Source organism: Gigantopelta aegis, chromosome 15 (assembly GCF_016097555.1).
Source record: "Gigantopelta aegis isolate Gae_Host chromosome 15, Gae_host_genome, whole genome shotgun sequence".
Lineage (NCBI taxonomy): Eukaryota > Metazoa > Mollusca > Gastropoda > Neomphalida > Peltospiridae > Gigantopelta > Gigantopelta aegis.
In genome coordinates this window covers 15,414,945-15,516,378 of record NC_054713.1, presented here as the reverse complement: position 1 = coordinate 15,516,378, position 101,434 = coordinate 15,414,945, and the positions used below count along the sequence as shown (strand labels likewise).

Here is a 101,434-nt window from a genome sequence, read left to right as displayed (position 1 = left end):
TGTGCAGCCATTGCCCATGGTTATCGTTCACCACTAGTCGTCAATGATGGCAATTTAAATGCTCAACGTTACCGCGATGACATTCTCGCTCATCACGTCATTCCTCTGTTCCATAACAACGCCAACATCTCGATTTTTCAGCATGATAATGCCACCTCTCATATAGCTAGAGACACTGTAAATTTTCTTAGGACAAATAACATTGATTTCATTGATGATTGGCCCGCTAAAAGTCCTGATCTCAACCCCATCGAGCATGTCTGGGATAGTCTGGACAGACGATTGAGGCGTCGTCCCAACCCACCCGCTAACGTCAACGAACTTCGTCAAGCGCTCATTCAGGAATGGAACAATATTCCACAGGCAGAAATCAACACTTTAGTCAATTCTATGCGCCTGCGATGCACTGCAGTGGTCAATTCAAGAGGTGATCATACCCGTTATTAAGTGGGTGGGGTTTTTTTTAACCCCTACCACACTTGGTCAAAATTTCTCCCAGTTTCTGTTAACCTATGGCCATGATTTTTGCACCAAACGATGCATCGTGGAACACTCTTTAAACGCATATATAACAATTATTCCCCCGGTTTGTTTTCATCAAGTTATGTTCAAGCAAAGTTAGCGGAAGTTTCTTATTTTGTTCAGTATATAACAACACGTTGACATTTCATCAAATACGGTAGCCACTTAGGGCTTCTATTTGTGTATTCCTTCTACCTTCATAATCATGACCTGTACGAAATATACACAAAATGCTCCTTATTTTCAAAACGTGCGGGGAGAGGGGTCAAATTCTACTCCACTGTTTAAAGTAAAATTAATACATATACAGCATTTCTGAAACCAGTCGTATATGCATCAATCAAAAGTTGTGGTATGTGCTGTCAACTATGCTGTAAAATGCGATGGCAGTGGATTTCTTCTCGGTTACTTGCAGGTTTCGGACCCCGGACCGGGCTGAACAGTATAGGGCCTCCACGAGTCCGAAATATTCCACGAGTCCAAAATATTGGAAACGAGTACTCGAGGGTCAAACTCCACCAGGACTCGAGTACCCGACACACGAGATGATAATGAAACTATAAGAATAAAGTATAATAGCATTATGCATCTTCATTCCAGCGCTGAACCAGAATGCCAAATCATGCCATTGCATTGCATTTAGGAAACGGTTGATACGTTCAGTATTGCGACGGACGGCCAGATTCAAAAGAGAAACCAGCGCATGATCATATAGACCTAATAATTTATTGTGTAGCTTGTATTGCTGATTAGTTACTGTTGAAGTTAATGTCCTACATTGTCTCACTTGCACGGGAATTTGCGCCCAATTACAGCTTAACTTAACTTATAACTAGTTTAACGTGCCCATATACCACTAGGGTGGTTTCGAACACGCCCATCCCGAGTCCGACCTCTAATAAGATCGGGTAAAAATGGGCAGAATTTTGAATAAAAAAAAGAAAAAGGTTACAAGCCAAAAAAAAAAAAATTGACTGCTCGGCCGAATATTTATATAATTTGGACAGTCCAAAATTAAAATAAGAGAAAGAAGAGAGGATCGGACTATTTAGTAATATTTAAAAAAAAAAAAAGTAATTCCGACATAACATTTTGAACGCAGATCTAGAAGTTTAAAGTCCGATCGATATGTCCACGCGAGTGGCCTCGTTACGGCCGTTTGGGTGCACAGCTTAAAGGGACGAGATGGGTTGCATCCCGTCAAGAAAACCCCTAGATTGACAGTCGATAGACGTTGAAGGTGTAGTGCTGTGCTGAAATACAGATCTTGAGAAGCCGGATCCGCCTAAACGAGAGAGTATCAGACTAGGGTATAGTCCAGTCGTCATGGGTTGGTATAGTGGTGCGGACGGGCCCGACTCCGGAGGATACGAGATGGTATCACTATAAAGCAAGGTAAAGTCTAGAAAAAGAGTAGTAGGGGCCGACCCCGCTTCCTATTTCTTCTTAGAGTGGGGCGGTCAATCTTCCAGTGCTGCTAGGACAGGCTTGGACATGTAGAGACTAAACGCGAACAACCCTGGCGTTCTGCAGAATGGCCGTCATACGAGTCACGAAAAAAACAAGTCGACAGTCAGACGGAGAAATGACGTGGAGGCAAGGAATCTCGCTAAAAAAGAATCCAACCTGGTGGTGCAGGCTGTCGAAACGAGAAGCGTTCCAGCGTTCAATCAGTTCCAATGGCCGCATACATCCCAGTAGAAAACTTCATTTCGCTGACAAAAACAACGAAATGAAGGACCCCAAGTCGAGCACACAAAAGCACATGCAGTGTGCACAAGCGAAACAAACACGTCTTACCGCGTGGAGCTCCAGACTGGGAATGCCCAATTACAGGCGTCCGCCTTAACAACTTGCTATGAAAAAGTTTGTTTTGTTTAACGACGCCACTAGAGCACATTGATTTATTAATCATCGGCCATTGGTCATAGAGAGAAAACCCGCTACATTGTTTTCCATTAGTAGCAAAGGATATTTTATATGCACCATCCCACAGACAGGATAGCACATATCACAGTCTTTGATATACCAGTCGTGGTGCACTGGCTGGAACGAAAAATAGGCCAATGAGCCCACCTACGGAGATCGATCCCAAACCGACCGTGCATCAAGCGAGCGCTTTACCATAGGACTGCCTCCCGCCCCTAACTTGCTCTGAATGCGCAAGTTAAATATTTTGACCTTGAAATTGGATTTATTTTCACACTAACCACTACAGCAGTGCCATCTATAGTCTACTAAAATTAATGCTGCGCCACCTCAAATAATATTCTGATTCACCATGACATTTTGGGTCCAAATGTGAAGAAACCTGTACCAACGGATGTTTTGTTTAACGACATCACTAGAGCACATTGATTTATTAATCATCGGATATTGGATGTAAAAAAATTGGTAATTCGAACAAGTATAGCTACATTAGCAGCAAGGGATCTTTTATATGCACTTTCCTCACAGACAGGAAAGCACATACCACGGCCTTTGACCAGTTGTGGTGTACTGGTTGGAACGAGAAAAAAACAACCATTTCAATGGATCCACCGAGGTGGTTCGATCCTGCGACGCAAGCACCTCAAGCGAGCATCCAAATGACTGAGCTAAATCCCGCCCCAAACGTGTACCAAGGCAAATGAGGGAGAACCGTGGCCAGTAAAAACGGCAGATGGAATAAATATATATATATATATATATATATACTCTTCAAAAGAAGAAACGCAAAACCACATTGTCGTAACATTTGGAGAATTGATTTAATTATTGAATGGTGAGTCCGATAATTACCAAATGTTGCAGGATTGTTCACAATTCACTCTAGTCCATTGTGAGTAAGTGATAGGACACACCACCAAGGTCAAGGTCATCTGGAGTCAATACCGGGTGTGGCCTCCGCGTGTGTTGACAACTGCCTGGCACCGCCTGCCCATTGAAGCAACCAGAGTACGGATGACGTCCCGGGGGATGGTGGCCCACTCGGCCTGCAAGGCTGCTGCCAGCTCGGGCAGGGTCTGGGGCTGTGGTTGTCGCTGTCGGAGGCGTCGGTCCAACTTGTCCCATAGATGCTCAATTGGGTTCAAATCCGGTGATATCGATGGCCAAGGAAGGACATTAATGTTGTTGTTCTGTAGAAAAGCCGTTGTGAGACGTGCTGTGTGAGGCCTGGCGTTGTCATGTTGGAACACTGCGTTGGCGTTGGCCATAACTGGAACGATGTGTGGCCGGAGGATCTGGTCAATGTAGCCCTGTGCATTCAGGTTGCCCTGCACGTGGACCAGGTCAGTTCTGCCAGTGTGTGAGATGGCTGCCCACACCATGACACTACCCCCGCCGAATCTGTCCACTTCCTGCACGCAGTTTGCCGCATAACGTTCACCACGACGCCTATACACGCGACATCTTCCATCATGACGTCGGAGCAGAAATCGGGACTCGTCACTGAACCACACCTGTCTCCATCGCAGTTGAGGCCATTGTCGATGAATCTGGCACCACTGCAGTCGGAGTCGACGGTGTTGTGGTGTTAAGATGACACCTCGAACTGGACGTCTGGCACGAATTCCTACCTCACGTAGGCGGTTCCGTACGGTCTGGTCGGATATCCTGCGCAAACCTGGTATTGCTGCGGCTGTGGAGGTGGCAGTAGTCAATCGTTCCCGAAGGTGGCGTACCCGGATGTAGCGGTCCTGCCCGGGGGTAGTGACCCGTGGTCGACCGGATCTAGGGAGGTCACGTGTTGATCCATGTTGCTGGTAACGGTCCCACAGTCTGGAGATGGTGCTTGGGGACACATGGAATGCCCTGGCAACGGCCGTTCTGGATTCGCCTGCGTCTAGTCGGCCGATGGCATTGTTTCTCTGCGGTTCACTGAGACGTGGCATGTCCTGGATTGTCAACTGTCGGCCAGATACAGAGGCCAGGCAAGCGAACACCCTGCACTTTTATACTGTCGGTGTTCATGTTGCACGTGCAGACAACGCACGTGCAGTGGTGACATGGTTTGCACGTGGCTGCGTTTTTGCGAATATTCACATTTTGGAACTTTATTGTACAGTAGCTGCGTTTTATCGAATGTAACCGTGGGAATGTGTTTGGGACATGCAATGACCTTATATTCACAAAGCATGAACCGGTAGGAAACATAAAATCGGAGTTATAACCCATTTGTACCCTTTTGCGTTTCTTTTTTTGAAGAGTATATATATATATATATATATAATAATAATAATAATAATAATAATAATATAATAATAATAATAATAATAATAATAAAAATAATAATAATACTAACAACGCATCACTGCAATCTATATATTGGGGGACTTATAGATACTTTATTAAAGTGCCTATATCCAAAAGAGCTTCGTGCACGTTGGGGGCCTTAATTTATAGCTCTTGGGTGGATAGATACTCATGGGATGCGTTATAAAATGAAATGATGGCGGGGTGATTTTAGTAATAAACGTTTTCAAAATAATATCTCATATTTATTCATAAAGTAAAAAGGCAGCCATTTTTTTTTTTAATAGATTTAAAAATATATTATTATTATTATTTATTGTTTACTATGAAATAAAATAAAGATAGGCCTACTAACAGAAAATCTAACAATGTTGGTCAAACTGCATATTGCATTCTTTTTCTTCTTCTTTTTTTTTTTTATAGAGGAAGGGTGATATTTTTTAAAATACCAGATATCTCAGGCCAGTTATTCAAACGTTAGTTAGCTTAACCAGCGGTTAACAGAAATGTTCAAAACCAAGCACTGAATCAACATAAATAATAATTGAAGACATAGCGTTGACACTTGATTCAGAACAATCAAAGATGTCTATACGTAATCAAATCTAAAGTTTATTTTGCATTTGTGCAAAAATAATTAAAAAGAAAATATTAGACTAACCCACGGTTAACTGAACTGTGTTTTGAGCAACTAGGCCAGGTGTTGTGCCCTGGTTAATTTTCCCGTGTATATTGCCAATCTTAATTTTTTGCCTCAGCAATTATACGGCAGCCGTTTCTTTAGCCATTCCAAATAAGGTAAGGCAAAATGGCTGACTGTTAACAAAGACGAGACGTTTTCTTTGTAAGTATCTTCTGTGCACTAGATGTAAATATTTTTCGTCTCATTTGTCAGTGTTTTGTTGCATGATAATGCAATAATAAATTTGTATAAGCAAATTCTCTGTAACCTTTTTTGTAAGTGGTTTTGTAACGTTTTTGTACAAGTTGAAGACATGCAAGGGGACATCACTCCTGTATATTTAGTTTAAACAGTATTGATTATTGCCTTTGCTTTGATCAGATTCTTTTGGCACTGTCACTAATCTTAACCCTAACTCTATTTAATATACGTATTTATAATGTTCTTTATACTTGAGAATGCCTAAGTAAAGTCCTACCTCAGAGTGGAATAAATACAATGTTATATAGATCAGACTGACTGAAAAACAGTTGTATTAGTCCGACTCCAAGCCCAATTAATGTTCATCTTGATGGTGTTGTGGTTAACCTTTAGACTACTGGATTAATTTTTGACAAAAACCATGTTGAGTGGGTACAAGTTTATAATTTTTACTGACATATTGACTTAAATATTTTATAAATGCATAAAATAAAGTTCATATATATATAAATCGGTAAGTATTATTTTTGTGGCTTTTTTGTAATTTTTATGATATTTTAGATCAGTTAATGGGGATTAAAATTAGGCAAAAAAAGTGCCGTGGAGAATTAAAAATTCCATGGCATTGTCTATAGCAGGGGTTGCTTTACAAATCTGAAAATTGGCTACGACAAATTTTAACCAGTGTGAGCCCTGCTTTGTTCTTTTAATATCTCTTTTTAAGTTTTTTATTCTTGTTTTCTTTCAGGTTACTAAAGCCTGTAGCCATGGCTGAACAAAGAACAAGCTCAACTCCGAGTAGCATCGCCACGACAACGGCCACAACGCCGATAGCATCGATGGCGAACACAATCCGGTCTCCCGGACCTCTGCCCCAAGTGCAGGTGATCCCGCAGACGATGCACAGTCCCCCGTACCTGGCCCAGTTCCCCTACAATCAACAGCTCATGCTGCAGAATGCGGCTGTCGGTAAGCCATTTTGTGTCAATGTCGTGGCTCTAGATCTCAATAATTTTGTCACAAGAAGGTTTTTTTTTTATCAGATCTGAGTGCACAGGGTTTTAGATGCAGGGCTCGAACTTAAGAATTTGTCTCCCACGGCAATTTTTAAAAGAACTGCAAATGGTAAAACAGTCCACCGACGGCAATTTTGAGCCTGCCTATGGCAATTTTTTAAAGGTGACATTTGCAGAAAATAAACCTGACTGAAAGGCTATCTTGTTATTTGTAGACATCTTTTAAATGTGCAAATGTTAAATATTGGCAGATAATGTACATCAGGTGTATACATTTCGCCATTGTTGAGGAGCTTTACCGACGGCACAAAAGTGCCATCAGTGATGCTCTCTACCTATGGCAACCGCCATTAAGTTCGAGCCCTGAGAAGTTACGGCAATAGATATACCCATATATATGCTCAAGATAGAAATGACGAAAATTCAGTATAAACATGCTGATCTATAAACATTTCACCCCAAAACCACTGAAAAGTTAAGCAATAATAGTTAGTTTTTTCTAGCTTGTTTTAGCATGGTGCGACATGCTTCAGTAGTCTAGCGTCATCTAGCCTTAGTGTGCACCATGCTGCCCTGAGATTAAACAAGCCTTTTTCAATAATACTTAATTCAAAAATTGCCTTTACTAATAAAACACTAAAAAAATTAAATATTATTAATTAATAAAATATTCTTGTGATATATTTTACCATTCATTTTAGTAAAGCAGGCACATTAAATTACATTTATTTCTATTCCAGTTATTTTTTGGTCATCTTATATGTATTTTTTATTTATATGTATTTGAATGGTGTTGTTTGTTTCCTCTCCATAGCTGCAATGGCACAACAACAGCTGAACATGACAGCCATGATGCAAGGGAGACCACCCTCGGTGAGCCCCACCAGTCCTGGCATGATGTCACCGAGTATGATGTCGCAGGTAATTATCTCTGAAACATTGGTTTGTCGCCCTGACGATGTCAAAGGGTGACATATAGGAATTACGTTTCTGATGGCATCAACAGCATCAACTGTGCTTAGTTGAATAAATATACAGAACTTCACATACATTGTTTTCGCTTCCTATTTATTGCACAAGTTTATTTTGTGCAAGAATATATACTACGAGACCGCGAGTGGTATGTTCTTTTATATATTAAAGGCCATATGGTATGTGCTATCCTGTCTGTGGGATGGTGCATATAAAAGATCCCTTGCTAATAGAAAAATGTAGTGGGTTTCCTCTCTAAGACTATATGTAAAAATTAAAACATAAAAAAAAAATGTAATAAATACAGAACTTCACATACGTTGTTTTCGCATCATATTTATTGCACTCATTTATTTTGCGAAAGAACATACCACTCGACCGCTACGTGATCTCGTGGTATATATTCTTGCACAAAATAAACAAGTGCAATAAATAGGAAGCGAAAACAACATATGTGAAGTTCTGTATTTATTACATACCTTCTTTTATGCTTTACAAAAACTTTTTTTAATTTAACGTCATAACAACACTTTGATCAAAACTCCTTTCATGGATTTACTTAATATTAAGAATCTTACTCTGCAGAAGCCTTGTGTAATGTTTCAAATACGACGTGATGTAATTTGTAAATTATATATGACGTCAGTAACAAAAAGACGCTAACTCCAGTAAAGATAAAAGAGGAAATTCCCAATTTAAAAGTTCTGGTCCAGATCGCACATATGTGCGATACAAGATAAATTTATCACACGGTTTGAAAATGTCTTTATCACTGTAGTAAGATGGAATAAGTATGTAATAAATGTTATGTTTTCATGTTTAGCTGTTTCTCATAAACTGTTGTATAAGTCCAAGCCCAATTAATGTTCATCTCGGTGCATGCTAAGTTAAATTGTAAAATTTAAACAAATGTTTTATCATCATCATGTTATTTTCATTAATATATTGAACAATAAGGCAAAATATACCTGTAGCCGCTAATAAAAGCATGGCTTGAGTTATATTTCAACTTATTTTCATGCTTATATCCAATTATGGTTCAAGCATGCTGTCCTGGGCTCAGCTATCTGTGTAGGACAGTGGGTTAGTTGTTAGTGGTTAGTGAGAGAAAAGATGGGTAGTGGTCATTAAAACTCTCTCTGGGTGGGAGCCAGTACCGGGCTGCGAATCCTGTAACTGGCATTATTACACATAATTCATTTGAATTACAACTTTATATGTTGAAATCATTTTAGCAACAACAGCAGCAGCAGCAAGGTAATATAGCAACATCTACACACTCGAACTCAAATTCTGGAAGCAAGCAGAATAATGGGAAGCAAAACCAAATACAGCAAGGGCAGGCAACTCCAATGATTGGTGGGAAGCCTGCTGTCATGCCAACACAACAAGCTCAGCCATTGGTTCTTAGTCAACTTGGCAAGTATCGAAGTTTATCATTGGTTTACAGCCCAAGAATTGTTCTGTATTTACCACTGTCTCCAAGCACAAGGTTTTTATTACCCGTTATACCAGAAAGCAATATATCATTCAGCCAAGCATGAAATTAGACATAATTTTGTAAATTTTTTCAGTCCATTTTTTTTTAATTCCCACTTTAAAGGAAGTAAGGAAATGTTTTATTTAACGACGCACTCACCACATTTTATTTATGGTTATATGGCGTCAGACATATGGTTAAGGACCACGCAGATATTGAGAGAGAAAACCTGCTGTCGCCACTTCCTGGACTATTTTCGATTAGCAGCAAGAGATCTTTTGTATGCACCATTTCACAGACAGGATAGTACATACCACCGCCTTTGTTAAACCAGTTGTGGAGCACTGGCTGAAACGAGAAATAGTCCAATGGGCCCACTAGCAGGAATTGATCCTAGATCGATCATGCATCAGGCCAGCACTGTACCACTGAGATACATTCCGGCCCCTCTTCCCAGTTTGAATGCCAAAATTGTCTATTTAAATTTTACAATTTGGAATTTTTTATTTTAACTTCCATACAAAGGTACTGAACCTAAATGAGTAAGGGACTCCCTGTTCATAAAAAAAACAAAACACCTACAGGTACATTTACGAACAGGATGCTTCCGGATTTTATAAACTTCAAAACAACAAGACTTCCAGGTTTTTTCAGGGAAACTTGTGAAGAGATAAATGATTTGTGCTACATTCCTTATACAGTAGCCTACATGGCAATAAAATTCTGAATATTTTTTTAAACTTTTTATTCTACAGGTGCTGTTTTTGGTCAGAATGCTGCAAACCAGGCTTTAGTTGCCCAGGTAACCACTGTTGATTAACACTGAATAGTTAAATGGTGGTGTATCAAAGACAGTATACCGTCAACCTCATGCTCATAATAATTTACTGTAAATATTTTCATGTACTTAAAATCAAATTCGAATTGTGATGTCACTATCTTATACATACATGTTTTGCACACAATGTCAGTCAGTTGAAAAAGATATAGTAATTGCCAAAGTATCTAAGTCTGAACCAAATTGTTAACAACTACGATAAATTACTCTCCTACTTTTAATTACTGTTTGATTTTCTCCACTATTTTTACGAACATAAATTGTGAAAAAAGATTACATTGACATGGATTCCACATATTAGACTGAAACTATATCACCTATATTGACTTCCTAGGACAAAACACATCCAATTTTTCACTGCCATTTTTCCTTTTTTGTGGAATACTCTTAAAAAGGGGTGGAAACCACCTAAATAGGTGACTTGGAACATGTCATGATGTTGTTAGATTACGTCATATCGATCCACACTTCTTGAAGAGTATTCCATAAACAAACAAAATGACAGATGGCAAAAAACTGCATTTATTTTGCCCTTGCAGTCTTGGTGAAGTCGATATCCGTGACATCATTACAGTCTCGTATGTGGAATATGTGTCACTGTAATGGGCTTTTGAACGATTTGTGTCCTGACAAAATTTGGGTAATTAAAGGTAGAAGAGTAATTTATTGTAGTTGTTAACAATTTGGTTTGGACTTTGGCGAGGGAGGCTGAAAACCACAACGGAATGTTTTAACATTTATAGACATACTAAATGTTTAAAATGGGTGAATCTAGAGGGGTATGACATAGGCATCTCTCTTTTTTTTCCTATTTATTATTTCATTAAAAACAACTGGTATTTTCCACTTTTCTTTTTAACATAAAGCATTCAGATTTTGCGTAAACACTTGAATGTTTTAGATTATCAGGACAAAATAGCCTTCCACAGCCCTGGTGAATATACGGGGTTCAAAAGGTTCCTTTTTAAAATTGTGTTGCATGCTCCCCATTGGAATTCCCTAGATCTATTCTTAGAATTACTTTTAAAAACAATTATTATTACAGTCCAAGGGCCAAGTTCAAGGCCAGCCACAGCTCATTACTACTCAGGCACCACTCCGCTTCAGTCAGCCACAGCTTGTCACCAACACGGGGCAGATCATCCAATCAGGACCCTTATTAACCAACCAGGCTGTCTTGCAGGCCATGGCCAACCTGCAACAAGGCATCCCATTGGCTGCCCACCAGCCTCTGCTGACGGGCCACGGGCAGCCTCCCACCATCATGGCCGGACAGTCTGTGTATATTCGAACCAATGGACCCATCCAACCGCAGGGAATGATGGCCAACATGCAGGTATGTATAGTGGGTTTTTTTTAAAGGGGTCGGGGATAGGTTTTAAAAACAATAAAATATATATATATATATATACACACACACACACACACACACATATACACACACACACACCACACACACACACAGAGTGAAACCTGTCCAAACCGGATCCTGAACATACTGGAATCCTGTCAAAAGTGGACAAGTTTCATGATCCCAATTTGTTTTAATTCTAACACGCAGCCATCTAAAACACCAAGGCCCGTGCTTATAAAACTTAAAGTCTAGACTTTTAATAAAGTCCATACTTTAACGTAATGCAATTTGAATGGCGGTGCCATGACGTTAAAAGTCTGGACTTTATTAAAGTCTAGACTTCAAGGTTTGTAAGCACGGGGCCAGATCTTGTCTAATTCGGATAAATATTAGGTTCCTGGGGTGATCTGGTTTAGACAGGTTTCACTATATAGATTTGTTATTCGGGTGTATTTTGTCAAGGGCAGATCCTAGAAATATTTTTCGGGGGGAGGGGGTGATAATGTGGAAAAGAGCATGGGGAAAAAAAGAATATATACTGATGGAAAGAAATAAAGGATCAAACAGATAGCAACAAGAAATAATGACTGCATCAAAAATCAATTCATATTGTCAGAAGTTGACTGGGAACATATAGGCAGCACATTCAACACTACAGACATTCAGTCCCACATTACAACTTGGTATGAAATACAGACATTATTATGCTAGTTGTGAATTAAATTTGGTCTACAATTTGATGTGTTCTCTTATTTCTTTCCATCAGTATATTTAGGAGTGGGCGAGACGTCTTGGATGCTAGTTTTTTCATATTTAAGTATTATGAATAGATCATCTTTTATTTGATTTTCTTTTAACATTCTACATCAGGGCTAGCTCTGGGTCAGCCGAAAATGTCGCCAAATTATCTGTTAAACTTCCAGATTGTATAGATACCCAGTTATTTTGTAACTAAATATCAATTAATACTTGAACTTCTTTCACCAAATTATCTGTTAAACTTCCAGACTGTATAGATACCCAGTTATTTTGTAACTAAATATCAATTAATACTGGAACTTCTTTCGCCAAATTATCTGTTAAACTTCCAGATTGTATAGATACCCAGTTATTTTGTAACTAAATATCAATTAATACTGGAACTTCTTTCGCCAAATAAAAATAAAATTCGCAATTGGCGAGTGCCAGAGCTAGCCCTGCCTACATGCTCATTCATTCTTTTCAACTTATTCTCATGCTTATATCCAATGAAGGTTCAAGCATGCTGTCCTGGGCACACACACACCTCAACTATCTGGGCTGTCTGTCCAGGACAGTGGGTTAGTTGTTAGTGGTTAGTGAGAGAAAAAAGGATATAGTGATCTTATATCTACCCATTGAGTCGTTAAAACTCGCTCTGGGTGGAAACCGGTATGGAGCTTCGAACCCAATACCTACCAGCCTTATGTCCGATGGCTTAACCATGACACCACCAAGACCGGTCTACGTGCTATCCAGTCTCCTTGAGCCACTGTCACCAGGATTAGCTGTCTGGTAGAATAGTTCTTATTTGAATTTCTCAAATTTAAGCTAGTATCTTGCTACTGTCATACTAATAAGTAAAATAGTTAAAACCCTCTCAAAATAATTCTAATGTTTTTCCAGTGGCAAAGACTAGTGGAGGCCTCTGTTTGCATCAGCCGACAAAATGTATAGAGCTTGTAAAAACACACCTCCCTGTTTTATAACATTGTTTACTAATATGAAACACATGTGTAACTACAGTCTTCATTATGAGCTGTAGACAGGGCTTCTAGAATTTTTATAAAAATCCACTAGCCATGGGATCAGTGATTAAACAAATTTGCTAGCCACGATTAAAAATTCACTGGCCCTACTTAGTAAGTACAGTTTTACTAATAGGAATAATCGGATGTCACCAAAAGACGAAGATAGAGTATAAAAACCTGTAGATAGTCAGTGTTTCTGCCAGAACGAAATTATGGAATTTAATGCAACCACAGTCTCTCTCTCCCCCCCCCCCCCCCCCCCCCGAAAGAAAATGGGCTATGTTTAGGGTTAGGGTTAAGAATATCATAGACTAATGATAAGTCTTTAATTTGGCAACAGGTTAACTTTAAAAAATAAAAACAGGAAAACTATTTGGTTATAGCACCATACCCGTTTTACCCTCTGGCAGAAACCTTGATTTTGTGTGTGTGCAGATATATTCATATTTACAAAATAGACTTAAATGCAGCATTTGACCTTTTTTTGGACATTCTGTCAGGCATGGTGATATTTGTTATTTACTAGCCAAACAGTGAACATCACTAGCCATGAGAGTGGGGCTGCCATAATCTAGAATCCCTGCTGTAGCTCTCTCCTGAAATGGTGCAAGGGGAACAATCACGTGAAGTTTCAGATAAAATGTATTAAAATTTTGTTATTGAAGGTGATCAATTTGCCGCTTTTTAAAACTTTCCAGGCAAATATGCAGGGTAATGGGAGTGATCACTGACCTTTCTGGTGAAGAATGACTGAAAGGTTAATACATTTACAGTATGACTTCATTATTGAGAGATATTCAGTGTTTCTGCCAGAAAGAAATTTTTTGGGTATGGTGCTATGGAATTGAATGCAACCACAGTCAACCACAGTATGGAGGGCCTCCCCCAGAAAGAAAATGGGTTACGTTTAGGGTTAGGGTTAAGAAAATCATACAGTAATGATAAGAGTAATTAATTTTGTCAAATAAAATACGCAAAACAAATTTGGTATGGCACCATACCCATTTAATCCTCTGGTAGAAACCCTGATATTATATACCTACATGGAACTGACACGTCTTGTTGCAATTTTTAAAACATACCTGGGGTTAAAAGTTAATGATTATGATTTTGAATTTGTCAAAGGAGAGGCTATTGCAAAATCTTTTTTTTTATCACATCACTATGCAAAGCACATTTGTACAAGAAAAGGAATGTTAATACCAGTTTCATTTGGATTTTGACAATTAACAAACTGTTGACTTTGTACTTGAAATTTCGCTTTACAGTTTATGTTGTGTAAATTATTGATGTATTTTTTTAATAACATGAAGTAGTCGGTGATACATGTTCTCACTTAGTCATAATTTTCAAGTCTTAACAAAGAGGAATGCATTGAAATTTTCTTATTTCTTTTTATGTTTTACCGGCCTCGGTGGCGTCATGGTTAGGCCATCGGTCAACAGGCTGGTAGGTACTGAGTTCGGATCCCAGTCGAGGCATGGGATTTTTAATCCAGATACCGACTCCAAACCCTGAGTGAGTGCTCCGCAAGGCTCAATGGGTAGGTGTAAACCACACCGACCAGTGATCCATAACTGGTTCAACAAAGGCCATGGTTTGTGCTATCCTGCCTGTGGGAAGTGCAAATAAGAGATCCCTTGCTGCTAATCGGAAAGAGTAGCCCATGAAGTGGCGACAGCAGGTTTCCTCTCAAAATCTGTGTGGTCCTTAACCATATGTCTGACACCATATAACCGTAAATAAAATGTGTTGAGTGCGTCATTAAATAAAACATTTCTTTTTTCTTTTTTTTGTGTTTTAATATACAGCTTCAGCTTAACATTAACTTTTCCATATAGTTTTTATATAGATAGTATGAAATGTTTTAGTCGCCAGATGAAAAAAAAATGATTGCATTTTCAGCCCTCTGTTAACCTTTACATCTAGGAGCCAGATAGTGCCTACTTGTATTTTTATATAGATAGTATGAATTGTGTTAGTCGCCAGATGAAAAAAAATGGTCGCATATGCAGCAGGCTGAGTTTGAATAGGCTTAGGATTAAGACATTTTGATTTAAGCTTTCTTTTTCTTGTGATTGTTTGTATTTTTTTTGAAGACGGAATGCGTGTTGAGTAAAATTAGAATTGCACCAGAATGAAAAGCCAATACATTGTTCCTTCTAATCTTCAGTTTCTGCAGCAATATCCAGGAATGGGGGAAAGTGCCGTCGTAAGTGTAATGTCTCTTCAAATGTGGTGCTCTGTGTGTTTTGGGGGAATGTACATTTTTACATATCTGTTGTGACAACCCAGTTGTTTTTGTTTTCACTTTCCAAAATATGGGTTTATTGTTATCTGTATCATTATGTATATATAGATATTAAAAACATTTGTGGTGGGGGTTTTTTAAGAGCTAAATAAATACCTAAAGATTTTGAAAACACTACAAAAATCCCATTTATAGCAGGGAAAAAATTGTAACAAATAGTTTTTGAATGTTTTTTAGAAATTTTAAAGAAACAAAATTCAACCGTCTGTATTTTTTGATGTGGTAACTTAATATTGGTGATTTTACTGTAATTTGTTTTTTATTTTATTGGCAATGCATTAATAGAGTCCATAAACTAAGAAATATTTTGACATTAACGGGTTTACTGCATTGTAAGATGTTTCTGACTAATAAAGTATTTGTACGATTAATATGTTTTTCTTGTTTACATTATCAGTGCCTGTATATTCAATGTGTTTCTGGTCGTCTTAATATTTGTAAGAAGCCCAAAGTGGATTTTGTCTTCAAATAATTTCGTACATACTAACAAATCGGTTTTAGGAAATAAAATGAAATTTAACCTAATACAAATATTAGAACGATCAGAAACACTTTTAATATACAGCCACTAATATTTTATGCAGAAAAATATATTTGATATGTAATTACAGTCGTCAAAAAGTCTCTGTTAGTCGATAACATCTTAAAAATTGCAGCAAACTCAGGAATGTCCCTTTAAAACCACCAATACACATCAGCAAATCAGAAAACTCAGTAGGGTTAATGAGAATAATACACAATTGTCTATTGGAGATGACATAATCTTACAAGTGTTTTTTTTTTTTTTATGTTTTTTTTATCATATCTAATAAGCAAAAGTGAGTTAGATATGTTTGGAAACTACAAACGGTACGATTAATCATCTCTAATGGACACAAGTATATTATTTTATTTTTTGACATACCCTCAAAAACCAGCAAGTGTAAACGATAAAATGAACATATTTAGTTTGTTGTTGTCACAGCGCATGAATACATTGTTTTATAAATATCAACTGGGATACCACCAAATTACTATTGTACTGATAGTTCATTGTTTACTGCTAGAATTGCAGAAATTTTAAGTAAAATCTGCTAAAATATTTGATACTTTTCATGTAATTATTTGAGTAATTACTTAATATATTTTATAACAAACAGTGTTCTTGGGATGGGAGTTATAATGTTGGTTTAAGTTGACCATTTTACAATCGCAAATCTCAGGAGTGATCTCCAGTGTGTTTTGAAAGTGAAAATGAGACTCGAGTACAACAGGTCATCTCTGCCTTGAGTGTGTAGGAAATCCCTATTCTAATCGGGCATGGACTTTGGGGATATCTTTATGATTCCATCAGACACGGGTGGGAATTCTCCTCGGATCAGTTGTTTTCCTCTCATGGAACATTGGGTTTCCTCGCATTTTAATCGTCCTTTCCTCCAAAATGTGTCAGATGGCACAGATTTTAACCTAAGATTTCAAGAATTTATGGGATCCCTCTAGATTTCCTCTTTTTTACAGTTCACCAATTCCCACCCTTAATCAGAGTCTTAAACAAAATTTTATATAAATATTTTGGGATTCTGTTTCATAAACTTACAGAGTTACACTTCCAACCCAAAATGCTAAATTCGAAGTTTACTTAAATTTCATTTGTTTTTGTGGAAAGAAATTATCTGATTTTTAGTAAGAATAACTATTTGGATTGCCAAACATGTAGTGGATCTGACGGATTGTGTGATTAACAAGATCTGAGTGCATTTGTGTATGGATAAAATTTTAAATGTTTCAACATTTGACCTCTGTATGTAAAGCATATGACCCATACTTCAGTGAAACTGTCTTCATAACTTCATAACACATTTTTTTCTTTTCAACTTATCCTAATGACTAATGGCATTTCCTCCCTATGATAGTAGACTGGCATTTCCCCCCTATGATAGTAGTCTGGCATTTCCCCCCTATGACCGGCCTCGGTGGCGTCGTGGCAGGCCATCGGTCTACAGGCCGGTAGGTACTGGGTTCGGATCCCAGTCGAGGCATGGGATTTTTAATCCAGATACCGACTCCAAACCCTGAGTGAGTGCTCCGCAAGGCTCAATGGGTAGGTGTAAACCACTTGCACCGACCAGTGATCCATAACTGGTTCAACAAAGGCCATGGTTTGTGCTATCCTGCCTGTGGGAAGCGCAAATAAAAGATCCCTTGCTGCCTATCGGAAGAGTAGCCCATGTAGTGGCGACAGCGGGTTTCCTCTCAAAACCTGTGTGGTTCTGAACCATATGTCTGACGCCATATAACCGTAAATAAAATGTGTTGAGTGCGTCGTTAAATAAAACACTTCTTTCTTTCCCCCCTATGATAGTAGAATGGCATTTCCTCCCTATGATAGTAGACTGGCATTTCCTCCCTATGATAGTAGACTGGCATTTCCTCCCTATGATAGTAGACTGGCATTTCCCCCTCTTGATAGTATACTGGCATTTCCCCCATGATAGTAGACTGGCATTTCTCCCCCTATGATAGTAGACTGGCATTTCCCCCCTATGATAGACTGGCATTTCCCCCTATGATAGTAGACTGGCATTTCCCCCCTATGATAGTAGACTGGCATTTTCCCCCATGGTAGTAGACTGGCATTTCCCCCCATGATAGTAGATTGGCATATCCCCCCCCCCCCCCCCAATGATAGTAGACTGGTCCAGACGTCCCAACATCTGCTATGGGGAAAGATGGAAACTTCAATCACATGACTGGAACAGGTATCAGAGGATTCATTGGAAGATTTTAAGCCATCCCATTGGCTGTTAAGATGTTCAGACCAGTCTATAATCATATGGGGGGGAATGCCATTAGTTTGTGGTCATATCCAATTAAGGTTCAAGCACGCTGTCCTGGGGTTAGTTGGTTAGTGGTTAGTTGGAGAGAAGAGGGTGTAGTGGCCTTACACCTACCGATTGAGCCCTTAAGAATTTTCTCTGGGTTGGAGCCATTACCAGGCTGCAAAGCCTGTGTCTGATGGCTTAACCACTGTGCCACCGAGGCCGGTAACAATGATCCAAATTTTCTACTGCAGTGATAACACCATGTTTTTACTACGACTCATTTTAACAATGATACAATCAGATTTATTCTTATAAATGTGTGAAAGTAGAATATTTTTAATCCAGTTTGTTTGATCCTTCTGTAGAACAATTCAAAAAATATTTTCTTCAGCATCTTGGTGTGTATTTGCCAGTCTTTCATTGGTATTAAAATATTGTTGTAATTTTCATTGTCCTTCAGTCTAGTGTGTTGTGCACTTCGTGAATGTATACACATAGAGGTACACAAATGGTTTGTTTATACAGTTTTATTATTTTACGTACTTTTTATGTTTATTTATGTTCATGGTTTTTAAAAATAGTGAACTAGGAGTAGCATTTGTTAATATTTACCTTTAAATTATTTTCTGGCAGAAAGCCTGCATAGGTAGTTTTTTTGTGGTGGGGGGGGGGGGGAGTGGGGTTGGGTTTTTTTTTAAAATATATGCTGTGCATTGTGATCATGGAGTTATTTGTGAAGGGGAGGGGTAAAAAAAAAGACACATCATAAAAAAAAAATATGGTTGGGGAACAGAATGTAATTTTTGGCTATTATCTCAAGAACAGAACAGAACAATTTTTTTAATTATAAAGTTCGAATAAAATTGTTTATTATTTCGTCAGTATCTCAAATATCTAATGGAAAGTACAATTTATTTTGTTCATATATTTTAATTACTGTATATATTATGCAGCAAACTGATTTGCCTGTTCCTGAATTTTATTTTAGATTGTGTTTGCTGTATTCTGAAATCTTATTTGAGAAATGGATGATTTTATGTTTAATTACAACTCTGACCAAAAAACACTTGGTGAAATTATTGGGGTGAATTCATGGAACATTTTGTTCAGTTTCATGTCGTGATTAGCTACTCAAGTTTCAGAGATTGCTACAAAATTTCAAAACACTAGTTGCTAATCAATTTTCAGTTGACTAGAAATATCACTAATCAAGATTTTGAAAACAAAATATTTCCTAGAATATAACCATTTAATCAGGTTAAAATAAAAACTTTTTTATTCTTTTCATTTTTTAAATATTGTCATGTGTAAAACAAGGTTTCTTGCATTGTCTGCATTTATAAAATATATATATAGAGAATAACTAGTTAATGACATAGAATATAGGATTTATCCTGTGATGGTAAGAATGGGTAATTCTGCGAGACTGCCGAACGGGATTTCCCATTCAGCGTAAACAGGATAAAGCTGATATCCAATGTCACTAACTAATTATTATTTTTGTCCTGCAATCCATAAAAATTATGGGGAAAAGCTATCATTTCTGCTACATTGTACGATGATTTAGAGGTCAAATTAGCAATCTGTTGGTATACATTTATGACTTTCCTTTAATCGGTCATCACAGTCGGCCAGTAGAAACAGTGGTTGCAGGATGAAAAATATTATAATTTTGTAGATTAAAATTATATTTATGTTTAATGTAATCTGTCGATATTTTCAGAACCAGCTGCCGTACATGCAGGCAGTTGCTGGAATGAAACCAAACAAGATCGAACTTCCACATAATTCTCAGGTGAAGACTGGGGGCTCGAAGACCCCCTCGGGGAAGACCCTGCTCCCGTCGAAGTCGTCTGCAAAAGTTCAGCCGACTAAAATGGGTCAGAGTGCAAAACTGAACATCCCACAGGTGATTCCCAAACAGAAAAGCCGATCCAAGTCCTCTTCCAAAACATCGGCGTCGGTCCCCACCGCAGCTACCCACCCAGTCCAGAAACAGGCCCCCAACCCGGTCAAAGTGGTCACCCCCGTCGTTCAATCAAACATCACAGTTCCTGCAGCCAAGAGCCAATCCGATTCGGAGACAGAAACGGCCAAGGCTAACCGGGAGGAGCCCGAAACGGAACCCAGCAGCAAGTCGTTGGATGTTTCCATGGATACCGTTACCACCGAGGAGACTAAGGAGTCCGGTGTCGAGAGCGAGGTTAAGGAGGGTAAGGAGGAGGTTGCAGCGGAGGAGGAGCCGATGGAGGAGGTTGCCCCAAGTAAGCCGGTTCTGTTGCCGGAGCAGACGCCGGTGGTGGAGAAGCAGAGGGCGATCGTGAAACCGCACATCTTGACCCACATCATAGAGGGCTTCATCATCCAGGAGGGCTCCGAACCCTTCCCTGTAAGTAGAATGTTTTACACTTCATGGTACGTTACATTACGATTCATCCAGGAGGGCTCCGAATCCTTCCCTGTAAGTAGAATGCTTTACACATCATCGAGGGCTTCGTCATCCAGGAAGGATCAGAACCCTTCCCTGTAAGTAGAACCAGTGAGAACCCAAACAAGTAAATGTTAAATTAGGTAGATTATCATTAAATAGATATTTACAAAATATTTACCTGTCAGTTTAATATGAAAGAAATAATCAATGAAAATCAGTTTTATTCTATTTCCGACACTACTATAGTCCTCAAAATACTGGTACGTCGCAAATGATTGGTCAGGTTCCGTATCGGTTACAACTTCTTGTTTTTTCACTTTCATACTTTGTTTGTGACATTATAGTTCTCAATACACAGTTTTCATCATTTCCTTAAGTGAAAAGTAAAAAAAGCTTTTAAGTCCAAACGAAATAATAGATGTTTCTAATTATTACGTTTGTCGTAATGGTTACATAATGGGAAAAACTTACTGGTGCCATTTTAAATTACTGTGACTTCTGCTTATTTCGAGGGCTGGTTAACATACCATAAGTAATAACTTAAAATGCATTTCGTTATTCCTGTTTTCAGGTCCAGCGGTCGTCACTGTTGACGGAATACGTACCACCAAAACCGAGTCGGACAGATCGAGAGTCGGACGAAGACATGCCTGACCTCTCCTATGACCCTCCACCCCCAGTCTTAGAACCTGAAGGTTTGTCTTTATATATTAACACTTAAAATGATTGAGCCACCGGACTTATTACAATTTTAAGTTCTAACCCAAAGTCCATGAGGAGGGAGGTTGGAGGAAGGATAGAGAATGGGGGGTGAGAGAAAGAGTGACAGAGATGAACAGATACACACACACACACACACATATATACATACACACATACAAATGTACACACACACACACACACACACACACATACACACACACACAGACAGGCTGAGACAAAGAGGGAGAAAATCTGTGCTTTTTATTAGTCCTCTACCGGTCCTACTGGAGGGGACTTTAGGTTTTGTCTCAATCCTTCAGTTGGGGCAGGACAGCAGCTCTCACCTGATGCATGATCGATCTAGGATCAATTCCCGTCGGTGGGCCTATTGGGCTATTTCTCATTCCAGCCAATGCTTCACAACTGGTGTAATAAAGGTTGTGGTATGTACTATCCTGTCTGTGGGATGGAGCATATATAAGATCCCTTGCTGCTAATTGAAAAGAGTAGCCTATGAAATGGCGACAGCGGGTTTCCTCTCTCAGTATCAGTGTGTGGTCCTTAACCATATGTCCGACGCCATAGAACCGTAAATAACATGTGTTGAGTGTGTCGTTAAATAAAACATTTCCTTCCATCTTTCAGTCTGTCTGTCTGTGTCCCACATATACTTTTCTGGATGGGGGTTTTTCACAATGCTTTAAAATATTCAGATGAAATTTTGTATATGTTGTTATCATGTACTGTTACATATCAACTTTGACTTTCATGGTGATTTACCCACTTTTGACAGTTATGGTCCTTGGAACTGAGAAAATACAAACATTTGTAGGGCTCGGATGGGGACATGTATTGCTTTAGCAGTACTCTCAAAATGCTTTTCCGAAAATATTAACATTGTCGATAATGGGAACCGATTTGGTGAAACATGACTGGTTGATAGTATTGTTACTGCGATCTAATTACAGGCTTCGCCCCTCCTGCACCTCTGATGTTGACGTGTGAATACTGTGGAAACCAGGAACGTGCGTCGAAATTCCGCCGATCCAAGCGCTTCTGTTCAATAATGTGTGCCAAGCGATACAACGTGGCCTGCTCCAAACGCAGTACCATGTTCCGAGGAGGAGAAAACAAAGGTAGCCATTTTGTTTATTAGAGATAAGAGTTCTCTCCCTTTACGTTAAAGCCTAGAGTTTAATAACGATCATTTAGGCTTGTTGTTTCCCTTTACAATAACTTGAAGGGGGAGTGGGGGGAATTATCTCTCTTTTTTTGTGTTATTGATAAATAATGGGTTGTAATTATTTTACTTTGTAGCTAGAGATTCAGTGTGGTAATTTTGGCTTGTTTAAGAATAGTGAGTTGTTTCCCTTTACATTAAAATGAAAGAAATAGTTAAAGGCATACTGTCACAGATTTAAGTACCTTATTTCTCTTTTAATTAATAATAATTAAAACGTACATTAATTTTTACAGACCAAGTTTAACTATTGCATCACTTTAACTACATCATGAAGGAGTAAAATCCAGGTCAACCCTCTCAGCAATGTTAGTTTTTGAATTATGGACCATTGCCATAATTCAATTATTTTTACAAAATATCATTAAAAAGTGGAGTATGGTGGTTACGTAGATGGTTGAATAAAGTATAAAGTACGTTTAGGGACAAATCAAATATATATATTTTAAAGTAATACTTTGTTAGGCCATGAAACAGGTCAGTGGTCTGTGACAGTATGCCTTTAAGTTGATTGCCTTTTATTGATGGAGTTCGACTCTTTTACTGACATAGATAGAAAAAAGAAGCTAGTATAATGAGAAATACTAGTAGTACAGAGTTGAAATTTATTAAAGTATATATTGTGAGAACTGTTGTGTTATGGTTGATATTATTTTAGTTATGCTTTACTTCTTATAACATTTTGTTCCTGTTTTAATTTTAAAGGCAAAGTACAAAGATTTTCTGCAAGCGAATATAGCACTTTGTTTCTATTTAGTTCTAACAGGAAAAGTTAACAAGTTTGTCCACAAACGAAAACACGCAGTTGCATTCCACTTTTGTTCCTCTTTTGTTTTAACAGAAAAAGTTACAAAGATTGTCCGCACGCTAAAGCATGTAATAATATAGTATTTTTTTCCTATTTAGTTTTAACAGGAAAAGTTACAAAGTTTGTCTGCACTCAAAAACATGTAATACTGTAGAATACTTTATTTTCGCGTGGAATTTATTTTCGCGTGTGATTGAAATTCATGAAAATATATTCCACGTGAAAATAAAGGCCGACAATCTTTTTTTATAATTATGTAGTCTCGTTCAACTATACCACATTAGTTTCCGATGTACGAGGCTAGTAGTAACAAAGCGGTGCTCCCTCCTGTCAAGGAACAAACCACAAAACACAAAATCTATTTAAAACTTTAAATCAAAAACACGATGATAAGTACATACATGATAATAAAACAATACTAACACTAAAAAGCTTTATGCCGTTTTCCTTCGCATGTGCTAGCGATCAGTTCATCGGACAGAGTCTACACGTGTTCAACGACGGAAGTAAAAATGCATTATCACAGTATATTAAAAATGTGGACGTGAAAAAATCCGGACTGGGTTATAACAATTATAAGGATTAAGAAAAACTGCACGCGTTAAGCACCATCTGTAAGCTTATTAACTTGTAAACAATAAAGTCTTGATTGGTTAAAGCAGGAAAATTATTGTTTTATGTGTATAGCACTCGTGTGCACATGTAGGATTAGTTCTACAGATTAGCGTAACAACCGGCAAAACTAAGTTCCGTTTTTAAAACAAAATTATTGACATCTGTACTTCGTTTTTTTATTAATGGGGGTTGGGGGATTCGCGAAAATAAATGTTCGCGAATTGACCCATTTTCATTAAATCGCGAAAATTTAATCCTGCGAAAATAAAGTATTCTACAGTAATATAGTATTTTGTTCCTATTTAGTTTTAACAGGAAAAGTTACAAAGTTTGTCTACACACAAAAACATGTAATAATATAGTATTTTGTTCCTAATTCATTTTAACAGGAAAAGTTAAAAAATTTGTCCGCACGTGAAAACATGTAATAACATAGCATTTTGTTCCCATTTAGTTTTAACAGGAAAAGTTACAAAGTTTGTCCGCAAGCGAAAGCACGTGGTTGGAAACAGGAAAGGCTGGCGATCAGAGCGTGGCGGTCGACTGTCCTACAACATCAACATGCCGGATCCGTCAGGCACGATGCAACAAGTATGTAGTTTTTGTTCGTTTTATTTTATTAAGCCTACTGTTGACTGTAAATTCGAACTACTGAGTTGTAGAGAAATAGTGTTTTTTTCAGTTTGTTGTCGCCAATTGCTATTCAGATTTAAAAGATTGCTACATAATTCTATAACGTTGCAGACTAGATGCCAATAATATTTGTAATTTTAATGTGTGGAAATTAGTATTAAAAATACTAGTACTTGCTCTAGCAAGCTGTTCATTATTGAGTTGGACTAATTCAATTCCTGTTGATGAGAAATAAAGAAATTTGAAAAGTGTTATTAGATTCACAGAAAAACAAATTTAATTCTGTGGAATTCTTGTTAGGTGTACGTTATACTAGTTTCAACCTCTAATGTATACTGTGTGACTAGTGTATTTACAGCCCAATCTTGTTTTAAAAGTATTATACACAGTATATTGTTGATGAAGTGTGATTATCTGCAATATATTGTTGATGAAGTGTGATTATCTGCAGTATGTTGTTGACGAAGTGTGATTATCTGCAGTATGTTGTTGATGAAGTGTGGTTATCTGCAGTATATTGTTGATGAAGTGTGGTTATCTGCAGTATGTTGTTGACGAAGTGTGATTATCTGCAGTATATTGTTGACAAAGTGTGATTATCTGCAGTATATTGTTGACGAAGTGTGATTATCTGCAGTATATTGTTGACGAAGTGTGATTATCTGCAGTATATTGTTGACGAAGTGTGATTATCTGCAGTATATTGTTGACGAAGTGTGATTATCTGCAGTATATTGTTGACGAAGTGTGATTATCTACAGTATATTATTGAAGAAGTGTTATTATATGCAGTATATTGTTGACGAAGTGTGATTATCTGCAGTATATTGTTGACTAAGTGTGGTTATCTGCAGTATGTTGTTGACGGAGTGTGATTATCTGCAGTATAGTGTTGACGAAGTGTGGTTATCTGCAGTATATTGTTGACGAAGTGTGGTTATCTGCAGTATGTTGTTGACGAAATGTGATTATCTGCAGTATATTGTTGACGAAATGTGATTATCTGCAGTATATTGTTGACGAAGTGTGATTATCTGCAGTGTATTGTTGACGAAGTGTTATTATCTGCAGTATATTGTTGACGAAGTGTGATTATCTGCAGTGTATTGTTGACGAAGTGTGTTTAAATCATAATGCCACTGATTATCTGCAGTATAGTGTTGACGAAGTGTGATTATCTGCAGTATATTGTTGACTAAGTGTGATTATCTGCAGTATATTGTTGACTAAGTGTGATTATCTGCAGTATATTGTTGACGAAGTGTGATTATCTGCAGTATATTTATGACGAAGTGTGATTATCTGCAGTATATTGTTGACGAGGAAGTGTGATTATCTGCAATTGATATGTTGTTGATGAAGTGTGATTATCTGGACGAAGTGTGATTATCTGCAGTATATTGTTGACAAAGTGTGATTATCTGCAGTATATTGTTGACGAAGTGTGATTATCTGCAGTATATTGTTGACGAAGTGTGATTATCTGCAGTATATTGTTGACGAAGTGTGTTTAAATCATAATGCCACTGATTATCTGCAGTATATTGTTGATAAAGTGTGATTATCTGCAGTATATTGTTGACAGTGATTATCTGTAATATATTGTTGATGAAGTGTGATTATCTGCAGTATAGTGTTGACGAAGTGTGATTATCTGCAGTATAGTGTTGACGAAGTGTGATTATCTGCAGTATATTGTTGACGAAGTGTGATTATCTGCAGTATATTGTTGACAAAGTGTGATTATCTGCAGTATTTTGTTGACAAAGTGTGATTATCTGCAGTATATTGTTGACAAAGTGTGATTATCTGCAGTATATTGTTGACAAAGTGTGATTATCTGCAGTATATTGTTGACAAAGTGTGATTATCTGCAGTATTTTGTGTCACAGCCTCACGGGGAAGACTTCAGCAGTTCTAACAGTGGACAGGAAGAAAGCAGCTCCTCCCCTACCTCCCCAGCCCAGCACCCCAACTTCGAGATGTCTAGCATGGAGTCCAGCACAGATCCAGCCAAGTGGACTGTAAGTGACCAGGTTTTTCTTCTCTATTCCCCTCCCCCCCCACCCACCCCCACTTTTTTTTATAATTTAATTTCTTCTTTTTTTTCTTTTTTTAAATTTAAATTTGATTTTTTTATTTATATATGACACTGCCTCCTTTTTGTTCCTCTCCTTTAAACTCCAGCTCATTTCTTCCCGATCCGGCAGCTCCTCTGATCTTTCAAGTTCTTTTGCTGTTGCTGCATCCTCCACATCTCTGTCCTTGTCTCCCCAACTAATACAGGTGCCTGTCTACTGTGGCCATCAGTGCCACACATCTACCACTTTCCATCAGCTTTTGCTGTCCACCTCCACATCTCTGTCCCTGTCTCCCCAACTAATACAGGTGCCTGTCTACTGTGGCCACCAGTGCCACACGTCTACCACTTCCCATCAGCTTTTTGCTGTCCACCTTCACATCTCGGTCTCTGTCTCCCCAACCATCTGTTGGCCATCAATGCCACACATCTGCCATCAGTTTGTGCTATGGTGAATCTTTTCCATCAGCTTTTGCTGTGGGCTAGATGTAATTAATTTGAAAAGTGTTTAAAGGATGGGCTTTTGTATTTCTTCTGGGGTTTTTCTTCTTTTTTCATTTCATTACTTGAACTTTAAGTTTGTCATTTTTTTTAGAAACTAATCCCTCTGTGTTGTTATTTTTCTTTTCAACACTACCTATTCTCAAACAAGTGCACTCCCCCCCCCCCCCCCCCCCCCCCCCCCCCCGGGCTAGTAACCTGGTCCGAACCATAATGTATCCATAAAAGAGAAAACACCTCATGTTTTCTCCATTTTTGTTCAGGTGAGTGAAGTGTACGAGTTCATCAACTCCCTGCCGGGCTGCGCGTCGTACGCAGACGAGTTCCGCTCTCAGGAGATCGACGGCCAGGCCCTGCTGCTGCTGAAGGAAGACCACCTGATGTCGGCCATGAACATCAAACTGGGACCCGCACTCAAGATCTGCGCCAAAATCACGTCCATCAAGGACGAGTTCGTTTAATGTTCACAACACTCGCTTAGACAAATAATCGAAACAACACTCGCTTAGACAAATAATCGAAACAACACTCGCTAAGACAAAAATAATCGAAATAATCTTTGAGTGTCTTTAGCCAATATTACGGAACTAGACATTTACATTGTCAAAGATAAGTTTGTTTAATGTTCACAACACCACTTAGACAAATAATATTTGAGTGTCTTTAGACAATATTATGGAACTAGACATTTACATTATCAAAGATAAGTTTGTTTAATGTTCACAACACCACTTAGACAAATAATGTTTAGTGTCTTTAGACAGTATTGTGGAACTTGATATCAACATTATTAAAGACAAGTTTGTTTAATATTCAAACACTCACTTAGACAAATATGGCCGAATTTACAAAGTCTTGTTTTTTTTTAAACACAGGTGTTTAAGCATGGTAAATGTATGTAGTTACGTGTGTGTAAGACATAAACAGGTGTTTAAGCATGGTGAATGTATGTAGTTACACATGTGTGTAAGACATAAACAGGTGTTTAAGCATGGTAAATGTATGTAGGTACGTGTGTTTAAGACATAAACAGGTGTTTAAGCATGGTAAATGTATGTAGGTACGTGTGTGTAAGACAGGTGTTTAAGCATGGTAAATGTATGTAGTTACATGTGTGTAAGACAGGTGTTTAAGCATGGTGAATGTATGTAGTTACGTGTGTGTGTAAGACATAAACAGGTGTTGTAGACTCAGCCCATAATGTTTTAGTGTCCATAGCAAATATGCAACTTGATCAGTGTTATCAATGACAAGTTTTGTTTAATGTTGAGAACACTCACTTAGACAAATAATGTTTAGTGTCTTTATACAATATTATAGAACCTGATACCAGCATTACCAATGAGATTTTTAATAATCTGGCTTCAGATTTTCGAAGCTATCTTTCAGCTACATGTATGATATCATAAAACCACCATAGGCTTTTGTGTCACTATGACACACGTCATGACCTAAGACGGTTTTACACATTCGTAGCCCTACAATAGCTTCAAAAATATGGGGCCCAGAACACTTAAAGAAATGTTTAATGTCTATAGCCAATTTTGTTTAATGTTCAGAACACTTAAAGAAATGTTTAATGTCTATAGCCAATTTTGTTTAATGTTCAGAACACTTAAAGAAATGTTTAATGTCTATAGCCAGTTTTGTTTAATGTTCAGAACACTTAAAGAAATGTTTAATGTCTATAGCCAATTTTGTTTAATGTTCAGAACACTTAAAGAAATGTTTAATGTCTATAGCCAATTTTGTTTAATGTTCAGAACACTTAAAGAAATGTTTAATGTCTATAGCCAGTTTTGTTTAATGTTCAGAACACTTAAACAAATTTACAAATAGTTTTTGTCTTACAAGCATGTAACTACAGTGAAACCTCGCAAGACCGGACCCTCTATAAACCGGAATTCTCTCAAAACCGGACCCTCTGTAAACCGGAATTCCCTCAAAACCGGATCCTCTGTAAACCAGAATTCCCTCAAAACCGGACCCTCTGTAAACCGGAATTCCCTCAAAACCAGACGTCTTACAGAGTCTCGTTCTAAAAAGCAGGACTGAACTTAACCTCTCTAATCCGGATCCCTTTTAAAACCAGACATTTTTCTTGGACCCAAGGGTGTCCAGTTTATAGGGGTTTCACTGTACATGCATTTACAATGCTTAAACACCTGTGGTTAAGAAAAACATAGGCATAGTAAATTCTACCCATAATGTCGAATGTCTATAGCCAGTATTATAGAACCTGACATCAGCATTGTCAAAGACGAATGTGTTTAATGTACAGTTATTTAAGGAAATATTTAGCATCTATAGAAAATATTGGAGAATTCCTCCCCGGCTCCATCAAAGACCGATTTGTTTGACTGTTCAGTAAACAAACTACTTAAAGAAAATATTATATAGTGTTTTTGTATAACAGATATAGAACATTGTGTACCACAAATATATATTACTCTGAGTTAATGAGGTGAATGGTAACTATTTAATCATTGTTGTTGAACCTTAACTCTTAAGCACTATCGAAGATGAATATGTTTAATGTTTGGTACTGTTACTTAAATAGTTTTAATCTTTAGTGTGTTTAAAATGGTGTTCTTATTATGAGATACAGGGCTTCTAGAATTTTTATAAAATCCACTAGCTATGGGATCAGTGAATTAAAAGAATTTACTAGCCACGATTAAACATTCACTAACCCTACTTTACTTTAAGTTTATACAATTTTACTCAATAATAGTAATAATCAGAATGTTACCTAAAGAGGGAGATAAAGTTTAAAAACAGTAACAGTGGGTGGAGGTGGGGGCAGGCTATTCATATTTACAAAATAAGACTTGACTGCAACATTTGATCTCTTTTTTTTTCACTAGCCATCGGACATGGCAATAGTTATTTACTAGCCCAACATTGAATATCACTAGCCATGGAGCTACCATAATCTAGAAGCCCTGTGAGATTAATCATTATAATGATAACGCCCCTTAACCAATACTATAGAACCTTAGTCCAGCTGCCTCCGAGTTGAATCTCTTTCATGTTACGCAGAGACATTAAAACAAACTTTTTGTGTATTTAACTAACAGTGGTTCTGCCAGAAAGAAATTTTTGGGTATGGCGCTATGGAATTGAATTCAACCACAGTCAACAAGCGGTATGGGGGACCTCCCCCAGAAAGAAAATGGGTTAGGTTTAGGGTTAGGGTTAAGAAAATCATACAGTAATGATAAGACGACAATAGTAACATATGTGGCTAAAACTCCTACATGTAGCCTCAACTGTGGGATAAAAAGTTGGGTGCACTTGAACTTTGACCCACTCTGATACATGTACTACATTTGTATTTGGTGTATGGCTACCTCTACTGGGTTTTTTAAAAGAATAATACGTGTTTGTAAGCACCACAGATTGTCTTTTCAAAACAAGGCGTGATTTTTCAAGTGGTAACAAAAAGACAACTGAACATTGCACAACCTGTTCTTTTAAGACTTAGAACATAAGACTTAACACTCTCAGAGACCTTAACGTCATGACAACGCCACATAAACTGCATGCATGTAACATCATTGAAGATTTATTGGGAGTCTAGACTGGGTTTAGATGTGTGCAATATTAGCAGAATTTTCTTCAGATTATCTAAAGTATGCAGTCAGTTTGGCAATGCGGACCTTTTTCAGTGAGGTGGAGAGAGTGGGTGACTATGCATTTATCATAACATTGATAATTGATATTTAATACACATAAGCAAATACTATCCCCTGCTTTAATGTACAGTTATTTTAAAATGTTTACCATAGCTTCTTTAGCCAATATTGGAGAACCATATACCAGCGCTATCAAAGACGAATTTGTTTAATGTACAGTTATTTATAAACATATTCAGTGTTGTAGCCTAGATTATGTTTTTCAGTAATATTAGGTGTCGCAAGAACCATCATCTTTTTCTTTTTTTTATACACTTGGTGCATTTCCCACAAGTAGTCAAATTGAAAAAACACTACCTCATTGCAAAACCACTGTTTGAAATATATTTGGAACACTTGTATATAACAGAACCATAGTACTGGTACGTTAGAATTAGGTACTTGTAACGGACCAGTTAATGCAAATATAATTCAATTAACCGAACAATTACTGAACTAGGTAAACAATTACTTAACTAGGTAAACAATTACTGAACTAGGTAAACAATTACTGAACTAGGTAAACAATTACTTGACTAGGTAAACAATTACTTAACTAGGTTGAACCAAATTTTTGTTAAAGGCACAGACCCTAGTTTCAGCCACTGAAAATGGATACTAAGTTTAGTTAATCTACAAACCTGTAACTAATTTGGATAAAATTATAACAGAGAAGCTAAAATCTGTGATGTTTAAACGGGGAATTATCATCTAAAAATAACTAAAGCTCGTCTCGATAACCATTACTTCTCAGACGAACATGCATTTTTAGAATTATAAAAAATAGATTTTGGGGCATTATAAAAACGAGAGTGAACAGAACCACTTCAGATGTATGAAAATTAATATTCTTACACACCCGTTGGTGAGAACACAATGCGTTATTTTTTATTACACGTGATTGTTAACACATGTATGTGTGTTAACAATTTCAAGACATATGACTGGCTGTTCCTAGGTGATGACCAGGTTACCAATGCCATACATCCAATCAAAAACTACACGATGGAAATCGATTAGACTGTGACGTATAGTTAACCGACAATCATGTGTCAGTGACACGCAAGTCTGCTACGGCCGTAAATAACTTTTTGTCGAGAAAGATGTTAACAAAATATGCTTCAAACCTGGTTTTTGAGGATATGTAAGAAATAGAATAATACATTCGTGTCCATTAGATTCCATTTATCTGACAACTCCTTGTTTAAAAACAAATCAAACTCGCTTTCTCTCGTTAAGATACATTTTAAAACAACTCGTTGTGACATAAAATGGTATCCAACGGCCACTCATGTATTATTCTCCATTTCTAAATAATAAAATATAATTACTTCTAATTCAAATTTTAAAAATGGTTTTAATAGTGATAAAAACGTTGTAGTGTTTAAAGTCTAGGGTCTGTCACGTTAATCTAAATTATGAAATATTGTCCCCGTTAGTTGGGGTCTCGTCTTTTTTGTATTTATGAAGGCAGCACTGAGGAACATTGTCCTGTTGCTATAATTGGTGGACTAATTTTTGAAAATTAAAAACCCCCAACCCTATTTAAAAACCTCTGTTCTTATGTTTGAACCTTTTCAACCGGTACAGTAGAAATCTGTTTACAATCTATCATGTGACATCATCAGAAATAACCTTCTTGTAATATAGTACAGGGTTGTTTAAACAAATTGTAAAACATTGTGACATTGAGCATTATTTGATGTTTGTGTGTGTGGTCTATGTATTTAACGTATTTTATGCGTAACTTTATTTATCTATCCGTATTTTTGTATACATGTAAACATGTACATATTAACATGCATGCATGAAAACAAGCATACGTCACACACACACACACAAATACACACATACAGAAGCACACATGCCAGTGCCATATCTTGCCCAATATTAATAGGGGGTGAGCGAGGGTAGGCAGGAAAAAAGTAATCGATACATATTTATGTTACTTAGATCTTTTCCAACGAAATGAAAAGGACACTTTTAAACTAAAACGGCAGCTTTTATAATACATTTCCTGCCTACCCCTCCTGCCCCTGCATTAGGCATGTTTCTGCACACACATGCATACATGTACATCAGTGTTCAAACAAAAATCAAATGTATGTTATGCCATTAAAAATGTATCCATTCTGCTTCCTGCTTTTGTAGCGTTTTTTTATTGTACAGCACGTCTTAAACCAAAACAAAAACCAGCCAATCAGATTGGCTAGATTGATGTTTTATATGTGTGACTTATATCAGTGTAATGTATTGTATGCCTAGTGTAAACAAGTCATATAGTGCTGAATAAAAGTTTAGCACACTTCCATGTGTTCTTGTTATACTTAGTATTTAATGGATTACTCTCTCAGCTATCAATATCCAGTCAGTAAGTATGGTCTCCCCCAAACTTCTCTGAATTAATTTTGTTTTAAAGTGCTACAAAATTATTAAATATCAATGCTCTATATGCTAATTTATGTTATGGGAGCAAGTTTGGTTTGTTTAACGACACCACTAGAGCACATTGATTCATTAATCATCGGCTATTGGATGTCAAACATTTGGTAATTTTGACATATAGTCATCAAAGGAAACCTGCTACATTTTTTCCAATGCAGCAAGGGATCTTTTATATGCACTTTCCCATCGCCTTTGACATAACAGTTGAGGTGCACTGGCTGGAACGGGAAATCGCCCAATGGGCCCACCGACGGGAATCGATCCCAGACCAAACGCGTATCAAGAGAGTGCTTTACCACTGAGCTACATCCCGCCCCAGGGAGCAAGTAATCGCTCCCCTCAATTTTTTTTCATGACAAACTTGTATTAAGATGACCAGTACAACAAATGGAGTTACTCCGTCCCAAAAGGTTATTTGGTGAATTTAGTAAAAACCAAGGGGTCATCTTTGAATTGGGTAAAAAGCCAATCAAGGAATATAGTGAATTAGTGAAGGGTTAATCAGTGATGTAGTAAAAAAAAACAAGTAGGTCTCACTAAACTTCAGTTCCTCTGCTTAAGAATGGAAGGAAGAAAATGTTTTTAACGACCCACTCGACACATTACATTTATGGTTATACAGCGTCCGACATATGGTTAAGGACCACACAGATATTGAAAGAGGAAACCTGCTGTCGCCACTACATGGGCTACTCTTTTTCTTTCTTTTTTTTGATTAGCAGCAAGGGATCTTTTATATGCACCATCCCCCAAATGGGATACCACATACCACAGCCTTAACTGAGGGAGCACTGGCTGGAACGAGAAATTGCCCAATGGGACCAATGACGGGGATCGATCCTAGACCGACCTTTCATCAGGCGAATGCTTTACCACTGGGCTACGGCTTAAGAATGGAGCCAATGACATGGCAATCATCTGTCAATCTGATTACTTCGTTATAAAATGACACCAGTAGATGGTACAATTCTTTATTGAAAACATTATATCACATTCAAAGGTAAGTATCAAATAAACATCAAATGTCCATTGATGAGAGAAGCTTCATCTTACTTCTCTCAGTAAAGTTGAAAATCGTACATTCACAAATGTTATTTTCCCAAATACCTTTTAGTTCTAGATACATTACAGTATTAGCAAATTAATCCTAATTAATGTAATTTGTATAGTCAAAGCAATATATAAGTAAATCGGGTGGAAAGAAAATTAATAATCTAATTGTAGACAAGCAAATGTTGAACCTTACTGTCTATATACATTAGATTGTAAATTTTTCTTTTTCCTGATTTGCTTGAAAAGCATGTATATGATCAATTACCTAAAACCAAGTTTTCCCACATGAAAAACATTACTATTGAACCATGATTCTACTCGATACTTCCCTACAGATGAACCTGCTCAAACAGCCGCCTGTCTTATGAGGCCACTGTGTTTTCAAAACCTGTATTAATCAACCACTAATCCCAAGAATTGGCCACCTTAAGCTTACTATAGCTGTTTACATCATTTAACATGGTACAAACTAACCTGTATTACAGGAACTATAGGGTGTATACTACCAAATCAAATCCCATAGACGACAATAGTAACATATGTGGCTAAAACTCCTACCTGTAACGTATCAATCGACATAGACGCCACGGATATAAATACTACCACCCCTCACCCTTAAAGTGAATCACAAAAAAGTGGGTGTCAAGCTGCTCATTTCTGAGATAACGGGTAGCGTCTATGACTACCCTAGTTCCGCACAAAATCTGAGTACTTTTTTTTACAGGTACCCCATACATGTTCCAAGCACAAGGCTACTTGACACAGTGGTACTAGATGAAATAAAATTGCATACTTTTTTAGCCCAGATGAAACTAATTTTTTTTACAACCAACACACTCACATTTATAACCAATCACAGGACTTGTGGTGTTCACTTCTCTATCAAAAGTTCGGTGCACCTCGGACTTTGACCCAGCCGGAAGTTATTTGGTTTAGTACTACCTATACTCAGTTTTGTGTTTTGTTAAGATGTTGCTGAATAACAGACTAAAATACACATTTAAAATATATTTTATTTTCAGCATAAAATAATCTAGTGTCTCTATATATTGTATGCGTTTCCGATTGTTTTAAAATTTGTACTAGGTCAAAATTCATTTTAGTTCTTCTTTTTTTGTACCTACAAAATTATTGGCAAACCAAATCAATTTGCAGCACATGATTCATGGTAGACCTATATAAATGCTTAACACACTGTCGCTTTCATGCTGTATATTGTTACTGTAAGTTGCACAGTGTGAACACAACTTTAAAAAAAAAAGGTGGAAAGAAAACGTACACAAATTAAGATGATGACCAGAAAAACATTGAATATCCAGACACTGATATTCTAAACAAGAAAATATATTCAGAATGTAATTTTCATCGTTAAAATATTTTATCAGTCAGCAACATCTCACAATAGAAGCAAACTCGGGACAGTCCCTTTAAACAGCCACCTGTCCAAAGAGATCATTTTTATATTCAGGTGGCTGTTGACTGAAATGTGACTGAATTCTCTAACTACTGAATTAATATCTGTAAGTTTGGCAGTAAAGCGAACGTATATAATGTAAATGTTAAGTAGACAAGTATATGAGCATTTTCACAACAGCAAGATATTTGGCACAGAATGTAAAACAAGTATACATTGTTTGTTAATACATACATAAAAAGCTTCTCTGTCTGAAAATATAATTTGGGTACATGTATCAGACCTAGGAAATGCTATTTATCTACAGTTTTTACATCTAGCTCAGATTTAAAATTCACACTTAGAATTAATTCCAAAGTGTAACTTGAAAAACTATAGATTGTTTGCAATTTAGCCAATATGAAAGTGTGTAGACAATTTGTCTGCATCAAACACAAAACAGTCTATACAAACCAGTTCTGAAATACGTATTTTGGGAAAATTTATTATGAAAATATTTGCACAATTTAAGTTTGAATTTGGTGAATTTTATTCATTAAATCACAACCTGGTTTATTGTTGCATGACCTTTGATTGTAGGCATATTATTATAATAATAATAATAACAAAACTATCATCATTATTTTTAAAAGAAAATTATATAGTTAATATAATAATAATAAAAAAATAAAAAATAAAAAACCCTGTTAAATTCAAAGAGGTCAAAGTTTTTTTCTAACCATTGGTTCTAAATAAACTACTGTACCGGTATTATCATTTAAAAAAACAACAACAAAAAAACTTGAGAAACGAAAAAAAAACCCCACTGTTAAAGGTCCTATCTTCATTTCCAGTCCAGCTTAGAAATGTTGATCCCTAATAATAATCAGATTCCCTAGGTTTACAATAAAAAAATTAAAAATATAGTTTTGTTTAGAAAAATCTAAATTACACCAATAAAAATAGTAATCATAAATGTGTGTTTAAAAGCAGTTGTAGCAAAAATTTGCAGCATGTGTTACATAGTAGGGCTACACAAATGCTTAACATACACATGCTTTAATGTTGTCTATATATTAAATGCTTTTCTGATTGTTCTAAAAATTTGTACTAGGTCAAACTTCATTTTAGTTCCCAATATCTTCTTCTTCTTTTTTAAACAAAATTCTTAGAGTCCCTTTATAACTTGAATTCAATGAAATGTCTTTGAAATATTTCATATGGGTTTTTTAATTCAGTGCCTTTAATTTTAGTATCTTCTGCCTAAATAATAGAAGATATTTCACAAACATATAAACATGATACAGAAACCAACACCCATTACAAAAAGCAACATTTGATATAATCTATGTATACCCTTCCCCCAAAAACATTTCTTCTATTTACAATCTGCTTGCATTATTGGTTTTAAAAATAAACAATGTGGTTTGTATAAGGAATAAATGCATAGCTGCAAAAACTACTTGTGGTGAGAGATCTCATTTACACTATTTTAGTAAGATACAGTAGTAACACAATTATTCAGTCGTATCTCTGTACACAATGGAGTCCAGAACATGACCTTCTGACAATTGTTCAAGCAAACAACTACAACCAGTGTAATAGTATAAAATTTATTATGTTTAAATATGCTATTAAAAATGAGTCTAAACAACAAACATTCGAATACTATTTAGACAATTTATTTATTCAACAATAAATAAAAAAATTGGCATTTTTAAAGAATGATTGGATGAGAACAGGACCATTTTATAGTTAAGCCACACAAAATAAAAAATAACATTTTATGTAAAGTAACAATATTACAATAACATATTTGTATGAAGGAGGCATTAAAAAATAGATATAAGAATCCAAAAAAGCAGCTAATAATAACTAAAAGACAAGATTAATCAGACATTATTTTGGTTTTTATCATTTCATTGAAACATTGAACACATTAATTGTATATTCCGTAGAAATATTAGCACCAATTTTCAAATACTCTCTGTATTCATAGATCTACAAAGAATAGTACATCCTCATCAAACTGTATCTTTTAAGCACCAGTATTGCTATGGTAACACACGTTTGCTACAATATTGTGCACCAGTGTTACCATAGCAACACACTTTGGCTACAATATTTCGCACCAGTGCTTGCTACAAGAAAATTTAGTACTAATGTTACCATAGCAACACACTTTGGCTACAATATTTCGCACCAGTGCTTGCTACAAGAAAATTTAGTACTAATGTTACCATAGCAACACACTTTTGCTACCATATTTCACACCAGTGTTACCATAGCAACACACATTTGCTATAAAATTTAGTACCAATCATAGTGAACAGATTGTTACTTCTTCACTAAAAGATTCTTTGGTACATGAACGGCCACCGATTTAAGGATCCACGAAGGAGACCATGATGTATCTCGTTCCCTTGGTAACGTGGAGTCCTTCATGGTAGTGCGTCAGACGGCCAGGGTGCATGAACATCCACCCTTGTCGCAGGGATGTGACGCTGCAGTTGTAGCGGATGAATCGGCAACCACCGCCCTGTAAAAATAAAAACCACATTACCATTACAATGGCGACTATCTTTTATATGCACCATCCCACAGACGGGATAGCACATATCACAGCTTTTGATATACCAGCTGTGGTGCATTAGCTGGCCCAGTGGTAAAGCGCTCGCCTGATGCGCAGTCTCTCTGGGATCGATCCCCGTCGGTGGGTCCATTGGGCTATTTCTCGCTCCAGCCAGTGCACCACAACTGGTATATCAAAGGCTGTGGTATGTGCTATCCCGCCTGTGTGGGATGGTGAATATAAATGATCCCTTGCTACTAACAGAAAAATGTAGCAGGTTTTCTCTCTTAGATTATATGTCGAAATTACCAAATGTTTGACATCCAACAGCTGGTGATTAATAAATCTATGTGCTCTAGTCGTGTCATTAAAAAAAAAAAAAAAAAAACTTTTACTTTTACAACTGCAACTGTGTCGCAATTATCAAATGTCTCATACACAATAGCTGATCAATGTGTGCTAGTGGAATGAAAGATTAAGCATTTTGAGAGTACTGCTAAAGCAATACATGTCCCCTACCGGGCCCAACAAATTTCTGTATCTTCTAAGTTCAAGGGCCATAACTGAAAATTGGTAAATAGTCATGAAAGTCAAATTTGATCTGTAACAGTACATGTTAAAGCTACACAAAAAATTTCAGCTCAATATCTTGAAAACACATTTTTGTATCTTCTAAGTTCAAGGACCATAACTCTGTCAGAAATGTGTAAATCGCCACAAAAATGAAGTTTGATTTGTAAGAGTACATTATAAAGCTATACACAAAATTTCAGGTCCATTTCTCCAGGCTTTGTGAAAAAAAATCTGAAAACTTATGTGGGACAGACGGACAGATGGATGAACAGACAGACTGACAGATGGATGAACAGACAGACAAACGGACAGATGGATGAACAGACAGACAGACAGACAGATGGATGAACGGACAGACAGACCAGTAAGGGACTAATAGGAACAGGTTTAACGACTCTCCAGCAGAAATGAAAATTGGTTATTGGGTGGCAACAAAGTATATGAATGAATGAAAGTCGATACAAACGTTTTGTTGAAACAGTGTGTACTGAATAAATGTTTAAATTATATATTTTATATTTTAATACAGCCAAATTTTTAAATAGTTGTTTAATGACATGGAACACAAAGTTAACATCAATGAAACAAAGATACAAATTCTGAACCAAAAAAAAAGACTGAATCTTAGAAACACTAAGGGGCCGTCCATAATTTTCAACATTTTCACAAGCGTACAAACCGTACACTTTTGACCACCCCCTCCCTCCCCCCTAAAAGTGTACATCCCCAAATGAAAAATGTTGATCGACATTTTTCATTTTAAAAAAAAGTGTAAGCTGACCCCTTAACCCCCTCCCCCCTGCGTACAGTTTGTACGCTCGTGAAAATGTTTAAAATTATGGACAGCCCCTAAGAACACCACATCCACAATCTGTACACAATTTCATCATCTTATTACAGCGATTTACTTTATAAATTATGCATGTTCTACTATGCTGTTATAATAGTAGTCATTTATATAGGCTTATCATCTGTTTGCCAATCTACTTCATTTATTTGAATAAATATTGTTTAAAAAAAAAAAAAAAAAAATCACCTGAATAGAATAGTAAAAGGTATGTATATATACTCTTCAAAAGAAGAAACGCAAAACCACATTGTCGTAACATTTGGAGAATTGATTTAATTATTGAATGGTGAGTCCGATAATTACCAAATGTTGCAGGATTGTGCACAATTCACTCTAGTCCATTGTGAGTAAGTGATAGGACACACCACCAAGGTCAAGGTCATCTGGAGTCAATACCGGGTGTGGCCTCCGCGTGTGTTGACAACTGCCTGGCACCGCCTGCCCATTGAAGCAACCAGAGTACGGATGACGTCCCGGGGGATGATGGCCCACTCGGCCTGCAAGGCTGCTGCCAGCTCGGGCAGGGTCTGGGGCTGTGGTTGTCACTGTCGGAGGCGTCGGTCCAACTCGTCCCATAGATGCTCAATTGGGTTCAAATCCGGTGATGTCGATGGCCAAGGAAGGACATTAATGTTGTTGTTCTGTAGGAAAGCCGTTGTGAGACGTGCTGTGTGAGGCCTGGCGTTGTCATGTTGGAACACTGCGTTGGCGTTGGCCATAACTGGAACGATGTGTGGCCGGAGGATCTGGTCAATGTAGCCCTGTGCATTCAGGTTGCCCTGCACGTGGACCAGGTCAGTTCTGCCAGTGTGTGAGATGGCTGCCCACACCATGACACTACCCCCGCCGAATCTGTCCACTTCCTGCACGCAGTTTGCCGCATAACGTTCACCACGACGCCTATACACGCGACATCTTCCATCATGACGTCGGAGCAGAAATCGGGACTCGTCACTGAACCACACCTGTCTCCATCGCAGTTGAGGCCATTGTCGATGAATCTGGCACCACTGCAGTCGGAGTCGACGGTGTTGTGGTGTTAAGATGACACCTCGAACTGGACGTCTGGCACGAATTCCTACCTCAAGTAGGCGGTTCCGTGCGGTCTGGTCGGATATCCTGCGCAAACCTGGTATTGCTGCGGCTGTGGAGGTGGCAGTAGTCAATCGTTCCCGAAGGTGGCGTACCCGGATGTAGCGGTCCTGCCCGGGGGTAGTGACCCGTGGTCGACCGGATCTAGGGAGGTCACGTGTTGATCCATTTTGCTGGTAACGGTCCCACAGTCTGGAGATGGTGCTTGGGGACACATGGAATGCCCTGGCAACGGCCGTTCTGGATTCGCCTGCGTCTAGTCGGCCGATGGCATTGTTTCTCTGCGGTTCACTGAGACGTGGAATGTCCTGGATTGTCAACTGTCGGCCAGATACAGAGGCCAGGCAAGCGAACACCCTGCACTTTTATACTGTCGGTGTTCATGTTGCACGTGCAGACAACGCACGTGCAGTGGTGACATGGTTTGCATGTGGCTGCGTTTTTGCGAATATTCACATTTTGGAACTTTATTGTACAGTAGCTGCGTTTTATCGAATGTAACCGTGGGAATGTGTTTGGGACATGCAATGACCTTATATTCACAAAGCATGAACCGGTAGGAAACATAAAATCGGAATTATAACCCATTTGTACCCTTTTGCGTTTCTTTTTTTGAAGAGTATATATCACTGATCAATGCGTTAACTCATTTTAAAACATTTAAGAGAGACTGAGTCAGTAGCGAGTGTGTCCACCGTGAGCATTGATACAGGCCTGGAACCGTCATCTCATTGAGGCCACTAAACGTAGGAGAAAGTTCCTGGGAATGTCATTTTAGATCTGAGGAAGGATCAGCCGGAGTTCCTGCAGTGTTGTTGGAGGATTTGGAAGACGTCACAAGCGTCACTCCATTTCATCCCAGACATGATCGATTGGTGACAAATCTGGGGACCTGGCAGGCCAGGGTAGCACATCAACATTGTTCTGATTCAGATACTGCTACACAACTTTAGTAATGTGTGGTCTGGCTGCGAGGTCCCAGATTCAAACATCCCTATGACTCAGCATCTATCATTTTCACTGAGGCATGGCATGACGAAATTGCATGAAACAGGTCACTAATGATGTTTTTCTGACTTCTGAAGGCTGCACAGAGTGGCAATGATTTGCGATTGAATGTCTGGCCTTTTAAGGCGAACACTCGCTGTAACAACTGACTGGTTGCATTTCTTTGAGCTGACCGGCCTCGTTGGCGTCGTGGTTAGGCCATCGGTCTACAGGCTGGTAGGTACTGGGTTCGGATCCCAGTCGAGGCATGGGATTTTTAATCCAGATACCGACTCCAAACCCTGAGTGAGTGCTCCGCAAGGCTCAATGGGTAGGTGTAAACCACTTGCACCGACCAGTGATCCATAACTGGTTCAACAAAGGCCATGGTTTGTGCTATCCTGCCTGTGGGAAGCGCAAATAAAAGATCCCTTGCTGCTAATCGGAAAGAGTAGCCCATGTAGTGGCGACAGCGGGTTTCCTCTCAAAATCTGTGTGGTCTTTAACCATATGTCTGACGCCATATAACCGTAAATAAAATGTGTTGAGTGCGTCGTTAAATAAAACATTTCTTTGTTTCTTTCTTTGAGCTGTTTCATGCACATTTTCTCTGGTTTACATCCATAAATCCATTCACAAATTTATTACTCCAAACGAACCATGTCACAATAACTTTTGTCTTTTAGTATATTTGCCATTGTCATGGAGAAACTCATAAGAATTTTGAAACCCCTGCACCAAGGCGTGCAACAGCATTTGCAAAGGTGTGTTTGTTTATGGCATCTTACCTCAAAATCTACATTGACTCTGTTCAGAGCTAAGTTGATCGTGTAGGTAGATGAATCGTGATGCGGTCTCAAAAATGGCTGTTCATCTGGCCGGTATCTCACTACGAAATTCATCAACGCAGTAGGTGGCTGGAAAACAGAAGAAAAAAAATATATATATCAAAGGTGATTAATATTGGTTTAACGGCACTTCCGCACATTTTAAACTACGGGAAATACTAACAACTGGTTATTTCAACACTTGGGTCTAGAGAGAGAAAAAGGAAAATCTGCTCATAAAACTTGAGTCGGCAATTTGTTTGGAGTTGCCCAGTTTCCAAACCTGGCCTCCAAAGCTAGCAAGTCCAGGCTTATATTTCAACATTTTGTGCTAATTTTACTATAAAATCCACGGATGTGAGAGGCTGGAACAAAAAAGTTTACTACAACCGGGGTCCAAGGAAAATTGTTGTTTGCAACCCCTGGAACTGTCAAAAACTGCATTCAATGCTAACAAATTTAAACTGGTTATAACTTATAATATAAGGCACACATCAAAAACTTGAAACTCTGAAAACATGCAAATGAACCTTGTGTGGTCAACAGTATTGAACCTCATGGTTTTTTTTGTTTTTTTTTAGATGAAATGGAAAAGCGCATTTGGGCGTTTCCGCGTAGCTCTTACATCCCTGAAAATCTATCACTAGTGAGGTTTTGTTTGTCCCAGACGGTGCCTTATGGCTGGTATATCAAAGGCCACAGTTTGTGCTGTCTTGTTGATGGGTAAGAGCATATTAATACCCATATGGTTAAAAATATCTTGGTGCATATGAAAGTGATATATCCCACTAGAACAACAAGTGGGACGTAACACTTTATGACGTCATCGATTGGGGCACTACAACCTTACAGGAACGTCAACCCAACGAGGTGAGTAATATAAATTAAGATCTATGATGGGTAATCTGGGGCGTAGCCAGAGAGGAAAAAATGCTGAGGCAAACCCAGACCTGTAAAATAAATATCAGTGTCATGGGAAAAATAAAATAAATCTGGGGAAATTCCAGACGATGCAAGTGCCTCGTCTGCCTCATGCTGGCTACGCCATTGGTAATAAACAGGATATTAAACTCACTACCAATTCGTATCCTGTTTATGCCCCTCGTGAAATAATTTTTGTCGTCAATTGAAAATTATTTAACTCGGGACATAAACATGATACAAAATGGAAGCTTGTTTAATATCTTATAAATAGATCCCTTGATGCTATTCTGTAGAAGTATGATACCGCTCGTTGTAACAGCAGTTTGTTCTCTCACTGTTTAGACCAAGTATTACAGTAATAACCATGTTAGATCCCAAATAGCTGCAGTTTAAAGTGTGCTGAGGTGCTGTTTAAATATTCCTTACCTCAGAGATTTGTTTTTCATGTAGATTTTCTTCTTTTTTCCCCACACCTCCATTTCGGTTATCACTTTTGATGTCCATCTCTTCTTTTTGTCACCAGAGAACCTACCTGTCAACTCTTGTAGTTCAGATTCTGTCGTCATGGCACCTACCTATTAACTTCTTAATATTTCACAACACATCCAAGTCCTTGTCTCTCCAACAACAATCTCATAATCACACCAATTTCCAGTAGTTGTCTTGTGTTCATCCATCCGTCCGTCAGTTTCATTCATTCATTCATTAATTCAATATAATATACTGTGATATCACTTTTTTTCATGGTGGTCGAACATTTGTTTAATTCGTGGACTAGCGTAGTCAACAAAAATAAAATATATGCATACATTTAAAACAAATTTATGATTCATGAATTTAAGTATGCAACGAAATGTGTATTTTAGCAATTCAAGCCCACAAAAATAATGCATTTTACAATATCTCTCTTATGGTCACTGCATCACAAACCTTCTACTTTCATTCATTCATTATAATATATATATATCTCTTATGGTCACTACTCACATACCTACTATTTTCCAGCAGTTGTCTTGTGTTCATTCATTCATTCATTCATTCATTCATTCATTCATTCATTCATTCACTCACTCATTCGTTAAATCAATTATTCATTCACTCATTCTATTTCTGTGCTTATATCCAATTAAGGTTCAAGCATGCTGTCCTGGCTACACACCTCAGCTATCTGGGCTGTTTATTCAGGACAGTGGGTTAGTTGTTAGTGCGATAGAAATAGTGATGACCTTATAATGGTACACCTCTCCAATGAGCTGTTAAAGCTTGCTCTGGGTGGACCTGTAAAAAACACTGCAGTACTGACAGATATGTTAATTGTATAACCTTAAAGAAACTGTCCCGAATTTGCTGTCGTTGTTAACATGTTTTCAACTAACAAAGCATTTTAATGACTGAAATTACATATGTTAAATACATTTTCTTTAGATCTGGGCGGTATACTGTCAATACCGATTTACTATATCGTGCAAATTTAAAAAGTATTGAAAAATGTTTCCACGCCATTTAGTAAAGCACTAACAATATATCTGATGAATGCAAAATGGATTGGGTATAAATCAGACGAGAGCCTTGTGTTTGGAATTTAATTTTATTTAGATGAAATTAGCAGGTGAGCCTCAACTCGGGCATGCATTTAAAGCCAAATATACTGAAAATACTGCTCGATATCGGTATCGCGTCAATACCAAACACCATACCGATACCGAGGTACAAGTAAATCACCCTCAAAATACTGATACCAAACCTCAATTTTCAATACCGCTCAGCTCTAATTTTCTTGTTCAGAAAATAAAATAAAGTTTGAGAAAACACAAGCATTAGGACAATCAGAGAATATAAAATCACTGGTATTCTAAACAAGAAAAAGAATAAATATTAAATTTAATTTTAATCATTAAAACGGCCAACACAAGACAAGTCTCTTTAAGGTTTTACAACACAAGACAAGTCTCTTTAAGGTTTTACAACACAAGACAAGTCTCTTTAAAGTTTTACAACTTTCCCCATGTCTGATGGAGAATTTAACTTTTAGTTGTTACATTGCTAAATACAGGGCTCATCAAAGTGAAATGTATCACAAAATACTTGTAGGTTATTCACAAACGGAACATTTAATTCTGTAACCACCGATTGTATTGTCAGATTACGGTGACCATTTAATCATTTACAAAGCAGAGTGATAAACTGCTATTAGCGGATTATCATTGGTCAGGGCTTCTAGATTATGATAGCCCCACTCCCATGGCTAGTGATATTCAATGTTGGGCTAGTAAATAACTACTATTACCATGCCTGGCGGGGCTTAACCCTGGCACTGTCTAATGGTCTGGGGACAGTAAAAAAAAATATTAAAAAATAATAATAATAAAATGCCTGTAGCCCCACTCCCATGGCTAGTGATATTCAATGTTGGGCTAGTAAATAATTACTATTGCCATGCTCAACGGGTAGTGAATTTTTTTGTTGTTGTCAATGTTGTTTTGTAAATATGAATATCTTGCCCCCACCCTCCAATGTTAGTGTTTTAAAGCTCTACCTCCCTCTTTAGGTGACATATCTGATTATTACTATTATTTATTAAAAACTGTATTAACTTAAAGTAAAGTAGGGCCAGTAAATTTTTAATCATGGATAGTAAATATTTTAAATCACTGATCCCAAGCCCTGCATAAGACTGATTTGATTTGAAAAACTTTAAAATATATATTTCAAATGGGGTTTTTCGTGTTTTTTTACATATATATTATTTTCAATGCAGTATGTACCTACTATTTTTTGAAATGAGAAATTTAACATCTTAAAAAGATTGTGAATAATTACAAACTGCAAATTTGTTATGAAAAATTTGGAATAAATGTAATTTCTCTACTTTTTAAAATGAATTGCAAGATAACAATAAAAACAGGTTAATGCTGTAAGATAAAGGGTTTAATGAAAAGACTTGACATGTTCCCCATTCTCACCCTATGTGAAAGAAAGAAAATGTTTTATTTAATGACGCACTCAACACATTTTATTTATGGTTATATGGCGTCAGACATATGGTTAAGGACCACACAGATATTGAAACCCACTGTCGCCACTGCATAGGCTACTCTTTTCCATTAGCAGCAAGGGGTCTTTTATATGCACCATCCCACAGACAGGATAATACATACCGTGGTCTTTGATACACCAGTCGTGGAGCACTGGCTGGAATGAGAAATAGACCAATGGGCCCACCGCACATCACACGAGTGCTCTATCACTGGGCTACGTCCTGTCCCTCTAACTCTATTTGAGTCTAGTCTCTTAAGACTTTTATAAGCATGAGGCCTGGTCCGAAAGTTCCAGCAGCTAAAATTTGGTGGTCACGTTTTCTGGTCATATGATCAAATCATTTTTTGTGGTTGAAAATGCACTTCAATGTATTAAATAAAATAAATTTAAAATATAATTTTTTCAAATTTCGGATTTGTTTTTTTTTTAGAAGTAATCCAATATAAGAAATGAACTTCGCTGAGCCCTGTAATTTTTGCATGCATGCAGTCTCTGTTTCCCCCCTAAAAGACACTCACATCGGAAAAATATCCTATGAATTCTTTCTGCTGCAACGGCATAATGTAGACTTTCAAAAAGTGAAGCCAGTGTTTCTCCATTCCAATCTGACGCATGTGAATATCGACTGTGGGAACGTTTTCGTATCCGCCGGGGAGACGGGGATCCTAGAAAACAAAAAACCGACTTACATCACTAACATAGCCCTGAAAGTAGCGTTGTTGCAATGGCTTGATGTAGGTTTTCAAGAACTGCAGCCACTGTTGTTCCATTCTAATCTGTTTCATGTGGATGTCAACAGTTGGAACATTCTCGTAGCCCCCATCCAGACGGTTATCCTTCAAAGAGAACAGTCTTTCAGTTGATTAACAAAGTTTATTACTTGACAAAGTTTATTCTATACAATAATTGTGTTAATATAGGCACCCCACCACCATTTGTTGTGTCATTTGATTGACAAAGTTTATTCTATACAGTAATTTCTTAATATAGGCACCCCACCATCATTTGTTGTGTCTTTACATGACAAAGTTTATTCTATACAGTAATTTCTTAATATAGGCACCCCACCACCAGTTGTGTCATTATTTGACAAAGTTTATTCTATACAGTAATTTCTTAATATAGGCACCCCATCATTTGTTGTGTCGTTACTTGACAAAGTTTATTCTATACAGTAATTTCTTAATATAGGCACCCCACCATCATTTGTTGTGTCATTATTTGACAAAGTTTATTCTATACAGTAATTTCTTAATATAGGCAGCCCACTACCATTTGTTGTGTCGTTACTTGACAAAGTTTATTCTATACAGTAATTTCTTAATATAGGCACCCCACCATCATTTGTAGCGACATTACTTGACAAAGTTTATTCTATACAGTAATTTTGTTAATAAAGGCACCCCACCATCATTTGTTGTGTTGTTACTTGACAAAGTTTATTCTATACAGTAATTTCTTAATATAGGCACCCCATCATTTGTTGTGTTGTTACTTGACAAAGTTTATTCTATACAGTCATTTCTTAATATAGGCACCCCATCACCATTTGTTGTGTCTTTACATGACAAACTTTATTCTACACAGTAATTTCTTAATATAGGCAGCCCCCCATCATTTGTTGTGTCGTTACATGACAAAGTTTATTCTATACAGTAATTTCTTAATATAGGCACCCCACCACCATTTGTTGTGTCTTTACATGACAAACTTTATTCTACACAGTAATTTCTTAATATAGGCACCCCATCATTTGTTGTGTCTTTACATGACAAACTTTATTCTACACAGTAATTTCTTAATATAGGCACCCCATCAGTTGTTGTGTCGTTACTTGACAAACTTTATTCTATACAGTAATTTTGTTAATATAGGCACCCCAGCACCATTTGTTGTGTCGTTACTTGACAAAGTTTACTCTATACAGTAATTTCTTAATATAGGCACCCCACATTATTAAGCACTTTAATTTATACAGTAATAGGCAACCCAGCACCATTTGTTGTGTCATTACTTGACAAAGTTTACTCTATACAGTAATTTTGTTAATATAGGCACCCCAGCACCATTTGTTGTGTCGTTACATGACAAACTTTATTCTATACAGTAATTTTGTTAATATAGGCACCCCACCACCATTTGTTGCGTCGTTACTTGACAAACTTTATTCTATACAGTAATTTTGTTAATATAGGCACCCCAGCACCATTTGTTGCGTCGTTACTTGACAAAGTTTATTCTATACAGTAATTTCTTAATATAGGCACCCCACCACCATTTGTTGCGTCGTTACTTGACAAAGTTTACTCTATACAGTAATTTTGTTAATATAGGCACCCCACCACCATTTGTTGTGTCGTTACTTGACAAAGTTTATTCTATACAGTAATTTTGTTAATATAGGCACCCCACCACCATTTGTTGCGTCGTTACTTAACAAACTTTATTCTATACAGTAATTTTGTTAATATAGGCACCCCCCATCATTTGTTGTGTCGTTACATGACAAAGTTTATTCTATACAGTAATTTCTTAATATAGGCACCCCCACCATTTGTTGTGTCTAGGCACCCCAGCACCATTTGTCGTTACATGACAAACTTTATTCTACACAGTAATTTTGTTAATATAGGCACCCCAGCACCATTTGTTGTGTCGTTACTTGACAAAGTTTACTCTATACAGTAATTTCTTAATATAGGCACCCCACATTATTAAGCACTTTAATTTATACAGTAATAGGCAACCCAGCACCATTTGTTGTGTCATTACTTGACAAAGTTTACTCTATACAGTAATTTTGTTAATATAGGCACCCCAGCACCATTTGTTGTGTCGTTACATGACAAACTTTATTCTATACAGTAATTTTGTTAATATAGGCACCCCACCACCATTTGTTGCGTCGTTACTTGACAAACTTTATTCTATACAGTAATTTTGTTAATATAGGCACCCCAGCACCATTTGTTGCGTCGTTACTTGACAAAGTTTATTCTATACAGTAATTTGTTAATATAGGCACCCCACCACCATTTGTTGCGTCGTTACTTGACAAAGTTTACTCTATACAGTAATTTTGTTAATATAGGCACCCCACCACCATTTGTTGTGTCGTTACTTGACAAAGTTTATTCTATACAGTAATTTTGTTAATATAGGCACCCCATCACCATTTGTTGTGTCGTTACATGACAAACTTTATTCTACACAGTAATTTCTTAATATAGGCACCCCATCATTTGTTGTGTCGTTACATGACAAAGTTTATTCTATACAGTAATTTCTTAATATAGGCACCCCACCATTTGTTGTGTCTTTACATGACAAACTTTATTCTACACAGTAATTTCTTAATATAGGCACCCCATCATTTGTTGTGTCTTTACATGACAAACTTTATTCTATACAGTAATTTCTTAATATAGGCACCCCACCATTTGTTGTGTCGTTACTTGACAAACTTTATTCTATACAGTAATTTTGTTAATATAGGCACCCCAGCACCATTTGTTGTGTCGTTACTTGACAAAGTTTACTCTATACAGTAATTTCTTAATATAGGCACCCCACATTATTAAGCACTTTAATTTATACAGTAATAGGCAACCCAGCACCATTTGTTGTGTCGTTACTTGACAAAGTTTACTCTATACAGTAATTTTGTTAATATAGGCACCCCAGCACCATTTGTTGTGTCGTTACATGACAAACTTTATTCTATACAGTAATTTTGTTAATATAGGCACCCCACCACCATTTGTTGCGTCGTTACTTGACAAATTTGTTGTGTCGTTTATTCTATACAGTAATTTTGTTAATATAGGCACCCCAGCACCATTTGTTGCGTCGTTACTTGACAAAGTTTATTCTATACAGTAATTTCTTAATATAGGCACCCCACCACCATTTGTTGCGTCGTTACTTGACAAAGTTTACTCTATACAGTAATTTTGTTAATATAGGCACCCCACCACCATTTGTTGTGTCGTTACTTGACAAAGTTTATTCTATACAGTAATTTTGTTAATATAGGCACCCCACCACCATTTGTTGCGTCGTTACTTAACAAACTTTATTCTATACAGTAATTGTGTTAATATAGGCACCCCACCATCACTTGTTGTGTCGTTACTTGACAAAGTTTACTCTATACAGTAATTTTGTTAATATAGGCACCCCAGCACCATTTGTTGTGTCGTTACTTGACAAAGTTTACTCTATACAGTAATTTTGTTAATATAGGCACCCCACCACCATTTGTTGTGTCGTTACTTGACAAAGTTTACTCTATACAGTAATTGTGTTAATATAGGCACCCCACCACCATTTGTTGTGTCGTTACTTGACAAAGTTTACTCTATACAGTAATTTTGTTAATATAGGCACCCCACCACCATTTGTTGTGTCGTTACTTGACAAAGTTTACTCTATACAGTAATTTTGTTAATATAGGCACCCCAGCACCATTTGTTGTGTCGTTACATGACAAAGTTTACTCTATACAGTAATTTTGTTAATATAGGCACCCCAGCACCATTTGTTGTGTCGTTACTTGACAAAGTTTACTCTATACAGTAATTTTGTTAATATAGGCACCCCAGCACCATTTGTTGTGTCGTTACTTGACAAAGTTTACTCTATACAGTAATTGTGTTAATATAGGCACCCCACCACTATTTGTTGTGTCGTTACTTGACAAAGTTTACTCTATACAGTAATTGTGTTAATATAGGCACCCCACCACCATTTGTTGTGTCCTTACATGACAAACTTTATTCTATACTGTAATTTTGTTAATATAGGCACCCCACCACCATTTGTTGTGTCGTTACTTGACAAAGTTTATTCTACGATGTGCACACTTTATGACTCCGCGTAGTAATACTTTCAAAAAGTGAAATTCCATAATACATTTGAAAAGCTGAATGTATTAGACATGTAGTTATTTTTAAAATCCTCATCCTGATGAATGGAAAAAGTAATTTTTGTTTGACAATTAATGGATTTGTTTTTGGAGGGGGCGGGGGGTAATAAAATTCTTTGAAATTGGGAGCATCAAAGCCGATCCAGCCATCGAAGTGATTGTGATGTTTTCACCAACTTTTTCTTCTGTCTGGTAGATGGTCTGTGAAGCTGAGGTACTCAAGCAGAATGAATAAAGCGAGTGAGACAAAAGTTAGTTTATTTTGTGTAACCACACCACTAGAGCACATTGATTAATTAATCATCAGCTATTGGATGTCAACCATTTGATAATTCTGACATATAGGACTTCTTCAAAAGAAACTTGCTAAATTTTTTCCATTAGCAGAAAGGGATCTTTTGTATGCATTTCCCACAGACAGAACAGCACATACCACTGCCTCTGATATACCAATCATGGTGCACTGGTTAAGATGGGAAAAACAATTAGAAAATGGATTTGATCCTTTGATACAAGCACTTTAGGGGAGTGCTCTACTGAATGATCTAGATCCCGTTCCCAGTAAGCAAGACATTGTAAGACAGATTTAGAGAGTGGAAAGATCAAGACCATAGTCAACACATTGTACTTGTATAATGCATGCAGTACATTTACTATTTCATATTTAGTTATATTTCACATATGAAGATTATTTCATGTACCGTATATCTTCGCCTGTAAGTCGATCTCGGCTATAAGTCGAGTCCCTAATTTCAAGCCCTGAAAACGTATTTTTTTATTGTCCCGTTTATAAGTCGACCCATGAAAAACAACTTATAAATATTGAAGTATTTCTTATTTTCAGCACATAAGAACAATAATATACAATATTTGAACAAAAGAAAATTATTTTACAAACTTCAGTTTTCACGTTTTGTACATCGCAATCAAACTACATAGCATCAAAACGAAACATTCCCTTAGTTGATAGTGAAAGCTGTTTGACTGTCACCGTATAGCACTGTACAGCATGGTTTTGTGCACAGACAACAACTTTATTTATAAACACTGACAACAGATCACTACGATAAAACTGAAAGTATCAGTTAATCACATGTTTTGCCGCCATATTAATACATGTAAGGAGGACAACTCTGGAAAGTACACTGGTTTTGTACCAAATGATGTATGTCCCTATTGCTCTAGTGAACTGTAGAGATCAGTCTAATCTGTTTTAAGGGAAAGCTCAGTAATATTCATGAAGTTAATCACCGACAAAACATTGTTTGAACAACCATTAATGCCAGTGACCAGATTTCAAAATAAACTCAGGCAACAGGTAGTTAGTACTGTTTACATTTTTGCTATTAGTGATGACTGTTATTTTAACTAAGTGGACTGTTCTCTTGGCATGTGAGAGATCGCACACCTTTTTGCATAACCGAAACCGTTCTAATGCCAAAAAAAAGGTTATACAAAATAAATGTCAAATTAACATATTTGAGTATAAATACAGGGCAAACTTCAACAATAAAACTTGTAAAATAATCCCCAAAACGGTAATATTTTTGGGTGAATTTTTTTTACCCTCTTATAAGTCGACCCCCCGAGTTATAAAATAATTTTGGGGTGAAAAAAATTCGACTTATAGGCGAAGATATACGGTATTCATATAATGCATGCAGTATATTAACCATGTCATATTTAATCATCTTTCACATATGAACATTATTTTATGTGTTTTTATATTGTATGCAGTATCTTAACTTTTTCATATTTAGTTATATATCACATATAAAGATTATTTCATTTATTCATATATTGCATGCAGTATATTAACGTTTTCATATTTAATAATCTTACACATATGAACATTATTTTAAATGTTTCATATATTGCATGCAGTGCATTCACTATTTCATATTCGGTTATCTTTCACATATGAACATTATCTTATTTATTCATTAAATTTTTTTTTTTTTTAAATATCTAAACAAATGTTATACATTTGTATGATTTTTGTAAAACATTAATCCAGTAGTCTAAAGGGTTAATACTGTGGTGGATATTTTGTCAAACATTAATCCAGTAGTCTAAAAGGTTAATACTGTGGTGGATATTTTGTCAAACATTAATCCAGTAGTCTAAAAGGTTAATACTGTGGTGGATATTTTGTCAAACATTAATCCAGTAGTCTAAAAGGTTAATACTGTGGTGGATATTTTGTCAAACATTAATCCAGTAGTCTAAAAGGTTAATACTGTGGTGGATATTTTGTCAAACATTAATCCAGTAGTCTAAAAGGTTAATACTGTGGTGGATATTTTGTCAAACAATAATCCAGTAGTCTAAAAGGTTAATACTGTGGTGGATATTTTGTCAAACATTAATCCAGTAGTCTAAAAGGTTAATACTGTGGTGGATATTTTGTCAAACAATAATCCAGTAGTCTAAAAGGTTAATACTGTGGTGGATATTTTGTCAAACAATAATCCAGTAGTCTAAAAGGTTAATACTGTGGTGGATATTTTGTCAAACAATAATCCAGTAGTCTAAAAGGTTAATACTGTGGTGGATATTTTTGTAAAACATTAATCCAGTAGTCTAAAAGCTTAATACTGTGGTGGATATTTTTGTAAAACATTAATCCAGTAGTCTAAAAGCTTAATACTGTGGTGGATATTTTGTCAAACATTAATCCAGTAGTCTAAAAGCTTAATACTGTGGTGGATATTTTGTCAAACATTAATCCAGTAGTCTAAAAGGTTAATACTGTGGTGGATATTTTGTCAAACATTAATCCAGTAGTCTAAAAGGTTAATACTGTGGTGGATATTTTGTCAAACAATAATCCAGTAGTCTAAAAGGTTAATACTGTGGTGGATATTTTGTCAAACATTAATCCAGTAGTCTAAAAGGTTAATATTGTGGTGGATATTTTGTCAAATTTATTACTATAAAGGAAAGGAAAGGAAATGTTTTATTTAACGACGCACTCAACACATTTTATTTACGGTTATATGGCGTCGGACATATGGTTATGGACCACACAGATATTGAGATAGGAAACCTGCTGTCACCACTTCATTGGCTACTCTTTCCGATTAACAGCAAGGGATCATTTATATGCACCATCCCACAGACAGGATAGCACATACCACAGCCTTTGTTACACCAGCTGTGGAGCACTGGCTGGAACAAGAAATAGCCCAATGGGACCACCGACGGGGATCGATCCTAAACCGACCGCGCATCAAGCGAATGCTTTACCATTGGGCTACGCCTTATTACTATAGTGCACATATCATTAGAAAGGTTATTATTTCTGCTGCTGTGGATTTGTTTGTAAATAATTAAATTTTTGAGATCACCCTCATGGGGCCGACTCTGTCCATTGATAAATTCACCATTTACTTTTTTTTCGTGTTTTTTTTATAACTAATTTTAATATTTGGCTTATAAAATTTTCTTAAATTAACCAAATTAAAAATTAATTAAAGTTTCATGTCTTACATTTGTATTTAATAGATGCATCATTAAACGTTTCTTCTAACCTAACGAGCGAATTACCTGAGCCAGGTAAAAGTTATAAATACTCACCTTGTTTTTTCCACCAGACCACTGGCCGTAGTTTTCCATTTCCTCCACTAGTTGATTACAGTACTGAGGTGTGAACATAGCAAACCAAAACACATCGGGACACGGCTGAAATCAAAAAATAAAATAAAATGTGTTCTAGTATACTTCATGACACAATATGGAGATGGGGAAAACAACAAACTAAAACAGGTTGGGGCATGTATTTAGTTATCCTTTTACAAACACAATCTGGAGATGGGGAAAACAACAAACTAAAACAGGTTGGAGCATGTATTTAGTTATCCTTTTACAAACACAATGTGGAGATGGGGAAAACAACAAACTAAAACAAGTTGGGGCATGTATTTAGTTATCCTTTTACAAACACAATGTGGAGATGGGGAAAACAACAAACTAAAACAGGTTGGGGCATGTATTTAGTTATCCTTTTACAAACACAATGTGGAGATGGGGAAAACAACAAACTAAAACAGGTTGGGGCATGTATTTAGTTATCCTTTTACAAACACAATGTGGAGATGGGGAAAACAACAAACTAAAACAGGTTGGGGCATGTATTTAGTTATCCTTTTACAAACACAATGTGGAGATGGGGAAAACAACAAACTAAAACAGGTTGGGGCATGTATTTAGTTATCCTTTTACAAACACAATGTGGAGATGGGGAAAACAACAAACTAAAACATGTTGGGGCATGTATTTAGTTATCCTTTTACAAACACATGTGGAGATGGGGAAAACAACAAACTAAAACATGTTGGGGCATTTAGTTATCCTTTTACAAACACAATGTGGAGATGGGGAAAACAACAAACTAAAACAGGTTGGGGCATGTATTTAGTTATCCTTTTACAAACACAATGTGGAGATGGGGAAAACAGTAAACCAAAACATGTTGGGGCATGTATTTAGTTATCCTTTTACAAACACAATGTGGAGATGGGGAAAACAGTAAACCAAAACAGGTTGGGGCATGTATTTAGTTATCCTTTTACAAACACAATGTGGAGATGGGGAAAACAGCAAACCAAAACATGTTGGGGCATGTATTTAGTTATCCTTTTACAAACACAATGTGGAGATGGGGAAAACAGCAAACCAAAACAAGTTGGGGCATGTATTTAGTTATCCTTTTACAAACACAATGTGGAGATGGGGAAAACAGTAAACCAAAACAAGTTGGGGCATGTATTTAGTTATCCTTTTACAAACACAATGTGGAGATGGGGAAAACAGCAAACCAAAACAAGTTGGGGCATGTATTTAGTTATCCTTTTACAAACACAATGTGGAGATGGGGAAAACAGTAAACCAAAACAAGTTGGGGCATGTATTTAGTTATCCTTTTACAAACACAATGTGGAGATGGGGAAAACAGCAAACCAAAACAAGTTGGGGCATGTATTTAGTTATCCTTTTACAAACACAATGTGGAGATGGGGAAAACAGTAAACCAAAACATGTAGGGAATGTATTTAGTTATCCTGTTACAAACACAATGTGGAGATGGGGAAAACAGCAAACCAAAACAAGTTGGGACATGTATTTAATTATCCTTTTACAAACACAATGTGGAGATGGGGAAAATAGCAAACCAAAACAAGTTGGGACATGTATTTAATTATCCTTTTACAAACACAATGTGGCGATGGGGAAAAACTGCAAACCAAAAAAAGTTGGGACATGTATTTAATTATCCTTTTACAAACACAATGTGGAGATGGGGGAAAACAGCAAACCAAAACAAGTTGGGACATGTATTTAATTATCCTTTTACAAACACAATGTGGAGATGGGGAACAAACCAAAGCAACATGTATTTAGTTATCCCTTTACAAACCAATGTGGAGATGGGGAAAACAGCAAACCAAAACAAGTTGGGGCATGTATTTAGTTATCAGAAAGAAATGTTTTATTTAACGACGCACTCAACACATTTTATTTACGGTTATATGGCATCAGACATATGGTTAAGGACCACACAGATTTTGAGAGGAAACCCGCTGTCGCCACTTCATGGGCTACTCTTCCGATTAGCAGCAAGGGATCTTTTATTTGCGCTTCCCACAGGCAGGATAGCACAAACCATGGCCTTTGTTGAACCAGTTATGGATCACTGGTCGGTGCAAGTGGTTTACACCTACCCATTGAGCCTTGCGGAGCACTCACTCAGGGTTTGCAGTCGGTATCTGAATTAAAAATCCCATGCCTCACCTGGGATCCGAACCCAGTACCTACCAGCCTGTTGACCGATGGCCTAACCACGACGCCACTGAGGCCGGTGTATTTAGTTATCATGTCACACCCTATCATTTATCAGATTAGCTAATTGCAAAGTTTTATACAAAGTGGTCACAACATTTAGACTTTGGCTATTAAAATATTACTTAAATTGACCACTTTTTAATAATTTTCAAGAAAAGACTCTACAAATCGAAAAATTGGTTGAACAAAAATCTAGTCCAGTCCCAAGCTCTGTTCAGTCTTATTCGATGGTTCACAAATCTTTATAAGACTGAGTCTTACTTGTTCATTGACGTATCCTGCCTCTAACTGTCGTGAATAATTCTCGTGGACGTAGCGATTACTCCAATCCTGAACAAACAAAAAAAATCATGGTATTATTGACACACAGTTATTTTTTAAATTTAATATTTATTATTAATAAACAGTGAAACCTGTCCTGGTGACCACCTGTTATAAGCAGTCACCTAAATCGGATCCCAAATCACTAAAATATCTGTATTAAGCAACCACCATAAATGTTTATCATTATATAAAAAGGGATATTTTAACAACAGCAATAAGGTGCAGCAAATAACCAATCTTCACACCTTCAGCAATGCTATTACCCATTCAGTCCCGAAATCTCAGCTGTGTATCAATTAAGAAAGTATGACTGTGGAGTGCATCTAATTGTCTCTGGGCTGCCTACGCTTGACATATGTGGATTCACTTACTATGACAATACACCGTATGAAGTAGGAACTAAATAATTAAATGGAAAAAGAAAACTTGTTGAGAACAGTTAATTTAATACATTCCATATGCATTTTTTCTGAAGGAGGTGACATGTCAAAAGTTAATAACTGTGAAGCACACATCCGTTAATTAACAGTACAGATGGTAAAACAAGAAAAAACAACAAATGTTTTAGATATAATGTATCTGTCATCCAGTTAATTAAAAAAATAATATATGTCTTTGTGAAATGAAAGAGAGGGTATTAATAATTCTTTGAAACCACTCTATTTTGTATTTGACAGTACTAAATAATAAAAAATAAAAAAAAAAAAAAAAAAAAAAAAAAATTTAAAATTAAAGCCTAGTACTGACCAGCTCATTTTCAAAGATCTGGTAAAGTTCTTCATGAAGATGTGTTGTATCATAACCGTCGCTATTCGTCTGGTGTCCAAAATGTACTTGGTTTGTTACAAACATAAACGTTCCCTGAAAATAAAAATTGTTTGTGTTTCAATGTTTAATTTTTTTAATGTTTCATGACATAATTGTTGATGTTCATCTGGTGTCCAAAATGCACTTGGATCAGTCACAAACATTACCTGGAAATAAAAATAGTATGTGTTTTAATGTTTCATATCATAAAATTTATCACTGATTGTGTTGTGTTCAAAATGCACTTGGTTCGTCAAACATAAATGTTCCCTGGAATTAAAAATTGTTTGTGTGTTAATGTTTCATGTCATAAAATTTGTCACTGCTTGTGGAGTGATCGAAATATACTTCGTTTGTCAAAAATATAAACAATGTCATATCATAATATGACCCGACAAAGATGGGTTTATAATAAACAACAGCCACCTGTTCTTTAAGAAGTCTACAGAAAGACATGTCTGGATCCATACTGTACTTTGTAAATCCGTCCCTTGGTTTATTACTCACCTGTTCTCTGAGAAGTCTACAGAAAGACAAGTCTGATCCATACTGTACTGTGTAAATCCGTCCCTTGGTTTATTACCCACCTGTTCTCTGGAAGTCTACAGATAGACAGATCCAGTACAATCCGTCCCTGGTTTATTACCCACCTGTTCTCTGAGATGTTTACAGATAGACATGTCTGATCCACATTGTACTGTGTAAATCCGTCCCTTGGTTTATTACCCACCTGTTCTCTGAGATGTCTACAGATAGACATGTCTGATCCATATTGTACTGTGTAAATCCGTCCCTTGGTTTATTACCCACCTGTTCTCTGAGAAGTCTACAGAAAGACATGTCTTATCCATGTTGTACTGTGTAAGTCCATCCCTTGGTTTATTACCCACCTGTTCTCTGAGAAGTCTACAGAAAGACATGTCTTATCCATGTTGTACTGTGTAAGTCCATCCCTTGGTTTATTACCCACCTGTTCTCTGAGAAGTCTGCAGAAAGACATGTCTGGATCCATGTCGTACTCTGTAAATGCGTCCCTCATCTCTTTCAAACGATGACCTTGGATCAGGTAGGAGATGCTTACAAAAGGAACATTCCACAATCCTCTGAAAAATACAAACAATTATCAGAAGTCTTTTTCATCTTTATATTCGAGGAAAGTTCACAAGTACCAATGGACAGGTTACCACAAATTACGGATCTTGTAACTTATAGGTTACGACACATTTATCAAGTTTACAATTCTTATTACTATGACTACAAAATCCCTGCACAGACACAAATATTTTGCTCCACTGTTCTCATTGTACTGGTACTTGTATATCCATATTATATAGAGAATAATACATAAGTGGCCGTTAGATACCATTTATCTTACGAGTTGTTTTAAAATGTATCTAATGAGCAAAAGTGAGTTTGATACATTTTTAAAAAAAAAGTTGTAAGATAAATGGATAAATGGTATCTAATGGTTACAAATGTATTATTCTATTTCTTACATATCCTGAAAAACCAGGTTTTAAGTAAATTTTAACATCTTTGTCAACTATAAAAGTTATTTACAGCCCTTGCACTTATGCGACACAGACAAATGATTGTCAGGTTAACTATATGTCATAGAGCAATCGATTTCGATAGTGCTGTTTTTTTCATTGGATGTATGGCATTGGTGACCTGGTCATTACCTAGGAGCAGCTTAATTGTTAACACACATACATATATGTAAATAAGTATGTGTTATCAAAAATAATGATTGATGTTCTCACAAGCAGGTGTGTAAGAAATTCAAATAGCACACATTTGATAAAAATGAGGCAGTGTATTTTTAGTTTAATAAGATTTTGTCAGGAACAAAGTATGACATATGGTAATCTTCTGGTAATCTCAAACAACTATTTTTTACTTATTTACGATGCCCGATACTACTTACCTTTTGGTTAATTCCACTATTTCATGGTAATCCATTGACCGTGCATAGAATCCATTGTCACCTATGGCACCCCAGAAGTTTGACCACAATTTGGCAGGACGAACCAACAATGGTGCAATCACAGTTCTAAAAAAATAAGAATATTTAATTTTGATTAGTAACATATTTTAAAATATATTTTTTGTATACATTAAAAACTATGTACAATTTACCCATATCGACCACTTTTGAAATAAAACAAAAAAGTGACAATTTTTTTTTAATTTTAGGAGTGACTTGTTATTAAGCTGGACAAGACTGTTAATTTAAATATCTGTCAGATATATATTGAAACAAGTTCCAGCACAAAAACATATTGAAATGTTTAAAAGAAATTACCCAGCCTTAGTTCCAGGCTGGCTAAGGGCCTTATGTCATCAGTGATTACAAGAGTTATTAATCATCAGCTACTGGATGTCAAACATTTGGTAATTCTGACATATAGTCTTAAGAGAGGAAACCCGCTACATTTTTCCATTAGTAGCAAAGGATCTTTTATATGAACCATCCCACAGACAGTATAGCACATACCACATCCTTTGATATACCAGTCGTGGTGCACAAGTTGGAACAAGAAATAGCCCAGTAGGCCCACTGACAGGGATCGATCCTAGATAGATCGCGCATTACGTGAGCACTTTACTACTGGGCTAAGTCCCGCCCAAGAAAGTAACCAATTTGTGGTTTGTGTGCAGGTAAGTTGTGTAACCGACACACAAACAAAACAACAGTTCATGTGAAATATTGTGCCTTGGTTTGTCTCACCTGTTTTGAAGTATTGTGTCTTGGTTTGTCTCACCTGTTTTGAAATATTGTACCTTGGTTTATCTCATCCGTTTTGAAGTATTGTGCCTTGGTTTGTCTCATCCGTTTTGAAGTATTGTGCCTTGGTTTGTCTCATCCGTTTTGAAGTATTGTGCCTTGGTTTATCTCATCCGTTTTGAAGTATTGTGCCTTGGTTTGTCTCATCCATTTTGAAATATTGTGCCTTGGTTTATCTCATCCGTTTTGAAGTATTGTGCCTTGGTTTGTCTCACCCATTTTGAAATATTGTGCCTTGGTTCGTCTCACCCATTTTAAAATATTGTGCCTTGGTTCGTCTCACCTGTTTTGAAATATTGTGCCTTGGTTCATCTCACCTGTTTTGAAATATTGTGCCTTGGTTTCTCTCACCTGTTTTTAAATATTGTGCCTTGGTTTCTCTCACCTGTTTTTAAATATTGTGCCTTGGTTTCTCTCACCTGTTTTTAAATATTGTGCCTTGGTTTATCTCACCTGTTTTGCTGAATAAGAACCTGCAGCGTGTCTTGGTTCACAAGCTGAGCGTCCGAGTCGACAACAAACAGATAGTTACAGCTCTTCTTTATACACTCCTCCCTGGAAACACACAACAAATATGTCAGGACCCATACTTATAACACTTTACAGTCTACAGACTCAAATATCCAATGATATCACACACATACAATCTGTCTCAGACTCTATTAGTTTTTGGTTTAACGACACCACTGGAGCACATTGATTAATTAATCATCGGCTATTAACTGGATGTCAAACATTTGGTAATTCTCACTCATAGTCATCAGAGGAAACCCGCTACATTTTTCCTAATGCAGAAAGGGATCTTTTATATGCACTTTCCCACAGACAGGACAGCACATATCATGGCTTTTGATATACCAGTCATGGTGCACTGGCTGGAATGAAAAATAGCCCAATGGGCTCTCTGACCGTGCATCAAGCTTTACCACTGGGCTACGTCACGCGCACCCCTCCACCCCCACCCGCCCCAATATCAACAAGCAATGTATTTAACACTTACACAGCCCAGTTCTGTGCCATTGCCTTTGCAATGTTGTCATATGTCCAATTGTGCTATTGTCTCGTTAATGTCGTAATATGTCCAATATCAACAAGCAATGCATTTAAAACTTACACAGCCCAGTTTCGTGCCATTGATTCAACAATGTCGTCATACGGCCCGATGGAATTCAAGGAATTATACAGATCCTTGTTTTTCTCTACGAATCTTGATACATCTTTTGTATGCCGCACCATCTATAACAAACAATGGATTATATATACACACACTAGGTACCAATTTCATAAAACATCATAAACCTAGTTTTGCAAGTAAACATAAATCTACGACCAAACATTAATTCATATTACCATCAACACTACAACTTTTGTAGCTTGAAGTACACATATTTCATTTTCTTTAGTCTTTACAAGTGCTCCATCTTCTGTAATGAAAGAAGGTTTAGTTTTTTTTCTTTAAAGACACCACTAGAGAAAACTGATTGATTAATCATTGGCTAATGGATGTCAAACATTTGGTAATTTTAACATACAGTCTGAGAGAAGAAACCCATTACATTCTTCCATCAGTAACAAGGGATCTTTTATATGCACCATCCCACAGACAGGATAGCACATACCACACTCTTTGATATACCAGATGTGGAGCACTGGAAAGAACGAGAAATAGCCCCATAAGCCCACTGACGGGGATCGATCCTAAACCGACCGTGCATCAAGCGATCGCTTTACCACTGGACTGTGCCCCACCCTCCTTCTGTAATGCTATCAAACACCTGAAAATTAACACCTGAAATTTGTTTCTCCATGGGCCAAGGAAACTTTTCACCAAATGTTGATGGAAATGGTCTAGTAGATCTGAAGAAATTACAGTTTAAATGCATTTCTCTATATAAATACAGTAAACTTCACCCCATTCTCAGGGACAAACGGGGTATCCGACATCAATAACATTCACAAATGAGATAAATGCACAATGAAAACGGATCACAACAGGGCGATATTTTACCATATTTTATTTACATTTTGTTTTCTGTTCTTTCTATAATACTCAATAATACAAAGTATCAGTATAAAATAAAGTTTGTTTCATTTAACGATACCACTTGAGCACATTGATTTGTTCATCAAGAAATTAACAAAACTCTCATTGCTACAGCTGAATCTGTGATATGCCATTAAACTGCAATGATTATAATGAAAATTTAAATATTGCTTTTTAAAAATACTTCAGCATTATAAAAGACTGACACCGTTCTAAATGAAGATATCAATTTTGCCTGATTATAATGGAAATTTAATTACTGCTCTTTAAAATACTTGCATCAAAATTAAAAGATATGAAAAGGACTTACACCATTATGAATGAATACATCAATTCTGTCTGATTATAATGAAAATTTAATTATAGTGAATGAAAATCTTTAACGTTGGTAAAAGGTTTCTAAAAATACCTTGCATCGCCCGACGTCACGTTAAAAGATACGAAAAAGACATACGGAAACCGAAATATATGAATGAAAAAAGATTTTTTTTCAATGGTGGTTTTTGTCTATTTTATAATGAAAATACCTTGAAATTTAGTTCAAAAAGTGGTTTTAAAGTATTTTCGCTTGACAACTTCGGCACGTCGCAGTAATTTCAGGGATCGATAGATATGTCTAATTGATAATAAATTTGATCGTTTTATGGAAAATTACCAATTATTGCTCTTTAAAAAAAATACTTGAAAACCAATCAGCATAAATACTGGACAGCCACATATAAACGACTTTTTCGTCTAATTTTATCACCACCGATTAAAAGAATAAAAAAACATCAATTATGTCAATTCATATATAATTTAAAATTTTAATTGGTGGTTTTTAAAAAAAAAGTCTTGCATCAACGTGGTTTTTGTTAAAAAGATAGTGAAAAAGACGTACGCCGTTATGAATGAAGACATCTATTTAACATTAAAAGACATGTAAAAGACTTACGCCGTTATGAATGAAGACATCTATTCAACATTAAAAGATATGTAAAAGACTTACGCCGTTATGAATGAAGACATCAATTTTGTCTTTAGGGTAGTTCAGTTCAGAGATCCGTTGGAAGTATTCCTCGATGAAAACAGTGTTGTGTTCGACAAACAGAGCCATCACCACAGTCGGATAGTCGGATTCCTGCAGTGAAAAAACAGAATCAGGGATCAATTTCACAAAACAATATATACCTAATTTACAAGTAAACCACAATTAAAACCATGTTGTGTTCCACAAACAGAGCCATCACCACAGTTGGGTAGTCGGACTCCTACAGAGAAAAACCCAGAATCAGGGATCAATTTCACAAAACAATGTAAACTGAACCTAATTTTGAATATAAATGTAAATTTACCACTAAACCACAATTAAAACTGTACTGTGTTCATCAAACAAAGCCATCACTAAAGGTGAACTTGAACTTTGACCTGATGAAATGCTATTTGGCAGATCACTACCTATAAGTAATCTTGAAAAAATTTCCGTCATGGCCACCACAGGGCATATTGAGAATGCTTCCAACCTTTAATAAGTTCTTTATGATGTCTAGTATGTTTGTGCAAAATCTCACACTTTTATCAAAAAGTGCACGATTCGTTAATTTTTGTGCACATATCCTATGGACTATAACTAAGTGTTGTATCAAAGGAAGGAACGAAGGAAATGTTTTATTTAACGACACACTCAACACATTTTTTATTTACAGTTACATGGGAATCCGACATATGGTGAAGGAGTGCACAGATACTGAGGAAGGAAACCCGCTGTCGCCACTTCATGGGCTAATCTTTCTGATTAGCAGCAAGGGATCTTTTATATGCACCATCCCTATAGACAGGATAGCACATACCACGGCCTTTGATGTACCAGTCGTGGTGTACTGGCTGGAGCGAGAAATAGCCCAATGAGCTCACTGACAGGGATCGATCCCAAATTGACCGCGCATCAAAGGATGGCTTTACCCCTGGGCTACATCTCGCTCCTTTGACCTGATGATATGCTATTTGGTATACCACTACCTATATGTACGTGTTGAATCAAAGAGACAAAATACCTTCAAGACTTCCAAGCTGGCAGGACTGTTAGTACTAGCTGTGCTAATAAAGGTGCACTTGAACTTTGACCTGATAATATGTTATTTGGTATTTCACTACCAATATGTGTGTGTAGAATCAAAGGAAATGTTTTATTCAAGGACGCACTCAACACATTTTTTATTTATGGTTATATGGCGTCGGACATATGGTGAAGGACCACACAGATATTAAGGGAGGAAACCCGCTATCGCCACTTCATCGGCTACATTTTTCAATTAGCAGCAAGGGACCTTTTACATACACCATCCCATAGACAGGATAGCACATACCATGGCCTTTGATGTACCAGTCATGGTGCACTGGCTGGAGTGAGAAATAGCCCAATGGGACCACCGATGGGGATCGATCCCAAATCGACCACTCCTGTGTTGAATGAAAGAGATAAAATACCTTCAGGCCTTCCAAGCTGATCGTATCCTCCTGACACGACAGACAGCCAGAGCTCTGTGTCCACCCATCAGCCAGGTAGTTGGCCATCCGGTTGAACTCAACCTGCAACCACAACACACACATGAAAGGGGCTGCTCAACTATTATGTAACACTCTAGCACTGGATTAAACTTTATTTTAATCAATTTTCAGCTTTGTGAAGTAATACCTTGAAAATCATTAAAATATAGTTAATTTAAGGAATTTTTATTAACTGAAAACGATATGTTGTAGTCACTTTGTATGAAAATTATTAAAATATAGTTAATTTAAAGAAGTTTTTTTATTAGCCGAAAACTATTATATGTTGTAGCCACTTTGTGTGAAAATTATTAAAATATAGTTAATTGAAGGAATTTTTTTTATTAGTGATGTAATGTTTTCAAAATAAATGTCTCATTTTTAGTAAATACAGTAAAAGGCAGCCAGTTCTTGCTGTTTTGTTGCAAATTTTACAAGGGAGTGAGCGGAAGTTGGTAATAAATGTTTTCAAGACAAGTGTCTCATTTTTATTTATTAAGTAAATTGTAGCCATTTCTTGTTATTTTGTTCTTTAACAGATGATGTTCTGTCTAGTACTTGTTTACTGAAACAAACAAACAGAAATACAAAGAGAAAAACTGATCAATAATATTGGTCAATTTATATCACTATGACAAGGAAAGCAGAGATATTGAAAAGCATTACGTTATTTTACGACATTACAAAATAGTCTTTATTGAAGTGTATACTTACATCATTTATATTATCATACAGTCATGCAATTAAGTAGAGTGAAACCTGTATTAAACAGCCACCAAAGGGAGTATCGAAAAGTGGCTTTTTAAGACAGTTTGCTGTTTAATACTGATCAGTTTGTACTATTATTAAATGACTTGGGAGAATAAAGATGTGGCCTCTTACCATAGGTGGTTGTTTAATACAGGTGGCCATTGCAGCAGGTTTGACTGTATCATAATTATGTATTCATTTATGTTAGCATTCATAACTAGGGAAATAAAAATTATAATTTCACACCGAGCTAACTCTGTCACTTGCCAACTTCACCAATTGCGAATTTTAGAAACAATTGGCAAATTTTATTTAATTTGGAAAATAAATATCATATAATAATTGTAATTTTATTAGCAAATAACTGGTAATTTTTAAGCTTTAATTGGATGATTTGGCGAATTTTTCTGCTCACCCAGAGTTAGTACAGAATTGGTGTAACGTTGAATATATAAACTTGTTGGTACTAAATTTGAATCAATACAACTTGGCAATCACACAAAATGATGTCACAATACAAAAAAAATAAAATATATATATATATAAAGATTAGCTACTTTTATTGGTCCGTTCCCATGGATGACGATGGGGGTGGTGCCCGACAGAAGGTTGTACAGGTAACTGTGGGATCCCTTGAACTTGATGTTTGTATCAGCTACAAACAGAAAGTGATGGAATTTTACAATAGCTCTGAAACACAACTAAGTATAAACATAACATATTGTTTAAAAAAAAATAGTAAGCATCCAAATCACCTACAAAAAGAGAAAGGAAGGAAGGAAATGTTTTATTTAACGACGCACAGAACACATTTTATTTACGATTATATGGCGTCGAACATATGGTTAAGGATCACACAGATATTGAGAGAGAAACTCGCTGTCGCCATTTAATTAGCAGCATGGGATCTTTTATATGTACCATCCCACAGACAGGATAGTACATACCACGGCCTTTGTTACACCAGTTGTGGAGCACTGGCTACAATAAAGAAAATGTTGGAATTTGACATTAACAATTACTCAACACAACTAAGTATGCACATAACACACTGTTTAAAAAAAAAAAAAAGCATCCAAATCCCCTACAAAGAGAGAAAATGATGCAATTTAACATTATCAATTACTCAAAGCATAAAAATAACAATGTATTCAACATATTAAAAACCCAATTTGTGTTTAAAAAACCCACTTAAATACTGAATTTACAAAACCTGTTTTTATCTTATACATGTGCAATATAACTGCGTATATTTACAATGCTCAAACACCTGCATTTAAAAAAAAAAACAGTATGTAAATTTGGCCCTGCATGTTTTATACTGATGACATTGAAGTATACTGATGGAAAGAAATAAGGGAACACATCGAACTGTAGACCAAATGTAATTCATTACTAGCATAGTAATGTCTGTATTTCATACCAAGTTGTAATGTGGGATTGAATGTCTGTAGTGTTGAATGTATTCCCAGTCAACTTATGACAATATGAATTGATTTTTGATGCAGTCATTATTTCTGGTTGCTATCTGTGTGATCCTTTATTTCTTTCCATCAGTATAGTTTTGCTAGCTTACATACTGCATGCAGAATTGGTCAAAGGTTGGAACATTTTATAGTCAGAAATAAACTATTCTTCAATTAGGCTTTATCCATACAATAAAGCCAATGAGATGAAGCAAGTTATGCAATCTGTCACATACACTAAATGTTGTACAACCCAATAAGGATAACATTACTATATACTTTCCATTTGCGGAAGTGTATTTGTGATAAACTTAGTTTTAGAAATGGCGACATGTATGACAGTACAATCAATCAATGTTGAATATGTTAGCAAGTTAGAAAACATTTAGGAGTTATCCACTAAATGATGCATGCTGTCTTACCGAGAGCCCCATTGAGATTCTGGAAAATGTCAGATCTTGTGTCCAGCTTAATAGCCCACTTATCCTGAAATTAATTAAAAACAGCGTAAAACATAAGGTAAGTGATGCAAATACATATTAAGGAAATGTGATCTTTGTCAATGCCTAACATTAATAAACACTTTTTTTTCGGCAGTCGTAACAAATTTTAATCTTTTAAACCAGTGATTCAACAACTGTTTTGGTCTCTATTTGCTTTTCCTCATACGATCAGAAACATGACCTTGCAATATTGCCGTACCTTCTATTGAACCCGTGTGCCTTTATTCTTGTTAAGATTCTTTTCCACTATAGTCTTCGCATTCACCCACCCCCACACTTTGCACACCCCTTGTACGTTTCCTGAGTTATACTCAAGCCAAGTTACCAATAACCCCTTGTGGCTTCCATCTTGTGCACCATTTTTTGTCTCCCAACTCCTCATGCTTTATAGTCTAATTGCCCTCCCAACCCAATGAGGTAGTACTAAACCAAATAACTTCTGGCTGGGTCAAAGTTTGAGGTACGCCGAACTCTTGATAGAGAAGTGAATGCCACAAGTCCTGTGATTGGTGATAAATGTGAGAGTGTTAGTTGTAAAAAAAAAAAAAAAAAGTTTCATCTGGGCAAGAAAATGTATGCAATTTTATTTCATCTAGTACCAATGTGTCAAGTAGCCTTGTGCTTGAAACATGTATGGGGCACCTGTAAAAAAAAGTACTCGAAATTTGTGTGGGACCAGGGTAGTCATAGACGCTACCCGTTATCTCAGAAATGAGCAGCTTGACCTCCATTTTTTTCTGATTCACTCTAAGGGTGAGGGGTGGTAGTATTTATATCTGTGGCATTTATGTCGATTGCAGGTAGGAGTTTTAGCCAAAAGTTACTATTGTCGTCTATGGGATTTGATTTGGTAGTATACACCCTTGAGGAGTATAGCCCTCCCAGTTTAAGAAAGACTAGTCGTAACAGTAAAAAAGAAGAAGAAACTCAATATGTAGGTGGGAGTCCATAGGCATCCCCCGCCCCTATCTCTCAAACATTTTTGGTTTAGTAATTAATTATGCTTCTGTATAAGGTAAGGGAATCTTGTTTATCAAAGAAAGAAAGAAAGAAATGTTTTATTTAACGATGCACTCAACACATTTTATTTACAGTTATATGGCATCAGACATATGGTTCAGGACCACATAGATTTTGAGAGGAAACCCGTTGTTGTCACTACATGGGCTACTCTTTCTGATTAGCAGCAAGGGATCTTTGATTTGTGCTTCTCACAGGCATGATAGCACAAACCATGGCCTTTGTTGAACCAGTTATGGATCACTGGTCGGTGCAAGTGGTTTACACCTACCAACTGAGCCTTATGGAGCACTCACTCAGGGTTTGGAGTCGGTATCTGGATTAAAAATCCCGAACCTAGTACCTACCAGCCTGTAGACCGATGGCCTAACCACGACGCCACTGAGGCCGGTCTTGTTTATCAGTGACACTGAACTACACTATGTTACATCACATCCTTACCCCACCCCACCCCCCTCAATTAAAAGGTGTTTGGTCTTTTTAAACGACACCACTAGAGCACATTCATTTATTAATCATTGGCTATTGGATGTCAAACATTTGGTAATTTTGACTTAGTATTAGAGAGGAAACCCACTTAATTTTTCCATTAGTAGCATGGGATATTTTATACGCACCAACCAACAGACAGGACAGCACATACTATGGCTTTGATATACCAGCTGTGGTACACTGGCTGGAACGAGAAATAACTCAATGGGCACACTGACAGGGATTGATCCTAGACTGACTGCGCATTAGGTGAACACTTTACCACTGGGATACATCCCAGTCCCAACAATTAAAATGTCCTACAATGTAACATTCATACTTTTTCATTTCAACTTATTTTCATGCTTATAGCCAATTAAAGTTTAAGCATGCTGTCCGGGGTACATACCTGAACCATCTGGGCTGTCTGTCCAGGACAGTGGGTTGGTTGTTAGTTGTTTGTGGTTAGTGAGAGAGAAGAGGGTGTAGTGACCTTACACCTACCCAATGGTAGAAAGAGCCGGTACTGGGTTGCGAACCCTATTCCTACCAGCCTTGTGTCCGATGGCTTAACCATGACACCACCAAGGCCGGTGTATTTACACTTGATATAGACCATATTTAACAATTTTGTTAATCTCATTAATCTTGTTACAGTATATTACATCATAGTGGGCATTACAAGGTCATCCATTCATTAAAGCAATTATATCGGACACATTCTAACACACACAGGTGTCCTGCTATGTTAATGACTGGGGGGCACCAAGCATAATCTAATTTCCTGTACATAATAACCTGTAATTAATACCATCGAAACAACGTTTCTTAAACACCCGTTTGGAGAAAACACCAAGTGTGATTTGTGGTATCAAGATCTATTTAAACTCATTTCATTGCCTGGTCCAATGGAGATGAGCTAGTAGTCCAACGAAATTAACACAACTGAACCTAATTTCTGCAACGGACATATTAATTAATTGTGCAATTTCTGCAAGAAATTACTGCTACATACATATTTTTACTACTACAAATATATGTTATTAAAGGGACACACCCTAGTTACGGCTAGTTGTTAACCATTACGGCGTTGTTTTTCGCTATTAAACCCATTTTTTTACAAATAAAATTGCACTTTACGTACCGTTTATTATTTAGAATATACATTTCCATTCACCTGAAGTGTTTTTTGGTAATCCTGGTAATCCTGGTGTTTGTAATACCACAAAATGCATTTTTCATATTTCTGAAAAACGGACGCACGTTTGAGAAAAAACCGTTGAGCAGACAAGGTCTAATCTATTTTTAGACGGGATATTTCCATTTCAATGTCACAGACGTTGGGTTTTTTTAAATATGTCACCTTTTTTCCTTTCTCACATTATATCAAACATGTGATTAGCTGCTATACAGTGATGACACATGTCAAAGCCAAACTGTTAACTGACATTAACACTACTGAAAGATATTACTGCTTTGATGTACATGTATTAGTTCACTATGTAAAAGCTGCCAAAAATGACTGCTGCATATTTTTTTAAACATGTCATCAAGATGTGTGACAAGTGTCAAAGCCAAACTGATGAATGACAGTAACACTACTGAAACCGACTGCTATACATCATGTACAGAGAAACCTGTCTAAACCGGTTCATGCCATGGATCTAATGTTTATCCGATTTAGACAGGATCGGCACCCTGAAACTTGGACAGTTTTGACAGGATTCCTAAACTGAACAAGATATATAGGGAGGTTCAGAGGCATGCTCCCTGGACAATCCTGAAATAAAGATCCTTAGAGACACATTTTCAAGACAATTTAGTGTTCAAAGTAAAAGTAAGGAAATGTCTTTTATTTAACAATGCACTCAACACATTTTATTTATGGTTATATAGTGCCGGTCATATGGTTAAGGACCACACAGATATATAGAGAGGAACCCCACTGTCGCCACTTCATGGACTAATCTTTTTGATTAGCAGCAAGGGATCTTTCATAAGCACCATCCCATAGCATATACCACAGCCTTTGATGTACCAGTCGTGGTGCACTGGCTGGAGCGAGAAATAGCCCAATGGGTCCACTGATAGGAATCGATCCCAAACCGACCAGACATCAAGCAAGCACTTTACCACTGGGCTACGTCTCGCCCCATTTAGTGTTAAATATTTATGGATGATGAATTTTAAATGGGTTTCTAATGGGTGGGGGAGGGGATGGTTACTGGACCCCTGCGACTCACCAATGCTTTAACCAAATGTTGACCAGCCTCGATAAATGTCGTGGTTAATCCATCAAACACAAGGCTGGTAGGTACTGGGTTCGCAGCCTGGTACTGGCTCCCCACCCAGAGCAATTTTTAATAACTCAATGGGTAGGTGTAAGGTAACTACACTGTTTTCTCTCTCACTAACGACCAACAACTAACCAACTGTCCTGGACTGACAGCCCAGATAGCTGAGGTGTGTTCCCAGGATAGCATGCTTGGATATGAGCATGTAAATAAGTTGAAATGAAATAACCAAATGTTAAAGTGGCTCAGAGACATCTTTTTTGGGGCAATTTAAAGGGACATACCCTAGTTTTTAAACACTAAGGCATATTTTTTTTACTATAGTCGTTTTTGATAACTGAAATGATACTTTACTTAGATTTTATGGTTTAGATTATCCACTTCCGCACATTCGAAGTGTTTTTGGCCATCCTGGTGTTTTTAATATCACAAAATGCATTTCTCATATTTTTACAAATGCACGTGCGTTTGCGAAGGAACAGTTATGGAATCAAGTTTTAGTCTATTTTTAGAGGATATTTCACAATTTCAAAGTCACAGACTAATGTTTATTTCAATTGTGACTTTCAATTGTGTAAATGTGTTACAGGTTTGTAGATTAACTAAACCTAGTGTTAATTTTCACGTGTTGAAACTAGTGTCTGTCCCTTAAATGTTGAATACTGTGGATGATAAATTTTAAAAAACCAAACACGTCACTGGATCTACCAATTATGCTTTGACCAACTGCTGATTCAGTTAGACAGCTGCATGGAAATCATCAATCTACTGAATCTAATTATCATTGCAAGAGATAAAAAAGGAAGAAGGTAATACAAACCCTGAGTGATTCGTTTAGGAAGATCTTGGTGTAATATAGTTGGTCATCATCTTTGTTGTTCACTTTGGAGTGTGTCACAATTTCATACAGGTCACTAGCATAACCAATAAATCCTGGAAGAAAGGAAGGAAATGTTTTATTTAACAACGCATTCAACACATTTTATTTATGGTTATATGGCATCGGAGATATGGTTAAGGACCACATAGATATTGAAAGAGAAGCCCACTGTCGCCACTTCATGGGCTACTCTTTTCTATTAACAGCAAGGGATCTTTTATATGCACCATCCCACAGACAGGGTATTAAATACCACGGCCTTTGATATACCAGTCGTGTTGCACTGGCGGGAACAAGAAATAGCCCAATGGGTCCACAGACGAGGATCGATCTCAGACCGACCGCGCATCGAGCAAGCGCTGTACCGGTAGTGACAAAAATAAACATTTAATAAACTTACAAGTGGAATGAAATAGAGCAGTGGCATACCTAAAGGGTATGGCAGGTATGGTATGTGCCCTGGGCGCCACTTTAAAGGGTGGCACCACGGAGCTGTTTCTATTAAAGTCGGACATTATCTAAAAAATGGGTGTCGGATGTTTGGACAGGGGCACAATTTCAGTGCTTGCCATAGGTGCTATTTTCTGTAGATACGCCAGTGAAATGGAGTCAGGATTAATTAATATTCACACAGAATGATAAAAAATTCAGTTCAAACTGACAAAAAAAGTAATAATAAGTAAATTACACACATAAATAAACCAATGAATGAATGAACGAACAAATGAATGAAAGAAGAAACAAATAAATTTCACTAACCACCAGAGTTAAGAAACCTCTTCTCAGTAATTTTTACAGGAGGGTAATCTTTCTGTAAAATATAAAGTCCTTCATAATATACACGCTGCTCTAAGTTTCATTTAAGTCAGTGATAACTTGATATCTCAATCTTCAAAAGCTTTAAGAATATAACAGCTATTGTTAACAGTCAAAAATATTACCATGCCAGTAAGCCTATAATATTTACAAAGTTTTTATTTTGCATACCAGAGCTTTATCAGACTTGCAATATATTTCAGAATGTTGTTAAAAGAAAAAGAAATGTTTAATTTAACGATGCACTCAACATATTTTAAAGATGGTTATATGATGACAGACATATGATTACAGATCACTGAGATTATTAGAAAGAAAACCTGTTGCCGCCATTCGATGGGCTATAGAATAAGACAGCAGAAAAAAATTAGTATTCAGATTAGAAATGACATACATGTATCCAATGTTGAATAAACTCACCGCAAGTTTTGAATCAGGCCAGCAAAAGCCTTCTGCAGAAAACAAAACACGAGCATCAAACTTGACGAACTTTTCCAAGATGGCTGGTGCTCCATCAGTGAAGACAACATCATAACTATAATGGGGGAGGAAAAAGTATTTTAAATAATGATGATAGGTCATTTCAAGTGAGTATCCAGGGAGACGTGACTATGCAAAAAATGTGCCAAATTTAATGCACAGATGAAAAATTATGCAAAACTACACTCATGCGAGCGATGTGCAAATGAAATTATGGTTCTTGCTGTTTTCAGAGACTGCTACATGCTATTGGCACTTGGAATTCCATTAATGTTAGATCTTAAAACTTAAATTTCCCATTTTCAAAATGTCTGAATCTGTCAATGAACTGGGGGGTTTTATTCTGTAAATACTGCATTAAAATTGTACAAACTGATGTAAATGTTGTAATATAATTCTATAAATTGTTTTAAATGTTGTAACAAAATTTTATAAATTGATGAAAATGCTGTAATAAATTTTTATAAATTGATGTAAATGCTGTAATAAAATTCTATAACTTGATGTAAATGCTGTAATAAAATTCTATAAATTGATGTAAATGCTGTAATAAAATTCTATAAATTGATATAAATGCTGTAATAAAATTCTATAAATTGATGTAAATGCTGTAATAAAATTCTATATATTGATGTAAAATGTAATAAAATTCTATAAATTGATGTAAATGCTGTAATAAAATTGTACAAATTGGTGTAAATGCTGTAATAAAATTCTATAAATTGATGTAAATGCTGCAATAAAATTGTACAAATTGGTGTAAATGCTGTAATAAAATTGTACAAATTGGTGTAAATGTTGTAATAACATTCTATAAATTGATGTAAATGCTGTAATAAAAATACAAAATTTGGTGTAAAATATTGTAAACTCTACAAACTGGTGTAAATACTGTAATAAAAATGCACAAACTGCAAACGTAAATTATGTAAAGTGAATGTGAAATGTTCTCCTACCTGTCAACAAACATAATGAGTTGCTTATCCTTTTTCTTGTATTTCTTCAGTCCATTGATCAGCAGATTAATTTTGTGTCCTCCACCAGCGTATCTCGCCACATCCCCTCCATCCCACTTCTCACCAAGACCTAAAACCTGAAGAAAAAAAAACATACATGTGTTTGTATCATGTGTATACAGTATTTGAAAGTGGGTGGGGGTACTATCAATGCAATACTCTGAAGGATGAAAATACACGTATTTGAGGGCCTGAACCTGTTGGGGAGGGGACGGACTTAGCCGTGTGGTAAAACGCTTACTTGATGCACAGTCGGTCTTGGATCGATCTATGTTGGTGGCCCTATTGGGCTATTTCTCATTCCAGCCAGTGCACCAGGTATGTGCTATCTTTTCTGTGGGATGGTGCATACAACAAAAGACCCCTTGCTACTAATGGGACATTTTTTTAAGTACATGTACCAAATGTTTGACATCCAATAGCCGATGATTAATAAATCAATGTGCTCTAGTGGTGCCATTAAACAAAACAAACTTTAACTATAGATGTTTAAATATAGCATTTCCAGTCTTCTGAACAGAATAACAGAAAAATGGGGGGGGGGGGGGGGGCATCATGGCCATCATTCCCCAGTGTATATACTTAAATTAAACTTCAAGAGATTATGTTTTAAAAGCATTCACCACAAGAGCATGAACATAAAATAATAACACTCAGCATAGGTGTGAATCTAGGATATTTTGCAGGTGGTCTACATGAAGAAAAATCAACCTCCACTTAGGGGATTCGAACCACAGACTCTCAGTACGAGAGTCCAGCGCTCTACCAACTGAGCTAATAGGGAACATTCACAAGCAAGAATGATTTATTTAAAATAAACATTCAATGTTAAATATACACCCATGTATTATTAAAATAACATTAACACCCGTAACAATTACTTACAATAAACATTTAAAGTCAACTCCATACAATGATACATGTACATAATGTATTTTTAAAATAACATTCATCCAAAGAATAAAGTTCTATTCAACAAAAGGTCAAAATGTAATTATAAAAACAACAAACACTCCATAAACTACCATTCTTAAAAAAACATGCTCTAACAAATGCATTGTACCATGATTTGGGGTTTTTTCTCTTTGATATCAACTGGGGTGTAACTGCAATACCATGGTATAACTGAAACTGTGCTGGTAACTGAAGTTAACTGCACAGTTTTTAGGCCACACCCCTCACAGACGCATCAATCATGGTACAAAACAGTTATATCATTGGTTTTGATTCGTTAACTGTATTTAGACGGTGGGCACTCGACTCCGTTTCGTGCCGCCGTTTAAATACAGTTTACTCGTCAAAACCATGATATAACTATTACTTATTTAAAGAATATCAATGTTAACAGTTAAATAGTTGATGAACTAAAACAAACATTTTATAACAATGTATTAAAACAACATTCACCTTTCAAAAACAAACAAATCATAGTGACATTAAACAAAACAAACTGTAACTTTAAATTTAAACCGGACACAAACATTATTAGCCATTTGGTAAATTAGGTCAAAAAATGTGCAGCCAAATTCAGATTTGAAATAGGCAACTAAAATGGCAGTCCATCTAAAAGTGGCAGGCAATTTTTGAATTGAGAGTTTAGCAAATTATGGTGTTCAAAACAACAAACCTCACCATTATCACTGTTACTCTTGCTCCTTATCACTCCCCTGAGACTACAGTAAAGTACTCTTATAAGGAACCAGAAGGGACCATGATAGTTAGTTTGTTATAGCAGCAGTTATTTGTACACATTTGCATAAGTTGGTCATTAATATATAGGGAGCCAAAACGGGACTTTACGATCAGTTCATTCTCTGCAGTAGTTCATTATAAGCATGTTCGTTATAAGTGCACTTTACTGTTAGTGTATATATATGATCAGTTCATTCTTAGCTGTAGTTTGTTCTATGATCAGTTTGTTCTATTCTTAGCTATGCAGTAGTTCATTCTATGCAGTAGTTTGTTCTATGCAGTACTTAGTTTGTTCTAAGCAGTAGTTTGTTCTATGCAGTAGTTTGTTCTATGCAGTAGTTTGTTCTATGCAGTACTTAGTTTGTTCTATGCAGTAGTTCGTTCTATGCAGTACTTAGTTTGTTCTATGCAGTACTTAGTTTGTTCTATGCAGTAGTTCGTTCTATGTTTGCATAAAGTATTTAAATTAAGAACAATGAAATTAATACAAATGTCCCATTAATTTACGGAAATACACAAACAGTGCATACCAATACTACTACAACAACGACAACAATAATGATGATAAATAATAATAATAATAATAATTATTATTATTATTATGATAGTATTCAATTTAAAAAAAAAAACAAAAAAAACAACCCTACCTACCCTAATTTTTGGGGGGATGCAATCGGAAACACCTATTTTTTGTTTTGGCCTTAGTTTGTTCTATGCAGTAGTTCGAACTATGCAGTACTTAGTTTGTTCTATCCAGTAGTTCGTTCTAAGCATGTTCGTTATAAGTGTACTTTACTCTATATACAATCAGTTCATTCTATGCAGTAGTTCGTTCTAAGCATGTTCGTTCTAAGTGTACTTTACTCTATATACAATCAGTTCATTCTATGCAGTAGTTCGTTCTAAGTGTACTTTACTCTATATACAATCAGTTCATTCTATGAAGTAGTTCGTTCTAAGCGTACTTTACTCTATATACAATCAGTTCATTCTATGCAGTAGTTCGTTCTAAGCATGTTCGTTCTAAGTGTACTTTACTCTATATACAATCAGTTCATTCTATGCAGTAGTTCGTTCTAAGCATGTTCGTTCTAAGTGTACTTTACTCTATATACAATCAGTTCATTCTATGCATACAATCAGTTCGTTCTCTGCAGTAGTTCGTTCTAAGTGTACTTTACTCTATATACAATCAGTTCATTCTATGCAGTAGTTCGTTCTAAGCATGTTCATTATAAAGTGTACCTTACTCTATCAGCATTCTTCCGTAGCATGTTTCATGTTGGTAATATACCTTACTGAATAGCTTCCGTTAGCATGTTCATGGTAATATCTTAAATGGCTCCCCATAATCTTAGTTAGGGGAACAATTGACCACTCCCCAAAATTGTTTTCATGTAAAGGTCTGAAATATATTCTCCATATTCAAATTTTAATTCACATTTGGCAATTACACAATGACAGGTTAAACCCAGATCATAAAATGCTTACCTTGACATCTAATCCGTATTTCTTGGTGGATGCCATGAACCTCTTGAAGCCATCGGTCTCGGAAGTAGCGACGGTCATAACAATAAGACCTGAATGTAATTAAACAGAATACAGGTATTCAAGAAAATTAACATTTTAAAAGAACATCACAGCACAACATAACAATAGCTGTAATTAAACAGAATAAGTTAGTCAAGAAAATTGACTGTGTTCTAGTTGTATCTTGGTTATCTGAGAGGATAAGGGATACAAGTATACTCAATACAACCCCTGTAATTAAGAAAATGTCCACAGCAAAAAAAGAAGAAGTTTGTTTTGTTTAACGACACCACTGGAGCATATTAATGAATTAATCTTCGGCTATTGGATGTCAAACATTTGGTAATTCTGACTCGTAGTCATTAGAGGAAACCCGCTACATTTTTTTCTAATGCAGCAAGGGATCTTTTATATGCACTTTCCCACAGACAGGAAAGCACATACCACTGCCTTTGTCCAGTTGTGGTGCACTGGTTGGAACGAGAAAAAACTCAATCAGTTGAATGGATCCGCCGAGGTGGCTCGATCCTGCGACACAAGCACCTCAAGGGAGCACTCAACTGACTGAGCTAAATCCCACCCAGCAAAAAAAGTGCCATGAAGAATTAAAACTCAACAGCACTTTCCACAGCTTTTCCGATTTCTGTTGTCAGTTGTAACAAGAATTCCATGGAATTACTTGTCTTGTCTAACATACAGTTTTACAGTGCACTGTGATGAACATTCAGTGGTGCAACTATAAACCAAGTTTCATTGACCTGAGGCTTATGAGAAACTAATCTAAACACAAAACTTAAACACAAACATTGACACTATTGCTGCCACTGCCATCATCATAAAAGTAATGCCTATATTTTGCTTTTGACTTCGTAACTGATAAAAAAAAAAGTTCACACATTCAGGGCTAGCTCTGGCATTCGCCAAATTCACCAATTGCGAATTCTGAAAGCAATTGGCGAATTTTATTTTAATTTGGCGAAATAATTTTTAATCGTGGCTAGTACATTTTTAAATTCACTGATCCCATAGCTATTGGATTTTACGAAAATTCTAGAAGCCTTGCTTGTTGAAAAATCATAAAACAAATCTGCAGGTGAACAATATCTGAAAGTCATGATTCTGTTAGCACTGTTTTAATTGGTCAGTTCACCTGGGCACTGGATTACAAGGCTGTATTTCACATCTATTGATAGAAAGACCTGGCAGTATAATCCATTTAAAATGAACTTTGGTTTAAGTAACTTTCTTACACACCTGTTGGTGAGAACACCATGCGTTATTTGTGACAACACATACCCTGTTTACACACGTATGTGTGTTAACAATTTCAAGACATACGACTGGCTGCTCCTCAGTGATGACCAGGTCACCAATGCCATATAAACAACACGATGGAAACCAATTACCGTGTGACATATAGTTAACCTGACAATCATGTGTATGTGACATGTAAGTCAGCTAGAAGTGCAAAGGGTTGTAAATATCGCTCGTTAGATACATTTTAAAACAACTCGTGAGATATAAATGTTATCCAACAGCCACTCATGTATTATTCTCTATTTAACAGTCCCAACAATAGTGAGAATTATTTGCCCTTAACAGGTACAGCAGAAGCAAGTAGACATTGGGGAAGCTGACAGATCGAACACACAAAGTAACGTTTTTAGGGGGATCAGGGGTATGCTTTCCAGTAAAATTTGGAAAACTAGATGTCCTAACATGCAATTTCCTGCATTCTACAAGTAAAATCATTTCTGCCTTAAAATTTACTACCAATATTTTTTATTCAGAATTATTGGAGGGGCTATAGAACCCAAACGACTCTGTCGTGCCTGCATAGGAACAATATCTGATAGTCAATATTCTGTTAGCACTGTTTTAATTGGCCAGATCACAACAATATCTGATAGTCAATATTCTGTTAGCACTGTTTTAATTGGCCAGATCACCTGGATACTGGATTACATAGTTTTATTTCAGATCTACTGACTCAAAAATCAGGCAGTATGATCCATTTCAATGAACTTGAGTTTAAGCAACTTTAACATTGCCAACAGTAGTCAGCTGTATCTGCCATTAAACTGAATTTGTCAAATTTGATAACAGATACACCCATTGTGCCACATGCTGCTCCCATGGAAAGAGCTTCCTGTCATCATCAAGTCTACATTGTAACATTCTTGGTACCTGATAGCTACGTGACCCACTGCACGCAGCAGGTTAACACAAAGTAACACATTAATAAAACAGAGGAACAGAGGAGTATGTAAAAGTGTAACAGTTTAGAACAAAGTAAAACAGAACATATTATTTCAGTTTTAAACATTGTTATACATTTAATCACAAGGTAATAATTTGGAAATTTATAATTTAAAAAAAAAGAAAAAAAAAGAAGAGTTTTTCATTTTTGTTTTCAAGTTTCTTAAACCAACTAACAGACTACAGCAACTTTTTTTTTACAGAATTGAATTCAACATCAAAAAAGTTATAAATATTAGTTGCGACGTCTAGAAAGTTAAGCACTTACCATTACCGGACTTGGATTCTGATGGATTTGGTACAAAAAATACCAGCAAACCAACCACTGGCAGAAAATTCCAAAACATTCTGATAATTATCCAAGATTTAAATCACGTCGTCTGCTTGCTAATTAAACCCAAAGGTTTTTACAATATCTACATAAAAACCACGAGACGCGGGTACTGTCCAAAACTGCATGCAAAAACTTTAGTTTAAAAGCGTTCTTGCCACATCACAAGTTTGTGCCTGGAAGTAATTTGACACCAGCAAGGAACCACGGAACCGCTGCACACCAAAATGTTCCCAGACTGACTTAACCAGCCGATAATTCCGGAAGTGATAGTCTCGATATATATCATACTAGTAGTCCAATGAGAGAGCGGGGCCTTCAAAGGGTAGACAGGAAAACAACGTTTGCCATTAGAGCGCGTTGATCATCGAATACTGCATGTCAAATATGTGGTAATTCTGCCACGTAGTTTTCATTTAAAGTTTGTTTTGTTAAACGACACCACTAGCTAGAGCACGCTGACAGCATTGCAAATATTTTATAATTCTGACACAGAATACAGAGGAAAACCGCTAGATTTATTTCATTAGCGACAAGGGAGCGGGACGTCGCCCAGTGGTACAGCGTTCGCTCGATGCGCGGTTGGTGTGGGATCGATCCCCGTCGGTGGGCCCATTCGGTTATTTCTCGTTCCCGCCAGTGCACCACGACTGGTGTATCAAAAGCCGTGGTATTACCATGTTTGTGGGATGGTGCATATAAAAGATCCCTTGCTGCTAATCGGAAAAGTAGCCCATGAAGTGTCGACAGCTGGTTTCCTCTCTCAATATCTGTGTGGTCCTTAACCATAAGTCTGACGCCATATAACCGTAAATAAAATGTGTTGAGTGTGTCGTTAAATAAAACGTCTTTCTTTTTCATTAGCGACAAGAGATCTTTTATAGCAACAAGTGATAATCATATTTTATATAAACTTTCCCATAGACAGACATTAATAGTCACTGGCTGAGATGGGAAAAAAGTCAATGGGCCCACACAGAGGGTTCGATCCTAAGACTCGAGCGATCTACCGCCTAAGTGCAGGGCGCACATTTAAGTCAATACTTTTCTTAATGTGCAGGGCGAATTGCTTCCTTCTCTTTAGCAAATTTAAAACGGCTGGGAATTTTTTTATGTTGTTGTTGGAAGATTTAATTTATTAATACAGGCCCGTAGCATGGTGGACATTATTGGGGGGGGGGGGGGGGCAATTGAACTAGCGCCGAGATCGCGAGTTATTTTTTTTTTTTTTTTTTTTTTTTTGGGGGGGGGGGGGTCCGGGGGCATGATTCAAAGGTTATTTGCCCGTTACTGTAACTCTCGCCGTTAATCTCGATCCGTTAATCTCGCTACAATTTTTACATTCAGTCGAGATGTAAAGGTTATCAAACAAAATTATTGGGAGGAGGGGCCCCCCTGGCCACCACCCCCACCCCTGCTACGGGACTGTAATAATGATGCAAGTACTTCAATCGGGATTTAGTGAATACGGTAGGTTATACATTTTTGGTTTGCGTGTCCATTTGTTGCACTATTTCGGTTGAGAAACAGTTGAGACATGGTGCCACAAGTTTTGAATACCAGCTGTATATAAGGTATGTGACAATATTCGGACGTATAAAAACACACACTTTCTACGCTCCTTCGGACTACCGTCCGGGATAGATTCCCTATCGCAACACCAGATGATCTATTCGAAATAGTGTCTCCCTCTATGAGTACTCGCGTACTCGAGCACGGACAGAGTCTAGCATTATTCGAGTCTGTTCACCAGACAAGATTCAAGTACCTGTGCAAGGGAGAGCACTCTCATTATTTAATTATGTTTTCAACGTCATTTTGCAATATGCTTGCAGCCAGTTACATTATAGGGCTATAAGAATGTGACGAACGCAGGCCCGTACGCAGGATTTTTATTGGGTGGGTGCGAATTGCTCGTGATGGGACCAATCAACATAAAAATAACCCCTCAAAACAACATCTGCCCCGGATTGGGCCCCTGGCTTCCAGATGTCGAACCCGGGGTGGACATGTTCGAAACCTAGTGGTATAGGAGCATGTTAAAAACATAATGATAACGATAAAAACAACAACGATTACGTAACGTTATTTAAATTTTATAGAGAAAAGTGGACCTTTAGTAATTTGGTGTGGGGGGTGCGCACCCCCCCACCCCCCCGTCGCGCACCCCCCCCCCCCCCCCCCCCCCCTGCGTACTGGCCTGCGAACGCAATACAATATGGTATGGTTTGGCATCCATGTTCAGCGCTGGAATTAAGAGGCACAATGCTATTTTACTTCTTTTTTTTTCTTTCGTCTCATCGTCATCCAGTGCCAGTATCGGGTACTCGGGTCCGTGTCGAGTTTGACCCTCGAGTACTTAAGTCCAATAGTTTGTTCTTGTGAAGGCCAGAATTCGAAGTGCAGTATATAACCTATCTTCGTAAGCCAGGGTATACCATTCCGTATAGTTTACTGTGCAATTTAAAATACGGAATGTTACCCCGGCTTGCGGAGATGGGAGGGGGGGGGGGGGGGATGTCTGGGCATTTTAACTGAAAGATACGTTTTTGCCTCTTCGCCTCTACCCCGCTAGGTAGACCAACGGCCTTGATGCTAAATGTTAAATATCATAAATTACCAGGGCCATTTTAAGCATGTAACCTCCCTGAAATGGCTACAAAATATATTTCAGGCCCAAAGCTTCGTTCTAAGTTTTAGTAAAAAGTAGACACGCATAGCTTTTGGGGGAATTGGATAAAAATTATATGAAAATGTCTACTGATTGTCCCCCTTCAAATGCAGAGCCTCTAGATTTCAAAATTCACTTGGGATCATGATCGCGGGCCCACTAGTGTCTTGCGCCTTCCATGCTCGTTCCTTCCAAGAATTCATCTGCCCCTCCAAACAAAAAATCCCAGGTACGGCCCTGATTACTGTGGCTTAAAGTCATCGAATTTTGATTATGATGATCTATAATCTGTTACTAATTAATTCTGTGATCTAGACTGATAGACTAACGTTTGGTACAAAGGCGACCATTAAACAGGGCCGTAACTAGCAGGGAGCGGTGCGTGGTAGCAATTGCACCCGAAGAAAAATATGAAAAAGTATCCCTTTTAGTTCAAAAGCAGGCCTGTAGTCAGGATTTTGAGAGTGGGGGGGGGGGGGGGGGGGCACGAAGTGCTTCATACGAGGGTGCGAAGCGCCGACTTGCTTAGGGAGGTCCGGGGGCATATTGAAAAAAAAAAGCCACCGGTAGGGAGGGGTCGACCGATCCACCACCCCCGACTCCCCATTGGCTACGGGCCTGAAAAGTGCACTTTTTGTATGACAGGAAAAGGAAGTTTTTGTATCTCTGTGAGTGATTGGGTGGCTTGGCCGTTCAGCTCTGCAGATATGTCACATAACATCTGCGTCACTGCGTGTCTTGACGATATTATGGAAACCTGTCATAAAATTGTACCGAATATCTCTCTTTATTAAACGACCTGACGAGGGTATTTATCAAAATGTTATGTTCCAGGAAATATAGTATTTATTTTGACGTTATGTCCCAGGAAATATATAATTTTAATATCAAAATGTTACGTTCCAGGAAATATTTTGTGGGGGAGACTGATAGCAAAAGGGCAGGGGCACTTAAATATTTGTAAGGGGAGAGATTTCAGGGCATTTCAAAATTCGAAGGGGAACAATTAGCAGACATTTTCATATCATTTTTATCTAATTCCGGCCTCGGTGGCGTAGTGGTTAAGCCATCGGACTATAGGCTGGTAGGTACAGGGTTCGCAGCCCGGTACCGGCTCCAACCCAGAGCGAGTTCTTAAGGACCTAATGGGTAGGTGTAAGACCACTACACCCTCTTCTCTCTCACTAACCAACTAACAACTAACCAACTGTCATGGACAGATAGCTGAGGTATGTGTGCCCAGGACAGCGTGCTTGAACCTTAATTGGATATAAGCACGAAAATATGTTAAAATGAATTAATATCTAATTCCCAAAAAGCTATGTTTGTCTACTTTTTACTAAAACTTAGAACGAAGATTCGGGCCTGAAATACATACAGTATGCAAATATTTTTAGGGGTTTTTGTTTTTCCCTTTTTAAGAATTAATTAATTATTAATTTTTGTCTAAATTTATTTATTTATATTTATTTTTGGTTACTTTGTTACTTTATTATTGCCACGTCATAAGTTTGAGTATGAGTATTTTAACATGCCCCTATACCACTAAGGTTTCAGTCATGTCCATCCCGGGTCCCATCTCTGAATAGCCAGTGGTCTGACCCGGGACAGAATGCCACATCATAACTTTGTCCTTGAACTAGAAGTAATTTGGTAAACTATAACAAACAGGTAAATCAACCAATCTATTTTTTGTTTCCGCACGTTTTACGTACAGCTAGGTCAAAAATAAGTCGACATTTGTTAGAATTGTGTGACCGTTTTCCGACAGTGTGATAAAATGTCAGTACGTTAGAACAGACACGTGGTACTATGGACTTCCTTATAGACAAAATATATGTATAGGTGGGTTTTTTTTTAGAAGAATTGTTTTTTTAATAAAACACCAGTTTCTAATATAAATATTTAATATTTAAAGCTGCAGTCTCGAGAATATTTTTAAAGGGACATTCCTGAGTTTGCTGCAATTTTTAAGATGTTATTGACTAACAGAGACTTTTTGACGACTGTAATTACATATCAAATATATCTGTCTGCATAAAATATTAGTGGCTGTATATTAAACGTGTTTTTGATCGTTCTAATATTTGTATTAGGTTAAATTTCATTTTATTTCCTAAAAAAGATTTTTTCGTACGTATGAAATTATTTGAAGACAAAATTCCGTTTGTGCTTCTTACAAATATTAAGACGACCAGAAACACATTGAATATACAGACACTGATATTCTAAAAAAAAATATATATATATATATATATATATTTAATATGTAAGTTTAATCGTAGAAATATTTTATTAGTCGGAAACATCTTACAATGCAGCAAACTCGGGAATGTCCCTTTAATATTTTAAACATTGAAAATAGAACATCAACTTTTGATTTCTTAGCGCAACGCGCCATTCTTCGATTATTGTTAAATCTCGTTTACAGTCTAGGTCACAGTTCAGTTCAACTTTATTTTCGTGATTATATCCTATTAAGGTTCAAGCACGCTATCCCGGGCACACACCTCAGCTATCTGAGCTGTCTGTCCAGGACGGTGGGTTAGTTGTTAGTTTTTTGTGGTTAGTGAGAGAAAAGAGGGTGTAATGGTTTTACACCTACCCAATGAGTCGTTAAAACTCGCTCTGGGTGGGAGCCGGTACCGAGCTGCGAACCCAGTACCTGCCAGCCTTCGTCCGATGGCTTAACCACGACACCACCGAGGCCCGTTCTAGGTAACATTCAAATGCCAAATGTTCTGAGTCTTAAATAGACAACGTCTATCGAGGCACTTAAATATTGTCTATTTAATTAACACTCAGGACAATTACTCACAAACGTTTGTTCGACAAGAGTCGTAGTCGACCGGGACTATTTGACAAAGGAGTATTAAGGAGCATTCCCACTGTGTGATTTGTAGTAACGATTGTAAAATGGATAGGAAAGGAGATAATAATAATTGTTTAACGACGCCTTGTCACATTTTAACTACAGCAATTTGATGTGTTACAAAAGGTTACGTCGACACTCAATCTAATTAAAATTAGCTCCACTATTACATGTGGATCTAACAGCAGCCCGTTGGAGCTCATATCTAGTTGACCTTTCATTCGACCAATCAAAACCTTACTTGCAAAATCATGCCAGTGATTTGAAAATAATTTGAAAACATTCGGGATTATGCCGAGGGTATACGAAATAATTTGGGTGAATTACGAAGTATACTGGAAACTAATTGCAACAAAGTTTATTACTGTATTCCCCCCCCCCCCCCCCTGTTTTTTCAATGTTGAAATAGACCAACAAGTTCGCCTATTGCATAAATAGTCTCGCCCGATATTTTTAGAATTTGTATGCTCCCGAATAACGCTATAAACGGCGAAGTGTGATTGGTCGATATTTAAATTGTTATTTATAGATGAAATGTCACCTGGACATGGAAGTGCACGCAATGCTGTTAGATCTACTGGCTAGACCCAGTAGAGCTAATTTTAATCAGACTGGTCGACACTTGGTCGAGAGATACAGACAGGAATCCTGCTGCTGCTGCTGCTCACATAAGCTACGCCTACAGAATATATAGTGAGGGATCTTTTATATGTAACAGTCGTGGAGCACAGGTTGATTCAGGGGAAAGTCCACTGGGAGTGATCGACCCTGCGACCCGTTGTACCTCAGGCGAAAAACATGTCACCGAGCTAGATCCCGCCTATGTAACATTGGACAGAACTCTGCATTGTGAAAACTTTTAAACAAAACGAACACAAAAACAAAAACAAAAACAAAACGAAACGAAACGAAACGAAACAAAACAACAACAACATCAAAAACTCAACTAGTAGAAATAAGGTCCCATTACAACATGATTCGGTCGTTACTCGTATACTATACTAGTATATTACTGTACAAATCGTTACTACAGATTATATTGTGATAACACGCCATTAGTAAATCATGGCGTGACCGCGTTCACGTCACTGGTTCAGTAAACGTTCCGTATTCTGTACCCCGGCGCATCGCTCACTCTGACAGGTTGGGCAACCAACTCATAAAATATCACTTTACTTCTTCACCTATATACAATCTGCTTTCCACGACGACAATGATGGTAGTAGTGATGCTGGTGGTGGTGGTGGTGGTGGTAGTGGTGATGATGTTGTCGACGGCGATGGTAATAGTAGTGGTGGTCATGGTCATGGTGGTGGTGGTGGTGATGATGATGATGATGATGGTGATGATAATGATGTTGTCCACGACGATGATAATGGTAATGGTGATGATGATGTCGACGACGATGATAATGGTAGTGGTGATGATGATGTTGTCGACGACGATGTTAATGGTAGTGGCGATGGTGATGATGATGATGATGATGATGATGATGTCGACGACGATGATAATGGTGATGGTGATGATGATGATGTTGTCGACGACGATGATAATGGTAGTGATGGTGATGATGATGTCGACGACGATGATAATGGTAGTGGTGATGGTGATGATGATGATGATGTCGACGACGATGATAATGGTGGTGGTGATGGTGATGATGATGATGATGTCGACGACGATGATAATGGTGGTGGTGATGATGATGATGATGTCGACGACGATGATAATGGTAGTGGTGATGATGATGATGATGATGATGTCGACGGCGATGATAATGGTAGTGGTGATGATGATGATGTCGACGACGATGATAATGGTAGTGGTGATGGTGATGATGATGATGTTGACGACGATGATAATGGTAGTGGTGATGATGATAATGTCGACGACGATGATAATGGTAGTGGTGATGATGATGATGTCGACGACGATGATAATGGTGGTGGTGATGGTGATGATGATGATGTCGACGATGATGATAATGGTAGTGGTGATGATGATGATGTCGACGACGATGATAATGGTAGTGGTGATGATGATGATGTCGACGACGATGATAATGGTGGTGGTGATGGTGATGATGATGATGTCGACGATGATGATAATGGTAGTGGTGATGATGATGATGTCGACGACGATGATAATGGTAGTGGTGATGATGATGATAATGGTAGTGGTGATGATGATGATGTCGACGACGATGATAATGGTGGTGGTGATGATGATGATGATGATGTCGACGACGATGATAATGGTAGTGGTGATGATGATGTTGTCGACGTCGATGATAATGGTAGTGGTGATGATGATGTCGACGACGATGATAATGGTAGTGGATGATGATGATGTCGACGACGATGATAATGGTAGTGGTGATGGTGATGATGATGTTGACGACGATGATAATGGTAGTGGTGATGATGATAATGTCGACAACGATGATAATGGTAGTGGTGATGGTGATGATGGTGATGTCGACGTCGATGATAATGGTAGTGGTGATGATGATGTCGACGACGATGATAATGGTGGTGGTGATGGTGATGATGATGATGATGATGTCGACGATGATGATAATGGTAGTGGTGATGATGATGATGTCGACGACGATGATAATGGTGGTGGTGATGATGATGACGATGATGATGCCGACGACGATGATAATGGTAGTGGTGATGATGATGATGTCGACGTAGATGATAATGGTAGTGGTGGTGATGGATGAACGGTAGTGATGATGATGATGATGATCAATGGTGATTATGATGATGATGTCGACGACGATGACAATGGTGGTGGTGGTGATGGATGAACGGTAGTGATTATGATGATTCAGGGCTAGCTATGGCACTTGCCAAATTCGCCAATTGCGAATTTTAAAAACTATTGGCGAATTTTATTTTTATTTGGCGAAATAATTTCCAGTGTTAATTGATATTTTGTTACAAAATAACTGGATTTCTTAAATATATATATATATATATATATATATATATATATATATATATATATATATATATATATAAATAAATTAAGTTTAATAGATAATTTGGCAAAATTTTCTGCTGATCCTGAATGATGATGATGATGGTGATGGTGATGTTTACGACGACGGTGGTGATGATAATGATGATGACGACGATTATGATGGTGATGATGATGATGATTCTTATTATTATAATGATCGTGGTGTCCTTGATGGTGGTGGTGGTGGTGGTTATGATTATAATGATGATGGTTGTGGTGGTGGTGATGATAATAATGATGACGACGATTATGATGGTGATGGTGATGATAATGATGATGACGACTATGATGATGATGATGATGACGACGATTATGATGGTGATGATGATAATGATGATGACGACGATTATGATGGTGATGGTGATGATGATGATTATAATGATCGTGGTGTCCTTGATGGTGGTGGTGGTTATGATTATAATGATGATGGTTGTGGTGGTGATGATGTTAATGATGATGATAGTGGTGGTGGTTTTGATGATGATGATTGATGATAAGATGATGGTGGTGGTGGTTGTGATGATGATGATGGTGATGATGATAATAATTATACTCGTGATGACCTAGCTGCTTTGTCTGGATAGGACAGATATTAATATGTTAACAGGCTCGTACAAACGATAACTATTTATATAAATCTCCCCTCTCCCTTTCCTACCGCCGGTTACTACAGGCCTGGTTAATGCTGTTGCCATACAGGGATGACCCATCTCAACTCCGGTGAGCACTCGACCATTGAGGTACATCCCGTTCACAGGAAATGGAACATGCTAATTAATGTCTTAGAATGTTGTCCTGGACAACTAATATAACTGAAGCGTGTACCCAGGCTTTAACCTTAATTGGGCATAAGAACGAAACTAAACTGAAATAAATTAATGAATTTTGACCAGTTTGTTCGTGTGACACTTTAGTTTTGCACTCAACCAGTATTAATTATTGTTTTCGTTGTTGTTGCAACCTAAGGAGGGCCTCCGAGTGAATTGTGAATGATAATCGAGATAAAGGAAATGCCTTCCTACACAAAGACATGACAAATCGACAAGTCATGTCTATTGTTTAGTGTATAAATCTGTTGTATACATTGTTAGTGGCAAATACCTGGGCCCCGTTCCACGAAGCGACCTTAGGCCTAAGAACACAGTAACTGCACAGCTAACATATGCATTTAAGCTGATCTTAGCGCTAAGATCGCTTTGTGGAACGGGGCCCTGGCCTGTGTTGTGCAATGCACTTGGGCGAGTGCATTTTTTTTTCTAGTGAAGAGTACAACTTTTTAAAAACGGCACCAACATTATTCATAAATAGAGAATAATACATGAGTGGCCGTTGGATACCATTTATCTCACAACGAGATGTTTTAAAGGGACATTCCCGAGTTTGCTGCATTGTAAGATGTTTCCGACTAATAAAATATTACTACGATTAAACTTACATATTAAATATAGTTTCCTGTTTAGAATATCAGTGTCTGTATATTCAATGTGTTTCTGGTCGTCTTAATATTTGTAAGAAGCCCAAACTGGACTTTGTCTTCAAGTAATTTCGTACGTACGACAAAAAATACTATTTTAGGAAATAAAATGAATTTAACCTAGCACAAATATTATTAGAACGATCAGAAACACGTTTAATATGCAGCCACTAATGTTTTATACAGAAAAATATATTTGATATGTAATTACAATCGATAAAAAGTCTGTTAGTTGTTAACATCTTAAAAATTGCAGCAAGCTCAGGAATGTCCCTTTAAAATATATCTAACGAGCGAAAGCGTTTTTAAACAACGAGTTGTGAGATAAATTGTATCTAACGGACACGAATGTATTATTCTATTTCCTACATATCCTCAAAAACCAGGGTTTAAGCAAACTTTAACATCTTTTCCGACTAAAAGTTATTACAGCTTATAGCTGACTTACGCGTCACAGACACACGATTGTCAGGTTAATTATACGTCACAATGTAATCGATTTCATCGTGCTGGTGTTTTTTATTGGATGTTGGCATTGGTGACCTGGTCATCACCTAGGAGCAGTCAGTCGTATGTCTTGAAATTGAAAGAAAGGAATGTTTTAATTAATGACGCACTCAGCACATTTTATTTACGGTTATATGGCGTCAGACATATGGTTAAGGACCACACAGATTTTGAGAGGAAACTCGCTGTCGCCACTTCATGGGCTACTCTTTCCGATTAGCAGCAAGGGATCTTTTATTTGCGCTTCCCAAAGGCAGGATAGCACAAACCATGGCCTTTGTTGAACCAGTTATGGATCACTGGTCGGTGCAAGTGGTTTACACCTACCCATTGAGCCTTGCGGAACACTCACTCAGGGTTTGGAGTCGGTATCTGGATTAAAAATCCAGAGCCTCGACTGGGATCCGAACCCAGTACCTACCAGCCTGTTGACCGATGGCCTAACCACGACGCCACCGAGGCCGGTCGTCTTGAAATTGATGTATGAGTAATCATAAATAACGCATGGTGTTCTCACCAACGGGTGTGTAAATATATAATATTTTGTATCTTTACGTATAAACCGGCCTCGGTGGCGTCGTGGCAGGCCATCGGTCTGCAGGCTGGTAGGTACTGGGTTCGGATCCCAGTCGAGGCATGGGATTTTTAATCCAGATACCGACTCCAAACCCTTAGTGAGTGCTCCGCAAGGCTCAATGGGTAGGTGTAAACCACTTGCACCGACCAGTGATCCATAACTGGTTTAACAAGGGCATGGTTTGTGCTATCCTGCCTGTGGGAAGCGCAAATTAAAGATCCCTTGCTGCCGATCGGAAGAGTAGCCCATGTAGTGGCGACAGCGGGTTTCCTCTCAAAATCTGTGTGGTCCTTAACCATATGTCTGACGCCATATAACCGTAAATAAAATGTGTTGAGTGCGTCGTTAAATAAAACACTTCTTTCTTCTTTCTTTACGTATAAAAGCTAAACTTTGATTTATTTAACGACGCCACTAGAGCACACTGATCAATCATTGTCTACTGGATGTCAAACACTTGATATATAGTCTCAGAGGAAACCCGCTACATATTTGTTTTCATTCGCAGTAACGGGTCCACATGTCACGGTCGTTAATATGCCAGTCGTGGAGCACTGGCTGGGGCGGATTTTTATTTTTTTAGTGAAGTGGTTCATCAAGGGGATTTAACCCTACGACCCACGTACGATAGGCGAGTGCTCAAACGAGCTAGACCCCCCCCCCCCCCCCACACACACACACACACACACACGCACACGCACTTTGCATAAAACATTATTCACATATATAAATTGTTTTTGACTGTGAATACCCTAAATGTTAATTCTTACTTACCCACACAGTGTATGTTTCAAATTGAGCCACATTTTTCTTATAATTTACAAGGGCGGACCTAAGAGACAAACAATGTGGGGGGGGGGGGGGGAGGATTAAGGGCAAAAGGGCACGTGGACTAATTCCCTGAAAAAGCCAATTGAAAAGAAAATTGTGAACAAAATGTTAAAAAAGGTACACTTTAATTTTTTTGAGAGGACACATTCCTTGGTCTCCTAGGGACGGGACGTAGCCCAGTGGTAAAGCGTTCGCTTGATGCGCGGTCGGTCTAGGATCGATCTCCGTCGGTGGACCCATTAGGCTATTTCTCGCTCCAGCCAGTGCTCCACAACTGGTGTAACAAAGGCCGTTGTATGTACTATCCTTCTATCCTACTATTTTCACTCCAGTGATTAATAATCGGATAACAACCGTATACTTCCCATCAGCGCTAGTATAAAATGTGTCGATGCTCTCGACAAGTTCTGTTGCGTGATTTTACGTAAGTTCGCTCATAGCGTCTTCGAGTTTGCTACGAATGTGAAATAGATTCGTGGAAAATATTTTTGGGGCGACAAAGGGAAAAAGGGCACGTGTCCCATGTCGTGAAAAGGGCAGTGGAATATATTTAAGGGAGACGGATGCCCAGTTCCTCCCCCACTCACCCAACCCCGTATCCGCCGGCTTTGTTCACACTTTCTGTAAGTTGTATTATCGGGAGTATTAATATTTAATTGATCTTATTTATCTTTCAAGAAAGTTTTTTTTCTTCTTCTTCTTCTTCTTCTTCTTTTTTTTCTCTCACTCTTTGTTTCTATTTCTAGTACTCTTCTTCCTAGTCTCCAGAATATTTCCTCTTCAGTTATGTAAGGCTTTTGCATTGCTAATATCCTGTTTTACAATATCATGTTAAGCCTATCTGTTTCATCTTAATATTGAATACTATGTATGTGTGCATACGGCTCGCGCCTTTTGTGTTCCCTTTTGTCTATCTTCGGCTTCATCCCTGTTACTCCACACGTCCGTGTCTGTCTGTATGCCCCCCCCCCCCCCCCTCTCTCTCTCTCTCTCTCTCTCTCTCTCTCTCTCACACACACACACACGCACATGTATATGTATACACATATTGTTTAATAAGTGCTTTATATACGAGTGTATAGCTTTAATTATGTATCGTTTATGTATATACAATAATACCATGTACAGCAATGATTCAAGGCCCCAACCTTGACCTTGCTTATGTTTCTGGGGACAATTAAAAAAAAAAAATATATATATACTGTAAATCATGAAATTAATGCGTCATGATATTATTGCGTCCGTACACGAGTGAACAAAAATGCGTATTTTTATTAATGCGTCGGGCAAAAGTCCACATCACATAAAAACCACAGTTGTGTTCTTATTATATTCCGAAATTTAGCAAAGATGAAGCAGGACGTGTGTGCCTGCTCTCTCGAGCTACCCCCCCCCCCCCCCACCTGGGGGGACTCATTGCTTCATACGGGACACTTCTGGAATACCGCATCACGTACACCGGGCCACGGGCTACCGTGACCTTGGTGTACGGGGACCCAGTGAAGAAACCACCTAGGAGGAGAAGGAGGAGGAAGACGGACGCGCCAGGGGCGGACCGGGGGAGGTCAAAACCGGTAGCTCAACTACCGGCGGCGACTTTTCCCGTTGTACCCCCCAAGCCCAAGTCAACACCAGCGAGGCCAGCTGTTCCAGCTCTGCAGGATCCAGTTGACGACTCGCCAGTGGCGGACACGGTCTTTAACCGGGCCGCGATGGAATCGCCACCAACAACTCCGACAACTTCTACCCCCGGGATTCCAGCGATGCCACCCCCACCCAGGAAGAGTGGCGCTGTAGAGTCCCAGGCCCGTCTTGTAGTCGTTAGAAAACGAAAGGCGATGGTGTCACCAGGCGACCAATCAGCCAAGCCAAGTCCGCCGACACAACCGCCCCCACCTACTTCATCTCCAGTGAATGACCAGCCCTCTGAACAACCTTGGTCACTGCAGGCCGGCAAGCTACCAACACGCTACTCGAGGCTGGTGAAGACTAACATTGGGGATGTCCGTCAGCTCCTTTGTGGACCGACTCCGGAGTCGTATCAACCTCTGCCACGAACTGAAGGAGAGTTCTCGGTGCGTAGGATCACGATAAACGATGGGCGAGGGATCTGCCTTACCGTTCGCCGGAAGGGACTTTTCAACCAAGGGATGCTTCTCGATGAAATGGACAACCCGACCATCCACCGCGTCATCAAGATCGTTGCCGGGGAAGATTACCGTCCAATCACCGAGAGCATCGCCAAGTCCGCAAACCGGTACGCCCTCACCCATCTGGGCTCGTCCCTATTCATCGCCTCTCCGTGACGACATCCCCGCTAACAACCTTTCCTAGGACAGGTAACAACCTCTTTTTTTGGGCTAGTTAGACTTTAAACGTTTTGGAAGCAGTTCAAAATTCTTATGTTTATTTTTTTATAAGTAGTCTAACGCATTTTATTTTGGCGCCCGTTCAATTGCTCAAAATCACCGTAAAAACCTTTTGGCTGAGCATTCTTAACTATTTTGGGTTAAATTTTAGAGTCCGGACATGTTTTGGATGCAGTTACTCTTTGTAGACTTAGGTAAAATACAGGCTTCACCGAGGAATCGAAATTCAGCCAATCAGAGCACGGCTCCCACTCGGTGTACTTCAAGTTTACGAAGTGTCTGCTATTTGGTCCGCGCTCGCGTTGACCTTACTAAATGGCTTTATTCCAAATTCCGCCCACCTCAAACTTACCCCCCCCCCCCCTCCTGCTCCGGAGTTAGTCACTGGCGAAGTCAGAGGCTAAATCCGTGGTGGGCGTGCCTGAACCTTCGTGGATAGGGGCACGTAAAAAGAGTTGCCCGTTGCCGTTTGGGCTTCATCTTTCATGTTAAAAGAAGTCAGTAGTTGTTTTGACAGCTACTACATAATCTGAAGCTAATCGCATGGTGGGTCGACCAGGAAGCCCTAATTACTTAAAGTAGTGTAATTAGTATAACTACACCTTATTGTTAAGGTATGTCTCGCACTTTTGTGTGGTGATTGCTTCTAATTAATCCACCAGTAGGAATAAAAGGTAAACGGGTCGCTATTGCAGGGTACAATATTTCAAGCGAACGAATTATTCTAACAAATGTTTTAGACTGATTTTATACACTTGATGCGCAGCACAGGAATAGACGTTAACAAATGCGATATATTGCAACAGTGACAACTTGCGACCAGTCTAACTTAAAATGCCATGTATAGAGTCGAGCCAAATGGTTTGAAGAAATATGCACGGATTGTTGGTTGCGGTTATATAATTTTCTACTGTTTCATTTTTAAAGGAATATATTTAGTAATAAAATTTGTTGATGATAATTTTACAAACAGTTTGAATGTATACAGTAATCCAGAAGTGTAAAAAAAATTGAAAAATACTCACATCGCAAAATGAACTTTTTAAAAACAAAACATTTGGAACATCACTGTATTATATAACCGCTATGATATTCCAGGAAAGTGAAAATAGAATGGCAACATCGAAACGAAAGAAAGATTCTTGAAGTATTCACAAAACGACATTTAACAAAAATTGTTTTTGTATTTTGTTTCATCTTTATATTATAAAAGTTTTATTTTATTTAGAAGTATTATAGTAAAATCCTGCACATTTTTTTGTATTGGGAATGAGACTAAACAAAATTCGTCAAGTTATTATTGCGTCGATGTGTTCGCCGCATTTTTCGCATTAATTACTTGCTCGCATTAATTTCATGATTTACAATATATATATATATATATATATATATATATATATTTAACTGACAGCTGTAAAGTTCTTGTTCCGACTATTAATGAGGCAGTAATTTAATTTAAATATTTTCAAAGTCCTTTGACCATTTCATTTTTATTATATGAGTGCGGGACGCAGCGCTTGCTTGATGCGCGGTGGTTTGGAATCAATCCCCGTCGGTGGGCCCATTTGGGCTATTTCTCGTTCCAGCCAGTGCCTCACGACTAGTCAAATGTCGTGGTATGTGCTATCCTGTCTGTGTGATGGTACATATAAAAGATCCCTTGCTACTAATGGAAAAAAAAAACGTAGCGGGTTTCCTCTCTAAGACTATATGTCAAAATTACCAAATGTTTCACATCCAATAGCCGATGATTAATATATCAATGTGCTCTAGTGATGTCGTTAAATTTTGTGCGCTGACTATATACAAGTAACAAGAATATAATTTTAGAACAAATATTTAACAGTCTGTAAGGAGTTGTTTCCCTTCAATCATACTTGTACCGTCAATACTTTATCGTTGTTAGGGTGTTAATATAATATTTACAGATGAACCCTGCATGTGGAACAATAAAACCCGGATTTTTTTCAGGTAGACTTGAAGTGAATCCATCAATGTATATCATTTATCATTTCAACTTATTTTTTATGTTTATAATCAATTACGGTTCAAGAACGCTGTCCTGGGCACACCCCAGCTATCTGGGCTGTCTGTTCAGGACATTGGGTTAGTTGTTATTGAGAGAGAGAGAGAGAGAGAGAGAGAGAGAGAGAGAGAGAGAGAGAGAGAGAGAGAGAGAGAGAGAGAGAGAGAGAGAGGAGGGTGTAGTGGTCTTGCATTGAGTCGTTAAAACTCGCTGGATGGGAGCCGATACCGGGCTGCGAACCCAGCACCTATTATCCTTATCAAGCCCGTAGCCAGGATTTTTGAAAGGGGGTTCTTTTTGGTATTAAAAGGGCACTTGCGAGCACATTGTCGGTTTCAGCATGTTTCAGAGTGGCAGGACATGACTCGGAGGGGGGGGGGGGGGGGGGGGCTCTAGCCTAGTTTCAAAGGGCACTTCAGAAAAAGGGGGGTTCGTTCGAACCCTACGAACCCCCCTGGCTACGGGCTTGCTTATGTCCGATGGCTTAACTTCGACAATGTATATCAACGTAAATAATTGACTGTTGCCATTTTTATTACCCTAGCATGTCCCCAAGAATAATAGAAACCATGTTTTCAATATAGCATCCGGGTATTGAATAGTACCCGGATCAATGATGTAGCTAAAAGTCCCCGGGCGGCTTGTAGACCTAATCAAATATTTACAGTACTTATGGGTCATAGAAGGACGGAATTAGGGAGGAACTGTTTTCTTTAACGACGCACTCAACACATTTCATTTACGGTTATATGGCGTCGGACATATGCTTAAGGACCACACAGATATTGAGAGAGGAAACCCGTTGTCGCCACTTCATGGGCTACTCTTTTCGATTAGCAACAAGGGATCTTTTATATGCACCATCCCACAGACAGTATAGCACATACCACGGCCTTTGATATACCAGTCGTAGTGCACTGGCTGGAGCGAGAAATAGCCCAATGGGCCCACCGACGGGGATCGATCCCAGACCGACCGCGCATCGAGCGAGCGCTTTACCACTGGGCTACGTCCAGCCCTGGTTCATAGAAAGATGAGACGCAAATTAAATTAGTCTTAAAAGACCTGGACGTGAAAAAAAAGAGTAAAAAAAAAAAAAAAAAAAAAAAAACCCACAACAAAAACAACAAACTGTACAGCTGTTCTGTCTGTCTGTGTGCGTGTGTCTCTGTGTGTGTGTATATGTGTGTGTGTCTGTCTGTCTGTCGCTGTCCCTCCCTCCCTCCCTCCCTCCCTCTGTCTCTCTCTCTCTCTCTCTCTCTCTCCCTCTCTCTCTCTCTCTCTCTCTCTCTCTCTCTCTCTCTCTCTCTCTCTCTCTCTCTCTCTCTCTCTCTCTCTCTCTCTCTCTCTCTCTCTCTCTCTCTCTCTCTCTCTCTCTGTATGTGTCGCTTTCTTTGTCTCAGTCTCTGTTTCCTCACCAATAGCGGGACGGTAGCCCAGTTGTAAAGCGCTTTCCTGATGCGTTCGGTCTGGAATCTAATTCCCGTCGGTGGGCCCATTCCAGTTTAAAACGCCATGGTATGCACTATCCTGTCTGTGGGATGCTGCATATCAACTTGCTACCGGCCTCGGTGGTTTCGTGGTTAAGCCATCGGACATAAAGCTGGTAGGTACAGGTTTCGTTTTGCTGATGATACTGCACCCATGCATGAAGCTCCAACCCAATGGGTAGGTGTAAGACCACTATACCTTCTTCTCTCTCACGAACCACTCACAATTAACCCACTGTCCTGGACAGACAGCCCAGATAGAACTGGAACTGGAAACTCTATTTACGTGCCCCTATCCACGAAGGTTCAGGCACGCCCACCACGGATTTAGCCTCTGACTTCGCCAGTGACTAACTCCGGAGCAGGGGGGGGGGGGGGGGGGGGGGTAAGTTTGAGGTGGGCGGAATTTGGAAGAAAGCCATTTAGTAAGGTCAACGCGAGCGCGGACCAAATAGCAGACACTTCGTAAACTTGAAGTACACCGAGTGGGAGCCGTGCTCTGATTGGCTGAATTTCGATTCCTCGGTGAAGCCTGTATTTGACCTAAGTCTACAAAGAGTAACTGCATCCAAAAACATGTCCGGACTCTAAAATTTAACCCAAAATAGTTAAGACTGCTCAGCCAAAAGGTTTTTAAGATGATTTTGAGCAATTGAACGGGCGCCAAAGTAAAATGCGTTAGACTACTTATAAAAAAATAAACATAAGAATTTTGAACTGCTTCCAAAACGTTTAAAGTCTAACTAGCCCAAAAAAGAGGTTGGTACTCACGGAGGTGAAGGAGGTTGGCAAAGGGAAGGACGTCACGGTGAGCCGATGAAGTTGGAGACGTCAAAATGCGGGATGCCTGGCCGGTAAGTGGATCCTGCTATCGACTTGGCTAGTGCTCGATACTCTTTCCCGGCTACGATTTTGATAATTCGATGGAGGGTCGGGTTGTCCATTTCTGGGAGTAGCAGTGCTTGGTTGTAGCTCCTACTCCGGCGTACGGTGAAACAGAGTCCACGGCCATCCCGCATTGTGACGCTGTGCACGCAGAAGTCTCCCTCTGACGGGCTTGTTGGTAGTGGCATGAAAGCGCTGAGCTTAGGTTGAGTAAATAGGCTCCGGACGTCCTCGATGTTGGTCTTCACTAACTGGGAGTAGCGCGTTGGTAGTTTGCCGCCTTAAGTGACCACTGCTCCTCAGTTTCAGCAACAGGCTTCGGCGGTTGAGTCGGGGGGTCCTGGCTTGACTGGTTGGTCTCCTGGTGACGCACGCAATCGCTTTCCGCTTGGCAACGGCTACAGATCGGGCCTGGGACTCGACTGCGGCACTCTTCCGAGGTGGAGGTGGCATCACAGGAGTCCCGGAAGCTGAGTTCATCGGAGTTTGTGGGGGCGACTCCATAACCGCCTGGTTAAGGTCTGCCCCTGGTGGTTCAACTGTTGGGGTCGGCTGAGCTCCGGGTGAGATCGGTGCTGTCCAACGTAAGGGGCCCGCCGCCGGCAGTTTGAACTGCCGGTTTTGTACCCCCCCCCCCCCGGTCCGTGTGGCGCGTCCGTCTTCCTCCTTCCTCTCTTCCTCGGTGGTTTCCTGACCGGGTCACCGTACACCAAGGTCACGGTTGCCCGTGGCCCGGTGTACGTGACGCGGTATTCCAACAACACTCCGTAACTGGCTATGAGTCCCCCCAGGGGGGGGGGGGTAACTCAAGAGAGCAGGCGCACACGTCTTGCTTCATCGCTAGCCGTAGTAGAAGTGGCCCAGATAGATGAAGTGTGTGCCCAGGACAGCATACTTGAAAGTTAATTGAATATAAGCACGAAAATAAGTGGCAATCAGTGGCGGCTCCAAAAAATCCATTTAGGGGGGCCCAGTGAGGTGGAATGCCAAGGGAACTTTGGGGGAGGTTTGGATGGGAATCGTAGCAAAAAATGAAAATATATAATAAAATTATAACTGTCGCAAAATTTAGGGGGGGGGGCCGGGCTCCTGCCCCTCTCCCCTAGATCCGCCTCTGACAATGTAATGAAAATCAACTTGCTGTTAATTGGAAAAAGAGTGGTAAATTGCGTGGTGGCTGCCGGTTTCCTCTCACATTATCTGCGTTGTACTTAGCCATATGTTCCGTAATATAACCGTAATTGACTGTGTTGAGTGCTTCGTTAAATAAAATATTCCCTCCTTCCTGTTTCCTCATTCTTCTTCTTCTT

At 37.8% G+C, this 101,434-nt stretch overlaps 2 protein-coding genes across 5 annotated transcripts; one reads left to right on the top strand and one right to left on the bottom strand.

Moving 5' to 3' along the window:
- The first annotated feature begins 5,566 nt into the window (after positions 1-5,566).
- Positions 5,567-28,143, top strand: LOC121390691 (polyhomeotic-like protein 1). Of its 3 annotated transcripts, none has more exons than XM_041522576.1 (13): positions 5,567-5,602; positions 6,390-6,610; positions 7,472-7,578; positions 8,865-9,048; positions 9,865-9,911; positions 10,993-11,283; positions 15,244-15,282; positions 19,906-20,571; positions 21,185-21,308; positions 22,284-22,451; positions 24,433-24,569; positions 26,504-26,635; positions 27,456-28,143. In XM_041522576.1, exons 2-13 carry the CDS (start codon positions 6,409-6,411, stop codon positions 27,651-27,653), a joined length of 2,295 nt encoding a protein of 764 aa, XP_041378510.1. In that variant the 5' UTR covers positions 5,567-5,602; positions 6,390-6,408; the 3' UTR covers positions 27,654-28,143. The 3 variants fall into 3 exon arrangements, with proteins under 3 accessions (XP_041378510.1, XP_041378509.1, XP_041378511.1); XM_041522575.1 differs by having other exon boundaries at positions 26,489-26,635; XM_041522577.1 differs by lacking the exon at positions 15,244-15,282 and having other exon boundaries at positions 26,489-26,635.
- A 7,063-nt stretch (positions 28,144-35,206) lies between these two features.
- LOC121390029 (multifunctional procollagen lysine hydroxylase and glycosyltransferase LH3-like) lies at positions 35,207-81,622 on the bottom strand. Of its 2 annotated transcripts, XR_005960144.1 has the most exons (21): positions 81,330-81,622; positions 78,764-78,852; positions 75,521-75,657; positions 74,505-74,619; positions 74,028-74,079; positions 73,209-73,321; positions 68,523-68,586; positions 67,192-67,289; positions 65,825-65,926; positions 64,347-64,478; positions 62,429-62,550; positions 61,768-61,869; positions 60,454-60,579; positions 59,497-59,629; positions 58,467-58,580; positions 57,657-57,725; positions 55,131-55,235; positions 47,143-47,289; positions 42,623-42,751; positions 38,059-38,299; positions 35,207-38,015 (listed from the first exon to the last, which is right to left on the bottom strand). XR_005960144.1 is itself a non-coding variant. In XM_041521731.1 (20 exons), the coding sequence occupies exons 1-20, from the start codon at positions 81,406-81,408 to the stop codon at positions 38,144-38,146; spliced, it is 2,184 nt and encodes a 727-aa protein (XP_041377665.1). In that variant the 5' UTR covers positions 81,409-81,622; the 3' UTR covers positions 35,207-38,143. The 2 variants fall into 2 exon arrangements, 1 of the variants encoding a protein (XP_041377665.1); XM_041521731.1 differs by having other exon boundaries at positions 35,207-38,299.
- Positions 81,623-101,434: the final 19,812 nt, after the last annotated feature.

Coding starts and splice junctions, on each gene's coding strand:
- LOC121390691 (XM_041522575.1), top strand. CDS start 6,409: ATGGCTGAACAAAGAACAAGCTCAACTCCGAGTAGCATCGCCACGACA. Junction 7,579..8,864: donor CACCGAGTATGATGTCGCAG/GTAATTATCTCT, acceptor AAATCATTTTAG/CAACAACAGCAGCAGCAGCA. Junction 24,570..26,488: donor CGTCAGGCACGATGCAACAA/GTATGTAGTTTT, acceptor GATTATCTGCAG/TATTTTGTGTCACAGCCTCA.
- LOC121390029 (XM_041521731.1), bottom strand. CDS start 81,408: ATGTTTTGGAATTTTCTGCCAGTGGTTGGTTTGCTGGTATTTTTTGTA. Junction 58,581..59,496: donor GCAGACTTCTCAGAGAACAG/GTGGGTAATAAA, acceptor TTTTATTTTCAG/GGAACGTTTATGTTTGTAAC. Junction 55,236..57,656: donor CAGGATACGTCAATGAACAA/GTAAGACTCAGT, acceptor TTTTGATTTCAG/CCGTGTCCCGATGTGTTTTG.